General features: G+C 47.3%; 74 non-coding genes and 5 pseudogenes across 74 annotated transcripts; all 79 read right to left on the reverse strand.

The window, feature by feature from the left end:
• Positions 1-973: 973 nt before the first annotated feature.
• On the reverse strand, positions 974-1,164 carry LOC142263086 (U2 spliceosomal RNA). Its single transcript, XR_012730297.1, has one exon. It is a non-coding gene; the product is annotated as a U2 spliceosomal RNA (small nuclear RNA).
• Positions 1,165-2,551: 1,387 nt separating this feature from the next.
• On the reverse strand, positions 2,552-2,742 carry LOC142263190 (U2 spliceosomal RNA). The gene has a single exon (XR_012730360.1). It is a non-coding gene; the product is annotated as a U2 spliceosomal RNA (small nuclear RNA).
• A 1,387-nt stretch (positions 2,743-4,129) lies between these two features.
• LOC142263202 (U2 spliceosomal RNA) lies at positions 4,130-4,320 on the reverse strand. Its single transcript, XR_012730371.1, has one exon. It is a non-coding gene; the product is annotated as a U2 spliceosomal RNA (small nuclear RNA).
• A 1,386-nt stretch (positions 4,321-5,706) lies between these two features.
• LOC142263214 (U2 spliceosomal RNA) lies at positions 5,707-5,897 on the reverse strand. The gene has a single exon (XR_012730382.1). It is a non-coding gene; the product is annotated as a U2 spliceosomal RNA (small nuclear RNA).
• A 1,387-nt stretch (positions 5,898-7,284) lies between these two features.
• LOC142262969 (U2 spliceosomal RNA) lies at positions 7,285-7,475 on the reverse strand. The gene has a single exon (XR_012730192.1). It is a non-coding gene; the product is annotated as a U2 spliceosomal RNA (small nuclear RNA).
• Positions 7,476-8,862: 1,387 nt separating this feature from the next.
• Positions 8,863-9,053, reverse strand: LOC142262981 (U2 spliceosomal RNA). Its single transcript, XR_012730203.1, has one exon. It is a non-coding gene; the product is annotated as a U2 spliceosomal RNA (small nuclear RNA).
• Positions 9,054-10,440: 1,387 nt separating this feature from the next.
• Positions 10,441-10,631, reverse strand: LOC142262993 (U2 spliceosomal RNA). The gene has a single exon (XR_012730214.1). It is a non-coding gene; the product is annotated as a U2 spliceosomal RNA (small nuclear RNA).
• Positions 10,632-12,018: 1,387 nt separating this feature from the next.
• LOC142263005 (U2 spliceosomal RNA) lies at positions 12,019-12,209 on the reverse strand. Its single transcript, XR_012730225.1, has one exon. It is a non-coding gene; the product is annotated as a U2 spliceosomal RNA (small nuclear RNA).
• A 1,387-nt stretch (positions 12,210-13,596) lies between these two features.
• Positions 13,597-13,787, reverse strand: LOC142263018 (U2 spliceosomal RNA). The gene has a single exon (XR_012730236.1). It is a non-coding gene; the product is annotated as a U2 spliceosomal RNA (small nuclear RNA).
• A 1,387-nt stretch (positions 13,788-15,174) lies between these two features.
• LOC142263031 (U2 spliceosomal RNA) lies at positions 15,175-15,365 on the reverse strand. The gene has a single exon (XR_012730247.1). It is a non-coding gene; the product is annotated as a U2 spliceosomal RNA (small nuclear RNA).
• Positions 15,366-16,752: 1,387 nt separating this feature from the next.
• Positions 16,753-16,943, reverse strand: LOC142263043 (U2 spliceosomal RNA). Its single transcript, XR_012730258.1, has one exon. It is a non-coding gene; the product is annotated as a U2 spliceosomal RNA (small nuclear RNA).
• A 1,387-nt stretch (positions 16,944-18,330) lies between these two features.
• Positions 18,331-18,521, reverse strand: LOC142263055 (U2 spliceosomal RNA). The gene has a single exon (XR_012730269.1). It is a non-coding gene; the product is annotated as a U2 spliceosomal RNA (small nuclear RNA).
• Positions 18,522-19,908: 1,387 nt separating this feature from the next.
• LOC142263067 (U2 spliceosomal RNA) lies at positions 19,909-20,099 on the reverse strand. Its single transcript, XR_012730280.1, has one exon. It is a non-coding gene; the product is annotated as a U2 spliceosomal RNA (small nuclear RNA).
• Positions 20,100-21,485: 1,386 nt separating this feature from the next.
• Positions 21,486-21,676, reverse strand: LOC142263079 (U2 spliceosomal RNA). Its single transcript, XR_012730291.1, has one exon. It is a non-coding gene; the product is annotated as a U2 spliceosomal RNA (small nuclear RNA).
• Positions 21,677-23,062: 1,386 nt separating this feature from the next.
• LOC142263092 (U2 spliceosomal RNA) lies at positions 23,063-23,253 on the reverse strand. Its single transcript, XR_012730303.1, has one exon. It is a non-coding gene; the product is annotated as a U2 spliceosomal RNA (small nuclear RNA).
• A 1,387-nt stretch (positions 23,254-24,640) lies between these two features.
• LOC142263104 (U2 spliceosomal RNA) lies at positions 24,641-24,831 on the reverse strand. Its single transcript, XR_012730314.1, has one exon. It is a non-coding gene; the product is annotated as a U2 spliceosomal RNA (small nuclear RNA).
• Positions 24,832-26,218: 1,387 nt separating this feature from the next.
• On the reverse strand, positions 26,219-26,409 carry LOC142263116 (U2 spliceosomal RNA). The gene has a single exon (XR_012730325.1). It is a non-coding gene; the product is annotated as a U2 spliceosomal RNA (small nuclear RNA).
• A 1,387-nt stretch (positions 26,410-27,796) lies between these two features.
• Positions 27,797-27,987, reverse strand: LOC142263128 (U2 spliceosomal RNA). Its single transcript, XR_012730334.1, has one exon. It is a non-coding gene; the product is annotated as a U2 spliceosomal RNA (small nuclear RNA).
• A 1,387-nt stretch (positions 27,988-29,374) lies between these two features.
• On the reverse strand, positions 29,375-29,565 carry LOC142263141 (U2 spliceosomal RNA). The gene has a single exon (XR_012730338.1). It is a non-coding gene; the product is annotated as a U2 spliceosomal RNA (small nuclear RNA).
• Positions 29,566-30,952: 1,387 nt separating this feature from the next.
• On the reverse strand, positions 30,953-31,143 carry LOC142263153 (U2 spliceosomal RNA). The gene has a single exon (XR_012730349.1). It is a non-coding gene; the product is annotated as a U2 spliceosomal RNA (small nuclear RNA).
• A 1,387-nt stretch (positions 31,144-32,530) lies between these two features.
• LOC142263165 (U2 spliceosomal RNA) lies at positions 32,531-32,721 on the reverse strand. The gene has a single exon (XR_012730356.1). It is a non-coding gene; the product is annotated as a U2 spliceosomal RNA (small nuclear RNA).
• A 1,387-nt stretch (positions 32,722-34,108) lies between these two features.
• LOC142263177 (U2 spliceosomal RNA) lies at positions 34,109-34,299 on the reverse strand. The gene has a single exon (XR_012730357.1). It is a non-coding gene; the product is annotated as a U2 spliceosomal RNA (small nuclear RNA).
• A 1,387-nt stretch (positions 34,300-35,686) lies between these two features.
• Positions 35,687-35,877, reverse strand: LOC142263188 (U2 spliceosomal RNA). The gene has a single exon (XR_012730358.1). It is a non-coding gene; the product is annotated as a U2 spliceosomal RNA (small nuclear RNA).
• A 1,387-nt stretch (positions 35,878-37,264) lies between these two features.
• LOC142263189 (U2 spliceosomal RNA) lies at positions 37,265-37,455 on the reverse strand. Its single transcript, XR_012730359.1, has one exon. It is a non-coding gene; the product is annotated as a U2 spliceosomal RNA (small nuclear RNA).
• A 1,387-nt stretch (positions 37,456-38,842) lies between these two features.
• On the reverse strand, positions 38,843-39,033 carry LOC142263191 (U2 spliceosomal RNA). The gene has a single exon (XR_012730361.1). It is a non-coding gene; the product is annotated as a U2 spliceosomal RNA (small nuclear RNA).
• Positions 39,034-40,420: 1,387 nt separating this feature from the next.
• On the reverse strand, positions 40,421-40,616 carry LOC142263149 (U2 spliceosomal RNA). The gene has a single exon (XR_012730346.1). It is a non-coding gene; the product is annotated as a U2 spliceosomal RNA (small nuclear RNA).
• A 697-nt stretch (positions 40,617-41,313) lies between these two features.
• LOC142263186 (U2 spliceosomal RNA) lies at positions 41,314-41,455 on the reverse strand (annotated as a pseudogene).
• A 1,387-nt stretch (positions 41,456-42,842) lies between these two features.
• LOC142263192 (U2 spliceosomal RNA) lies at positions 42,843-43,033 on the reverse strand. Its single transcript, XR_012730362.1, has one exon. It is a non-coding gene; the product is annotated as a U2 spliceosomal RNA (small nuclear RNA).
• A 1,387-nt stretch (positions 43,034-44,420) lies between these two features.
• LOC142263193 (U2 spliceosomal RNA) lies at positions 44,421-44,611 on the reverse strand. Its single transcript, XR_012730363.1, has one exon. It is a non-coding gene; the product is annotated as a U2 spliceosomal RNA (small nuclear RNA).
• Positions 44,612-45,998: 1,387 nt separating this feature from the next.
• On the reverse strand, positions 45,999-46,189 carry LOC142263194 (U2 spliceosomal RNA). Its single transcript, XR_012730364.1, has one exon. It is a non-coding gene; the product is annotated as a U2 spliceosomal RNA (small nuclear RNA).
• A 1,387-nt stretch (positions 46,190-47,576) lies between these two features.
• Positions 47,577-47,767, reverse strand: LOC142263195 (U2 spliceosomal RNA). Its single transcript, XR_012730365.1, has one exon. It is a non-coding gene; the product is annotated as a U2 spliceosomal RNA (small nuclear RNA).
• A 1,388-nt stretch (positions 47,768-49,155) lies between these two features.
• Positions 49,156-49,346, reverse strand: LOC142263197 (U2 spliceosomal RNA). The gene has a single exon (XR_012730366.1). It is a non-coding gene; the product is annotated as a U2 spliceosomal RNA (small nuclear RNA).
• Positions 49,347-50,732: 1,386 nt separating this feature from the next.
• On the reverse strand, positions 50,733-50,923 carry LOC142263198 (U2 spliceosomal RNA). The gene has a single exon (XR_012730367.1). It is a non-coding gene; the product is annotated as a U2 spliceosomal RNA (small nuclear RNA).
• Positions 50,924-52,310: 1,387 nt separating this feature from the next.
• Positions 52,311-52,501, reverse strand: LOC142263199 (U2 spliceosomal RNA). The gene has a single exon (XR_012730368.1). It is a non-coding gene; the product is annotated as a U2 spliceosomal RNA (small nuclear RNA).
• Positions 52,502-53,888: 1,387 nt separating this feature from the next.
• On the reverse strand, positions 53,889-54,079 carry LOC142263200 (U2 spliceosomal RNA). Its single transcript, XR_012730369.1, has one exon. It is a non-coding gene; the product is annotated as a U2 spliceosomal RNA (small nuclear RNA).
• A 1,387-nt stretch (positions 54,080-55,466) lies between these two features.
• Positions 55,467-55,657, reverse strand: LOC142263201 (U2 spliceosomal RNA). The gene has a single exon (XR_012730370.1). It is a non-coding gene; the product is annotated as a U2 spliceosomal RNA (small nuclear RNA).
• Positions 55,658-57,044: 1,387 nt separating this feature from the next.
• On the reverse strand, positions 57,045-57,235 carry LOC142263203 (U2 spliceosomal RNA). Its single transcript, XR_012730372.1, has one exon. It is a non-coding gene; the product is annotated as a U2 spliceosomal RNA (small nuclear RNA).
• Positions 57,236-58,622: 1,387 nt separating this feature from the next.
• On the reverse strand, positions 58,623-58,813 carry LOC142263204 (U2 spliceosomal RNA). Its single transcript, XR_012730373.1, has one exon. It is a non-coding gene; the product is annotated as a U2 spliceosomal RNA (small nuclear RNA).
• Positions 58,814-60,200: 1,387 nt separating this feature from the next.
• Positions 60,201-60,391, reverse strand: LOC142263205 (U2 spliceosomal RNA). Its single transcript, XR_012730374.1, has one exon. It is a non-coding gene; the product is annotated as a U2 spliceosomal RNA (small nuclear RNA).
• A 1,387-nt stretch (positions 60,392-61,778) lies between these two features.
• On the reverse strand, positions 61,779-61,969 carry LOC142263206 (U2 spliceosomal RNA). Its single transcript, XR_012730375.1, has one exon. It is a non-coding gene; the product is annotated as a U2 spliceosomal RNA (small nuclear RNA).
• Positions 61,970-63,356: 1,387 nt separating this feature from the next.
• On the reverse strand, positions 63,357-63,547 carry LOC142263125 (U2 spliceosomal RNA). Its single transcript, XR_012730333.1, has one exon. It is a non-coding gene; the product is annotated as a U2 spliceosomal RNA (small nuclear RNA).
• A 1,387-nt stretch (positions 63,548-64,934) lies between these two features.
• LOC142263208 (U2 spliceosomal RNA) lies at positions 64,935-65,125 on the reverse strand. The gene has a single exon (XR_012730376.1). It is a non-coding gene; the product is annotated as a U2 spliceosomal RNA (small nuclear RNA).
• Positions 65,126-66,512: 1,387 nt separating this feature from the next.
• LOC142263209 (U2 spliceosomal RNA) lies at positions 66,513-66,703 on the reverse strand. The gene has a single exon (XR_012730377.1). It is a non-coding gene; the product is annotated as a U2 spliceosomal RNA (small nuclear RNA).
• Positions 66,704-68,090: 1,387 nt separating this feature from the next.
• LOC142263210 (U2 spliceosomal RNA) lies at positions 68,091-68,281 on the reverse strand. The gene has a single exon (XR_012730378.1). It is a non-coding gene; the product is annotated as a U2 spliceosomal RNA (small nuclear RNA).
• A 1,387-nt stretch (positions 68,282-69,668) lies between these two features.
• LOC142263211 (U2 spliceosomal RNA) lies at positions 69,669-69,859 on the reverse strand. Its single transcript, XR_012730379.1, has one exon. It is a non-coding gene; the product is annotated as a U2 spliceosomal RNA (small nuclear RNA).
• Positions 69,860-71,246: 1,387 nt separating this feature from the next.
• Positions 71,247-71,437, reverse strand: LOC142263212 (U2 spliceosomal RNA). The gene has a single exon (XR_012730380.1). It is a non-coding gene; the product is annotated as a U2 spliceosomal RNA (small nuclear RNA).
• Positions 71,438-72,824: 1,387 nt separating this feature from the next.
• On the reverse strand, positions 72,825-73,015 carry LOC142263213 (U2 spliceosomal RNA). Its single transcript, XR_012730381.1, has one exon. It is a non-coding gene; the product is annotated as a U2 spliceosomal RNA (small nuclear RNA).
• A 1,387-nt stretch (positions 73,016-74,402) lies between these two features.
• Positions 74,403-74,593, reverse strand: LOC142263215 (U2 spliceosomal RNA). Its single transcript, XR_012730383.1, has one exon. It is a non-coding gene; the product is annotated as a U2 spliceosomal RNA (small nuclear RNA).
• A 1,387-nt stretch (positions 74,594-75,980) lies between these two features.
• Positions 75,981-76,171, reverse strand: LOC142263216 (U2 spliceosomal RNA). Its single transcript, XR_012730384.1, has one exon. It is a non-coding gene; the product is annotated as a U2 spliceosomal RNA (small nuclear RNA).
• Positions 76,172-77,558: 1,387 nt separating this feature from the next.
• Positions 77,559-77,763, reverse strand: LOC142263127 (U2 spliceosomal RNA; annotated as a pseudogene).
• Positions 77,764-83,192: 5,429 nt separating this feature from the next.
• LOC142263167 (U2 spliceosomal RNA) lies at positions 83,193-83,296 on the reverse strand (annotated as a pseudogene).
• Positions 83,297-84,683: 1,387 nt separating this feature from the next.
• LOC142263217 (U2 spliceosomal RNA) lies at positions 84,684-84,874 on the reverse strand. The gene has a single exon (XR_012730385.1). It is a non-coding gene; the product is annotated as a U2 spliceosomal RNA (small nuclear RNA).
• A 1,387-nt stretch (positions 84,875-86,261) lies between these two features.
• Positions 86,262-86,452, reverse strand: LOC142263219 (U2 spliceosomal RNA). Its single transcript, XR_012730386.1, has one exon. It is a non-coding gene; the product is annotated as a U2 spliceosomal RNA (small nuclear RNA).
• Positions 86,453-87,839: 1,387 nt separating this feature from the next.
• Positions 87,840-88,030, reverse strand: LOC142263220 (U2 spliceosomal RNA). Its single transcript, XR_012730387.1, has one exon. It is a non-coding gene; the product is annotated as a U2 spliceosomal RNA (small nuclear RNA).
• Positions 88,031-89,417: 1,387 nt separating this feature from the next.
• LOC142262964 (U2 spliceosomal RNA) lies at positions 89,418-89,608 on the reverse strand. The gene has a single exon (XR_012730187.1). It is a non-coding gene; the product is annotated as a U2 spliceosomal RNA (small nuclear RNA).
• A 1,387-nt stretch (positions 89,609-90,995) lies between these two features.
• On the reverse strand, positions 90,996-91,186 carry LOC142262965 (U2 spliceosomal RNA). Its single transcript, XR_012730188.1, has one exon. It is a non-coding gene; the product is annotated as a U2 spliceosomal RNA (small nuclear RNA).
• Positions 91,187-92,573: 1,387 nt separating this feature from the next.
• Positions 92,574-92,764, reverse strand: LOC142262966 (U2 spliceosomal RNA). The gene has a single exon (XR_012730189.1). It is a non-coding gene; the product is annotated as a U2 spliceosomal RNA (small nuclear RNA).
• Positions 92,765-94,151: 1,387 nt separating this feature from the next.
• Positions 94,152-94,342, reverse strand: LOC142262967 (U2 spliceosomal RNA). Its single transcript, XR_012730190.1, has one exon. It is a non-coding gene; the product is annotated as a U2 spliceosomal RNA (small nuclear RNA).
• A 1,387-nt stretch (positions 94,343-95,729) lies between these two features.
• LOC142262968 (U2 spliceosomal RNA) lies at positions 95,730-95,920 on the reverse strand. The gene has a single exon (XR_012730191.1). It is a non-coding gene; the product is annotated as a U2 spliceosomal RNA (small nuclear RNA).
• A 1,387-nt stretch (positions 95,921-97,307) lies between these two features.
• On the reverse strand, positions 97,308-97,498 carry LOC142262970 (U2 spliceosomal RNA). Its single transcript, XR_012730193.1, has one exon. It is a non-coding gene; the product is annotated as a U2 spliceosomal RNA (small nuclear RNA).
• A 1,387-nt stretch (positions 97,499-98,885) lies between these two features.
• On the reverse strand, positions 98,886-99,089 carry LOC142263135 (U2 spliceosomal RNA; annotated as a pseudogene).
• Positions 99,090-104,518: 5,429 nt separating this feature from the next.
• Positions 104,519-104,622, reverse strand: LOC142263168 (U2 spliceosomal RNA; annotated as a pseudogene).
• A 1,387-nt stretch (positions 104,623-106,009) lies between these two features.
• Positions 106,010-106,205, reverse strand: LOC142263145 (U2 spliceosomal RNA). Its single transcript, XR_012730342.1, has one exon. It is a non-coding gene; the product is annotated as a U2 spliceosomal RNA (small nuclear RNA).
• Positions 106,206-108,390: 2,185 nt separating this feature from the next.
• On the reverse strand, positions 108,391-108,581 carry LOC142262971 (U2 spliceosomal RNA). The gene has a single exon (XR_012730194.1). It is a non-coding gene; the product is annotated as a U2 spliceosomal RNA (small nuclear RNA).
• Positions 108,582-109,968: 1,387 nt separating this feature from the next.
• Positions 109,969-110,159, reverse strand: LOC142262972 (U2 spliceosomal RNA). The gene has a single exon (XR_012730195.1). It is a non-coding gene; the product is annotated as a U2 spliceosomal RNA (small nuclear RNA).
• Positions 110,160-111,546: 1,387 nt separating this feature from the next.
• LOC142263139 (U2 spliceosomal RNA) lies at positions 111,547-111,740 on the reverse strand. The gene has a single exon (XR_012730337.1). It is a non-coding gene; the product is annotated as a U2 spliceosomal RNA (small nuclear RNA).
• A 2,189-nt stretch (positions 111,741-113,929) lies between these two features.
• On the reverse strand, positions 113,930-114,120 carry LOC142262973 (U2 spliceosomal RNA). The gene has a single exon (XR_012730196.1). It is a non-coding gene; the product is annotated as a U2 spliceosomal RNA (small nuclear RNA).
• A 1,387-nt stretch (positions 114,121-115,507) lies between these two features.
• Positions 115,508-115,698, reverse strand: LOC142262975 (U2 spliceosomal RNA). Its single transcript, XR_012730197.1, has one exon. It is a non-coding gene; the product is annotated as a U2 spliceosomal RNA (small nuclear RNA).
• A 1,387-nt stretch (positions 115,699-117,085) lies between these two features.
• LOC142262976 (U2 spliceosomal RNA) lies at positions 117,086-117,276 on the reverse strand. The gene has a single exon (XR_012730198.1). It is a non-coding gene; the product is annotated as a U2 spliceosomal RNA (small nuclear RNA).
• A 1,387-nt stretch (positions 117,277-118,663) lies between these two features.
• On the reverse strand, positions 118,664-118,854 carry LOC142262977 (U2 spliceosomal RNA). The gene has a single exon (XR_012730199.1). It is a non-coding gene; the product is annotated as a U2 spliceosomal RNA (small nuclear RNA).
• A 1,387-nt stretch (positions 118,855-120,241) lies between these two features.
• Positions 120,242-120,432, reverse strand: LOC142262978 (U2 spliceosomal RNA). The gene has a single exon (XR_012730200.1). It is a non-coding gene; the product is annotated as a U2 spliceosomal RNA (small nuclear RNA).
• Positions 120,433-121,819: 1,387 nt separating this feature from the next.
• Positions 121,820-122,010, reverse strand: LOC142262979 (U2 spliceosomal RNA). Its single transcript, XR_012730201.1, has one exon. It is a non-coding gene; the product is annotated as a U2 spliceosomal RNA (small nuclear RNA).
• Positions 122,011-123,397: 1,387 nt separating this feature from the next.
• Positions 123,398-123,588, reverse strand: LOC142262980 (U2 spliceosomal RNA). Its single transcript, XR_012730202.1, has one exon. It is a non-coding gene; the product is annotated as a U2 spliceosomal RNA (small nuclear RNA).
• A 1,387-nt stretch (positions 123,589-124,975) lies between these two features.
• On the reverse strand, positions 124,976-125,166 carry LOC142262982 (U2 spliceosomal RNA). Its single transcript, XR_012730204.1, has one exon. It is a non-coding gene; the product is annotated as a U2 spliceosomal RNA (small nuclear RNA).
• Positions 125,167-126,553: 1,387 nt separating this feature from the next.
• On the reverse strand, positions 126,554-126,744 carry LOC142262983 (U2 spliceosomal RNA). The gene has a single exon (XR_012730205.1). It is a non-coding gene; the product is annotated as a U2 spliceosomal RNA (small nuclear RNA).
• A 1,387-nt stretch (positions 126,745-128,131) lies between these two features.
• LOC142262984 (U2 spliceosomal RNA) lies at positions 128,132-128,322 on the reverse strand. Its single transcript, XR_012730206.1, has one exon. It is a non-coding gene; the product is annotated as a U2 spliceosomal RNA (small nuclear RNA).
• Positions 128,323-129,709: 1,387 nt separating this feature from the next.
• LOC142262986 (U2 spliceosomal RNA) lies at positions 129,710-129,900 on the reverse strand. Its single transcript, XR_012730207.1, has one exon. It is a non-coding gene; the product is annotated as a U2 spliceosomal RNA (small nuclear RNA).
• A 1,387-nt stretch (positions 129,901-131,287) lies between these two features.
• LOC142263123 (U2 spliceosomal RNA) lies at positions 131,288-131,478 on the reverse strand. Its single transcript, XR_012730331.1, has one exon. It is a non-coding gene; the product is annotated as a U2 spliceosomal RNA (small nuclear RNA).
• A 1,387-nt stretch (positions 131,479-132,865) lies between these two features.
• Positions 132,866-133,056, reverse strand: LOC142262987 (U2 spliceosomal RNA). Its single transcript, XR_012730208.1, has one exon. It is a non-coding gene; the product is annotated as a U2 spliceosomal RNA (small nuclear RNA).
• Between the last annotated feature and the right edge of the window lie 203 nt (positions 133,057-133,259).

Consider the following 133,259-nt stretch of genomic DNA (forward strand, 5'->3'; position numbering starts at 1 on the left):
CCCGCTTCCCTTCTCCTGTCATCCCCCTACCACCCGGGAAAAAAAGAGATTGCCCCCTCCTTCCACTAGCCCACCCTCCCACCCAAAGAACAACTTCTTCTGCGCAGCTTGTTTTCTAGGCAGCAGCGCTATTGTGATGTCATCGGGGGGCATTGTGACAAGCCGCCAGTGTTCCGTCTCTTCATGTTGTGCACAGTTCAAACGGAAAATACATCAACAGGCAGACTACAGAAAAGCTTACTATCAAAGGTTAGAGGGGGGCTTTCTCAGAGGGCTTTTTACAGTTTTTCTATTCCCAATTAGCCGTTTAAGTGTACTTATTGAAAGTAGTAATTCTTTCATAGGCCGCCCTTTCTTAGTATTTGACGTTCCTTATATTGCGGTATGAGGCTTCGCAGTAGGTTGCAAACATTCATCACCCATGACTGTCCCCAATTGAGCTCAGAAGCTCAATGTCTATCATGACCTCTCTTTTAGAATGTCCAAGAGCAAGCAAACTATTCCTCCAGGAGAGGGCGCCAACAGACTACTAAAGAGATCATCATTACTCAAAGAAAACCCCAAAAACCAATGCATGATAGGAATAAACAGGTAACTTTCTTTGGAGTGGAAGCGGAGAGATCGCACCAGATGCCAATTCTAGATGTTATCACACCTGTGGTCACTGCAGCAGCAGGTGAATCCACTTTGTCCAAAAGGGATCTATTCCATTCAATTGCAAATGATCTAGATAAGACAGAGAACTGCAGCACGGGGACATAGCCGAGTTGGTCAGGTTGAGTGGTGATGAGTTTGCTATTTGGATGAATAAAGAAAGTCAAAAGTGTGAAAGATAAAAAACAAAAGGAGGAAGTGTGAAAAGTGAATGGGCCAAATTGAGGTGCATATGAAGACGTATGCTTTCTTCCAATTCATTAAATCGGGCTAATATGAATCAGGTGAATTGAGTTCTGCTTTTGGAAACTGGGTTAAGAAGGGGTGCACCGTTCCTGGAGGTACTGCAATACCAGGTCAATGCGTGGAGTGGACAGAGCAAGCTCTTTTTCCATCTCCCTGTTCTAAAAATCCATTTAATATATGGTCCCCAGATAGGGGACGTATCAGATATTAAACTGATAAGAACAGATACTACACTTGATCTTAGCCAAAAGGCCGAGAAGCGATAACCAGAATTGGTTTGGGCCTCGAGTGGCACCCTGGCCTATGCCGGACACATCTTAGGGAGAGAGAGCGAGAGGGAGACAAACCCACGCCTACACAAGACATTTTGTCACCCAAGCCAACCCTTGAAAAGGCTGCTTTGCAGAGCCAAAACAAGAAGAATGGTGCGTTTTGCAGCCGCCGCCCACTGCAATGAATCTGAATAACTCCTCCTTTAGGGCGCAAGCAACTCCCCTCCCCCTTGCAGTCTTTCCAATTCACGATACAAAAAGACGGACAGGACAGGTTGCCTGACTTTCCGTCACTGCCACCCTTTGCCATCCTTACCCGTAGAAAGCCCTTTCATCATCCCCAAACCCTAATCTTTTCCCTTTCCTTCCCAGCCCCCAAACCCTGCCCTCTGTACCTTTCTCACCACCCGCTTCCCTTCTCCTGTCATCCCCCTACCACCCGGGAAAAAAAGAGATTGCCCCCTCCTTCCACTAGCCCACCCTCCCACCCAAAGAACAACTTCTTCTGCGCAGCTTGTTTTCTAGGCAGCAGCGCTATTGTGATGTCATCGGGGGGCATTGTGACAAGCCGCCAGTGTTCCGTCTCTTCATGTTGTGCACAGTTCAAACGGAAAATACATCAACAGGCAGACTACAGAAAAGCTTACTATCAAAGGTTAGAGGGGGGCTTTCTCAGAGGGCTTTTTACAGTTTTTCTATTCCCAATTAGCCGTTTAAGTGTACTTATTGAAAGTAGTAATTCTTTCATAGGCCGCCCTTTCTTAGTATTTGACGTTCCTTATATTGCGGTATGAGGCTTCGCAGTAGGTTGCAAACATTCATCACCCATGACTGTCCCCAATTGAGCTCAGAAGCTCAATGTCTATCATGACCTCTCTTTTAGAATGTCCAAGAGCAAGCAAACTATTCCTCCAGGAGAGGGCGCCAACAGACTACTAAAGAGATCATCATTACTCAAAGAAAACCCCAAAAACCAATGCATGATAGGAATAAACAGGTAACTTTCTTTGGAGTGGAAGCGGAGAGATCGCACCAGATGCCAATTCTAGATGTTATCACACCTGTGGTCACTGCAGCAGCAGGTGAATCCACTTTGTCCAAAAGGGATCTATTCCATTCAATTGCAAATGATCTAGATAAGACAGAGAACTGCAGCACGGGGACATAGCCGAGTTGGTCAGGTTGAGTGGTGATGAGTTTGCTATTTGGATGAATAAAGAAAGTCAAAAGTGTGAAAGATAAAAAACAAAAGGAGGAAGTGTGAAAAGTGAATGGGCCAAATTGAGGTGCATATGAAGACGTATGCTTTCTTCCAATTCATTAAATCGGGCTAATATGAATCAGGTGAATTGAGTTCTGCTTTTGGAAACTGGGTTAAGAAGGGGTGCACCGTTCCTGGAGGTACTGCAATACCAGGTCAATGCGTGGAGTGGACAGAGCAAGCTCTTTTTCCATCTCCCTGTTCTAAAAATCCATTTAATATATGGTCCCCAGATAGGGGACGTATCAGATATTAAACTGATAAGAACAGATACTACACTTGATCTTAGCCAAAAGGCCGAGAAGCGATAACCAGAATTGGTTTGGGCCTCGAGTGGCACCCTGGCCTATGCCGGACACATCTTAGGGAGAGAGAGCGAGAGGGAGACAAACCCACGCCTACACAAGACATTTTGTCACCCAAGCCAACCCTTGAAAAGGCTGCTTTGCAGAGCCAAAACAAGAAGAATGGTGCGTTTTGCAGCCGCCGCCCACTGCAATGAATCTGAATAACTCCTCCTTTAGGGCGCAAGCAACTCCCCTCCCCCTTGCAGTCTTTCCAATTCACGATACAAAAAGACGGACAGGACAGGTTGCCTGACTTTCCGTCACTGCCACCCTTTGCCATCCTTACCCGTAGAAAGCCCTTTCATCATCCCCAAACCCTAATCTTTTCCCTTTCCTTCCCAGCCCCCAAACCCTGCCCTCTGTACCTTTCTCACCACCCGCTTCCCTTCTCCTGTCATCCCCCTACCACCCGGGAAAAAAAGAGATTGCCCCCTCCTTCCACTAGCCCACCCTCCCACCCAAAGAACAACTTCTTCTGCGCAGCTTGTTTTCTAGGCAGCAGCGCTATTGTGATGTCATCGGGGGGCATTGTGACAAGCCGCCAGTGTTCCGTCTCTTCATGTTGTGCACAGTTCAAACGGAAAATACATCAACAGGCAGACTACAGAAAAGCTTACTATCAAAGGTTAGAGGGGGGCTTTCTCAGAGGGCTTTTTACAGTTTTTCTATTCCCAATTAGCCGTTTAAGTGTACTTATTGAAAGTAGTAATTCTTTCATAGGCCGCCCTTTCTTAGTATTTGACGTTCCTTATATTGCGGTATGAGGCTTCGCAGTAGGTTGCAAACATTCATCACCCATGACTGTCCCCAATTGAGCTCAGAAGCTCAATGTCTATCATGACCTCTCTTTTAGAATGTCCAAGAGCAAGCAAACTATTCCTCCAGGAGAGGGCGCCAACAGACTACTAAAGAGATCATCATTACTCAAAGAAAACCCCAAAAACCAATGCATGATAGGAATAAACAGGTAACTTTCTTTGGAGTGGAAGCGGAGAGATCGCACCAGATGCCAATTCTAGATGTTATCACACCTGTGGTCACTGCAGCAGCAGGTGAATCCACTTTGTCCAAAAGGGATCTATTCCATTCAATTGCAAATGATCTAGATAAGACAGAGAACTGCAGCACGGGGACATAGCCGAGTTGGTCAGGTTGAGTGGTGATGAGTTTGCTATTTGGATGAATAAAGAAAGTCAAAAGTGTGAAAGATAAAAAACAAAAGGAGGAAGTGTGAAAAGTGAATGGGCCAAATTGAGGTGCATATGAAGACGTATGCTTTCTTCCAATTCATTAAATCGGGCTAATATGAATCAGGTGAATTGAGTTCTGCTTTTGGAAACTGGGTTAAGAAGGGGTGCACCGTTCCTGGAGGTACTGCAATACCAGGTCAATGCGTGGAGTGGACAGAGCAAGCTCTTTTTCCATCTCCCTGTTCTAAAAATCCATTTAATATATGGTCCCCAGATAGGGGACGTATCAGATATTAAACTGATAAGAACAGATACTACACTTGATCTTAGCCAAAAGGCCGAGAAGCGATAACCAGAATTGGTTTGGGCCTCGAGTGGCACCCTGGCCTATGCCGGACACATCTTAGGGAGAGAGAGCGAGAGGGAGACAAACCCACGCCTACACAAGACATTTTGTCACCCAAGCCAACCCTTGAAAAGGCTGCTTTGCAGAGCCAAAACAAGAAGAATGGTGCGTTTTGCAGCCGCCGCCCACTGCAATGAATCTGAATAACTCCTCCTTTAGGGCGCAAGCAACTCCCCCCCCCTTGCAGTCTTTCCAATTCACGATACAAAAAGACGGACAGGACAGGTTGCCTGACTTTCCGTCACTGCCACCCTTTGCCATCCTTACCCGTAGAAAGCCCTTTCATCATCCCCAAACCCTAATCTTTTCCCTTTCCTTCCCAGCCCCCAAACCCTGCCCTCTGTACCTTTCTCACCACCCGCTTCCCTTCTCCTGTCATCCCCCTACCACCCGGGAAAAAAAGAGATTGCCCCCTCCTTCCACTAGCCCACCCTCCCACCCAAAGAACAACTTCTTCTGCGCAGCTTGTTTTCTAGGCAGCAGCGCTATTGTGATGTCATCGGGGGGCATTGTGACAAGCCGCCAGTGTTCCGTCTCTTCATGTTGTGCACAGTTCAAACGGAAAATACATCAACAGGCAGACTACAGAAAAGCTTACTATCAAAGGTTAGAGGGGGGCTTTCTCAGAGGGCTTTTTACAGTTTTTCTATTCCCAATTAGCCGTTTAAGTGTACTTATTGAAAGTAGTAATTCTTTCATAGGCCGCCCTTTCTTAGTATTTGACGTTCCTTATATTGCGGTATGAGGCTTCGCAGTAGGTTGCAAACATTCATCACCCATGACTGTCCCCAATTGAGCTCAGAAGCTCAATGTCTATCATGACCTCTCTTTTAGAATGTCCAAGAGCAAGCAAACTATTCCTCCAGGAGAGGGCGCCAACAGACTACTAAAGAGATCATCATTACTCAAAGAAAACCCCAAAAACCAATGCATGATAGGAATAAACAGGTAACTTTCTTTGGAGTGGAAGCGGAGAGATCGCACCAGATGCCAATTCTAGATGTTATCACACCTGTGGTCACTGCAGCAGCAGGTGAATCCACTTTGTCCAAAAGGGATCTATTCCATTCAATTGCAAATGATCTAGATAAGACAGAGAACTGCAGCACGGGGACATAGCCGAGTTGGTCAGGTTGAGTGGTGATGAGTTTGCTATTTGGATGAATAAAGAAAGTCAAAAGTGTGAAAGATAAAAAACAAAAGGAGGAAGTGTGAAAAGTGAATGGGCCAAATTGAGGTGCATATGAAGACGTATGCTTTCTTCCAATTCATTAAATCGGGCTAATATGAATCAGGTGAATTGAGTTCTGCTTTTGGAAACTGGGTTAAGAAGGGGTGCACCGTTCCTGGAGGTACTGCAATACCAGGTCAATGCGTGGAGTGGACAGAGCAAGCTCTTTTTCCATCTCCCTGTTCTAAAAATCCATTTAATATATGGTCCCCAGATAGGGGACGTATCAGATATTAAACTGATAAGAACAGATACTACACTTGATCTTAGCCAAAAGGCCGAGAAGCGATAACCAGAATTGGTTTGGGCCTCGAGTGGCACCCTGGCCTATGCCGGACACATCTTAGGGAGAGAGAGCGAGAGGGAGACAAACCCACGCCTACACAAGACATTTTGTCACCCAAGCCAACCCTTGAAAAGGCTGCTTTGCAGAGCCAAAACAAGAAGAATGGTGCGTTTTGCAGCCGCCGCCCACTGCAATGAATCTGAATAACTCCTCCTTTAGGGCGCAAGCAACTCCCCTCCCCCTTGCAGTCTTTCCAATTCACGATACAAAAAGACGGACAGGACAGGTTGCCTGACTTTCCGTCACTGCCACCCTTTGCCATCCTTACCCGTAGAAAGCCCTTTCATCATCCCCAAACCCTAATCTTTTCCCTTTCCTTCCCAGCCCCCAAACCCTGCCCTCTGTACCTTTCTCACCACCCGCTTCCCTTCTCCTGTCATCCCCCTACCACCCGGGAAAAAAAGAGATTGCCCCCTCCTTCCACTAGCCCACCCTCCCACCCAAAGAACAACTTCTTCTGCGCAGCTTGTTTTCTAGGCAGCAGCGCTATTGTGATGTCATCGGGGGGCATTGTGACAAGCCGCCAGTGTTCCGTCTCTTCATGTTGTGCACAGTTCAAACGGAAAATACATCAACAGGCAGACTACAGAAAAGCTTACTATCAAAGGTTAGAGGGGGGCTTTCTCAGAGGGCTTTTTACAGTTTTTCTATTCCCAATTAGCCGTTTAAGTGTACTTATTGAAAGTAGTAATTCTTTCATAGGCCGCCCTTTCTTAGTATTTGACGTTCCTTATATTGCGGTATGAGGCTTCGCAGTAGGTTGCAAACATTCATCACCCATGACTGTCCCCAATTGAGCTCAGAAGCTCAATGTCTATCATGACCTCTCTTTTAGAATGTCCAAGAGCAAGCAAACTATTCCTCCAGGAGAGGGCGCCAACAGACTACTAAAGAGATCATCATTACTCAAAGAAAACCCCAAAAACCAATGCATGATAGGAATAAACAGGTAACTTTCTTTGGAGTGGAAGCGGAGAGATCGCACCAGATGCCAATTCTAGATGTTATCACACCTGTGGTCACTGCAGCAGCAGGTGAATCCACTTTGTCCAAAAGGGATCTATTCCATTCAATTGCAAATGATCTAGATAAGACAGAGAACTGCAGCACGGGGACATAGCCGAGTTGGTCAGGTTGAGTGGTGATGAGTTTGCTATTTGGATGAATAAAGAAAGTCAAAAGTGTGAAAGATAAAAAACAAAAGGAGGAAGTGTGAAAAGTGAATGGGCCAAATTGAGGTGCATATGAAGACGTATGCTTTCTTCCAATTCATTAAATCGGGCTAATATGAATCAGGTGAATTGAGTTCTGCTTTTGGAAACTGGGTTAAGAAGGGGTGCACCGTTCCTGGAGGTACTGCAATACCAGGTCAATGCGTGGAGTGGACAGAGCAAGCTCTTTTTCCATCTCCCTGTTCTAAAAATCCATTTAATATATGGTCCCCAGATAGGGGACGTATCAGATATTAAACTGATAAGAACAGATACTACACTTGATCTTAGCCAAAAGGCCGAGAAGCGATAACCAGAATTGGTTTGGGCCTCGAGTGGCACCCTGGCCTATGCCGGACACATCTTAGGGAGAGAGAGCGAGAGGGAGACAAACCCACGCCTACACAAGACATTTTGTCACCCAAGCCAACCCTTGAAAAGGCTGCTTTGCAGAGCCAAAACAAGAAGAATGGTGCGTTTTGCAGCCGCCGCCCACTGCAATGAATCTGAATAACTCCTCCTTTAGGGCGCAAGCAACTCCCCTCCCCCTTGCAGTCTTTCCAATTCACGATACAAAAAGACGGACAGGACAGGTTGCCTGACTTTCCGTCACTGCCACCCTTTGCCATCCTTACCCGTAGAAAGCCCTTTCATCATCCCCAAACCCTAATCTTTTCCCTTTCCTTCCCAGCCCCCAAACCCTGCCCTCTGTACCTTTCTCACCACCCGCTTCCCTTCTCCTGTCATCCCCCTACCACCCGGGAAAAAAAGAGATTGCCCCCTCCTTCCACTAGCCCACCCTCCCACCCAAAGAACAACTTCTTCTGCGCAGCTTGTTTTCTAGGCAGCAGCGCTATTGTGATGTCATCGGGGGGCATTGTGACAAGCCGCCAGTGTTCCGTCTCTTCATGTTGTGCACAGTTCAAACGGAAAATACATCAACAGGCAGACTACAGAAAAGCTTACTATCAAAGGTTAGAGGGGGGCTTTCTCAGAGGGCTTTTTACAGTTTTTCTATTCCCAATTAGCCGTTTAAGTGTACTTATTGAAAGTAGTAATTCTTTCATAGGCCGCCCTTTCTTAGTATTTGACGTTCCTTATATTGCGGTATGAGGCTTCGCAGTAGGTTGCAAACATTCATCACCCATGACTGTCCCCAATTGAGCTCAGAAGCTCAATGTCTATCATGACCTCTCTTTTAGAATGTCCAAGAGCAAGCAAACTATTCCTCCAGGAGAGGGCGCCAACAGACTACTAAAGAGATCATCATTACTCAAAGAAAACCCCAAAAACCAATGCATGATAGGAATAAACAGGTAACTTTCTTTGGAGTGGAAGCGGAGAGATCGCACCAGATGCCAATTCTAGATGTTATCACACCTGTGGTCACTGCAGCAGCAGGTGAATCCACTTTGTCCAAAAGGGATCTATTCCATTCAATTGCAAATGATCTAGATAAGACAGAGAACTGCAGCACGGGGACATAGCCGAGTTGGTCAGGTTGAGTGGTGATGAGTTTGCTATTTGGATGAATAAAGAAAGTCAAAAGTGTGAAAGATAAAAAACAAAAGGAGGAAGTGTGAAAAGTGAATGGGCCAAATTGAGGTGCATATGAAGACGTATGCTTTCTTCCAATTCATTAAATCGGGCTAATATGAATCAGGTGAATTGAGTTCTGCTTTTGGAAACTGGGTTAAGAAGGGGTGCACCGTTCCTGGAGGTACTGCAATACCAGGTCAATGCGTGGAGTGGACAGAGCAAGCTCTTTTTCCATCTCCCTGTTCTAAAAATCCATTTAATATATGGTCCCCAGATAGGGGACGTATCAGATATTAAACTGATAAGAACAGATACTACACTTGATCTTAGCCAAAAGGCCGAGAAGCGATAACCAGAATTGGTTTGGGCCTCGAGTGGCACCCTGGCCTATGCCGGACACATCTTAGGGAGAGAGAGCGAGAGGGAGACAAACCCACGCCTACACAAGACATTTTGTCACCCAAGCCAACCCTTGAAAAGGCTGCTTTGCAGAGCCAAAACAAGAAGAATGGTGCGTTTTGCAGCCGCCGCCCACTGCAATGAATCTGAATAACTCCTCCTTTAGGGCGCAAGCAACTCCCCTCCCCCTTGCAGTCTTTCCAATTCACGATACAAAAAGACGGACAGGACAGGTTGCCTGACTTTCCGTCACTGCCACCCTTTGCCATCCTTACCCGTAGAAAGCCCTTTCATCATCCCCAAACCCTAATCTTTTCCCTTTCCTTCCCAGCCCCCAAACCCTGCCCTCTGTACCTTTCTCACCACCCGCTTCCCTTCTCCTGTCATCCCCCTACCACCCGGGAAAAAAAGAGATTGCCCCCTCCTTCCACTAGCCCACCCTCCCACCCAAAGAACAACTTCTTCTGCGCAGCTTGTTTTCTAGGCAGCAGCGCTATTGTGATGTCATCGGGGGGCATTGTGACAAGCCGCCAGTGTTCCGTCTCTTCATGTTGTGCACAGTTCAAACGGAAAATACATCAACAGGCAGACTACAGAAAAGCTTACTATCAAAGGTTAGAGGGGGGCTTTCTCAGAGGGCTTTTTACAGTTTTTCTATTCCCAATTAGCCGTTTAAGTGTACTTATTGAAAGTAGTAATTCTTTCATAGGCCGCCCTTTCTTAGTATTTGACGTTCCTTATATTGCGGTATGAGGCTTCGCAGTAGGTTGCAAACATTCATCACCCATGACTGTCCCCAATTGAGCTCAGAAGCTCAATGTCTATCATGACCTCTCTTTTAGAATGTCCAAGAGCAAGCAAACTATTCCTCCAGGAGAGGGCGCCAACAGACTACTAAAGAGATCATCATTACTCAAAGAAAACCCCAAAAACCAATGCATGATAGGAATAAACAGGTAACTTTCTTTGGAGTGGAAGCGGAGAGATCGCACCAGATGCCAATTCTAGATGTTATCACACCTGTGGTCACTGCAGCAGCAGGTGAATCCACTTTGTCCAAAAGGGATCTATTCCATTCAATTGCAAATGATCTAGATAAGACAGAGAACTGCAGCACGGGGACATAGCCGAGTTGGTCAGGTTGAGTGGTGATGAGTTTGCTATTTGGATGAATAAAGAAAGTCAAAAGTGTGAAAGATAAAAAACAAAAGGAGGAAGTGTGAAAAGTGAATGGGCCAAATTGAGGTGCATATGAAGACGTATGCTTTCTTCCAATTCATTAAATCGGGCTAATATGAATCAGGTGAATTGAGTTCTGCTTTTGGAAACTGGGTTAAGAAGGGGTGCACCGTTCCTGGAGGTACTGCAATACCAGGTCAATGCGTGGAGTGGACAGAGCAAGCTCTTTTTCCATCTCCCTGTTCTAAAAATCCATTTAATATATGGTCCCCAGATAGGGGACGTATCAGATATTAAACTGATAAGAACAGATACTACACTTGATCTTAGCCAAAAGGCCGAGAAGCGATAACCAGAATTGGTTTGGGCCTCGAGTGGCACCCTGGCCTATGCCGGACACATCTTAGGGAGAGAGAGCGAGAGGGAGACAAACCCACGCCTACACAAGACATTTTGTCACCCAAGCCAACCCTTGAAAAGGCTGCTTTGCAGAGCCAAAACAAGAAGAATGGTGCGTTTTGCAGCCGCCGCCCACTGCAATGAATCTGAATAACTCCTCCTTTAGGGCGCAAGCAACTCCCCTCCCCCTTGCAGTCTTTCCAATTCACGATACAAAAAGACGGACAGGACAGGTTGCCTGACTTTCCGTCACTGCCACCCTTTGCCATCCTTACCCGTAGAAAGCCCTTTCATCATCCCCAAACCCTAATCTTTTCCCTTTCCTTCCCAGCCCCCAAACCCTGCCCTCTGTACCTTTCTCACCACCCGCTTCCCTTCTCCTGTCATCCCCCTACCACCCGGGAAAAAAAGAGATTGCCCCCTCCTTCCACTAGCCCACCCTCCCACCCAAAGAACAACTTCTTCTGCGCAGCTTGTTTTCTAGGCAGCAGCGCTATTGTGATGTCATCGGGGGGCATTGTGACAAGCCGCCAGTGTTCCGTCTCTTCATGTTGTGCACAGTTCAAACGGAAAATACATCAACAGGCAGACTACAGAAAAGCTTACTATCAAAGGTTAGAGGGGGGCTTTCTCAGAGGGCTTTTTACAGTTTTTCTATTCCCAATTAGCCGTTTAAGTGTACTTATTGAAAGTAGTAATTCTTTCATAGGCCGCCCTTTCTTAGTATTTGACGTTCCTTATATTGCGGTATGAGGCTTCGCAGTAGGTTGCAAACATTCATCACCCATGACTGTCCCCAATTGAGCTCAGAAGCTCAATGTCTATCATGACCTCTCTTTTAGAATGTCCAAGAGCAAGCAAACTATTCCTCCAGGAGAGGGCGCCAACAGACTACTAAAGAGATCATCATTACTCAAAGAAAACCCCAAAAACCAATGCATGATAGGAATAAACAGGTAACTTTCTTTGGAGTGGAAGCGGAGAGATCGCACCAGATGCCAATTCTAGATGTTATCACACCTGTGGTCACTGCAGCAGCAGGTGAATCCACTTTGTCCAAAAGGGATCTATTCCATTCAATTGCAAATGATCTAGATAAGACAGAGAACTGCAGCACGGGGACATAGCCGAGTTGGTCAGGTTGAGTGGTGATGAGTTTGCTATTTGGATGAATAAAGAAAGTCAAAAGTGTGAAAGATAAAAAACAAAAGGAGGAAGTGTGAAAAGTGAATGGGCCAAATTGAGGTGCATATGAAGACGTATGCTTTCTTCCAATTCATTAAATCGGGCTAATATGAATCAGGTGAATTGAGTTCTGCTTTTGGAAACTGGGTTAAGAAGGGGTGCACCGTTCCTGGAGGTACTGCAATACCAGGTCAATGCGTGGAGTGGACAGAGCAAGCTCTTTTTCCATCTCCCTGTTCTAAAAATCCATTTAATATATGGTCCCCAGATAGGGGACGTATCAGATATTAAACTGATAAGAACAGATACTACACTTGATCTTAGCCAAAAGGCCGAGAAGCGATAACCAGAATTGGTTTGGGCCTCGAGTGGCACCCTGGCCTATGCCGGACACATCTTAGGGAGAGAGAGCGAGAGGGAGACAAACCCACGCCTACACAAGACATTTTGTCACCCAAGCCAACCCTTGAAAAGGCTGCTTTGCAGAGCCAAAACAAGAAGAATGGTGCGTTTTGCAGCCGCCGCCCACTGCAATGAATCTGAATAACTCCTCCTTTAGGGCGCAAGCAACTCCCCTCCCCCTTGCAGTCTTTCCAATTCACGATACAAAAAGACGGACAGGACAGGTTGCCTGACTTTCCGTCACTGCCACCCTTTGCCATCCTTACCCGTAGAAAGCCCTTTCATCATCCCCAAACCCTAATCTTTTCCCTTTCCTTCCCAGCCCCCAAACCCTGCCCTCTGTACCTTTCTCACCACCCGCTTCCCTTCTCCTGTCATCCCCCTACCACCCGGGAAAAAAAGAGATTGCCCCCTCCTTCCACTAGCCCACCCTCCCACCCAAAGAACAACTTCTTCTGCGCAGCTTGTTTTCTAGGCAGCAGCGCTATTGTGATGTCATCGGGGGGCATTGTGACAAGCCGCCAGTGTTCCGTCTCTTCATGTTGTGCACAGTTCAAACGGAAAATACATCAACAGGCAGACTACAGAAAAGCTTACTATCAAAGGTTAGAGGGGGGCTTTCTCAGAGGGCTTTTTACAGTTTTTCTATTCCCAATTAGCCGTTTAAGTGTACTTATTGAAAGTAGTAATTCTTTCATAGGCCGCCCTTTCTTAGTATTTGACGTTCCTTATATTGCGGTATGAGGCTTCGCAGTAGGTTGCAAACATTCATCACCCATGACTGTCCCCAATTGAGCTCAGAAGCTCAATGTCTATCATGACCTCTCTTTTAGAATGTCCAAGAGCAAGCAAACTATTCCTCCAGGAGAGGGCGCCAACAGACTACTAAAGAGATCATCATTACTCAAAGAAAACCCCAAAAACCAATGCATGATAGGAATAAACAGGTAACTTTCTTTGGAGTGGAAGCGGAGAGATCGCACCAGATGCCAATTCTAGATGTTATCACACCTGTGGTCACTGCAGCAGCAGGTGAATCCACTTTGTCCAAAAGGGATCTATTCCATTCAATTGCAAATGATCTAGATAAGACAGAGAACTGCAGCACGGGGACATAGCCGAGTTGGTCAGGTTGAGTGGTGATGAGTTTGCTATTTGGATGAATAAAGAAAGTCAAAAGTGTGAAAGATAAAAAACAAAAGGAGGAAGTGTGAAAAGTGGATGGGCCAAATTGAGGTGCATATGAAGACGTATGCTTTCTTCCAATTCATTAAATCGGGCTAATATGAATCAGGTGAATTGAGTTCTGCTTTTGGAAACTGGGTTAAGAAGGGGTGCACCGTTCCTGGAGGTACTGCAATACCAGGTCAATGCGTGGAGTGGACAGAGCAAGCTCTTTTTCCATCTCCCTGTTCTAAAAATCCATTTAATATATGGTCCCCAGATAGGGGACGTATCAGATATTAAACTGATAAGAACAGATACTACACTTGATCTTAGCCAAAAGGCCGAGAAGCGATAACCAGAATTGGTTTGGGCCTCGAGTGGCACCCTGGCCTATGCCGGACACATCTTAGGGAGAGAGAGCGAGAGGGAGACAAACCCACGCCTACACAAGACATTTTGTCACCCAAGCCAACCCTTGAAAAGGCTGCTTTGCAGAGCCAAAACAAGAAGAATGGTGCGTTTTGCAGCCGCCGCCCACTGCAATGAATCTGAATAACTCCTCCTTTAGGGCGCAAGCAACTCCCCTCCCCCTTGCAGTCTTTCCAATTCACGATACAAAAAGACGGACAGGACAGGTTGCCTGACTTTCCGTCACTGCCACCCTTTGCCATCCTTACCCGTAGAAAGCCCTTTCATCATCCCCAAACCCTAATCTTTTCCCTTTCCTTCCCAGCCCCCAAACCCTGCCCTCTGTACCTTTCTCACCACCCGCTTCCCTTCTCCTGTCATCCCCCTACCACCCGGGAAAAAAAGAGATTGCCCCCTCCTTCCACTAGCCCACCCTCCCACCCAAAGAACAACTTCTTCTGCGCAGCTTGTTTTCTAGGCAGCAGCGCTATTGTGATGTCATCGGGGGGCATTGTGACAAGCCGCCAGTGTTCCGTCTCTTCATGTTGTGCACAGTTCAAACGGAAAATACATCAACAGGCAGACTACAGAAAAGCTTACTATCAAAGGTTAGAGGGGGGCTTTCTCAGAGGGCTTTTTACAGTTTTTCTATTCCCAATTAGCCGTTTAAGTGTACTTATTGAAAGTAGTAATTCTTTCATAGGCCGCCCTTTCTTAGTATTTGACGTTCCTTATATTGCGGTATGAGGCTTCGCAGTAGGTTGCAAACATTCATCACCCATGACTGTCCCCAATTGAGCTCAGAAGCTCAATGTCTATCATGACCTCTCTTTTAGAATGTCCAAGAGCAAGCAAACTATTCCTCCAGGAGAGGGCGCCAACAGACTACTAAAGAGATCATCATTACTCAAATAAAACCCCAAAAACCAATGCATGATAGGAATAAACAGGTAACTTTCTTTGGAGTGGAAGCGGAGAGATCGCACCAGATGCCAATTCTAGATGTTATCACACCTGTGGTCACTGCAGCAGCAGGTGAATCCACTTTGTCCAAAAGGGATCTATTCCATTCAATTGCAAATGATCTAGATAAGACAGAGAACTGCAGCACGGGGACATAGCCGAGTTGGTCAGGTTGAGTGGTGATGAGTTTGCTATTTGGATGAATAAAGAAAGTCAAAAGTGTGAAAGATAAAAAACAAAAGGAGGAAGTGTGAAAAGTGAATGGGCCAAATTGAGGTGCATATGAAGACGTATGCTTTCTTCCAATTCATTAAATCGGGCTAATATGAATCAGGTGAATTGAGTTCTGCTTTTGGAAACTGGGTTAAGAAGGGGTGCACCGTTCCTGGAGGTACTGCAATACCAGGTCAATGCGTGGAGTGGACAGAGCAAGCTCTTTTTCCATCTCCCTGTTCTAAAAATCCATTTAATATATGGTCCCCAGATAGGGGACGTATCAGATATTAAACTGATAAGAACAGATACTACACTTGATCTTAGCCAAAAGGCCGAGAAGCGATAACCAGAATTGGTTTGGGCCTCGAGTGGCACCCTGGCCTATGCCGGACACATCTTAGGGAGAGAGAGCGAGAGGGAGACAAACCCACGCCTACACAAGACATTTTGTCACCCAAGCCAACCCTTGAAAAGGCTGCTTTGCAGAGCCAAAACAAGAAGAATGGTGCGTTTTGCAGCCGCCGCCCACTGCAATGAATCTGAATAACTCCTCCTTTAGGGCGCAAGCAACTCCCCTCCCCCTTGCAGTCTTTCCAATTCACGATACAAAAAGACGGACAGGACAGGTTGCCTGACTTTCCGTCACTGCCACCCTTTGCCATCCTTACCCGTAGAAAGCCCTTTCATCATCCCCAAACCCTAATCTTTTCCCTTTCCTTCCCAGCCCCCAAACCCTGCCCTCTGTACCTTTCTCACCACCCGCTTCCCTTCTCCTGTCATCCCCCTACCACCCGGGAAAAAAAGAGATTGCCCCCTCCTTCCACTAGCCCACCCTCCCACCCAAAGAACAACTTCTTCTGCGCAGCTTGTTTTCTAGGCAGCAGCGCTATTGTGATGTCATCGGGGGGCATTGTGACAAGCCGCCAGTGTTCCGTCTCTTCATGTTGTGCACAGTTCAAACGGAAAATACATCAACAGGCAGACTACAGAAAAGCTTACTATCAAAGGTAAGAGGGGGGCTTTCTCAGAGGGCTTTTTACAGTTTTTCTATTCCCAATTAGCCGTTTAAGTGTACTTATTGAAAGTAGTAATTCTTTCATAGGCCGCCCTTTCTTAGTATTTGACGTTCCTTATATTGCGGTATGAGGCTTCGCAGTAGGTTGCAAACATTCATCACCCATGACTGTCCCCAATTGAGCTCAGAAGCTCAATGTCTATCATGACCTCTCTTTTAGAATGTCCAAGAGCAAGCAAACTATTCCTCCAGGAGAGGGCGCCAACAGACTACTAAAGAGATCATCATTACTCAAAGAAAACCCCAAAAACCAATGCATGATAGGAATAAACAGGTAACTTTCTTTGGAGTGGAAGCGGAGAGATCGCACCAGATGCCAATTCTAGATGTTATCACACCTGTGGTCACTGCAGCAGCAGGTGAATCCACTTTGTCCAAAAGGGATCTATTCCATTCAATTGCAAATGATCTAGATAAGACAGAGAACTGCAGCACGGGGACATAGCCGAGTTGGTCAGGTTGAGTGGTGATGAGTTTGCTATTTGGATGAATAAAGAAAGTCAAAAGTGTGAAAGATAAAAAACAAAAGGAGGAAGTGTGAAAAGTGAATGGGCCAAATTGAGGTGCATATGAAGACGTATGCTTTCTTCCAATTCATTAAATCGGGCTAATATGAATCAGGTGAATTGAGTTCTGCTTTTGGAAACTGGGTTAAGAAGGGGTGCACCGTTCCTGGAGGTACTGCAATACCAGGTCAATGCGTGGAGTGGACAGAGCAAGCTCTTTTTCCATCTCCCTGTTCTAAAAATCCATTTAATATATGGTCCCCAGATAGGGGACGTATCAGATATTAAACTGATAAGAACAGATACTACACTTGATCTTAGCCAAAAGGCCGAGAAGCGATAACCAGAATTGGTTTGGGCCTCGAGTGGCACCCTGGCCTATGCCGGACACATCTTAGGGAGAGAGAGCGAGAGGGAGACAAACCCACGCCTACACAAGACATTTTGTCACCCAAGCCAACCCTTGAAAAGGCTGCTTTGCAGAGCCAAAACAAGAAGAATGGTGCGTTTTGCAGCCGCCGCCCACTGCAATGAATCTGAATAACTCCTCCTTTAGGGCGCAAGCAACTCCCCTCCCCCTTGCAGTCTTTCCAATTCACGATACAAAAAGACGGACAGGACAGGTTGCCTGACTTTCCGTCACTGCCACCCTTTGCCATCCTTACCCGTAGAAAGCCCTTTCATCATCCCCAAACCCTAATCTTTTCCCTTTCCTTCCCAGCCCCCAAACCCTGCCCTCTGTACCTTTCTCACCACCCGCTTCCCTTCTCATGTCATCCCCCTACCACCCGGGAAAAAAAGAGATTGCCCCCTCCTTCCACTAGCCCACCCTCCCACCCAAAGAACAACTTCTTCTGCGCAGCTTGTTTTCTAGGCAGCAGCGCTATTGTGATGTCATCGGGGGGCATTGTGACAAGCCGCCAGTGTTCCGTCTCTTCATGTTGTGCACAGTTCAAACGGAAAATACATCAACAGGCAGACTACAGAAAAGCTTACTATCAAAGGTTAGAGGGGGGCTTTCTCAGAGGGCTTTTTACAGTTTTTCTATTCCCAATTAGCCGTTTAAGTGTACTTATTGAAAGTAGTAATTCTTTCATAGGCCGCCCTTTCTTAGTATTTGACGTTCCTTATATTGCGGTATGAGGCTTCGCAGTAGGTTGCAAACATTCATCACCCATGACTGTCCCCAATTGAGCTCAGAAGCTCAATGTCTATCATGACCTCTCTTTTAGAATGTCCAAGAGCAAGCAAACTATTCCTCCAGGAGAGGGCGCCAACAGACTACTAAAGAGATCATCATTACTCAAAGAAAACCCCAAAAACCAATGCATGATAGGAATAAACAGGTAACTTTCTTTGGAGTGGAAGCGGAGAGATCGCACCAGATGCCAATTCTAGATGTTATCACACCTGTGGTCACTGCAGCAGCAGGTGAATCCACTTTGTCCAAAAGGGATCTATTCCATTCAATTGCAAATGATCTAGATAAGACAGAGAACTGCAGCACGGGGACATAGCCGAGTTGGTCAGGTTGAGTGGTGATGAGTTTGCTATTTGGATGAATAAAGAAAGTCAAAAGTGTGAAAGATAAAAAACAAAAGGAGGAAGTGTGAAAAGTGAATGGGCCAAATTGAGGTGCATATGAAGACGTATGCTTTCTTCCAATTCATTAAATCGGGCTAATATGAATCAGGTGAATTGAGTTCTGCTTTTGGAAACTGGGTTAAGAAGGGGTGCACCGTTCCTGGAGGTACTGCAATACCAGGTCAATGCGTGGAGTGGACAGAGCAAGCTCTTTTTCCATCTCCCTGTTCTAAAAATCCATTTAATATATGGTCCCCAGATAGGGGACGTATCAGATATTAAACTGATAAGAACAGATACTACACTTGATCTTAGCCAAAAGGCCGAGAAGCGATAACCAGAATTGGTTTGGGCCTCGAGTGGCACCCTGGCCTATGCCGGACACATCTTAGGGAGAGAGAGCGAGAGGGAGACAAACCCACGCCTACACAAGACATTTTGTCACCCAAGCCAACCCTTGAAAAGGCTGCTTTGCAGAGCCAAAACAAGAAGAATGGTGCGTTTTGCAGCCGCCGCCCACTGCAATGAATCTGAATAACTCCTCCTTTAGGGCGCAAGCAACTCCCCTCCCCCTTGCAGTCTTTCCAATTCACGATACAAAAAGACGGACAGGACAGGTTGCCTGACTTTCCGTCACTGCCACCCTTTGCCATCCTTACCCGTAGAAAGCCCTTTCATCATCCCCAAACCCTAATCTTTTCCCTTTCCTTCCCAGCCCCCAAACCCTGCCCTCTGTACCTTTCTCACCACCCGCTTCCCTTCTCCTGTCATCCCCCTACCACCCGGGAAAAAAAGAGATTGCCCCCTCCTTCCACTAGCCCACCCTCCCACCCAAAGAACAACTTCTTCTGCGCAGCTTGTTTTCTAGGCAGCAGCGCTATTGTGATGTCATCGGGGGGCATTGTGACAAGCCGCCAGTGTTCCGTCTCTTCATGTTGTGCACAGTTCAAACGGAAAATACATCAACAGGCAGACTACAGAAAAGCTTACTATCAAAGGTTAGAGGGGGGCTTTCTCAGAGGGCTTTTTACAGTTTTTCTATTCCCAATTAGCCGTTTAAGTGTACTTATTGAAAGTAGTAATTCTTTCATAGGCCGCCCTTTCTTAGTATTTGACGTTCCTTATATTGCGGTATGAGGCTTCGCAGTAGGTTGCAAACATTCATCACCCATGACTGTCCCCAATTGAGCTCAGAAGCTCAATGTCTATCATGACCTCTCTTTTAGAATGTCCAAGAGCAAGCAAACTATTCCTCCAGGAGAGGGCGCCAACAGACTACTAAAGAGATCATCATTACTCAAAGAAAACCCCAAAAACCAATGCATGATAGGAATAAACAGGTAACTTTCTTTGGAGTGGAAGCGGAGAGATCGCACCAGATGCCAATTCTAGATGTTATCACACCTGTGGTCACTGCAGCAGCAGGTGAATCCACTTTGTCCAAAAGGGATCTATTCCATTCAATTGCAAATGATCTAGATAAGACAGAGAACTGCAGCACGGGGACATAGCCGAGTTGGTCAGGTTGAGTGGTGATGAGTTTGCTATTTGGATGAATAAAGAAAGTCAAAAGTGTGAAAGATAAAAAACAAAAGGAGGAAGTGTGAAAAGTGAATGGGCCAAATTGAGGTGCATATGAAGACGTATGCTTTCTTCCAATTCATTAAATCGGGCTAATATGAATCAGGTGAATTGAGTTCTGCTTTTGGAAACTGGGTTAAGAAGGGGTGCACCGTTCCTGGAGGTACTGCAATACCAGGTCAATGCGTGGAGTGGACAGAGCAAGCTCTTTTTCCATCTCCCTGTTCTAAAAATCCATTTAATATATGGTCCCCAGATAGGGGACGTATCAGATATTAAACTGATAAGAACAGATACTACACTTGATCTTAGCCAAAAGGCCGAGAAGCGATAACCAGAATTGGTTTGGGCCTCGAGTGGCACCCTGGCCTATGCCGGACACATCTTAGGGAGAGAGAGCGAGAGGGAGACAAACCCACGCTACACAAGACATTTTGTCACCCAAGCCAACCCTTGAAAAGGCTGCTTTGCAGAGCCAAAACAAGAAGAATGGTGCGTTTTGCAGCCGCCGCCCACTGCAATGAATCTGAATAACTCCTCCTTTAGGGCGCAAGCAACTCCCCTCCCCCTTGCAGTCTTTCCAATTCACGATACAAAAAGACGGACAGGACAGGTTGCCTGACTTTCCGTCACTGCCACCCTTTGCCATCCTTACCCGTAGAAAGCCCTTTCATCATCCCCAAACCCTAATCTTTTCCCTTTCCTTCCCAGCCCCCAAACCCTGCCCTCTGTACCTTTCTCACCACCCGCTTCCCTTCTCCTGTCATCCCCCTACCACCCGGGAAAAAAAGAGATTGCCCCCTCCTTCCACTAGCCCACCCTCCCACCCAAAGAACAACTTCTTCTGCGCAGCTTGTTTTCTAGGCAGCAGCGCTATTGTGATGTCATCGGGGGGCATTGTGACAAGCCGCCAGTGTTCCGTCTCTTCATGTTGTGCACAGTTCAAACGGAAAATACATCAACAGGCAGACTACAGAAAAGCTTACTATCAAAGGTTAGAGGGGGGCTTTCTCAGAGGGCTTTTTACAGTTTTTCTATTCCCAATTAGCCGTTTAAGTGTACTTATTGAAAGTAGTAATTCTTTCATAGGCCGCCCTTTCTTAGTATTTGACGTTCCTTATATTGCGGTATGAGGCTTCGCAGTAGGTTGCAAACATTCATCACCCATGACTGTCCCCAATTGAGCTCAGAAGCTCAATGTCTATCATGACCTCTCTTTTAGAATGTCCAAGAGCAAGCAAACTATTCCTCCAGGAGAGGGCGCCAACAGACTACTAAAGAGATCATCATTACTCAAAGAAAACCCCAAAAACCAATGCATGATAGGAATAAACAGGTAACTTTCTTTGGAGTGGAAGCGGAGAGATCGCACCAGATGCCAATTCTAGATGTTATCACACCTGTGGTCACTGCAGCAGCAGGTGAATCCACTTTGTCCAAAAGGGATCTATTCCATTCAATTGCAAATGATCTAGATAAGACAGAGAACTGCAGCACGGGGACATAGCCGAGTTGGTCAGGTTGAGTGGTGATGAGTTTGCTATTTGGATGAATAAAGAAAGTCAAAAGTGTGAAAGATAAAAAACAAAAGGAGGAAGTGTGAAAAGTGAATGGGCCAAATTGAGGTGCATATGAAGACGTATGCTTTCTTCCAATTCATTAAATCGGGCTAATATGAATCAGGTGAATTGAGTTCTGCTTTTGGAAACTGGGTTAAGAAGGGGTGCACCGTTCCTGGAGGTACTGCAATACCAGGTCAATGCGTGGAGTGGACAGAGCAAGCTCTTTTTCCATCTCCCTGTTCTAAAAATCCATTTAATATATGGTCCCCAGATAGGGGACGTATCAGATATTAAACTGATAAGAACAGATACTACACTTGATCTTAGCCAAAAGGCCGAGAAGCGATAACCAGAATTGGTTTGGGCCTCGAGTGGCACCCTGGCCTATGCCGGACACATCTTAGGGAGAGAGAGCGAGAGGGAGACAAACCCACGCCTACACAAGACATTTTGTCACCCAAGCCAACCCTTGAAAAGGCTGCTTTGCAGAGCCAAAACAAGAAGAATGGTGCGTTTTGCAGCCGCCGCCCACTGCAATGAATCTGAATAACTCCTCCTTTAGGGCGCAAGCAACTCCCCTCCCCCTTGCAGTCTTTCCAATTCACGATACAAAAAGACGGACAGGACAGGTTGCCTGACTTTCCTCACTGCCACCCTTTGCCATCCTTACCCGTAGAAAGCCCTTTCATCATCCCCAAACCCTAATCTTTTCCCTTTCCTTCCCAGCCCCCAAACCCTGCCCTCTGTACCTTTCTCACCACCCGCTTCCCTTCTCCTGTCATCCCCCTACCACCCGGGAAAAAAAGAGATTGCCCCCTCCTTCCACTAGCCCACCCTCCCACCCAAAGAACAACTTCTTCTGCGCAGCTTGTTTTCTAGGCAGCAGCGCTATTGTGATGTCATCGGGGGGCATTGTGACAAGCCGCCAGTGTTCCGTCTCTTCATGTTGTGCACAGTTCAAACGGAAAATACATCAACAGGCAGACTACAGAAAAGCTTACTATCAAAGGTTAGAGGGGGGCTTTCTCAGAGGGCTTTTTACAGTTTTTCTATTCCCAATTAGCCGTTTAAGTGTACTTATTGAAAGTAGTAATTCTTTCATAGGCCGCCCTTTCTTAGTATTTGACGTTCCTTATATTGCGGTATGAGGCTTCGCAGTAGGTTGCAAACATTCATCACCCATGACTGTCCCCAATTGAGCTCAGAAGCTCAATGTCTATCATGACCTCTCTTTTAGAATGTCCAAGAGCAAGCAAACTATTCCTCCAGGAGAGGGCGCCAACAGACTACTAAAGAGATCATCATTACTCAAAGAAAACCCCAAAAACCAATGCATGATAGGAATAAACAGGTAACTTTCTTTGGAGTGGAAGCGGAGAGATCGCACCAGATGCCAATTCTAGATGTTATCACACCTGTGGTCACTGCAGCAGCAGGTGAATCCACTTTGTCCAAAAGGGATCTATTCCATTCAATTGCAAATGATCTAGATAAGACAGAGAACTGCAGCACGGGGACATAGCCGAGTTGGTCAGGTTGAGTGGTGATGAGTTTGCTATTTGGATGAATAAAGAAAGTCAAAAGTGTGAAAGATAAAAAACAAAAGGAGGAAGTGTGAAAAGTGAATGGGCCAAATTGAGGTGCATATGAAGACGTATGCTTTCTTCCAATTCATTAAATCGGGCTAATATGAATCAGGTGAATTGAGTTCTGCTTTTGGAAACTGGGTTAAGAAGGGGTGCACCGTTCCTGGAGGTACTGCAATACCAGGTCAATGCGTGGAGTGGACAGAGCAAGCTCTTTTTCCATCTCCCTGTTCTAAAAATCCATTTAATATATGGTCCCCAGATAGGGGACGTATCAGATATTAAACTGATAAGAACAGATACTACACTTGATCTTAGCCAAAAGGCCGAGAAGCGATAACCAGAATTGGTTTGGGCCTCGAGTGGCACCCTGGCCTATGCCGGACACATCTTAGGGAGAGAGAGCGAGAGGGAGACAAACCCACGCCTACACAAGACATTTTGTCACCCAAGCCAACCCTTGAAAAGGCTGCTTTGCAGAGCCAAAACAAGAAGAATGGTGCGTTTTGCAGCCGCCGCCCACTGCAATGAATCTGAATAACTCCTCCTTTAGGGCGCAAGCAACTCCCCTCCCCCTTGCAGTCTTTCCAATTCACGATACAAAAAGACGGACAGGACAGGTTGCCTGACTTTCCGTCACTGCCACCCTTTGCCATCCTTACCCGTAGAAAGCCCTTTCATCATCCCCAAACCCTAATCTTTTCCCTTTCCTTCCCAGCCCCCAAACCCTGCCCTCTGTACCTTTCTCACCACCCGCTTCCCTTCTCCTGTCATCCCCCTACCACCCGGGAAAAAAAGAGATTGCCCCCTCCTTCCACTAGCCCACCCTCCCACCCAAAGAACAACTTCTTCTGCGCAGCTTGTTTTCTAGGCAGCAGCGCTATTGTGATGTCATCGGGGGGCATTGTGACAAGCCGCCAGTGTTCCGTCTCTTCATGTTGTGCACAGTTCAAACGGAAAATACATCAACAGGCAGACTACAGAAAAGCTTACTATCAAAGGTTAGAGGGGGGCTTTCTCAGAGGGCTTTTTACAGTTTTTCTATTCCCAATTAGCCGTTTAAGTGTACTTATTGAAAGTAGTAATTCTTTCATAGGCCGCCCTTTCTTAGTATTTGACGTTCCTTATATTGCGGTATGAGGCTTCGCAGTAGGTTGCAAACATTCATCACCCATGACTGTCCCCAATTGAGCTCAGAAGCTCAATGTCTATCATGACCTCTCTTTTAGAATGTCCAAGAGCAAGCAAACTATTCCTCCAGGAGAGGGCGCCAACAGACTACTAAAGAGATCATCATTACTCAAAGAAAACCCCAAAAACCAATGCATGATAGGAATAAACAGGTAACTTTCTTTGGAGTGGAAGCGGAGAGATCGCACCAGATGCCAATTCTAGATGTTATCACACCTGTGGTCACTGCAGCAGCAGGTGAATCCACTTTGTCCAAAAGGGATCTATTCCATTCAATTGCAAATGATCTAGATAAGACAGAGAACTGCAGCACGGGGACATAGCCGAGTTGGTCAGGTTGAGTGGTGATGAGTTTGCTATTTGGATGAATAAAGAAAGTCAAAAGTGTGAAAGATAAAAAACAAAAGGAGGAAGTGTGAAAAGTGAATGGGCCAAATTGAGGTGCATATGAAGACGTATGCTTTCTTCCAATTCATTAAATCGGGCTAATATGAATCAGGTGAATTGAGTTCTGCTTTTGGAAACTGGGTTAAGAAGGGGTGCACCGTTCCTGGAGGTACTGCAATACCAGGTCAATGCGTGGAGTGGACAGAGCAAGCTCTTTTTCCATCTCCCTGTTCTAAAAATCCATTTAATATATGGTCCCCAGATAGGGGACGTATCAGATATTAAACTGATAAGAACAGATACTACACTTGATCTTAGCCAAAAGGCCGAGAAGCGATAACCAGAATTGGTTTGGGCCTCGAGTGGCACCCTGGCCTATGCCGGACACATCTTAGGGAGAGAGAGCGAGAGGGAGACAAACCCACGCCTACACAAGACATTTTGTCACCCAAGCCAACCCTTGAAAAGGCTGCTTTGCAGAGCCAAAACAAGAAGAATGGTGCGTTTTGCAGCCGCCGCCCACTGCAATGAATCTGAATAACTCCTCCTTTAGGGCGCAAGCAACTCCCCTCCCCCTTGCAGTCTTTCCAATTCACGATACAAAAAGACGGACAGGACAGGTTGCCTGACTTTCCGTCACTGCCACCCTTTGCCATCCTTACCCGTAGAAAGCCCTTTCATCATCCCCAAACCCTAATCTTTTCCCTTTCCTTCCCAGCCCCCAAACCCTGCCCTCTGTACCTTTCTCACCACCCGCTTCCCTTCTCCTGTCATCCCCCTACCACCCGGGAAAAAAAGAGATTGCCCCCTCCTTCCACTAGCCCACCCTCCCACCCAAAGAACAACTTCTTCTGCGCAGCTTGTTTTCTAGGCAGCAGCGCTATTGTGATGTCATCGGGGGGCATTGTGACAAGCCACCAGTGTTCCGTCTCTTCATGTTGTGCACAGTTCAAACGGAAAATACATCAACAGGCAGACTACAGAAAAGCTTACTATCAAAGGTTAGAGGGGGGCTTTCTCAGAGGGCTTTTTACAGTTTTTCTATTCCCAATTAGCCGTTTAAGTGTACTTATTGAAAGTAGTAATTCTTTCATAGGCCGCCCTTTCTTAGTATTTGACGTTCCTTATATTGCGGTATGAGGCTTCGCAGTAGGTTGCAAACATTCATCACCCATGACTGTCCCCAATTGAGCTCAGAAGCTCAATGTCTATCATGACCTCTCTTTTAGAATGTCCAAGAGCAAGCAAACTATTCCTCCAGGAGAGGGCGCCAACAGACTACTAAAGAGATCATCATTACTCAAAGAAAACCCCAAAAACCAATGCATGATAGGAATAAACAGGTAACTTTCTTTGGAGTGGAAGCGGAGAGATCGCACCAGATGCCAATTCTAGATGTTATCACACCTGTGGTCACTGCAGCAGCAGGTGAATCCACTTTGTCCAAAAGGGATCTATTCCATTCAATTGCAAATGATCTAGATAAGACAGAGAACTGCAGCACGGGGACATAGCCGAGTTGGTCAGGTTGAGTGGTGATGAGTTTGCTATTTGGATGAATAAAGAAAGTCAAAAGTGTGAAAGATAAAAAACAAAAGGAGGAAGTGTGAAAAGTGAATGGGCCAAATTGAGGTGCATATGAAGACGTATGCTTTCTTCCAATTCATTAAATCGGGCTAATATGAATCAGGTGAATTGAGTTCTGCTTTTGGAAACTGGGTTAAGAAGGGGTGCACCGTTCCTGGAGGTACTGCAATACCAGGTCAATGCGTGGAGTGGACAGAGCAAGCTCTTTTTCCATCTCCCTGTTCTAAAAATCCATTTAATATATGGTCCCCAGATAGGGGACGTATCAGATATTAAACTGATAAGAACAGATACTACACTTGATCTTAGCCAAAAGGCCGAGAAGCGATAACCAGAATTGGTTTGGGCCTCGAGTGGCACCCTGGCCTATGCCGGACACATCTTAGGGAGAGAGAGCGAGAGGGAGACAAACCCACGCCTACACAAGACATTTTGTCACCCAAGCCAACCCTTGAAAAGGCTGCTTTGCAGAGCCAAAACAAGAAGAATGGTGCGTTTTGCAGCCGCCGCCCACTGCAATGAATCTGAATAACTCCTCCTTTAGGGCGCAAGCAACTCCCCTCCCCCTTGCAGTCTTTCCAATTCACGATACAAAAAGACGGACAGGACAGGTTGCCTGACTTTCCGTCACTGCCACCCTTTGCCATCCTTACCCGTAGAAAGCCCTTTCATCATCCCCAAACCCTAATCTTTTCCCTTTCCTTCCCAGCCCCCAAACCCTGCCCTCTGTACCTTTCTCACCACCCGCTTCCCTTCTCCTGTCATCCCCCTACCACCCGGGAAAAAAAGAGATTGCCCCCTCCTTCCACTAGCCCACCCTCCCACCCAAAGAACAACTTCTTCTGCGCAGCTTGTTTTCTAGGCAGCAGCGCTATTGTGATGTCATCGGGGGGCATTGTGACAAGCCGCCAGTGTTCCGTCTCTTCATGTTGTGCACAGTTCAAACGGAAAATACATCAACAGGCAGACTACAGAAAAGCTTACTATCAAAGGTTAGAGGGGGGCTTTCTCAGAGGGCTTTTTACAGTTTTTCTATTCCCAATTAGCCGTTTAAGTGTACTTATTGAAAGTAGTAATTCTTTCATAGGCCGCCCTTTCTTAGTATTTGACGTTCCTTATATTGCGGTATGAGGCTTCGCAGTAGGTTGCAAACATTCATCACCCATGACTGTCCCCAATTGAGCTCAGAAGCTCAATGTCTATCATGACCTCTCTTTTAGAATGTCCAAGAGCAAGCAAACTATTCCTCCAGGAGAGGGCGCCAACAGACTACTAAAGAGATCATCATTACTCAAAGAAAACCCCAAAAACCAATGCATGATAGGAATAAACAGGTAACTTTCTTTGGAGTGGAAGCGGAGAGATCGCACCAGATGCCAATTCTAGATGTTATCACACCTGTGGTCACTGCAGCAGCAGGTGAATCCACTTTGTCCAAAAGGGATCTATTCCATTCAATTGCAAATGATCTAGATAAGACAGAGAACTGCAGCACGGGGACATAGCCGAGTTGGTCAGGTTGAGTGGTGATGAGTTTGCTATTTGGATGAATAAAGAAAGTCAAAAGTGTGAAAGATAAAAAACAAAAGGAGGAAGTGTGAAAAGTGAATGGGCCAAATTGAGGTGCATATGAAGACGTATGCTTTCTTCCAATTCATTAAATCGGGCTAATATGAATCAGGTGAATTGAGTTCTGCTTTTGGAAACTGGGTTAAGAAGGGGTGCACCGTTCCTGGAGGTACTGCAATACCAGGTCAATGCGTGGAGTGGACAGAGCAAGCTCTTTTTCCATCTCCCTGTTCTAAAAATCCATTTAATATATGGTCCCCAGATAGGGGACGTATCAGATATTAAACTGATAAGAACAGATACTACACTTGATCTTAGCCAAAAGGCCGAGAAGCGATAACCAGAATTGGTTTGGGCCTCGAGTGGCACCCTGGCCTATGCCGGACACATCTTAGGGAGAGAGAGCGAGAGGGAGACAAACCCACGCCTACACAAGACATTTTGTCACCCAAGCCAACCCTTGAAAAGGCTGCTTTGCAGAGCCAAAACAAGAAGAATGGTGCGTTTTGCAGCCGCCGCCCACTGCAATGAATCTGAATAACTCCTCCTTTAGGGCGCAAGCAACTCCCCTCCCCCTTGCAGTCTTTCCAATTCACGATACAAAAAGACGGACAGGACAGGTTGCCTGACTTTCCGTCACTGCCACCCTTTGCCATCCTTACCCGTAGAAAGCCCTTTCATCATCCCCAAACCCTAATCTTTTCCCTTTCCTTCCCAGCCCCCAAACCCTGCCCTCTGTACCTTTCTCACCACCCGCTTCCCTTCTCCTGTCATCCCCCTACCACCCGGGAAAAAAAGAGATTGCCCCCTCCTTCCACTAGCCCACCCTCCCACCCAAAGAACAACTTCTTCTGCGCAGCTTGTTTTCTAGGCAGCAGCGCTATTGTGATGTCATCGGGGGGCATTGTGACAAGCCGCCAGTGTTCCGTCTCTTCATGTTGTGCACAGTTCAAACGGAAAATACATCAACAGGCAGACTACAGAAAAGCTTACTATCAAAGGTTAGAGGGGGGCTTTCTCAGAGGGCTTTTTACAGTTTTTCTATTCCCAATTAGCCGTTTAAGTGTACTTATTGAAAGTAGTAATTCTTTCATAGGCCGCCCTTTCTTAGTATTTGACGTTCCTTATATTGCGGTATGAGGCTTCGCAGTAGGTTGCAAACATTCATCACCCATGACTGTCCCCAATTGAGCTCAGAAGCTCAATGTCTATCATGACCTCTCTTTTAGAATGTCCAAGAGCAAGCAAACTATTCCTCCAGGAGAGGGCGCCAACAGACTACTAAAGAGATCATCATTACTCAAAGAAAACCCCAAAAACCAATGCATGATAGGAATAAACAGGTAACTTTCTTTGGAGTGGAAGCGGAGAGATCGCACCAGATGCCAATTCTAGATGTTATCACACCTGTGGTCACTGCAGCAGCAGGTGAATCCACTTTGTCCAAAAGGGATCTATTCCATTCAATTGCAAATGATCTAGATAAGACAGAGAACTGCAGCACGGGGACATAGCCGAGTTGGTCAGGTTGAGTGGTGATGAGTTTGCTATTTGGATGAATAAAGAAAGTCAAAAGTGTGAAAGATAAAAAACAAAAGGAGGAAGTGTGAAAAGTGAATGGGCCAAATTGAGGTGCATATGAAGACGTATGCTTTCTTCCAATTCATTAAATCGGGCTAATATGAATCAGGTGAATTGAGTTCTGCTTTTGGAAACTGGGTTAAGAAGGGGTGCACCGTTCCTGGAGGTACTGCAATACCAGGTCAATGCGTGGAGTGGACAGAGCAAGCTCTTTTTCCATCTCCCTGTTCTAAAAATCCATTTAATATATGGTCCCCAGATAGGGGACGTATCAGATATTAAACTGATAAGAACAGATACTACACTTGATCTTAGCCAAAAGGCCGAGAAGCGATAACCAGAATTGGTTTGGGCCTCGAGTGGCACCCTGGCCTATGCCGGACACATCTTAGGGAGAGAGAGCGAGAGGGAGACAAACCCACGCCTACACAAGACATTTTGTCACCCAAGCCAACCCTTGAAAAGGCTGCTTTGCAGAGCCAAAACAAGAAGAATGGTGCGTTTTGCAGCCGCCGCCCACTGCAATGAATCTGAATAACTCCTCCTTTAGGGCGCAAGCAACTCCCCTCCCCCTTGCAGTCTTTCCAATTCACGATACAAAAAGACGGACAGGACAGGTTGCCTGACTTTCCGTCACTGCCACCCTTTGCCATCCTTACCCGTAGAAAGCCCTTTCATCATCCCCAAACCCTAATCTTTTCCCTTTCCTTCCCAGCCCCCAAACCCTGCCCTCTGTACCTTTCTCACCACCCGCTTCCCTTCTCCTGTCATCCCCCTACCACCCGGGAAAAAAAGAGATTGCCCCCTCCTTCCACTAGCCCACCCTCCCACCCAAAGAACAACTTCTTCTGCGCAGCTTGTTTTCTAGGCAGCAGCGCTATTGTGATGTCATCGGGGGGCATTGTGACAAGCCGCCAGTGTTCCGTCTCTTCATGTTGTGCACAGTTCAAACGGAAAATACATCAACAGGCAGACTACAGAAAAGCTTACTATCAAAGGTTAGAGGGGGGCTTTCTCAGAGGGCTTTTTACAGTTTTTCTATTCCCAATTAGCCGTTTAAGTGTACTTATTGAAAGTAGTAATTCTTTCATAGGCCGCCCTTTCTTAGTATTTGACGTTCCTTATATTGCGGTATGAGGCTTCGCAGTAGGTTGCAAACATTCATCACCCATGACTGTCCCCAATTGAGCTCAGAAGCTCAATGTCTATCATGACCTCTCTTTTAGAATGTCCAAGAGCAAGCAAACTATTCCTCCAGGAGAGGGCGCCAACAGACTACTAAAGAGATCATCATTACTCAAAGAAAACCCCAAAAACCAATGCATGATAGGAATAAACAGGTAACTTTCTTTGGAGTGGAAGCGGAGAGATCGCACCAGATGCCAATTCTAGATGTTATCACACCTGTGGTCACTGCAGCAGCAGGTGAATCCACTTTGTCCAAAAGGGATCTATTCCATTCAATTGCAAATGATCTAGATAAGACAGAGAACTGCAGCACGGGGACATAGCCGAGTTGGTCAGGTTGAGTGGTGATGAGTTTGCTATTTGGATGAATAAAGAAAGTCAAAAGTGTGAAAGATAAAAAACAAAAGGAGGAAGTGTGAAAAGTGAATGGGCCAAATTGAGGTGCATATGAAGACGTATGCTTTCTTCCAATTCATTAAATCGGGCTAATATGAATCAGGTGAATTGAGTTCTGCTTTTGGAAACTGGGTTAAGAAGGGGTGCACCGTTCCTGGAGGTACTGCAATACCAGGTCAATGCGTGGAGTGGACAGAGCAAGCTCTTTTTCCATCTCCCTGTTCTAAAAATCCATTTAATATATGGTCCCCAGATAGGGGACGTATCAGATATTAAACTGATAAGAACAGATACTACACTTGATCTTAGCCAAAAGGCCGAGAAGCGATAACCAGAATTGGTTTGGGCCTCGAGTGGCACCCTGGCCTATGCCGGACACATCTTAGGGAGAGAGAGCGAGAGGGAGACAAACCCACGCCTACACAAGACATTTTGTCACCCAAGCCAACCCTTGAAAAGGCTGCTTTGCAGAGCCAAAACAAGAAGAATGGTGCGTTTTGCAGCCGCCGCCCACTGCAATGAATCTGAATAACTCCTCCTTTAGGGCGCAAGCAACTCCCCTCCCCCTTGCAGTCTTTCCAATTCACGATACAAAAAGACGGACAGGACAGGTTGCCTGACTTTCCGTCACTGCCACCCTTTGCCATCCTTACCCGTAGAAAGCCCTTTCATCATCCCCAAACCCTAATCTTTTCCCTTTCCTTCCCAGCCCCCAAACCCTGCCCTCTGTACCTTTCTCACCACCCGCTTCCCTTCTCCTGTCATCCCCCTACCACCCGGGAAAAAAAGAGATTGCCCCCTCCTTCCACTAGCCCACCCTCCCACCCAAAGAACAACTTCTTCTGCGCAGCTTGTTTTCTAGGCAGCAGCGCTATTGTGATGTCATCGGGGGGCATTGTGACAAGCCGCCAGTGTTCCGTCTCTTCATGTTGTGCACAGTTCAAACGGAAAATACATCAACAGGCAGACTACAGAAAAGCTTACTATCAAAGGTTAGAGGGGGGCTTTCTCAGAGGGCTTTTTACAGTTTTTCTATTCCCAATTAGCCGTTTAAGTGTACTTATTGAAAGTAGTAATTCTTTCATAGGCCGCCCTTTCTTAGTATTTGACGTTCCTTATATTGCGGTATGAGGCTTCGCAGTAGGTTGCAAACATTCATCACCCATGACTGTCCCCAATTGAGCTCAGAAGCTCAATGTCTATCATGACCTCTCTTTTAGAATGTCCAAGAGCAAGCAAACTATTCCTCCAGGAGAGGGCGCCAACAGACTACTAAAGAGATCATCATTACTCAAAGAAAACCCCAAAAACCAATGCATGATAGGAATAAACAGGTAACTTTCTTTGGAGTGGAAGCGGAGAGATCGCACCAGATGCCAATTCTAGATGTTATCACACCTGTGGTCACTGCAGCAGCAGGTGAATCCACTTTGTCCAAAAGGGATCTATTCCATTCAATTGCAAATGATCTAGATAAGACAGAGAACTGCAGCACGGGGACATAGCCGAGTTGGTCAGGTTGAGTGGTGATGAGTTTGCTATTTGGATGAATAAAGAAAGTCAAAAGTGTGAAAGATAAAAAACAAAAGGAGGAAGTGTGAAAAGTGAATGGGCCAAATTGAGGTGCATATGAAGACGTATGCTTTCTTCCAATTCATTAAATCGGGCTAATATGAATCAGGTGAATTGAGTTCTGCTTTTGGAAACTGGGTTAAGAAGGGGTGCACCGTTCCTGGAGGTACTGCAATACCAGGTCAATGCGTGGAGTGGACAGAGCAAGCTCTTTTTCCATCTCCCTGTTCTAAAAATCCATTTAATATATGGTCCCCAGATAGGGGACGTATCAGATATTAAACTGATAAGAACAGATACTACACTTGATCTTAGCCAAAAGGCCGAGAAGCGATAACCAGAATTGGTTTGGGCCTCGAGTGGCACCCTGGCCTATGCCGGACACATCTTAGGGAGAGAGAGCGAGAGGGAGACAAACCCACGCCTACACAAGACATTTTGTCACCCAAGCCAACCCTTGAAAAGGCTGCTTTGCAGAGCCAAAACAAGAAGAATGGTGCGTTTTGCAGCCGCCGCCCACTGCAATGAATCTGAATAACTCCTCCTTTAGGGCGCAAGCAACTCCCCTCCCCCTTGCAGTCTTTCCAATTCACGATACAAAAAGACGGACAGGACAGGTTGCCTGACTTTCCGTCACTGCCACCCTTTGCCATCCTTACCCGTAGAAAGCCCTTTCATCATCCCCAAACCCTAATCTTTTCCCTTTCCTTCCCAGCCCCCAAACCCTGCCCTCTGTACCTTTCTCACCACCCGCTTCCCTTCTCCTGTCATCCCCCTACCACCCGGGAAAAAAAGAGATTGCCCCCTCCTTCCACTAGCCCACCCTCCCACCCAAAGAACAACTTCTTCTGCGCAGCTTGTTTTCTAGGCAGCAGCGCTATTGTGATGTCATCGGGGGGCATTGTGACAAGCCGCCAGTGTTCCGTCTCTTCATGTTGTGCACAGTTCAAACGGAAAATACATCAACAGGCAGACTACAGAAAAGCTTACTATCAAAGGTTAGAGGGGGGCTTTCTCAGAGGGCTTTTTACAGTTTTTCTATTCCCAATTAGCCGTTTAAGTGTACTTATTGAAAGTAGTAATTCTTTCATAGGCCGCCCTTTCTTAGTATTTGACGTTCCTTATATTGCGGTATGAGGCTTCGCAGTAGGTTGCAAACATTCATCACCCATGACTGTCCCCAATTGAGCTCAGAAGCTCAATGTCTATCATGACCTCTCTTTTAGAATGTCCAAGAGCAAGCAAACTATTCCTCCAGGAGAGGGCGCCAACAGACTACTAAAGAGATCATCATTACTCAAAGAAAACCCCAAAAACCAATGCATGATAGGAATAAACAGGTAACTTTCTTTGGAGTGGAAGCGGAGAGATCGCACCAGATGCCAATTCTAGATGTTATCACACCTGTGGTCACTGCAGCAGCAGGTGAATCCACTTTGTCCAAAAGGGATCTATTCCATTCAATTGCAAATGATCTAGATAAGACAGAGAACTGCAGCACGGGGACATAGCCGAGTTGGTCAGGTTGAGTGGTGATGAGTTTGCTATTTGGATGAATAAAGAAAGTCAAAAGTGTGAAAGATAAAAAACAAAAGGAGGAAGTGTGAAAAGTGAATGGGCCAAATTGAGGTGCATATGAAGACGTATGCTTTCTTCCAATTCATTAAATCGGGCTAATATGAATCAGGTGAATTGAGTTCTGCTTTTGGAAACTGGGTTAAGAAGGGGTGCACCGTTCCTGGAGGTACTGCAATACCAGGTCAATGCGTGGAGTGGACAGAGCAAGCTCTTTTTCCATCTCCCTGTTCTAAAAATCCATTTAATATATGGTCCCCAGATAGGGGACGTATCAGATATTAAACTGATAAGAACAGATACTACACTTGATCTTAGCCAAAAGGCCGAGAAGCGATAACCAGAATTGGTTTGGGCCTCGAGTGGCACCCTGGCCTATGCCGGACACATCTTAGGGAGAGAGAGCGAGAGGGAGACAAACCCACGCCTACACAAGACATTTTGTCACCCAAGCCAACCCTTGAAAAGGCTGCTTTGCAGAGCCAAAACAAGAAGAATGGTGCGTTTTGCAGCCGCCGCCCACTGCAATGAATCTGAATAACTCCTCCTTTAGGGCGCAAGCAACTCCCCTCCCCCTTGCAGTCTTTCCAATTCACGATACAAAAAGACGGACAGGACAGGTTGCCTGACTTTCCGTCACTGCCACCCTTTGCCATCCTTACCCGTAGAAAGCCCTTTCATCATCCCCAAACCCTAATCTTTTCCCTTTCCTTCCCAGCCCCCAAACCCTGCCCTCTGTACCTTTCTCACCACCCGCTTCCCTTCTCCTGTCATCCCCCTACCACCCGGGAAAAAAAGAGATTGCCCCCTCCTTCCACTAGCCCACCCTCCCACCCAAAGAACAACTTCTTCTGCGCAGCTTGTTTTCTAGGCAGCAGCGCTATTGTGATGTCATCGGGGGGCATTGTGACAAGCCGCCAGTGTTCCGTCTCTTCATGTTGTGCACAGTTCAAACGGAAAATACATCAACAGGCAGACTACAGAAAAGCTTACTATCAAAGGTTAGAGGGGGGCTTTCTCAGAGGGCTTTTTACAGTTTTTCTATTCCCAATTAGCCGTTTAAGTGTACTTATTGAAAGTAGTAATTCTTTCATAGGCCGCCCTTTCTTAGTATTTGACGTTCCTTATATTGCGGTATGAGGCTTCGCAGTAGGTTGCAAACATTCATCACCCATGACTGTCCCCAATTGAGCTCAGAAGCTCAATGTCTATCATGACCTCTCTTTTAGAATGTCCAAGAGCAAGCAAACTATTCCTCCAGGAGAGGGCGCCAACAGACTACTAAAGAGATCATCATTACTCAAAGAAAACCCCAAAAACCAATGCATGATAGGAATAAACAGGTAACTTTCTTTGGAGTGGAAGCGGAGAGATCGCACCAGATGCCAATTCTAGATGTTATCACACCTGTGGTCACTGCAGCAGCAGGTGAATCCACTTTGTCCAAAAGGGATCTATTCCATTCAATTGCAAATGATCTAGATAAGACAGAGAACTGCAGCACGGGGACATAGCCGAGTTGGTCAGGTTGAGTGGTGATGAGTTTGCTATTTGGATGAATAAAGAAAGTCAAAAGTGTGAAAGATAAAAAACAAAAGGAGGAAGTGTGAAAAGTGAATGGGCCAAATTGAGGTGCATATGAAGACGTATGCTTTCTTCCAATTCATTAAATCGGGCTAATATGAATCAGGTGAATTGAGTTCTGCTTTTGGAAACTGGGTTAAGAAGGGGTGCACCGTTCCTGGAGGTACTGCAATACCAGGTCAATGCGTGGAGTGGACAGAGCAAGCTCTTTTTCCATCTCCCTGTTCTAAAAATCCATTTAATATATGGTCCCCAGATAGGGGACGTATCAGATATTAAACTGATAAGAACAGATACTACACTTGATCTTAGCCAAAAGGCCGAGAAGCGATAACCAGAATTGGTTTGGGCCTCGAGTGGCACCCTGGCCTATGCCGGACACATCTTAGGGAGAGAGAGCGAGAGGGAGACAAACCCACGCCTACACAAGACATTTTGTCACCCAAGCCAACCCTTGAAAAGGCTGCTTTGCAGAGCCAAAACAAGAAGAATGGTGCGTTTTGCAGCCGCCGCCCACTGCAATGAATCTGAATAACTCCTCCTTTAGGGCGCAAGCAACTCCCCTCCCCCTTGCAGTCTTTCCAATTCACGATACAAAAAGACGGACAGGACAGGTTGCCTGACTTTCCGTCACTGCCACCCTTTGCCATCCTTACCCGTAGAAAGCCCTTTCATCATCCCCAAACCCTAATCTTTTCCCTTTCCTTCCCAGCCCCCAAACCCTGCCCTCTGTACCTTTCTCACCACCCGCTTCCCTTCTCCTGTCATCCCCCTACCACCCGGGAAAAAAAGAGATTGCCCCCTCCTTCCACTAGCCCACCCTCCCACCCAAAGAACAACTTCTTCTGCGCAGCTTGTTTTCTAGGCAGCAGCGCTATTGTGATGTCATCGGGGGGCATTGTGACAAGCCGCCAGTGTTCCGTCTCTTCATGTTGTGCACAGTTCAAACGGAAAATACATCAACAGGCAGACTACAGAAAAGCTTACTATCAAAGGTTAGAGGGGGGCTTTCTCAGAGGGCTTTTTACAGTTTTTCTATTCCCAATTAGCCGTTTAAGTGTACTTATTGAAAGTAGTAATTCTTTCATAGGCCGCCCTTTCTTAGTATTTGACGTTCCTTATATTGCGGTATGAGGCTTCGCAGTAGGTTGCAAACATTCATCACCCATGACTGTCCCCAATTGAGCTCAGAAGCTCAATGTCTATCATGACCTCTCTTTTAGAATGTCCAAGAGCAAGCAAACTATTCCTCCAGGAGAGGGCGCCAACAGACTACTAAAGAGATCATCATTACTCAAAGAAAACCCCAAAAACCAATGCATGATAGGAATAAACAGGTAACTTTCTTTGGAGTGGAAGCGGAGAGATCGCACCAGATGCCAATTCTAGATGTTATCACACCTGTGGTCACTGCAGCAGCAGGTGAATCCACTTTGTCCAAAAGGGATCTATTCCATTCAATTGCAAATGATCTAGATAAGACAGAGAACTGCAGCACGGGGACATAGCCGAGTTGGTCAGGTTGAGTGGTGATGAGTTTGCTATTTGGATGAATAAAGAAAGTCAAAAGTGTGAAAGATAAAAAACAAAAGGAGGAAGTGTGAAAAGTGAATGGGCCAAATTGAGGTGCATATGAAGACGTATGCTTTCTTCCAATTCATTAAATCGGGCTAATATGAATCAGGTGAATTGAGTTCTGCTTTTGGAAACTGGGTTAAGAAGGGGTGCACCGTTCCTGGAGGTACTGCAATACCAGGTCAATGCGTGGAGTGGACAGAGCAAGCTCTTTTTCCATCTCCCTGTTCTAAAAATCCATTTAATATATGGTCCCCAGATAGGGGACGTATCAGATATTAAACTGATAAGAACAGATACTACACTTGATCTTAGCCAAAAGGCCGAGAAGCGATAACCAGAATTGGTTTGGGCCTCGAGTGGCACCCTGGCCTATGCCGGACACATCTTAGGGAGAGAGAGCGAGAGGGAGACAAACCCACGCCTACACAAGACATTTTGTCACCCAAGCCAACCCTTGAAAAGGCTGCTTTGCAGAGCCAAAACAAGAAGAATGGTGCGTTTTGCAGCCGCCGCCCACTGCAATGAATCTGAATAACTCCTCCTTTAGGGCGCAAGCAACTCCCCTCCCCCTTGCAGTCTTTCCAATTCACGATACAAAAAGACGGACAGGACAGGTTGCCTGACTTTCCGTCACTGCCACCCTTTGCCATCCTTACCCGTAGAAAGCCCTTTCATCATCCCCAAACCCTAATCTTTTCCCTTTCCTTCCCAGCCCCCAAACCCTGCCCTCTGTACCTTTCTCACCACCCGCTTCCCTTCTCCTGTCATCCCCCTACCACCCGGGAAAAAAAGAGATTGCCCCCTCCTTCCACTAGCCCACCCTCCCACCCAAAGAACAACTTCTTCTGCGCAGCTTGTTTTCTAGGCAGCAGCGCTATTGTGATGTCATCGGGGGGCATTGTGACAAGCCGCCAGTGTTCCGTCTCTTCATGTTGTGCACAGTTCAAACGGAAAATACATCAACAGGCAGACTACAGAAAAGCTTACTATCAAAGGTTAGAGGGGGGCTTTCTCAGAGGGCTTTTTACAGTTTTTCTATTCCCAATTAGCCGTTTAAGTGTACTTATTGAAAGTAGTAATTCTTTCATAGGCCGCCCTTTCTTAGTATTTGACGTTCCTTATATTGCGGTATGAGGCTTCGCAGTAGGTTGCAAACATTCATCACCCATGACTGTCCCCAATTGAGCTCAGAAGCTCAATGTCTATCATGACCTCTCTTTTAGAATGTCCAAGAGCAAGCAAACTATTCCTCCAGGAGAGGGCGCCAACAGACTACTAAAGAGATCATCATTACTCAAAGAAAACCCCAAAAACCAATGCATGATAGGAATAAACAGGTAACTTTCTTTGGAGTGGAAGCGGAGAGATCGCACCAGATGCCAATTCTAGATGTTATCACACCTGTGGTCACTGCAGCAGCAGGTGAATCCACTTTGTCCAAAAGGGATCTATTCCATTCAATTGCAAATGATCTAGATAAGACAGAGAACTGCAGCACGGGGACATAGCCGAGTTGGTCAGGTTGAGTGGTGATGAGTTTGCTATTTGGATGAATAAAGAAAGTCAAAAGTGTGAAAGATAAAAAACAAAAGGAGGAAGTGTGAAAAGTGAATGGGCCAAATTGAGGTGCATATGAAGACGTATGCTTTCTTCCAATTCATTAAATCGGGCTAATATGAATCAGGTGAATTGAGTTCTGCTTTTGGAAACTGGGTTAAGAAGGGGTGCACCGTTCCTGGAGGTACTGCAATACCAGGTCAATGCGTGGAGTGGACAGAGCAAGCTCTTTTTCCATCTCCCTGTTCTAAAAATCCATTTAATATATGGTCCCCAGATAGGGGACGTATCAGATATTAAACTGATAAGAACAGATACTACACTTGATCTTAGCCAAAAGGCCGAGAAGCGATAACCAGAATTGGTTTGGGCCTCGAGTGGCACCCTGGCCTATGCCGGACACATCTTAGGGAGAGAGAGCGAGAGGGAGACAAACCCACGCCTACACAAGACATTTTGTCACCCAAGCCAACCCTTGAAAAGGCTGCTTTGCAGAGCCAAAACAAGAAGAATGGTGCGTTTTGCAGCCGCCGCCCACTGCAATGAATCTGAATAACTCCTCCTTTAGGGCGCAAGCAACTCCCCTCCCCCTTGCAGTCTTTCCAATTCACGATACAAAAAGACGGACAGGACAGGTTGCCTGACTTTCCGTCACTGCCACCCTTTGCCATCCTTACCCGTAGAAAGCCCTTTCATCATCCCCAAACCCTAATCTTTTCCCTTTCCTTCCCAGCCCCCAAACCCTGCCCTCTGTACCTTTCTCACCACCCGCTTCCCTTCTCCTGTCATCCCCCTACCACCCGGGAAAAAAAGAGATTGCCCCCTCCTTCCACTAGCCCACCCTCCCACCCAAAGAACAACTTCTTCTGCGCAGCTTGTTTTCTAGGCAGCAGCGCTATTGTGATGTCATCGGGGGGCATTGTGACAAGCCGCCAGTGTTCCGTCTCTTCATGTTGTGCACAGTTCAAACGGAAAATACATCAACAGGCAGACTACAGAAAAGCTTACTATCAAAGGTTAGAGGGGGGCTTTCTCAGAGGGCTTTTTACAGTTTTTCTATTCCCAATTAGCCGTTTAAGTGTACTTATTGAAAGTAGTAATTCTTTCATAGGCCGCCCTTTCTTAGTATTTGACGTTCCTTATATTGCGGTATGAGGCTTCGCAGTAGGTTGCAAACATTCATCACCCATGACTGTCCCCAATTGAGCTCAGAAGCTCAATGTCTATCATGACCTCTCTTTTAGAATGTCCAAGAGCAAGCAAACTATTCCTCCAGGAGAGGGCGCCAACAGACTACTAAAGAGATCATCATTACTCAAAGAAAACCCCAAAAACCAATGCATGATAGGAATAAACAGGTAACTTTCTTTGGAGTGGAAGCGGAGAGATCGCACCAGATGCCAATTCTAGATGTTATCACACCTGTGGTCACTGCAGCAGCAGGTGAATCCACTTTGTCCAAAAGGGATCTATTCCATTCAATTGCAAATGATCTAGATAAGACAGAGAACTGCAGCACGGGGACATAGCCGAGTTGGTCAGGTTGAGTGGTGATGAGTTTGCTATTTGGATGAATAAAGAAAGTCAAAAGTGTGAAAGATAAAAAACAAAAGGAGGAAGTGTGAAAAGTGAATGGGCCAAATTGAGGTGCATATGAAGACGTATGCTTTCTTCCAATTCATTAAATCGGGCTAATATGAATCAGGTGAATTGAGTTCTGCTTTTGGAAACTGGGTTAAGAAGGGGTGCACCGTTCCTGGAGGTACTGCAATACCAGGTCAATGCGTGGAGTGGACAGAGCAAGCTCTTTTTCCATCTCCCTGTTCTAAAAATCCATTTAATATATGGTCCCCAGATAGGGGACGTATCAGATATTAAACTGATAAGAACAGATTTTTGATTTAATGAAGCTTTCCAAAGCACCGCAAAAATGCATGACCGAAGTCACACCAAAAACAGTGCAAAGGCTAGGATTCGTGTGGACCCCTCCGTGAGAAGAGGATCCCCAAAAATCAACCCCGTCCCTCCGAGCCAGAAGGCCACAGCAAGGGTCAGGGATCTTCGGTGCTCCCCCAAGCCGAAGCCTGGTTGAGCCTTGTTGTTGCTCCCAGCGTCCACCGAGGCATCTTACCCAAGTGGAGTAGGGAGCTACTAGTCGTTGGTTTCGCAGCCGAGACTGCCCGGACCGTCAACCGGTGTTAGTTTCTCAGCCCAAGGCTGACCGGACCTCCAACCGGGTGTTGGTTTCTCAGCCCAAGGCTGACCGGACCTCCAACCGGGTGTTGGTTTCTCAGCCCAAGGCTAACCGGACCTCCAACCGGGTGTTGGTTTCTCAGCCAAAGCTGACCCGGACCTCCAACCGGGTGTTGGTTTCTCAGCCCAAAGCTGACCGGACCTCCGACCGGGATTATAAAAATTTCCCTTCTTAGCCAGAAGGCCAGGATAGGGCAATATGCTTGGAAAGTATGAATAGGCAAGGCGCGGCGTGCGACAGAGTCTGAGGCTTACCAGGGTCCCAACCTAGCAAGTTCAGACTCCCTCCAGGGTGTCCATTCCTGGGGCACATTGCACCATAACCCCCACACTTACTCAGTCTAATAGCCTCAATCCTGGTAGGGCCATGGTTTCCTCTAGATGGATATACTATCCTCCCAAAGTACTAACAAGTGCAACCTTCCAGTGTGCATTGCATCATTGTACTAAGGTGGCCGGAGCCTTAAACCACCTTTTCGAACGATACTACACTTGATCTTAGCCAAAAGGCCGAGAAGCGATAACCAGAATTGGTTTGGGCCTCGAGTGGCACCCTGGCCTATGCCGGACACATCTTAGGGAGAGAGAGCGAGAGGGAGACAAACCCACGCCTACACAAGACATTTTGTCACCCAAGCCAACCCTTGAAAAGGCTGCTTTGCAGAGCCAAAACAAGAAGAATGGTGCGTTTTGCAGCCGCCGCCCACTGCAATGAATCTGAATAACTCCTCCTTTAGGGCGCAAGCAACTCCCCTCCCCCTTGCAGTCTTTCCAATTCACGATACAAAAAGACGGACAGGACAGGTTGCCTGACTTTCCGTCACTGCCACCCTTTGCCATCCTTACCCGTAGAAAGCCCTTTCATCATCCCCAAACCCTAATCTTTTCCCTTTCCTTCCCAGCCCCCAAACCCTGCCCTCTGTACCTTTCTCACCACCCGCTTCCCTTCTCCTGTCATCCCCCTACCACCCGGGAAAAAAAGAGATTGCCCCCTCCTTCCACTAGCCCACCCTCCCACCCAAAGAACAACTTCTTCTGCGCAGCTTGTTTTCTAGGCAGCAGCGCTATTGTGATGTCATCGGGGGGCATTGTGACAAGCCGCCAGTGTTCCGTCTCTTCATGTTGTGCACAGTTCAAACGGAAAATACATCAACAGGCAGACTACAGAAAAGCTTACTATCAAAGGTTAGAGGGGGGCTTTCTCAGAGGGCTTTTTACAGTTTTTCTATTCCCAATTAGCCGTTTAAGTGTACTTATTGAAAGTAGTAATTCTTTCATAGGCCGCCCTTTCTTAGTATTTGACGTTCCTTATATTGCGGTATGAGGCTTCGCAGTAGGTTGCAAACATTCATCACCCATGACTGTCCCCAATTGAGCTCAGAAGCTCAATGTCTATCATGACCTCTCTTTTAGAATGTCCAAGAGCAAGCAAACTATTCCTCCAGGAGAGGGCGCCAACAGACTACTAAAGAGATCATCATTACTCAAAGAAAACCCCAAAAACCAATGCATGATAGGAATAAACAGGTAACTTTCTTTGGAGTGGAAGCGGAGAGATCGCACCAGATGCCAATTCTAGATGTTATCACACCTGTGGTCACTGCAGCAGCAGGTGAATCCACTTTGTCCAAAAGGGATCTATTCCATTCAATTGCAAATGATCTAGATAAGACAGAGAACTGCAGCACGGGGACATAGCCGAGTTGGTCAGGTTGAGTGGTGATGAGTTTGCTATTTGGATGAATAAAGAAAGTCAAAAGTGTGAAAGATAAAAAACAAAAGGAGGAAGTGTGAAAAGTGAATGGGCCAAATTGAGGTGCATATGAAGACGTATGCTTTCTTCCAATTCATTAAATCGGGCTAATATGAATCAGGTGAATTGAGTTCTGCTTTTGGAAACTGGGTTAAGAAGGGGTGCACCGTTCCTGGAGGTACTGCAATACCAGGTCAATGCGTGGAGTGGACAGAGCAAGCTCTTTTTCCATCTCCCTGTTCTAAAAATCCATTTAATATATGGTCCCCAGATAGGGGACGTATCAGATATTAAACTGATAAGAACAGATACTACACTTGATCTTAGCCAAAAGGCCGAGAAGCGATAACCAGAATTGGTTTGGGCCTCGAGTGGCACCCTGGCCTATGCCGGACACATCTTAGGGAGAGAGAGCGAGAGGGAGACAAACCCACGCCTACACAAGACATTTTGTCACCCAAGCCAACCCTTGAAAAGGCTGCTTTGCAGAGCCAAAACAAGAAGAATGGTGCGTTTTGCAGCCGCCGCCCACTGCAATGAATCTGAATAACTCCTCCTTTAGGGCGCAAGCAACTCCCCTCCCCCTTGCAGTCTTTCCAATTCACGATACAAAAAGACGGACAGGACAGGTTGCCTGACTTTCCGTCACTGCCACCCTTTGCCATCCTTACCCGTAGAAAGCCCTTTCATCATCCCCAAACCCTAATCTTTTCCCTTTCCTTCCCAGCCCCCAAACCCTGCCCTCTGTACCTTTCTCACCACCCGCTTCCCTTCTCCTGTCATCCCCCTACCACCCGGGAAAAAAAGAGATTGCCCCCTCCTTCCACTAGCCCACCCTCCCACCCAAAGAACAACTTCTTCTGCGCAGCTTGTTTTCTAGGCAGCAGCGCTATTGTGATGTCATCGGGGGGCATTGTGACAAGCCGCCAGTGTTCCGTCTCTTCATGTTGTGCACAGTTCAAACGGAAAATACATCAACAGGCAGACTACAGAAAAGCTTACTATCAAAGGTTAGAGGGGGGCTTTCTCAGAGGGCTTTTTACAGTTTTTCTATTCCCAATTAGCCGTTTAAGTGTACTTATTGAAAGTAGTAATTCTTTCATAGGCCGCCCTTTCTTAGTATTTGACGTTCCTTATATTGCGGTATGAGGCTTCGCAGTAGGTTGCAAACATTCATCACCCATGACTGTCCCCAATTGAGCTCAGAAGCTCAATGTCTATCATGACCTCTCTTTTAGAATGTCCAAGAGCAAGCAAACTATTCCTCCAGGAGAGGGCGCCAACAGACTACTAAAGAGATCATCATTACTCAAAGAAAACCCCAAAAACCAATGCATGATAGGAATAAACAGGTAACTTTCTTTGGAGTGGAAGCGGAGAGATCGCACCAGATGCCAATTCTAGATGTTATCACACCTGTGGTCACTGCAGCAGCAGGTGAATCCACTTTGTCCAAAAGGGATCTATTCCATTCAATTGCAAATGATCTAGATAAGACAGAGAACTGCAGCACGGGGACATAGCCGAGTTGGTCAGGTTGAGTGGTGATGAGTTTGCTATTTGGATGAATAAAGAAAGTCAAAAGTGTGAAAGATAAAAAACAAAAGGAGGAAGTGTGAAAAGTGAATGGGCCAAATTGAGGTGCATATGAAGACGTATGCTTTCTTCCAATTCATTAAATCGGGCTAATATGAATCAGGTGAATTGAGTTCTGCTTTTGGAAACTGGGTTAAGAAGGGGTGCACCGTTCCTGGAGGTACTGCAATACCAGGTCAATGCGTGGAGTGGACAGAGCAAGCTCTTTTTCCATCTCCCTGTTCTAAAAATCCATTTAATATATGGTCCCCAGATAGGGGACGTATCAGATATTAAACTGATAAGAACAGATACTACACTTGATCTTAGCCAAAAGGCCGAGAAGCGATAACCAGAATTGGTTTGGGCCTCGAGTGGCACCCTGGCCTATGCCGGACACATCTTAGGGAGAGAGAGCGAGAGGGAGACAAACCCACGCCTACACAAGACATTTTGTCACCCAAGCCAACCCTTGAAAAGGCTGCTTTGCAGAGCCAAAACAAGAAGAATGGTGCGTTTTGCAGCCGCCGCCCACTGCAATGAATCTGAATAACTCCTCCTTTAGGGCGCAAGCAACTCCCCTCCCCCTTGCAGTCTTTCCAATTCACGATACAAAAAGACGGACAGGACAGGTTGCCTGACTTTCCGTCACTGCCACCCTTTGCCATCCTTACCCGTAGAAAGCCCTTTCATCATCCCCAAACCCTAATCTTTTCCCTTTCCTTCCCAGCCCCCAAACCCTGCCCTCTGTACCTTTCTCACCACCCGCTTCCCTTCTCCTGTCATCCCCCTACCACCCGGGAAAAAAAGAGATTGCCCCCTCCTTCCACTAGCCCACCCTCCCACCCAAAGAACAACTTCTTCTGCGCAGCTTGTTTTCTAGGCAGCAGCGCTATTGTGATGTCATCGGGGGGCATTGTGACAAGCCGCCAGTGTTCCGTCTCTTCATGTTGTGCACAGTTCAAACGGAAAATACATCAACAGGCAGACTACAGAAAAGCTTACTATCAAAGGTTAGAGGGGGGCTTTCTCAGAGGGCTTTTTACAGTTTTTCTATTCCCAATTAGCCGTTTAAGTGTACTTATTGAAAGTAGTAATTCTTTCATAGGCCGCCCTTTCTTAGTATTTGACGTTCCTTATATTGCGGTATGAGGCTTCGCAGTAGGTTGCAAACATTCATCACCCATGACTGTCCCCAATTGAGCTCAGAAGCTCAATGTCTATCATGACCTCTCTTTTAGAATGTCCAAGAGCAAGCAAACTATTCCTCCAGGAGAGGGCGCCAACAGACTACTAAAGAGATCATCATTACTCAAAGAAAACCCCAAAAACCAATGCATGATAGGAATAAACAGGTAACTTTCTTTGGAGTGGAAGCGGAGAGATCGCACCAGATGCCAATTCTAGATGTTATCACACCTGTGGTCACTGCAGCAGCAGGTGAATCCACTTTGTCCAAAAGGGATCTATTCCATTCAATTGCAAATGATCTAGATAAGACAGAGAACTGCAGCACGGGGACATAGCCGAGTTGGTCAGGTTGAGTGGTGATGAGTTTGCTATTTGGATGAATAAAGAAAGTCAAAAGTGTGAAAGATAAAAAACAAAAGGAGGAAGTGTGAAAAGTGAATGGGCCAAATTGAGGTGCATATGAAGACGTATGCTTTCTTCCAATTCATTAAATCGGGCTAATATGAATCAGGTGAATTGAGTTCTGCTTTTGGAAACTGGGTTAAGAAGGGGTGCACCGTTCCTGGAGGTACTGCAATACCAGGTCAATGCGTGGAGTGGACAGAGCAAGCTCTTTTTCCATCTCCCTGTTCTAAAAATCCATTTAATATATGGTCCCCAGATAGGGGACGTATCAGATATTAAACTGATAAGAACAGATACTACACTTGATCTTAGCCAAAAGGCCGAGAAGCGATAACCAGAATTGGTTTGGGCCTCGAGTGGCACCCTGGCCTATGCCGGACACATCTTAGGGAGAGAGAGCGAGAGGGAGACAAACCCACGCCTACACAAGACATTTTGTCACCCAAGCCAACCCTTGAAAAGGCTGCTTTGCAGAGCCAAAACAAGAAGAATGGTGCGTTTTGCAGCCGCCGCCCACTGCAATGAATCTGAATAACTCCTCCTTTAGGGCGCAAGCAACTCCCCTCCCCCTTGCAGTCTTTCCAATTCACGATACAAAAAGACGGACAGGACAGGTTGCCTGACTTTCCGTCACTGCCACCCTTTGCCATCCTTACCCGTAGAAAGCCCTTTCATCATCCCCAAACCCTAATCTTTTCCCTTTCCTTCCCAGCCCCCAAACCCTGCCCTCTGTACCTTTCTCACCACCCGCTTCCCTTCTCCTGTCATCCCCCTACCACCCGGGAAAAAAAGAGATTGCCCCCTCCTTCCACTAGCCCACCCTCCCACCCAAAGAACAACTTCTTCTGCGCAGCTTGTTTTCTAGGCAGCAGCGCTATTGTGATGTCATCGGGGGGCATTGTGACAAGCCGCCAGTGTTCCGTCTCTTCATGTTGTGCACAGTTCAAACGGAAAATACATCAACAGGCAGACTACAGAAAAGCTTACTATCAAAGGTTAGAGGGGGGCTTTCTCAGAGGGCTTTTTACAGTTTTTCTATTCCCAATTAGCCGTTTAAGTGTACTTATTGAAAGTAGTAATTCTTTCATAGGCCGCCCTTTCTTAGTATTTGACGTTCCTTATATTGCGGTATGAGGCTTCGCAGTAGGTTGCAAACATTCATCACCCTTGACTGTCCCCAATTGAGCTCAGAAGCTCAATGTCTATCATGACCTCTCTTTTAGAATGTCCAAGAGCAAGCAAACTATTCCTCCAGGAGAGGGCGCCAACAGACTACTAAAGAGATCATCATTACTCAAAGAAAACCCCAAAAACCAATGCATGATAGGAATAAACAGGTAACTTTCTTTGGAGTGGAAGCGGAGAGATCGCACCAGATGCCAATTCTAGATGTTATCACACCTGTGGTCACTGCAGCAGCAGGTGAATCCACTTTGTCCAAAAGGGATCTATTCCATTCAATTGCAAATGATCTAGATAAGACAGAGAACTGCAGCACGGGGACATAGCCGAGTTGGTCAGGTTGAGTGGTGATGAGTTTGCTATTTGGATGAATAAAGAAAGTCAAAAGTGTGAAAGATAAAAAACAAAAGGAGGAAGTGTGAAAAGTGAATGGGCCAAATTGAGGTGCATATGAAGACGTATGCTTTCTTCCAATTCATTAAATCGGGCTAATATGAATCAGGTGAATTGAGTTCTGCTTTTGGAAACTGGGTTAAGAAGGGGTGCACCGTTCCTGGAGGTACTGCAATACCAGGTCAATGCGTGGAGTGGACAGAGCAAGCTCTTTTTCCATCTCCCTGTTCTAAAAATCCATTTAATATATGGTCCCCAGATAGGGGACGTATCAGATATTAAACTGATAAGAACAGATACTACACTTGATCTTAGCCAAAAGGCCGAGAAGCGATAACCAGAATTGGTTTGGGCCTCGAGTGGCACCCTGGCCTATGCCGGACACATCTTAGGGAGAGAGAGCGAGAGGGAGACAAACCCACGCCTACACAAGACATTTTGTCACCCAAGCCAACCCTTGAAAAGGCTGCTTTGCAGAGCCAAAACAAGAAGAATGGTGCGTTTTGCAGCCGCCGCCCACTGCAATGAATCTGAATAACTCCTCCTTTAGGGCGCAAGCAACTCCCCTCCCCCTTGCAGTCTTTCCAATTCACGATACAAAAAGACGGACAGGACAGGTTGCCTGACTTTCCGTCACTGCCACCCTTTGCCATCCTTACCCGTAGAAAGCCCTTTCATCATCCCCAAACCCTAATCTTTTCCCTTTCCTTCCCAGCCCCCAGAACCCTGCCCTCTGTACCTTTCTCACCACCCGCTTCCCTTCTCCTGTCATCCCCCTACCACCCGGGAAAAAAAGAGATTGCCCCCTCCTTCCACTAGCCCACCCTCCCACCCAAAGAACAACTTCTTCTGCGCAGCTTGTTTTCTAGGCAGCAGCGCTATTGTGATGTCATCGGGGGGCATTGTGACAAGCCGCCAGTGTTCCGTCTCTTCATGTTGTGCACAGTTCAAACGGAAAATACATCAACAGGCAGACTACAGAAAAGCTTACTATCAAAGGTTAGAGGGGGGCTTTCTCAGAGGGCTTTTTACAGTTTTTCTATTCCCAATTAGCCGTTTAAGTGTACTTATTGAAAGTAGTAATTCTTTCATAGGCCGCCCTTTCTTAGTATTTGACGTTCCTTATATTGCGGTATGAGGCTTCGCAGTAGGTTGCAAACATTCATCACCCATGACTGTCCCCAATTGAGCTCAGAAGCTCAATGTCTATCATGACCTCTCTTTTAGAATGTCCAAGAGCAAGCAAACTATTCCTCCAGGAGAGGGCGCCAACAGACTACTAAAGAGATCATCATTACTCAAAGAAAACCCCAAAAACCAATGCATGATAGGAATAAACAGGTAACTTTCTTTGGAGTGGAAGCGGAGAGATCGCACCAGATGCCAATTCTAGATGTTATCACACCTGTGGTCACTGCAGCAGCAGGTGAATCCACTTTGTCCAAAAGGGATCTATTCCATTCAATTGCAAATGATCTAGATAAGACAGAGAACTGCAGCACGGGGACATAGCCGAGTTGGTCAGGTTGAGTGGTGATGAGTTTGCTATTTGGATGAATAAAGAAAGTCAAAAGTGTGAAAGATAAAAAACAAAAGGAGGAAGTGTGAAAAGTGAATGGGCCAAATTGAGGTGCATATGAAGACGTATGCTTTCTTCCAATTCATTAAATCGGGCTAATATGAATCAGGTGAATTGAGTTCTGCTTTTGGAAACTGGGTTAAGAAGGGGTGCACCGTTCCTGGAGGTACTGCAATACCAGGTCAATGCGTGGAGTGGACAGAGCAAGCTCTTTTTCCATCTCCCTGTTCTAAAAATCCATTTAATATATGGTCCCCAGATAGGGGACGTATCAGATATTAAACTGATAAGAACAGATACTACACTTGATCTTAGCCAAAAGGCCGAGAAGCGATAACCAGAATTGGTTTGGGCCTCGAGTGGCACCCTGGCCTATGCCGGACACATCTTAGGGAGAGAGAGCGAGAGGGAGACAAACCCACGCCTACACAAGACATTTTGTCACCCAAGCCAACCCTTGAAAAGGCTGCTTTGCAGAGCCAAAACAAGAAGAATGGTGCGTTTTGCAGCCGCCGCCCACTGCAATGAATCTGAATAACTCCTCCTTTAGGGCGCAAGCAACTCCCCTCCCCCTTGCAGTCTTTCCAATTCACGATACAAAAAGACGGACAGGACAGGTTGCCTGACTTTCCGTCACTGCCACCCTTTGCCATCCTTACCCGTAGAAAGCCCTTTCATCATCCCCAAACCCTAATCTTTTCCCTTTCCTTCCCAGCCCCCAAACCCTGCCCTCTGTACCTTTCTCACCACCCGCTTCCCTTCTCCTGTCATCCCCCTACCACCCGGGAAAAAAAGAGATTGCCCCCTCCTTCCACTAGCCCACCCTCCCACCCAAAGAACAACTTCTTCTGCGCAGCTTGTTTTCTAGGCAGCAGCGCTATTGTGATGTCATCGGGGGGCATTGTGACAAGCCGCCAGTGTTCCGTCTCTTCATGTTGTGCACAGTTCAAACGGAAAATACATCAACAGGCAGACTACAGAAAAGCTTACTATCAAAGGTTAGAGGGGGGCTTTCTCAGAGGGCTTTTTACAGTTTTTCTATTCCCAATTAGCCGTTTAAGTGTACTTATTGAAAGTAGTAATTCTTTCATAGGCCGCCCTTTCTTAGTATTTGACGTTCCTTATATTGCGGTATGAGGCTTCGCAGTAGGTTGCAAACATTCATCACCCATGACTGTCCCCAATTGAGCTCAGAAGCTCATGTCTATCATGACCTCTCTTTTAGAATGTCCAAGAGCAAGCAAACTATTCCTCCAGGAGAGGGCGCCAACAGACTACTAAAGAGATCATCATTACTCAAAGAAAACCCCAAAAACCAATGCATGATAGGAATAAACAGGTAACTTTCTTTGGAGTGGAAGCGGAGAGATCGCACCAGATGCCAATTCTAGATGTTATCACACCTGTGGTCACTGCAGCAGCAGGTGAATCCACTTTGTCCAAAAGGGATCTATTCCATTCAATTGCAAATGATCTAGATAAGACAGAGAACTGCAGCACGGGGACATAGCCGAGTTGGTCAGGTTGAGTGGTGATGAGTTTGCTATTTGGATGAATAAAGAAAGTCAAAAGTGTGAAAGATAAAAAACAAAAGGAGGAAGTGTGAAAAGTGAATGGGCCAAATTGAGGTGCATATGAAGACGTATGCTTTCTTCCAATTCATTAAATCGGGCTAATATGAATCAGGTGAATTGAGTTCTGCTTTTGGAAACTGGGTTAAGAAGGGGTGCACCGTTCCTGGAGGTACTGCAATACCAGGTCAATGCGTGGAGTGGACAGAGCAAGCTCTTTTTCCATCTCCCTGTTCTAAAAATCCATTTAATATATGGTCCCCAGATAGGGGACGTATCAGATATTAAACTGATAAGAACAGATACTACACTTGATCTTAGCCAAAAGGCCGAGAAGCGATAACCAGAATTGGTTTGGGCCTCGAGTGGCACCCTGGCCTATGCCGGACACATCTTAGGGAGAGAGAGCGAGAGGGAGACAAACCCACGCCTACACAAGACATTTTGTCACCCAAGCCAACCCTTGAAAAGGCTGCTTTGCAGAGCCAAAACAAGAAGAATGGTGCGTTTTGCAGCCGCCGCCCACTGCAATGAATCTGAATAACTCCTCCTTTAGGGCGCAAGCAACTCCCCTCCCCCTTGCAGTCTTTCCAATTCACGATACAAAAAGACGGACAGGACAGGTTGCCTGACTTTCCGTCACTGCCACCCTTTGCCATCCTTACCCGTAGAAAGCCCTTTCATCATCCCCAAACCCTAATCTTTTCCCTTTCCTTCCCAGCCCCCAAACCCTGCCCTCTGTACCTTTCTCACCACCCGCTTCCCTTCTCCTGTCATCCCCCTACCACCCGGGAAAAAAAGAGATTGCCCCCTCCTTCCACTAGCCCACCCTCCCACCCAAAGAACAACTTCTTCTGCGCAGCTTGTTTTCTAGGCAGCAGCGCTATTGTGATGTCATCGGGGGGCATTGTGACAAGCCGCCAGTGTTCCGTCTCTTCATGTTGTGCACAGTTCAAACGGAAAATACATCAACAGGCAGACTACAGAAAAGCTTACTATCAAAGGTTAGAGGGGGGCTTTCTCAGAGGGCTTTTTACAGTTTTTCTATTCCCAATTAGCCGTTTAAGTGTACTTATTGAAAGTAGTAATTCTTTCATAGGCCGCCCTTTCTTAGTATTTGACGTTCCTTATATTGCGGTATGAGGCTTCGCAGTAGGTTGCAAACATTCATCACCCATGACTGTCCCCAATTGAGCTCAGAAGCTCAATGTCTATCATGACCTCTCTTTTAGAATGTCCAAGAGCAAGCAAACTATTCCTCCAGGAGAGGGCGCCAACAGACTACTAAAGAGATCATCATTACTCAAAGAAAACCCCAAAAACCAATGCATGATAGGAATAAACAGGTAACTTTCTTTGGAGTGGAAGCGGAGAGATCGCACCAGATGCCAATTCTAGATGTTATCACACCTGTGGTCACTGCAGCAGCAGGTGAATCCACTTTGTCCAAAAGGGATCTATTCCATTCAATTGCAAATGATCTAGATAAGACAGAGAACTGCAGCACGGGGACATAGCCGAGTTGGTCAGGTTGAGTGGTGATGAGTTTGCTATTTGGATGAATAAAGAAAGTCAAAAGTGTGAAAGATAAAAAACAAAAGGAGGAAGTGTGAAAAGTGAATGGGCCAAATTGAGGTGCATATGAAGACGTATGCTTTCTTCCAATTCATTAAATCGGGCTAATATGAATCAGGTGAATTGAGTTCTGCTTTTGGAAACTGGGTTAAGAAGGGGTGCACCGTTCCTGGAGGTACTGCAATACCAGGTCAATGCGTGGAGTGGACAGAGCAAGCTCTTTTTCCATCTCCCTGTTCTAAAAATCCATTTAATATATGGTCCCCAGATAGGGGACGTATCAGATATTAAACTGATAAGAACAGATACTACACTTGATCTTAGCCAAAAGGCCGAGAAGCGATAACCAGAATTGGTTTGGGCCTCGAGTGGCACCCTGGCCTATGCCGGACACATCTTAGGGAGAGAGAGCGAGAGGGAGACAAACCCACGCCTACACAAGACATTTTGTCACCCAAGCCAACCCTTGAAAAGGCTGCTTTGCAGAGCCAAAACAAGAAGAATGGTGCGTTTTGCAGCCGCCGCCCACTGCAATGAATCTGAATAACTCCTCCTTTAGGGCGCAAGCAACTCCCCTCCCCCTTGCAGTCTTTCCAATTCACGATACAAAAAGACGGACAGGACAGGTTGCCTGACTTTCCGTCACTGCCACCCTTTGCCATCCTTACCCGTAGAAAGCCCTTTCATCATCCCCAAACCCTAATCTTTTCCCTTTCCTTCCCAGCCCCCAAACCCTGCCCTCTGTACCTTTCTCACCACCCGCTTCCCTTCTCCTGTCATCCCCCTACCACCCGGGAAAAAAAGAGATTGCCCCCTCCTTCCACTAGCCCACCCTCCCACCCAAAGAACAACTTCTTCTGCGCAGCTTGTTTTCTAGGCAGCAGCGCTATTGTGATGTCATCGGGGGGCATTGTGACAAGCCGCCAGTGTTCCGTCTCTTCATGTTGTGCACAGTTCAAACGGAAAATACATCAACAGGCAGACTACAGAAAAGCTTACTATCAAAGGTTAGAGGGGGGCTTTCTCAGAGGGCTTTTTACAGTTTTTCTATTCCCAATTAGCCGTTTAAGTGTACTTATTGAAAGTAGTAATTCTTTCATAGGCCGCCCTTTCTTAGTATTTGACGTTCCTTATATTGCGGTATGAGGCTTCGCAGTAGGTTGCAAACATTCATCACCCATGACTGTCCCCAATTGAGCTCAGAAGCTCAATGTCGATCATGACCTCTCTTTTAGAATGTCCAAGAGCAAGCAAACTATTCCTCCAGGAGAGGGCGCCAACAGACTACTAAAGAGATCATCATTACTCAAAGAAAACCCCAAAAACCAATGCATGATAGGAATAAACAGGTAACTTTCTTTGGAGTGGAAGCGGAGAGATCGCACCAGATGCCAATTCTAGATGTTATCACACCTGTGGTCACTGCAGCAGCAGGTGAATCCACTTTGTCCAAAAGGGATCTATTCCATTCAATTGCAAATGATCTAGATAAGACAGAGAACTGCAGCACGGGGACATAGCCGAGTTGGTCAGGTTGAGTGGTGATGAGTTTGCTATTTGGATGAATAAAGAAAGTCAAAAGTGTGAAAGATAAAAAACAAAAGGAGGAAGTGTGAAAAGTGAATGGGCCAAATTGAGGTGCATATGAAGACGTATGCTTTCTTCCAATTCATTAAATCGGGCTAATATGAATCAGGTGAATTGAGTTCTGCTTTTGGAAACTGGGTTAAGAAGGGGTGCACCGTTCCTGGAGGTACTGCAATACCAGGTCAATGCGTGGAGTGGACAGAGCAAGCTCTTTTTCCATCTCCCTGTTCTAAAAATCCATTTAATATATGGTCCCCAGATAGGGGACGTATCAGATATTAAACTGATAAGAACAGATACTACACTTGATCTTAGCCAAAAGGCCGAGAAGCGATAACCAGAATTGGTTTGGGCCTCGAGTGGCACCCTGGCCTATGCCGGACACATCTTAGGGAGAGAGAGCGAGAGGGAGACAAACCCACGCCTACACAAGACATTTTGTCACCCAAGCCAACCCTTGAAAAGGCTGCTTTGCAGAGCCAAAACAAGAAGAATGGTGCGTTTTGCAGCCGCCGCCCACTGCAATGAATCTGAATAACTCCTCCTTTAGGGCGCAAGCAACTCCCCTCCCCCTTGCAGTCTTTCCAATTCACGATACAAAAAGACGGACAGGACAGGTTGCCTGACTTTCCGTCACTGCCACCCTTTGCCATCCTTACCCGTAGAAAGCCCTTTCATCATCCCCAAACCCTAATCTTTTCCCTTTCCTTCCCAGCCCCCAAACCCTGCCCTCTGTACCTTTCTCACCACCCGCTTCCCTTCTCCTGTCATCCCCCTACCACCCGGGAAAAAAAGAGATTGCCCCCTCCTTCCACTAGCCCACCCTCCCACCCAAAGAACAACTTCTTCTGCGCAGCTTGTTTTCTAGGCAGCAGCGCTATTGTGATGTCATCGGGGGGCATTGTGACAAGCCGCCAGTGTTCCGTCTCTTCATGTTGTGCACAGTTCAAACGGAAAATACATCAACAGGCAGACTACAGAAAAGCTTACTATCAAAGGTTAGAGGGGGGCTTTCTCAGAGGGCTTTTTACAGTTTTTCTATTCCCAATTAGCCGTTTAAGTGTACTTATTGAAAGTAGTAATTCTTTCATAGGCCGCCCTTTCTTAGTATTTGACGTTCCTTATATTGCGGTATGAGGCTTCGCAGTAGGTTGCAAACATTCATCACCCATGACTGTCCCCAATTGAGCTCAGAAGCTCAATGTCTATCATGACCTCTCTTTTAGAATGTCCAAGAGCAAGCAAACTATTCCTCCAGGAGAGGGCGCCAACAGACTACTAAAGAGATCATCATTACTCAAAGAAAACCCCAAAAACCAATGCATGATAGGAATAAACAGGTAACTTTCTTTGGAGTGGAAGCGGAGAGATCGCACCAGATGCCAATTCTAGATGTTATCACACCTGTGGTCACTGCAGCAGCAGGTGAATCCACTTTGTCCAAAAGGGATCTATTCCATTCAATTGCAAATGATCTAGATAAGACAGAGAACTGCAGCACGGGGACATAGCCGAGTTGGTCAGGTTGAGTGGTGATGAGTTTGCTATTTGGATGAATAAAGAAAGTCAAAAGTGTGAAAGATAAAAAACAAAAGGAGGAAGTGTGAAAAGTGAATGGGCCAAATTGAGGTGCATATGAAGACGTATGCTTTCTTCCAATTCATTAAATCGGGCTAATATGAATCAGGTGAATTGAGTTCTGCTTTTGGAAACTGGGTTAAGAAGGGGTGCACCGTTCCTGGAGGTACTGCAATACCAGGTCAATGCGTGGAGTGGACAGAGCAAGCTCTTTTTCCATCTCCCTGTTCTAAAAATCCATTTAATATATGGTCCCCAGATAGGGGACGTATCAGATATTAAACTGATAAGAACAGATACTACACTTGATCTTAGCCAAAAGGCCGAGAAGCGATAACCAGAATTGGTTTGGGCCTCGAGTGGCACCCTGGCCTATGCCGGACACATCTTAGGGAGAGAGAGCGAGAGGGAGACAAACCCACGCCTACACAAGACATTTTGTCACCCAAGCCAACCCTTGAAAAGGCTGCTTTGCAGAGCCAAAACAAGAAGAATGGTGCGTTTTGCAGCCGCCGCCCACTGCAATGAATCTGAATAACTCCTCCTTTAGGGCGCAAGCAACTCCCCTCCCCCTTGCAGTCTTTCCAATTCACGATACAAAAAGACGGACAGGACAGGTTGCCTGACTTTCCGTCACTGCCACCCTTTGCCATCCTTACCCGTAGAAAGCCCTTTCATCATCCCCAAACCCTAATCTTTTCCCTTTCCTTCCCAGCCCCCAAACCCTGCCCTCTGTACCTTTCTCACCACCCGCTTCCCTTCTCCTGTCATCCCCCTACCACCCGGGAAAAAAAGAGATTGCCCCCTCCTTCCACTAGCCCACCCTCCCACCCAAAGAACAACTTCTTCTGCGCAGCTTGTTTTCTAGGCAGCAGCGCTATTGTGATGTCATCGGGGGGCATTGTGACAAGCCGCCAGTGTTCCGTCTCTTCATGTTGTGCACAGTTCAAACGGAAAATACATCAACAGGCAGACTACAGAAAAGCTTACTATCAAAGGTTAGAGGGGGGCTTTCTCAGAGGGCTTTTTACAGTTTTTCTATTCCCAATTAGCCGTTTAAGTGTACTTATTGAAAGTAGTAATTCTTTCATAGGCCGCCCTTTCTTAGTATTTGACGTTCCTTATATTGCGGTATGAGGCTTCGCAGTAGGTTGCAAACATTCATCACCCATGACTGTCCCCAATTGAGCTCAGAAGCTCAATGTCTATCATGACCTCTCTTTTAGAATGTCCAAGAGCAAGCAAACTATTCCTCCAGGAGAGGGCGCCAACAGACTACTAAAGAGATCATCATTACTCAAAGAAAACCCCAAAAACCAATGCATGATAGGAATAAACAGGTAACTTTCTTTGGAGTGGAAGCGGAGAGATCGCACCAGATGCCAATTCTAGATGTTATCACACCTGTGGTCACTGCAGCAGCAGGTGAATCCACTTTGTCCAAAAGGGATCTATTCCATTCAATTGCAAATGATCTAGATAAGACAGAGAACTGCAGCACGGGGACATAGCCGAGTTGGTCAGGTTGAGTGGTGATGAGTTTGCTATTTGGATGAATAAAGAAAGTCAAAAGTGTGAAAGATAAAAAACAAAAGGAGGAAGTGTGAAAAGTGAATGGGCCAAATTGAGGTGCATATGAAGACGTATGCTTTCTTCCAATTCATTAAATCGGGCTAATATGAATCAGGTGAATTGAGTTCTGCTTTTGGAAACTGGGTTAAGAAGGGGTGCACCGTTCCTGGAGGTACTGCAATACCAGGTCAATGCGTGGAGTGGACAGAGCAAGCTCTTTTTCCATCTCCCTGTTCTAAAAATCCATTTAATATATGGTCCCCAGATAGGGGACGTATCAGATATTAAACTGATAAGAACAGATACTACACTTGATCTTAGCCAAAAGGCCGAGAAGCGATAACCAGAATTGGTTTGGGCCTCGAGTGGCACCCTGGCCTATGCCGGACACATCTTAGGGAGAGAGAGCGAGAGGGAGACAAACCCACGCCTACACAAGACATTTTGTCACCCAAGCCAACCCTTGAAAAGGCTGCTTTGCAGAGCCAAAACAAGAAGAATGGTGCGTTTTGCAGCCGCCGCCCACTGCAATGAATCTGAATAACTCCTCCTTTAGGGCGCAAGCAACTCCCCTCCCCCTTGCAGTCTTTCCAATTCACGATACAAAAAGACGGACAGGACAGGTTGCCTGACTTTCCGTCACTGCCACCCTTTGCCATCCTTACCCGTAGAAAGCCCTTTCATCATCCCCAAACCCTAATCTTTTCCCTTTCCTTCCCAGCCCCCAAACCCTGCCCTCTGTACCTTTCTCACCACCCGCTTCCCTTCTCCTGTCATCCCCCTACCACCCGGGAAAAAAAGAGATTGCCCCCTCCTTCCACTAGCCCACCCTCCCACCCAAAGAACAACTTCTTCTGCGCAGCTTGTTTTCTAGGCAGCAGCGCTATTGTGATGTCATCGGGGGGCATTGTGACAAGCCGCCAGTGTTCCGTCTCTTCATGTTGTGCACAGTTCAAACGGAAAATACATCAACAGGCAGACTACAGAAAAGCTTACTATCAAAGGTTAGAGGGGGGCTTTCTCAGAGGGCTTTTTACAGTTTTTCTATTCCCAATTAGCCGTTTAAGTGTACTTATTGAAAGTAGTAATTCTTTCATAGGCCGCCCTTTCTTAGTATTTGACGTTCCTTATATTGCGGTATGAGGCTTCGCAGTAGGTTGCAAACATTCATCACCCATGACTGTCCCCAATTGAGCTCAGAAGCTCAATGTCTATCATGACCTCTCTTTTAGAATGTCCAAGAGCAAGCAAACTATTCCTCCAGGAGAGGGCGCCAACAGACTACTAAAGAGATCATCATTACTCAAAGAAAACCCCAAAAACCAATGCATGATAGGAATAAACAGGTAACTTTCTTTGGAGTGGAAGCGGAGAGATCGCACCAGATGCCAATTCTAGATGTTATCACACCTGTGGTCACTGCAGCAGCAGGTGAATCCACTTTGTCCAAAAGGGATCTATTCCATTCAATTGCAAATGATCTAGATAAGACAGAGAACTGCAGCACGGGGACATAGCCGAGTTGGTCAGGTTGAGTGGTGATGAGTTTGCTATTTGGATGAATAAAGAAAGTCAAAAGTGTGAAAGATAAAAAACAAAAGGAGGAAGTGTGAAAAGTGAATGGGCCAAATTGAGGTGCATATGAAGACGTATGCTTTCTTCCAATTCATTAAATCGGGCTAATATGAATCAGGTGAATTGAGTTCTGCTTTTGGAAACTGGGTTAAGAAGGGGTGCACCGTTCCTGGAGGTACTGCAATACCAGGTCAATGCGTGGAGTGGACAGAGCAAGCTCTTTTTCCATCTCCCTGTTCTAAAAATCCATTTAATATATGGTCCCCAGATAGGGGACGTATCAGATATTAAACTGATAAGAACAGATACTACACTTGATCTTAGCCAAAAGGCCGAGAAGCGATAACCAGAATTGGTTTGGGCCTCGAGTGGCACCCTGGCCTATGCCGGACACATCTTAGGGAGAGAGAGCGAGAGGGAGACAAACCCACGCCTACACAAGACATTTTGTCACCCAAGCCAACCCTTGAAAAGGCTGCTTTGCAGAGCCAAAACAAGAAGAATGGTGCGTTTTGCAGCCGCCGCCCACTGCAATGAATCTGAATAACTCCTCCTTTAGGGCGCAAGCAACTCCCCTCCCCCTTGCAGTCTTTCCAATTCACGATACAAAAAGACGGACAGGACAGGTTGCCTGACTTTCCGTCACTGCCACCCTTTGCCATCCTTACCCGTAGAAAGCCCTTTCATCATCCCCAAACCCTAATCTTTTCCCTTTCCTTCCCAGCCCCCAAACCCTGCCCTCTGTACCTTTCTCACCACCCGCTTCCCTTCTCCTGTCATCCCCCTACCACCCGGGAAAAAAAGAGATTGCCCCCTCCTTCCACTAGCCCACCCTCCCACCCAAAGAACAACTTCTTCTGCGCAGCTTGTTTTCTAGGCAGCAGCGCTATTGTGATGTCATCGGGGGGCATTGTGACAAGCCGCCAGTGTTCCGTCTCTTCATGTTGTGCACAGTTCAAACGGAAAATACATCAACAGGCAGACTACAGAAAAGCTTACTATCAAAGGTTAGAGGGGGGCTTTCTCAGAGGGCTTTTTACAGTTTTTCTATTCCCAATTAGCCGTTTAAGTGTACTTATTGAAAGTAGTAATTCTTTCATAGGCCGCCCTTTCTTAGTATTTGACGTTCCTTATATTGCGGTATGAGGCTTCGCAGTAGGTTGCAAACATTCATCACCCATGACTGTCCCCAATTGAGCTCAGAAGCTCAATGTCTATCATGACCTCTCTTTTAGAATGTCCAAGAGCAAGCAAACTATTCCTCCAGGAGAGGGCGCCAACAGACTACTAAAGAGATCATCATTACTCAAAGAAAACCCCAAAAACCAATGCATGATAGGAATAAACAGGTAACTTTCTTTGGAGTGGAAGCGGAGAGATCGCACCAGATGCCAATTCTAGATGTTATCACACCTGTGGTCACTGCAGCAGCAGGTGAATCCACTTTGTCCAAAAGGGATCTATTCCATTCAATTGCAAATGATCTAGATAAGACAGAGAACTGCAGCACGGGGACATAGTCGAGTTGGTCAGGTTGAGTGGTGATGAGTTTGCTATTTGGATGAATAAAGAAAGTCAAAAGTGTGAAAGATAAAAAACAAAAGGAGGAAGTGTGAAAAGTGAATGGGCCAAATTGAGGTGCATATGAAGACGTATGCTTTCTTCCAATTCATTAAATCGGGCTAATATGAATCAGGTGAATTGAGTTCTGCTTTTGGAAACTGGGTTAAGAAGGGGTGCACCGTTCCTGGAGGTACTGCAATACCAGGTCAATGCGTGGAGTGGACAGAGCAAGCTCTTTTTCCATCTCCCTGTTCTAAAAATCCATTTAATATATGGTCCCCAGATAGGGGACGTATCAGATATTAAACTGATAAGAACAGATACTACACTTGATCTTAGCCAAAAGGCCGAGAAGCGATAACCAGAATTGGTTTGGGCCTCGAGTGGCACCCTGGCCTATGCCGGACACATCTTAGGGAGAGAGAGCGAGAGGGAGACAAACCCACGCCTACACAAGACATTTTGTCACCCAAGCCAACCCTTGAAAAGGCTGCTTTGCAGAGCCAAAACAAGAAGAATGGTGCGTTTTGCAGCCGCCGCCCACTGCAATGAATCTGAATAACTCCTCCTTTAGGGCGCAAGCAACTCCCCTCCCCCTTGCAGTCTTTCCAATTCACGATACAAAAAGACGGACAGGACAGGTTGCCTGACTTTCCGTCACTGCCACCCTTTGCCATCCTTACCCGTAGAAAGCCCTTTCATCATCCCCAAACCCTAATCTTTTCCCTTTCCTTCCCAGCCCCCAAACCCTGCCCTCTGTACCTTTCTCACCACCCGCTTCCCTTCTCCTGTCATCCCCCTACCACCCGGGAAAAAAAGAGATTGCCCCCTCCTTCCACTAGCCCACCCTCCCACCCAAAGAACAACTTCTTCTGCGCAGCTTGTTTTCTAGGCAGCAGCGCTATTGTGATGTCATCGGGGGGCATTGTGACAAGCCGCCAGTGTTCCGTCTCTTCATGTTGTGCACAGTTCAAACGGAAAATACATCAACAGGCAGACTACAGAAAAGCTTACTATCAAAGGTTAGAGGGGGGCTTTCTCAGAGGGCTTTTTACAGTTTTTCTATTCCCAATTAGCCGTTTAAGTGTACTTATTGAAAGTAGTAATTCTTTCATAGGCCGCCCTTTCTTAGTATTTGACGTTCCTTATATTGCGGTATGAGGCTTCGCAGTAGGTTGCAAACATTCATCACCCATGACTGTCCCCAATTGAGCTCAGAAGCTCAATGTCTATCATGACCTCTCTTTTAGAATGTCCAAGAGCAAGCAAACTATTCCTCCAGGAGAGGGCGCCAACAGACTACTAAAGAGATCATCATTACTCAAAGAAAACCCCAAAAACCAATGCATGATAGGAATAAACAGGTAACTTTCTTTGGAGTGGAAGCGGAGAGATCGCACCAGATGCCAATTCTAGATGTTATCACACCTGTGGTCACTGCAGCAGCAGGTGAATCCACTTTGTCCAAAAGGGATCTATTCCATTCAATTGCAAATGATCTAGATAAGACAGAGAACTGCAGCACGGGGACATAGCCGAGTTGGTCAGGTTGAGTGGTGATGAGTTTGCTATTTGGATGAATAAAGAAAGTCAAAAGTGTGAAAGATAAAAAACAAAAGGAGGAAGTGTGAAAAGTGAATGGGCCAAATTGAGGTGCATATGAAGACGTATGCTTTCTTCCAATTCATTAAATCGGGCTAATATGAATCAGGTGAATTGAGTTCTGCTTTTGGAAACTGGGTTAAGAAGGGGTGCACCGTTCCTGGAGGTACTGCAATACCAGGTCAATGCGTGGAGTGGACAGAGCAAGCTCTTTTTCCATCTCCCTGTTCTAAAAATCCATTTAATATATGGTCCCCAGATAGGGGACGTATCAGATATTAAACTGATAAGAACAGATACTACACTTGATCTTAGCCAAAAGGCCGAGAAGCGATAACCAGAATTGGTTTGGGCCTCGAGTGGCACCCTGGCCTATGCCGGACACATCTTAGGGAGAGAGAGCGAGAGGGAGACAAACCCACGCCTACACAAGACATTTTGTCACCCAAGCCAACCCTTGAAAAGGCTGCTTTGCAGAGCCAAAACAAGAAGAATGGTGCGTTTTGCAGCCGCCGCCCACTGCAATGAATCTGAATAACTCCTCCTTTAGGGCGCAAGCAACTCCCCTCCCCCTTGCAGTCTTTCCAATTCACGATACAAAAAGACGGACAGGACAGGTTGCCTGACTTTCCGTCACTGCCACCCTTTGCCATCCTTACCCGTAGAAAGCCCTTTCATCATCCCCAAACCCTAATCTTTTCCCTTTCCTTCCCAGCCCCCAAACCCTGCCCTCTGTACCTTTCTCACCACCCGCTTCCCTTCTCCTGTCATCCCCCTACCACCCGGGAAAAAAAGAGATTGCCCCCTCCTTCCACTAGCCCACCCTCCCACCCAAAGAACAACTTCTTCTGCGCAGCTTGTTTTCTAGGCAGCAGCGCTATTGTGATGTCATCGGGGGGCATTGTGACAAGCCGCCAGTGTTCCGTCTCTTCATGTTGTGCACAGTTCAAACGGAAAATACATCAACAGGCAGACTACAGAAAAGCTTACTATCAAAGGTTAGAGGGGGGCTTTCTCAGAGGGCTTTTTACAGTTTTTCTATTCCCAATTAGCCGTTTAAGTGTACTTATTGAAAGTAGTAATTCTTTCATAGGCCGCCCTTTCTTAGTATTTGACGTTCCTTATATTGCGGTATGAGGCTTCGCAGTAGGTTGCAAACATTCATCACCCATGACTGTCCCCAATTGAGCTCAGAAGCTCAATGTCGATCATGACCTCTCTTTTAGAATGTCCAAGAGCAAGCAAACTATTCCTCCAGGAGAGGGCGCCAACAGACTACTAAAGAGATCATCATTACTCAAAGAAAACCCCAAAAACCAATGCATGATAGGAATAAACAGGTAACTTTCTTTGGAGTGGAAGCGGAGAGATCGCACCAGATGCCAATTCTAGATGTTATCACACCTGTGGTCACTGCAGCAGCAGGTGAATCCACTTTGTCCAAAAGGGATCTATTCCATTCAATTGCAAATGATCTAGATAAGACAGAGAACTGCAGCACGGGGACATAGCCGAGTTGGTCAGGTTGAGTGGTGATGAGTTTGCTATTTGGATGAATAAAGAAAGTCAAAAGTGTGAAAGATAAAAAACAAAAGGAGGAAGTGTGAAAAGTGAATGGGCCAAATTGAGGTGCATATGAAGACGTATGCTTTCTTCCAATTCATTAAATCGGGCTAATATGAATCAGGTGAATTGAGTTCTGCTTTTGGAAACTGGGTTAAGAAGGGGTGCACCGTTCCTGGAGGTACTGCAATACCAGGTCAATGCGTGGAGTGGACAGAGCAAGCTCTTTTTCCATCTCCCTGTTCTAAAAATCCATTTAATATATGGTCCCCAGATAGGGGACGTATTAGATATTAAACTGATAAGAACAGATACTACACTTGATCTTAGCCAAAAGGCCGAGAAGCGATAACCAGAATTGGTTTGGGCCTCGAGTGGCACCCTGGCCTATGCCGGACACATCTTAGGGAGAGAGAGCGAGAGGGAGACAAACCCACGCCTACACAAGACATTTTGTCACCCAAGCCAACCCTTGAAAAGGCTGCTTTGCAGAGCCAAAACAAGAAGAATGGTGCGTTTTGCAGCCGCCGCCCACTGCAATGAATCTGAATAACTCCTCCTTTAGGGCGCAAGCAACTCCCCTCCCCCTTGCAGTCTTTCCAATTCACGATACAAAAAGACGGACAGGACAGGTTGCCTGACTTTCCGTCACTGCCACCCTTTGCCATCCTTACCCGTAGAAAGCCCTTTCATCATCCCCAAACCCTAATCTTTTCCCTTTCCTTCCCAGCCCCCAAACCCTGCCCTCTGTACCTTTCTCACCACCCGCTTCCCTTCTCCTGTCATCCCCCTACCACCCGGGAAAAAAAGAGATTGCCCCCTCCTTCCACTAGCCCACCCTCCCACCCAAAGAACAACTTCTTCTGCGCAGCTTGTTTTCTAGGCAGCAGCGCTATTGTGATGTCATCGGGGGGCATTGTGACAAGCCGCCAGTGTTCCGTCTCTTCATGTTGTGCACAGTTCAAACGGAAAATACATCAACAGGCAGACTACAGAAAAGCTTACTATCAAAGGTTAGAGGGGGGCTTTCTCAGAGGGCTTTTTACAGTTTTTCTATTCCCAATTAGCCGTTTAAGTGTACTTATTGAAAGTAGTAATTCTTTCATAGGCCGCCCTTTCTTAGTATTTGACGTTCCTTATATTGCGGTATGAGGCTTCGCAGTAGGTTGCAAACATTCATCACCCATGACTGTCCCCAATTGAGCTCAGAAGCTCAATGTCTATCATGACCTCTCTTTTAGAATGTCCAAGAGCAAGCAAACTATTCCTCCAGGAGAGGGCGCCAACAGACTACTAAAGAGATCATCATTACTCAAAGAAAACCCCAAAAACCAATGCATGATAGGAATAAACAGGTAACTTTCTTTGGAGTGGAAGCGGAGAGATCGCACCAGATGCCAATTCTAGATGTTATCACACCTGTGGTCACTGCAGCAGCAGGTGAATCCACTTTGTCCAAAAGGGATCTATTCCATTCAATTGCAAATGATCTAGATAAGACAGAGAACTGCAGCACGGGGACATAGCCGAGTTGGTCAGGTTGAGTGGTGATGAGTTTGCTATTTGGATGAATAAAGAAAGTCAAAAGTGTGAAAGATAAAAAACAAAAGGAGGAAGTGTGAAAAGTGAATGGGCCAAATTGAGGTGCATATGAAGACGTATGCTTTCTTCCAATTCATTAAATCGGGCTAATATGAATCAGGTGAATTGAGTTCTGCTTTTGGAAACTGGGTTAAGAAGGGGTGCACCGTTCCTGGAGGTACTGCAATACCAGGTCAATGCGTGGAGTGGACAGAGCAAGCTCTTTTTCCATCTCCCTGTTCTAAAAATCCATTTAATATATGGTCCCCAGATAGGGGACGTATCAGATATTAAACTGATAAGAACAGATACTACACTTGATCTTAGCCAAAAGGCCGAGAAGCGATAACCAGAATTGGTTTGGGCCTCGAGTGGCACCCTGGCCTATGCCGGACACATCTTAGGGAGAGAGAGCGAGAGGGAGACAAACCCACGCCTACACAAGACATTTTGTCACCCAAGCCAACCCTTGAAAAGGCTGCTTTGCAGAGCCAAAACAAGAAGAATGGTGCGTTTTGCAGCCGCCGCCCACTGCAATGAATCTGAATAACTCCTCCTTTAGGGCGCAAGCAACTCCCCTCCCCCTTGCAGTCTTTCCAATTCACGATACAAAAAGACGGACAGGACAGGTTGCCTGACTTTCCGTCACTGCCACCCTTTGCCATCCTTACCCGTAGAAAGCCCTTTCATCATCCCCAAACCCTAATCTTTTCCCTTTCCTTCCCAGCCCCCAAACCCTGCCCTCTGTACCTTTCTCACCACCCGCTTCCCTTCTCCTGTCATCCCCCTACCACCCGGGAAAAAAAGAGATTGCCCCCTCCTTCCACTAGCCCACCCTCCCACCCAAAGAACAACTTCTTCTGCGCAGCTTGTTTTCTAGGCAGCAGCGCTATTGTGATGTCATCGGGGGGCATTGTGACAAGCCGCCAGTGTTCCGTCTCTTCATGTTGTGCACAGTTCAAACGGAAAATACATCAACAGGCAGACTACAGAAAAGCTTACTATCAAAGGTTAGAGGGGGGCTTTCTCAGAGGGCTTTTTACAGTTTTTCTATTCCCAATTAGCCGTTTAAGTGTACTTATTGAAAGTAGTAATTCTTTCATAGGCCGCCCTTTCTTAGTATTTGACGTTCCTTATATTGCGGTATGAGGCTTCGCAGTAGGTTGCAAACATTCATCACCCATGACTGTCCCCAATTGAGCTCAGAAGCTCAATGTCTATCATGACCTCTCTTTTAGAATGTCCAAGAGCAAGCAAACTATTCCTCCAGGAGAGGGCGCCAACAGACTACTAAAGAGATCATCATTACTCAAAGAAAACCCCAAAAACCAATGCATGATAGGAATAAACAGGTAACTTTCTTTGGAGTGGAAGCGGAGAGATCGCACCAGATGCCAATTCTAGATGTTATCACACCTGTGGTCACTGCAGCAGCAGGTGAATCCACTTTGTCCAAAAGGGATCTATTCCATTCAATTGCAAATGATCTAGATAAGACAGAGAACTGCAGCACGGGGACATAGCCGAGTTGGTCAGGTTGAGTGGTGATGAGTTTGCTATTTGGATGAATAAAGAAAGTCAAAAGTGTGAAAGATAAAAAACAAAAGGAGGAAGTGTGAAAAGTGAATGGGCCAAATTGAGGTGCATATGAAGACGTATGCTTTCTTCCAATTCATTAAATCGGGCTAATATGAATCAGGTGAATTGAGTTCTGCTTTTGGAAACTGGGTTAAGAAGGGGTGCACCGTTCCTGGAGGTACTGCAATACCAGGTCAATGCGTGGAGTGGACAGAGCAAGCTCTTTTTCCATCTCCCTGTTCTAAAAATCCATTTAATATATGGTCCCCAGATAGGGGACGTATCAGATATTAAACTGATAAGAACAGATACTACACTTGATCTTAGCCAAAAGGCCGAGAAGCGATAACCAGAATTGGTTTGGGCCTCGAGTGGCACCCTGGCCTATGCCGGACACATCTTAGGGAGAGAGAGCGAGAGGGAGACAAACCCACGCCTACACAAGACATTTTGTCACCCAAGCCAACCCTTGAAAAGGCTGCTTTGCAGAGCCAAAACAAGAAGAATGGTGCGTTTTGCAGCCGCCGCCCACTGCAATGAATCTGAATAACTCCTCCTTTAGGGCGCAAGCAACTCCCCTCCCCCTTGCAGTCTTTCCAATTCACGATACAAAAAGACGGACAGGACAGGTTGCCTGACTTTCCGTCACTGCCACCCTTTGCCATCCTTACCCGTAGAAAGCCCTTTCATCATCCCCAAACCCTAATCTTTTCCCTTTCCTTCCCAGCCCCCAAACCCTGCCCTCTGTACCTTTCTCACCACCCGCTTCCCTTCTCCTGTCATCCCCCTACCACCCGGGAAAAAAAGAGATTGCCCCCTCCTTCCACTAGCCCACCCTCCCACCCAAAGAACAACTTCTTCTGCGCAGCTTGTTTTCTAGGCAGCAGCGCTATTGTGATGTCATCGGGGGGCATTGTGACAAGCCGCCAGTGTTCCGTCTCTTCATGTTGTGCACAGTTCAAACGGAAAATACATCAACAGGCAGACTACAGAAAAGCTTACTATCAAAGGTTAGAGGGGGGCTTTCTCAGAGGGCTTTTTACAGTTTTTCTATTCCCAATTAGCCGTTTAAGTGTACTTATTGAAAGTAGTAATTCTTTCATAGGCCGCCCTTTCTTAGTATTTGACGTTCCTTATATTGCGGTATGAGGCTTCGCAGTAGGTTGCAAACATTCATCACCCATGACTGTCCCCAATTGAGCTCAGAAGCTCAATGTCTATCATGACCTCTCTTTTAGAATGTCCAAGAGCAAGCAAACTATTCCTCCAGGAGAGGGCGCCAACAGACTACTAAAGAGATCATCATTACTCAAAGAAAACCCCAAAAACCAATGCATGATAGGAATAAACAGGTAACTTTCTTTGGAGTGGAAGCGGAGAGATCGCACCAGATGCCAATTCTAGATGTTATCACACCTGTGGTCACTGCAGCAGCAGGTGAATCCACTTTGTCCAAAAGGGATCTATTCCATTCAATTGCAAATGATCTAGATAAGACAGAGAACTGCAGCACGGGGACATAGCCGAGTTGGTCAGGTTGAGTGGTGATGAGTTTGCTATTTGGATGAATAAAGAAAGTCAAAAGTGTGAAAGATAAAAAACAAAAGGAGGAAGTGTGAAAAGTGAATGGGCCAAATTGAGGTGCATATGAAGACGTATGCTTTCTTCCAATTCATTAAATCGGGCTAATATGAATCAGGTGAATTGAGTTCTGCTTTTGGAAACTGGGTTAAGAAGGGGTGCACCGTTCCTGGAGGTACTGCAATACCAGGTCAATGCGTGGAGTGGACAGAGCAAGCTCTTTTTCCATCTCCCTGTTCTAAAAATCCATTTAATATATGGTCCCCAGATAGGGGACGTATCAGATATTAAACTGATAAGAACAGATACTACACTTGATCTTAGCCAAAAGGCCGAGAAGCGATAACCAGAATTGGTTTGGGCCTCGAGTGGCACCCTGGCCTATGCCGGACACATCTTAGGGAGAGAGAGCGAGAGGGAGACAAACCCACGCCTACACAAGACATTTTGTCACCCAAGCCAACCCTTGAAAAGGCTGCTTTGCAGAGCCAAAACAAGAAGAATGGTGCGTTTTGCAGCCGCCGCCCACTGCAATGAATCTGAATAACTCCTCCTTTAGGGCGCAAGCAACTCCCCTCCCCCTTGCAGTCTTTCCAATTCACGATACAAAAAGACGGACAGGACAGGTTGCCTGACTTTCCGTCACTGCCACCCTTTGCCATCCTTACCCGTAGAAAGCCCTTTCATCATCCCCAAACCCTAATCTTTTCCCTTTCCTTCCCAGCCCCCAAACCCTGCCCTCTGTACCTTTCTCACCACCCGCTTCCCTTCTCCTGTCATCCCCCTACCACCCGGGAAAAAAAGAGATTGCCCCCTCCTTCCACTAGCCCACCCTCCCACCCAAAGAACAACTTCTTCTGCGCAGCTTGTTTTCTAGGCAGCAGCGCTATTGTGATGTCATCGGGGGGCATTGTGACAAGCCGCCAGTGTTCCGTCTCTTCATGTTGTGCACAGTTCAAACGGAAAATACATCAACAGGCAGACTACAGAAAAGCTTACTATCAAAGGTTAGAGGGGGGCTTTCTCAGAGGGCTTTTTACAGTTTTTCTATTCCCAATTAGCCGTTTAAGTGTACTTATTGAAAGTAGTAATTCTTTCATAGGCCGCCCTTTCTTAGTATTTGACGTTCCTTATATTGCGGTATGAGGCTTCGCAGTAGGTTGCAAACATTCATCACCCATGACTGTCCCCAATTGAGCTCAGAAGCTCAATGTCTATCATGACCTCTCTTTTAGAATGTCCAAGAGCAAGCAAACTATTCCTCCAGGAGAGGGCGCCAACAGACTACTAAAGAGATCATCATTACTCAAAGAAAACCCCAAAAACCAATGCATGATAGGAATAAACAGGTAACTTTCTTTGGAGTGGAAGCGGAGAGATCGCACCAGATGCCAATTCTAGATGTTATCACACCTGTGGTCACTGCAGCAGCAGGTGAATCCACTTTGTCCAAAAGGGATCTATTCCATTCAATTGCAAATGATCTAGATAAGACAGAGAACTGCAGCACGGGGACATAGCCGAGTTGGTCAGGTTGAGTGGTGATGAGTTTGCTATTTGGATGAATAAAGAAAGTCAAAAGTGTGAAAGATAAAAAACAAAAGGAGGAAGTGTGAAAAGTGAATGGGCCAAATTGAGGTGCATATGAAGACGTATGCTTTCTTCCAATTCATTAAATCGGGCTAATATGAATCAGGTGAATTGAGTTCTGCTTTTGGAAACTGGGTTAAGAAGGGGTGCACCGTTCCTGGAGGTACTGCAATACCAGGTCAATGCGTGGAGTGGACAGAGCAAGCTCTTTTTCCATCTCCCTGTTCTAAAAATCCATTTAATATATGGTCCCCAGATAGGGGACGTATCAGATATTAAACTGATAAGAACAGATACTACACTTGATCTTAGCCAAAAGGCCGAGAAGCGATAACCAGAATTGGTTTGGGCCTCGAGTGGCACCCTGGCCTATGCCGGACACATCTTAGGGAGAGAGAGCGAGAGGGAGACAAACCCACGCCTACACAAGACATTTTGTCACCCAAGCCAACCCTTGAAAAGGCTGCTTTGCAGAGCCAAAACAAGAAGAATGGTGCGTTTTGCAGCCGCCGCCCACTGCAATGAATCTGAATAACTCCTCCTTTAGGGCGCAAGCAACTCCCCTCCCCCTTGCAGTCTTTCCAATTCACGATACAAAAAGACGGACAGGACAGGTTGCCTGACTTTCCGTCACTGCCACCCTTTGCCATCCTTACCCGTAGAAAGCCCTTTCATCATCCCCAAACCCTAATCTTTTCCCTTTCCTTCCCAGCCCCCAAACCCTGCCCTCTGTACCTTTCTCACCACCCGCTTCCCTTCTCCTGTCATCCCCCTACCACCCGGGAAAAAAAGAGATTGCCCCCTCCTTCCACTAGCCCACCCTCCCACCCAAAGAACAAACTTCTTCTGCGCAGCTTGTTTTCTAGGCAGCAGCGCTATTGTGATGTCATCGGGGGGCATTGTGACAAGCCGCCAGTGTTCCGTCTCTTCATGTTGTGCACAGTTCAAACGGAAAATACATCAACAGGCAGACTACAGAAAAGCTTACTATCAAAGGTTAGAGGGGGGCTTTCTCAGAGGGCTTTTTACAGTTTTTCTATTCCCAATTAGCCGTTTAAGTGTACTTATTGAAAGTAGTAATTCTTTCATAGGCCGCCCTTTCTTAGTATTTGACGTTCCTTATATTGCGGTATGAGGCTTCGCAGTAGGTTGCAAACATTCATCACCCATGACTGTCCCCAATTGAGCTCAGAAGCTCAATGTCTATCATGACCTCTCTTTTAGAATGTCCAAGAGCAAGCAAACTATTCCTCCAGGAGAGGGCGCCAACAGACTACTAAAGAGATCATCATTACTCAAAGAAAACCCCAAAAACCAATGCATGATAGGAATAAACAGGTAACTTTCTTTGGAGTGGAAGCGGAGAGATCGACCAGATGCCAATTCTAGATGTTATCACACCTGTGGTCACTGCAGCAGCAGGTGAATCCACTTTGTCCAAAAGGGATCTATTCCATTCAATTGCAAATGATCTAGATAAGACAGAGAACTGCAGCACGGGGACATAGCCGAGTTGGTCAGGTTGAGTGGTGATGAGTTTGCTATTTGGATGAATAAAGAAAGTCAAAAGTGTGAAAGATAAAAAACAAAAGGAGGAAGTGTGAAAAGTGAATGGGCCAAATTGAGGTGCATATGAAGACGTATGCTTTCTTCCAATTCATTAAATCGGGCTAATATGAATCAGGTGAATTGAGTTCTGCTTTTGGAAACTGGGTTAAGAAGGGGTGCACCGTTCCTGGAGGTACTGCAATACCAGGTCAATGCGTGGAGTGGACAGAGCAAGCTCTTTTTCCATCTCCCTGTTCTAAAAATCCATTTAATATATGGTCCCCAGATAGGGGACGTATCAGATATTAAACTGATAAGAACAGATACTACACTTGATCTTAGCCAAAAGGCCGAGAAGCGATAACCAGAATTGGTTTGGGCCTCGAGTGGCACCCTGGCCTATGCCGGACACATCTTAGGGAGAGAGAGCGAGAGGGAGACAAACCCACGCCTACACAAGACATTTTGTCACCCAAGCCAACCCTTGAAAAGGCTGCTTTGCAGAGCCAAAACAAGAAGAATGGTGCGTTTTGCAGCCGCCGCCCACTGCAATGAATCTGAATAACTCCTCCTTTAGGGCGCAAGCAACTCCCCTCCCCCTTGCAGTCTTTCCAATTCACGATACAAAAAGACGGACAGGACAGGTTGCCTGACTTTCCGTCACTGCCACCCTTTGCCATCCTTACCCGTAGAAAGCCCTTTCATCATCCCCAAACCCTAATCTTTTCCCTTTCCTTCCCAGCCCCCAAACCCTGCCCTCTGTACCTTTCTCACCACCCGCTTCCCTTCTCCTGTCATCCCCCTACCACCCGGGAAAAAAAGAGATTGCCCCCTCCTTCCACTAGCCCACCCTCCCACCCAAAGAACAACTTCTTCTGCGCAGCTTGTTTTCTAGGCAGCAGCGCTATTGTGATGTCATCGGGGGGCATTGTGACAAGCCGCCAGTGTTCCGTCTCTTCATGTTGTGCACAGTTCAAACGGAAAATACATCAACAGGCAGACTACAGAAAAGCTTACTATCAAAGGTTAGAGGGGGGCTTTCTCAGAGGGCTTTTTACAGTTTTTCTATTCCCAATTAGCCGTTTAAGTGTACTTATTGAAAGTAGTAATTCTTTCATAGGCCGCCCTTTCTTAGTATTTGACGTTCCTTATATTGCGGTATGAGGCTTCGCAGTAGGTTGCAAACATTCATCACCCATGACTGTCCCCAATTGAGCTCAGAAGCTCAATGTCTATCATGACCTCTCTTTTAGAATGTCCAAGAGCAAGCAAACTATTCCTCCAGGAGAGGGCGCCAACAGACTACTAAAGAGATCATCATTACTCAAAGAAAACCCCAAAAACCAATGCATGATAGGAATAAACAGGTAACTTTCTTTGGAGTGGAAGCGGAGAGATCGCACCAGATGCCAATTCTAGATGTTATCACACCTGTGGTCACTGCAGCAGCAGGTGAATCCACTTTGTCCAAAAGGGATCTATTCCATTCAATTGCAAATGATCTAGATAAGACAGAGAACTGCAGCACGGGGACATAGCCGAGTTGGTCAGGTTGAGTGGTGATGAGTTTGCTATTTGGATGAATAAAGAAAGTCAAAAGTGTGAAAGATAAAAAACAAAAGGAGGAAGTGTGAAAAGTGAATGGGCCAAATTGAGGTGCATATGAAGACGTATGCTTTCTTCCAATTCATTAAATCGGGCTAATATGAATCAGGTGAATTGAGTTCTGCTTTTGGAAACTGGGTTAAGAAGGGGTGCACCGTTCCTGGAGGTACTGCAATACCAGGTCAATGCGTGGAGTGGACAGAGCAAGCTCTTTTTCCATCTCCCTGTTCTAAAAATCCATTTAATATATGGTCCCCAGATAGGGGACGTATCAGATATTAAACTGATAAGAACAGATACTACACTTGATCTTAGCCAAAAGGCCGAGAAGCGATAACCAGAATTGGTTTGGGCCTCGAGTGGCACCCTGGCCTATGCCGGACACATCTTAGGGAGAGAGAGCGAGAGGGAGACAAACCCACGCCTACACAAGACATTTTGTCACCCAAGCCAACCCTTGAAAAGGCTGCTTTGCAGAGCCAAAACAAGAAGAATGGTGCGTTTTGCAGCCGCCGCCCACTGCAATGAATCTGAATAACTCCTCCTTTAGGGCGCAAGCAACTCCCCTCCCCCTTGCAGTCTTTCCAATTCACGATACAAAAAGACGGACAGGACAGGTTGCCTGACTTTCCGTCACTGCCACCCTTTGCCATCCTTACCCGTAGAAAGCCCTTTCATCATCCCCAAACCCTAATCTTTTCCCTTTCCTTCCCAGCCCCCAAACCCTGCCCTCTGTACCTTTCTCACCACCCGCTTCCCTTCTCCTGTCATCCCCCTACCACCCGGGAAAAAAAGAGATTGCCCCCTCCTTCCACTAGCCCACCCTCCCACCCAAAGAACAACTTCTTCTGCGCAGCTTGTTTTCTAGGCAGCAGCGCTATTGTGATGTCATCGGGGGGCATTGTGACAAGCCGCCAGTGTTCCGTCTCTTCATGTTGTGCACAGTTCAAACGGAAAATACATCAACAGGCAGACTACAGAAAAGCTTACTATCAAAGGTTAGAGGGGGGCTTTCTCAGAGGGCTTTTTACAGTTTTTCTATTCCCAATTAGCCGTTTAAGTGTACTTATTGAAAGTAGTAATTCTTTCATAGGCCGCCCTTTCTTAGTATTTGACGTTCCTTATATTGCGGTATGAGGCTTCGCAGTAGGTTGCAAACATTCATCACCCATGACTGTCCCCAATTGAGCTCAGAAGCTCAATGTCTATCATGACCTCTCTTTTAGAATGTCCAAGAGCAAGCAAACTATTCCTCCAGGAGAGGGCGCCAACAGACTACTAAAGAGATCATCATTACTCAAAGAAAACCCCAAAAACCAATGCATGATAGGAATAAACAGGTAACTTTCTTTGGAGTGGAAGCGGAGAGATCGCACCAGATGCCAATTCTAGATGTTATCACACCTGTGGTCACTGCAGCAGCAGGTGAATCCACTTTGTCCAAAAGGGATCTATTCCATTCAATTGCAAATGATCTAGATAAGACAGAGAACTGCAGCACGGGGACATAGCCGAGTTGGTCAGGTTGAGTGGTGATGAGTTTGCTATTTGGATGAATAAAGAAAGTCAAAAGTGTGAAAGATAAAAAACAAAAGGAGGAAGTGTGAAAAGTGAATGGGCCAAATTGAGGTGCATATGAAGACGTATGCTTTCTTCCAATTCATTAAATCGGGCTAATATGAATCAGGTGAATTGAGTTCTGCTTTTGGAAACTGGGTTAAGAAGGGGTGCACCGTTCCTGGAGGTACTGCAATACCAGGTCAATGCGTGGAGTGGACAGAGCAAGCTCTTTTTCCATCTCCCTGTTCTAAAAATCCATTTAATATATGGTCCCCAGATAGGGGACGTATCAGATATTAAACTGATAAGAACAGATACTACACTTGATCTTAGCCAAAAGGCCGAGAAGCGATAACCAGAATTGGTTTGGGCCTCGAGTGGCACCCTGGCCTATGCCGGACACATCTTAGGGAGAGAGAGCGAGAGGGAGACAAACCCACGCCTACACAAGACATTTTGTCACCCAAGCCAACCCTTGAAAAGGCTGCTTTGCAGAGCCAAAACAAGAAGAATGGTGCGTTTTGCAGCCGCCGCCCACTGCAATGAATCTGAATAACTCCTCCTTTAGGGCGCAAGCAACTCCCCTCCCCCTTGCAGTCTTTCCAATTCACGATACAAAAAGACGGACAGGACAGGTTGCCTGACTTTCCGTCACTGCCACCCTTTGCCATCCTTACCCGTAGAAAGCCCTTTCATCATCCCCAAACCCTAATCTTTTCCCTTTCCTTCCCAGCCCCCAAACCCTGCCCTCTGTACCTTTCTCACCACCCGCTTCCCTTCTCCTGTCATCCCCCTACCACCCGGGAAAAAAAGAGATTGCCCCCTCCTTCCACTAGCCCACCCTCCCACCCAAAGAACAACTTCTTCTGCGCAGCTTGTTTTCTAGGCAGCAGCGCTATTGTGATGTCATCGGGGGGCATTGTGACAAGCCGCCAGTGTTCCGTCTCTTCATGTTGTGCACAGTTCAAACGGAAAATACATCAACAGGCAGACTACAGAAAAGCTTACTATCAAAGGTTAGAGGGGGGCTTTCTCAGAGGGCTTTTTACAGTTTTTCTATTCCCAATTAGCCGTTTAAGTGTACTTATTGAAAGTAGTAATTCTTTCATAGGCCGCCCTTTCTTAGTATTTGACGTTCCTTATATTGCGGTATGAGGCTTCGCAGTAGGTTGCAAACATTCATCACCCATGACTGTCCCCAATTGAGCTCAGAAGCTCAATGTCTATCATGACCTCTCTTTTAGAATGTCCAAGAGCAAGCAAACTATTCCTCCAGGAGAGGGCGCCAACAGACTACTAAAGAGATCATCATTACTCAAAGAAAACCCCAAAAACCAATGCATGATAGGAATAAACAGGTAACTTTCTTTGGAGTGGAAGCGGAGAGATCGCACCAGATGCCAATTCTAGATGTTATCACACCTGTGGTCACTGCAGCAGCAGGTGAATCCACTTTGTCCAAAAGGGATCTATTCCATTCAATTGCAAATGATCTAGATAAGACAGAGAACTGCAGCACGGGGACATAGCCGAGTTGGTCAGGTTGAGTGGTGATGAGTTTGCTATTTGGATGAATAAAGAAAGTCAAAAGTGTGAAAGATAAAAAACAAAAGGAGGAAGTGTGAAAAGTGAATGGGCCAAATTGAGGTGCATATGAAGACGTATGCTTTCTTCCAATTCATTAAATCGGGCTAATATGAATCAGGTGAATTGAGTTCTGCTTTTGGAAACTGGGTTAAGAAGGGGTGCACCGTTCCTGGAGGTACTGCAATACCAGGTCAATGCGTGGAGTGGACAGAGCAAGCTCTTTTTCCATCTCCCTGTTCTAAAAATCCATTTAATATATGGTCCCCAGATAGGGGACGTATCAGATATTAAACTGATAAGAACAGATACTACACTTGATCTTAGCCAAAAGGCCGAGAAGCGATAACCAGAATTGGTTTGGGCCTCGAGTGGCACCCTGGCCTATGCCGGACACATCTTAGGGAGAGAGAGCGAGAGGGAGACAAACCCACGCCTACACAAGACATTTTGTCACCCAAGCCAACCCTTGAAAAGGCTGCTTTGCAGAGCCAAAACAAGAAGAATGGTGCGTTTTGCAGCCGCCGCCCACTGCAATGAATCTGAATAACTCCTCCTTTAGGGCGCAAGCAACTCCCCTCCCCCTTGCAGTCTTTCCAATTCACGATACAAAAAGACGGACAGGACAGGTTGCCTGACTTTCCGTCACTGCCACCCTTTGCCATCCTTACCCGTAGAAAGCCCTTTCATCATCCCCAAACCCTAATCTTTTCCCTTTCCTTCCCAGCCCCCAAACCCTGCCCTCTGTACCTTTCTCACCACCCGCTTCCCTTCTCCTGTCATCCCCCTACCACCCGGGAAAAAAAGAGATTGCCCCCTCCTTCCACTAGCCCACCCTCCCACCCAAAGAACAACTTCTTCTGCGCAGCTTGTTTTCTAGGCAGCAGCGCTATTGTGATGTCATCGGGGGGCATTGTGACAAGCCGCCAGTGTTCCGTCTCTTCATGTTGTGCACAGTTCAAACGGAAAATACATCAACAGGCAGACTACAGAAAAGCTTACTATCAAAGGTTAGAGGGGGGCTTTCTCAGAGGGCTTTTTACAGTTTTTCTATTCCCAATTAGCCGTTTAAGTGTACTTATTGAAAGTAGTAATTCTTTCATAGGCCGCCCTTTCTTAGTATTTGACGTTCCTTATATTGCGGTATGAGGCTTCGCAGTAGGTTGCAGAACATTCATCACCCATGACTGTCCCCAATTGAGCTCAGAAGCTCAATGTCTATCATGACCTCTCTTTTAGAATGTCCAAGAGCAAGCAAACTATTCCTCCAGGAGAGGGCGCCAACAGACTACTAAAGAGATCATCATTACTCAAAGAAAACCCCAAAAACCAATGCATGATAGGAATAAACAGGTAACTTTCTTTGGAGTGGAAGCGGAGAGATCGCACCAGATGCCAATTCTAGATGTTATCACACCTGTGGTCACTGCAGCAGCAGGTGAATCCACTTTGTCCAAAAGGGATCTATTCCATTCAATTGCAAATGATCTAGATAAGACAGAGAACTGCAGCACGGGGACATAGCCGAGTTGGTCAGGTTGAGTGGTGATGAGTTTGCTATTTGGATGAATAAAGAAAGTCAAAAGTGTGAAAGATAAAAAACAAAAGGAGGAAGTGTGAAAAGTGAATGGGCCAAATTGAGGTGCATATGAAGACGTATGCTTTCTTCCAATTCATTAAATCGGGCTAATATGAATCAGGTGAATTGAGTTCTGCTTTTGGAAACGGGTTAAGAAGGGGTGCACCGTTCCTGGAGGTACTGCAATACCAGGTCAATGCGTGGAGTGGACAGAGCAAGCTCTTTTTCCATCTCCCTGTTCTAAAAATCCATTTAATATATGGTCCCCAGATAGGGGACGTATCAGATATTAAACTGATAAGAACAGATTTTTTGATTTAACAGCATCTTTATTATCATGCACTACTCACAAAAAGGTAACAAACCGTGTACAGTGCCGCAGCCCCGTACACACAGAAATATACAATCCTTCTTACATAGCCATAGAGTACGACGCACTAAACTATACATCACGCTCCTATGCTTATCCATAACACTCAAGCTGAAAGAAAAAGTTAGACAATAAATAACGACGAACCGGCGATTGGGGGATGGGGGTAGGGGAAAAGGGGGATAGGGTGGGGAAGTCACAGGCCCGAAGCTTTATTGAAAGACGCACATAACGGGAAAAGGAGGGAGGGGGCATGGAAGAGGTCTAAACCTCCTCCTCGGCGCTGTCGTCCGGACTGTCCATGATGGAATAGTCTCTGAGCAGGCTGTGGATCAGCCTGCGGCAATCCTGGATAGACATCCTCTCCCTCTTCAAGATGAGCCGGTTCCTGGCGACCCAAATAGCGTCCTTAAAGCAGTTCATAAGGCGCCAAGCCTCCTGGATGGCTCCAACGGTGTGAGTCCCAGGGAAGAGTCCATAAAGTACGGAATGGTACGATAGGCTCCCTCTGGGGACGGAGTTCCTCAGGTCATCCTCCAGGGCAACCAACAGGCGCTGTGCGAAACGGCAGTCCCAAAAGGCGTGCAGCGATGTTTCCTCCACGAAGGGGCACCTTGGGCAGTACCGGGTTTTGCACAGGTTCCGGGCGTGCATGAATGACCGGACGGGCAGTCCGCCCTGTATCGCCATCCATGACAAGTCCTTGTGCCCGTTGGTCAATCCAGCCGATGACACGTTTGTCCAAACAGTCTCCAGTGTGTCGTGATGAAGTCCTGGAATGTTCTCCATTTCGTCCTTGGCTCTGATGAGTTTGTGGATAGTCTTTGGCTTCCACAAATCAGGCTTGAGTCCCTCCAGTTGGTGTTCCCTCACAAACCGAACCACGTCTCCGTAGAACCATGGCGCCGTCCAGTTGTAGGGGAAGGAGCTGTCCCACTTGTCCCAGCCTAACCGTCTCCAAAGGGGGAGCAGGAAGAAGCGAGACATGGACCCACCCGCGGAACCTCTCTTGACTCGCAGAGTTCGGCGAACGCAGTCACATACGAAGGAGGATCGCAGGAGGGTGGGGATATCGGGTACGCCCTTCCCACCCTTGCGAGGATCCTTGTACATGATGCTCCGCTTTACTCTGTCCATCTTGGATCCCCAGACAAAACGAAACACCGTCCTGGTAATGGCCCTGCACACGGTGGCAAGGGGGGGCCAGGCCTGGGCCGTGTACTGCAGCACGGGCAGTACCTCGTTACGCAGGACCAGTGCTTTGCCCTCACAGGTGAGGCGTCTGAGGCTCCACAGACCGATCCGTTGGGTGATCTTGGTCAAGCGTTCCTCCCAGGACTTGAGGGCTGCTCCTTCCTTCCCGAACCAGACTCCAAGAACCTTGATGAAATCCGGCTGGGTGCTGAAAGGGAAGGGGGCGGAAGAGGCCGGCTGCCAGTCCCCGAAGAGCATGGCTTCCGACTTCCCGCAGTTGACTTTGGCTCCCGAAGCCCGTCCGAAGGTCTCACAGGTCTGGACGAGGGTGTCGACTGAGCGCCGGTCCGCGCAGAAGACGGTCACGTCGTCCATGTAGAGCGAGCACTTGACCTCGAAGCGTTCTGGTCCTGGTGCGGTGATCCCTCTGATCTCTCCATTCCGCCGGATAGCCTCTGCAAAGAGTTCTATAACACAAACAAAAAGAAGAGGTGACAGAGGACAGCCTTGTCTGACCCCTGAGAGGACCGGGAAGGGGTCAGTCTTCCAGCCGTTTACCAACACCGAGCTGTGAATATCAAAATACATTAGTTGGACATACAAACAAAACATGTTACCCAAACCTAACCTGTGCAGAGCTTTGCCCAGGAACTCATGGGAAACACGGTCGAAGGCCTTTTCCTGATCCAACGAGATCAGGGCTGCGTGCACCCGGCGGGCTTTGATGTACTCGACCGTGTCCCGCATGAGAGCCAGGCTGTCTGCGATGCGACGTCCGGGGATGCCGCAGGTCTGATCCGGGTGGATGATCCGTCCGATAACCGTCTTCAGTCTCGTTGCCATCGTCTTGGCCAGGATCTTGTAGTCGACATTCAGAAGGGTGATGGGACGCCAATTCTTCAGGTCGCACCTCTCTCCTTTACGCTTGTACAGGATCGTGACCATTCCTTCCCTCAGAGATGGAGGCATTCTGCCCTCCACCACCATCTCCTCATACAGCCCCAACAGGTCCGGACAGATTAGGTCTCCCAGCGCTACATAGAGCTCTGCTGGGAGGCCGTCACTGCCCGGTGTCCTGCCAGAACTAAAGGATTTGGCGGCCGAGAGCAGCTCGTCCACCGTCAGAGGAACGTCCATGGCCGCCGCGTCTGCAGGGTCAAGATGGTTAGTGATACCTGACAGGAACTTATCGGCGGCCTCGGGGTCAGTAGTCTTGCGGGCGTAGAGTTCGCTGTAGAAGTCGCTGACGACCTTCATCACATTCTCTTTCCCGCGTCGTATGCTTCCACTCTCGTCTCGTAGTTCATTCATGGGCGTGTGACCGGCGTGGAGTTTCCTGAAAAAGAACGAGTTACATTTCTCACCCTTCTCCAGGTTCTCCACTTTGGAACGGAAGACAATTCGCTCGGACTCCTCCTCGAAGTGCCTTTTCAGGCTCCTCTTAGTCTCCTCCAGCTCCTCTCTCACGTCCCAGCCGCATCGAAGAAGGTCCTGCAGGGAACGCAGCTCACGCTGGAGTCTCCTGAAGTCCCTCCTCTTCAGACACGCCTGTTGTTGACTCTTTGCCTGAAAGAAGAAACGGAACTCGAGTTTAACGTATTCCCACCAGTCAGAAACAGACTGGAAGCCCGCCTTGTAGGCCCGCCACGTGGAGTAGGCAGCTCTAAGCTCCTCCAGAATCTCACCCTTTTCCAGCAGAGAGCAGTTCAGCTTCCAGGAGCCCGGGCCAATGGGGAAGCCATGGCCCAGCACACCTTGAAAGTGAATGGCTCTGTGGTCAGAGAAGAAGCAGGGGACCATCGAGTGCCCACTCCGCCCAACCGCCCGAGAGGTAAACACAAAGTCAATCCTGGAACGCAGCGAGCCATCGGATCGGCACCATGAATAGTTCACGGATCCGTGTCCGATGGAGCCAACAACGTCCACAAGAGAGGCTTCGGTCACCATCTCAATGAGCAGTTTGGATGTGACGTCCAACTTGGCAGCCGTTCCAGAACTGCGTCCATCCTCCTCAATCGGGCAGTTGAAATCCCCGGCCATCACTACCGTCCTGGCGGTAGCGAGCTGAGGGCGCAGGGCTTGGAGGAGCTCCAGTCGATCGCTCTTCACAGGAGAAGCATACACATTGATGAACCTGACAGGTTCTCCCGCCCAGGTGCCATCCACGAGCAGTAACCTGCCGCAGACGATTTCCTGAACAGAGTCCAATGTGAAGGCGCTTCCCCTGATCAGCACGGCGACCCCCGCGGACCTACAGTCGCCCCCGCCAGACCAGTAGGATGGGCCATGGGTCCACTCCCTGGCCAGATGGTTGAAGGACCTAGAGGAGGGAAGGGAGCATTCCTGCAGGAAAAATACATCACTAGACTGAGTGTTAAGGAACGCAAAAATTGTCTGACGTCGGAACTTGTCTCTGATGCTCCTAACATTAATGGAAAAGATGTTAATGTTAGCAGTCATTGGAGGAAAGAGAAAGTTAGAGCAGGCGGTGTGCCTTAGTTACCACTCCGGTCGGGCGGTTCTTCCTCTTTGGCACCTGCTGGTAAGGGTATCTCCAGCAGACCCTCTTCTTCTAGCTGATCGAGCAGGGATGGTGCCTCAGTGGCTTCCGACTCCTCCATTTCTTCTTCGGCCACAAGGGACTCCACCATCTGCTCCAACACGTCCGGTTCTGGGAGGAGGCCATCCTCCTCTTCCTGGGGTGGATTGGGGTCCACAATGAACAGCTTGGAAGGTTCTGCGACAGGACTATCTTCCACCTTCCTTTTCCTTTGGCCTGTACCTGAGGAGACAAGAGCTGGAAAATCCTCCTCGGTGAAAAGTGCAAGAGTGCTGAGGCCCTCTGCTCTCATGGTCTGGGGAGGGAGAGTGGGCTTTGGGGGGGGGGTGAGGAGACCAACTGAGGAGTAGGGAAATGAGGTGGAGGTAGTGGAATCCTCAGTAGGGTTGGCCGGGGGGGGAGGGGTTTGGACAGGGGTGACAGGGGGGGGGGCCAGGGAGGGGGCAACAGTTTTCTTACCCTTCTTTTCCCTGGACTCCGTGGCTGCTGGGGCATCGGCTGGAGCCACGGTCGCTGGGTTCTTGGCCGCCTTGTCCTTGGCCTCTGTGGCCTTGGTCGTAGCTGCCTTGGTCGACGAAGCTGTGACTACCCGATACTGGGTCGCCGCGGCAACCCTTGCCCAGGATTTCTCCCGCTGTGGGCAGTCCTTGTAAAGGTGGTCCGCCTGTCCACATAGGTTGCAAGTCTTCTTCTTTGGGCAGTCCTTGGAGCTGTGTCCTGTCACCCGGCAAACCCTGCAGGCGTCCTCCTTGCAGGTCTTCATCGAATGCCCTTTCCCGCCACATTTCCTGCAGTTGTGTGGCATGTCCGGGTAGTAGATGAGACCAAAGGAGTTTCCCAGAGAGAATGTCGGGGGCAGGTGCTGGAGACCATCCTCGGATGCTGGTTCCCTGTGGAGTCGAATGGTTACTGACCACTTACCCGTCCAGAATCCGTTGCCGTTAAGGATGTGGGATGGCTCCCTCACCACTGTGCAGAGACGTCCCAGGAACGTGGAGATGTCTCTTCCTGGGGTGTGCGGGTTCCGCATGGAGACCGTGATCCTCTTCTCATCCCTCTGAATAGGACAGGATCCTAAAAAAGAATGAAAAGGGGAGTCCGGCATCGCTGCGTTCATCGCCTCCCAGTATCTCCTGCAGGCATTCACCGTGGCAAAGGTTACCAGAAAAATGCCAGTCATGAAGGTCTGGACACTCAGGGTTTCCGCCCTGGAGAAGCCCTGATCCAGAATCATCTTCTTGCAGAACACGTCGCTGGACATGTCCGGCAACCTACCATCCACCGCCTTCAGCTTCAGGGCGACCGTCTGCCGCATCCAAGGCTCCAGGGTTGGAGCCTTTTCAGGCGGCGTCCGGGCTCCCTCCGGCTGGCTGGCGTCGGAGGTAGGGGCCTCTTGGGCCGAAGAAGCCTCTGGATGAGCCTTCCTGGAGGTCCCTGGGTCCTGAGCCTTCTTGGCTGCCTTCTCTGGCTTGCTTGCCATGGCTGGTTCCTGCTTGAGTTCCCGGAGCTGGATCTTGGATTCTTCTCCGGGTGTCTTCTCCCGCTGTGTTCCTCCTCGAAGTTCCTCTGGTCTCCCCAAGTCTTCTCCGAGCCTTCGTCTTCTTGCTTCTTTCTGCCAAGCTCTTCTTCCGTCCGATCTCCCTCTTTCGGTCTCGGCTGGGCTTCGGAGCTTGTCTCCCTGATCGTATCTCGTCAAGTGTAGCTAGCTCAGTTTGTTCTGATAAGAACAGATACTACACTTGATCTTAGCCAAAAGGCCGAGAAGCGATAACCAGAATTGGTTTGGGCCTCGAGTGGCACCCTGGCCTATGCCGGACACATCTTAGGGAGAGAGAGCGAGAGGGAGACAAACCCACGCCTACACAAGACATTTTGTCACCCAAGCCAACCCTTGAAAAGGCTGCTTTGCAGAGCCAAAACAAGAAGAATGGTGCGTTTTGCAGCCGCCGCCCACTGCAATGAATCTGAATAACTCCTCCTTTAGGGCGCAAGCAACTCCCCTCCCCCTTGCAGTCTTTCCAATTCACGATACAAAAAGACGGACAGGACAGGTTGCCTGACTTTCCGTCACTGCCACCCTTTGCCATCCTTACCCGTAGAAAGCCCTTTCATCATCCCCAAACCCTAATCTTTTCCCTTTCCTTCCCAGCCCCCAAACCCTGCCCTCTGTACCTTTCTCACCACCCGCTTCCCTTCTCCTGTCATCCCCCTACCACCCGGGAAAAAAAGAGATTGCCCCCTCCTTCCACTAGCCCACCCTCCCACCCAAAGAACAACTTCTTCTGCGCAGCTTGTTTTCTAGGCAGCAGCGCTATTGTGATGTCATCGGGGGGCATTGTGACAAGCCGCCAGTGTTCCGTCTCTTCATGTTGTGCACAGTTCAAACGGAAAATACATCAACAGGCAGACTACAGAAAAGCTTACTATCAAAGGTTAGAGGGGGGCTTTCTCAGAGGGCTTTTTACAGTTTTTCTATTCCCAATTAGCCGTTTAAGTGTACTTATTGAAAGTAGTAATTCTTTCATAGGCCGCCCTTTCTTAGTATTTGACGTTCCTTATATTGCGGTATGAGGCTTCGCAGTAGGTTGCAAACATTCATCACCCATGACTGTCCCCAATTGAGCTCAGAAGCTCAATGTCTATCATGACCTCTCTTTTAGAATGTCCAAGAGCAAGCAAACTATTCCTCCAGGAGAGGGCGCCAACAGACTACTAAAGAGATCATCATTACTCAAAGAAAACCCCAAAAACCAATGCATGATAGGAATAAACAGGTAACTTTCTTTGGAGTGGAAGCGGAGAGATCGCACCAGATGCCAATTCTAGATGTTATCACACCTGTGGTCACTGCAGCAGCAGGTGAATCCACTTTGTCCAAAAGGGATCTATTCCATTCAATTGCAAATGATCTAGATAAGACAGAGAACTGCAGCACGGGGACATAGCCGAGTTGGTCAGGTTGAGTGGTGATGAGTTTGCTATTTGGATGAATAAAGAAAGTCAAAAGTGTGAAAGATAAAAAACAAAAGGAGGAAGTGTGAAAAGTGAATGGGCCAAATTGAGGTGCATATGAAGACGTATGCTTTCTTCCAATTCATTAAATCGGGCTAATATGAATCAGGTGAATTGAGTTCTGCTTTTGGAAACTGGGTTAAGAAGGGGTGCACCGTTCCTGGAGGTACTGCAATACCAGGTCAATGCGTGGAGTGGACAGAGCAAGCTCTTTTTCCATCTCCCTGTTCTAAAAATCCATTTAATATATGGTCCCCAGATAGGGGACGTATCAGATATTAAACTGATAAGAACAGATACTACACTTGATCTTAGCCAAAAGGCCGAGAAGCGATAACCAGAATTGGTTTGGGCCTCGAGTGGCACCCTGGCCTATGCCGGACACATCTTAGGGAGAGAGAGCGAGAGGGAGACAAACCCACGCCTACACAAGACATTTTGTCACCCAAGCCAACCCTTGAAAAGGCTGCTTTGCAGAGCCAAAACAAGAAGAATGGTGCGTTTTGCAGCCGCCGCCCACTGCAATGAATCTGAATAACTCCTCCTTTAGGGCGCAAGCAACTCCCCTCCCCCTTGCAGTCTTTCCAATTCACGATACAAAAAGACGGACAGGACAGGTTGCCTGACTTTCCGTCACTGCCACCCTTTGCCATCCTTACCCGTAGAAAGCCCTTTCATCATCCCCAAACCCTAATCTTTTCCCTTTCCTTCCCAGCCCCCAAACCCTGCCCTCTGTACCTTTCTCACCACCCGCTTCCCTTCTCCTGTCATCCCCCTACCACCCGGGAAAAAAAGAGATTGCCCCCTCCTTCCACTAGCCCACCCTCCCACCCAAAGAACAACTTCTTCTGCGCAGCTTGTTTTCTAGGCAGCAGCGCTATTGTGATGTCATCGGGGGGCATTGTGACAAGCCGCCAGTGTTCCGTCTCTTCATGTTGTGCACAGTTCAAACGGAAAATACATCAACAGGCAGACTACAGAAAAGCTTACTATCAAAGGTTAGAGGGGGGCTTTCTCAGAGGGCTTTTTACAGTTTTTCTATTCCCAATTAGCCGTTTAAGTGTACTTATTGAAAGTAGTAATTCTTTCATAGGCCGCCCTTTCTTAGTATTTGACGTTCCTTATATTGCGGTATGAGGCTTCGCAGTAGGTTGCAAACATTCATCACCCATGACTGTCCCCAATTGAGCTCAGAAGCTCAATGTCTATCATGACCTCTCTTTTAGAATGTCCAAGAGCAAGCAAACTATTCCTCCAGGAGAGGGCGCCAACAGACTACTAAAGAGATCATCATTACTCAAAGAAAACCCCAAAAACCAATGCATGATAGGAATAAACAGGTAACTTTCTTTGGAGTGGAAGCGGAGAGATCGCACCAGATGCCAATTCTAGATGTTATCACACCTGTGGTCACTGCAGCAGCAGGTGAATCCACTTTGTCCAAAAGGGATCTATTCCATTCAATTGCAAATGATCTAGATAAGACAGAGAACTGCAGCACGGGGACATAGCCGAGTTGGTCAGGTTGAGTGGTGATGAGTTTGCTATTTGGATGAATAAAGAAAGTCAAAAGTGTGAAAGATAAAAAACAAAAGGAGGAAGTGTGAAAAGTGAATGGGCCAAATTGAGGTGCATATGAAGACGTATGCTTTCTTCCAATTCATTAAATCGGGCTAATATGAATCAGGTGAATTGAGTTCTGCTTTTGGAAACTGGGTTAAGAAGGGGTGCACCGTTCCTGGAGGTACTGCAATACCAGGTCAATGCGTGGAGTGGACAGAGCAAGCTCTTTTTCCATCTCCCTGTTCTAAAAATCCATTTAATATATGGTCCCCAGATAGGGGACGTATCAGATATTAAACTGATAAGAACAGATACTACACTTGATCTTAGCCAAAAGGCCGAGAAGCGATAACCAGAATTGGTTTGGGCCTCGAGTGGCACCCTGGCCTATGCCGGACACATCTTAGGGAGAGAGAGCGAGAGGGAGACAAACCCACGCCTACACAAGACATTTTGTCACCCAAGCCAACCCTTGAAAAGGCTGCTTTGCAGAGCCAAAACAAGAAGAATGGTGCGTTTTGCAGCCGCCGCCCACTGCAATGAATCTGAATAACTCCTCCTTTAGGGCGCAAGCAACTCCCCTCCCCCTTGCAGTCTTTCCAATTCACGATACAAAAAGACGGACAGGACAGGTTGCCTGACTTTCCGTCACTGCCACCCTTTGCCATCCTTACCCGTAGAAAGCCCTTTCATCATCCCCAAACCCTAATCTTTTCCCTTTCCTTCCCAGCCCCCAAACCCTGCCCTCTGTACCTTTCTCACCACCCGCTTCCCTTCTCCTGTCATCCCCCTACCACCCGGGAAAAAAAGAGATTGCCCCCTCCTTCCACTAGCCCACCCTCCCACCCAAAGAACAACTTCTTCTGCGCAGCTTGTTTTCTAGGCAGCAGCGCTATTGTGATGTCATCGGGGGGCATTGTGACAAGCCGCCAGTGTTCCGTCTCTTCATGTTGTGCACAGTTCAAACGGAAAATACATCAACAGGCAGACTACAGAAAAGCTTACTATCAAAGGTTAGAGGGGGGCTTTCTCAGAGGGCTTTTTACAGTTTTTCTATTCCCAATTAGCCGTTTAAGTGTACTTATTGAAAGTAGTAATTCTTTCATAGGCCGCCCTTTCTTAGTATTTGACGTTCCTTATATTGCGGTATGAGGCTTCGCAGTAGGTTGCAAACATTCATCACCCATGACTGTCCCCAATTGAGCTCAGAAGCTCAATGTCTATCATGACCTCTCTTTTAGAATGTCCAAGAGCAAGCAAACTATTCCTCCAGGAGAGGGCGCCAACAGACTACTAAAGAGATCATCATTACTCAAAGAAAACCCCAAAAACCAATGCATGATAGGAATAAACAGGTAACTTTCTTTGGAGTGGAAGCGGAGAGATCGCACCAGATGCCAATTCTAGATGTTATCACACCTGTGGTCACTGCAGCAGCAGGTGAATCCACTTTGTCCAAAAGGGATCTATTCCATTCAATTGCAAATGATCTAGATAAGACAGAGAACTGCAGCACGGGGACATAGCCGAGTTGGTCAGGTTGAGTGGTGATGAGTTTGCTATTTGGATGAATAAAGAAAGTCAAAAGTGTGAAAGATAAAAAACAAAAGGAGGAAGTGTGAAAAGTGAATGGGCCAAATTGAGGTGCATATGAAGACGTATGCTTTCTTCCAATTCATTAAATCGGGCTAATATGAATCAGGTGAATTGAGTTCTGCTTTTGGAAACTGGGTTAAGAAGGGGTGCACCGTTCCTGGAGGTACTGCAATACCAGGTCAATGCGTGGAGTGGACAGAGCAAGCTCTTTTTCCATCTCCCTGTTCTAAAAATCCATTTAATATATGGTCCCCAGATAGGGGACGTATCAGATATTAAACTGATAAGAACAGATACTACACTTGATCTTAGCCAAAAGGCCGAGAAGCGATAACCAGAATTGGTTTGGGCCTCGAGTGGCACCCTGGCCTATGCCGGACACATCTTAGGGAGAGAGAGCGAGAGGGAGACAAACCCACGCCTACACAAGACATTTTGTCACCCAAGCCAACCCTTGAAAAGGCTGCTTTGCAGAGCCAAAACAAGAAGAATGGTGCGTTTTGCAGCCGCCGCCCACTGCAATGAATCTGAATAACTCCTCCTTTAGGGCGCAAGCAACTCCCCTCCCCCTTGCAGTCTTTCCAATTCACGATACAAAAAGACGGACAGGACAGGTTGCCTGACTTTCCGTCACTGCCACCCTTTGCCATCCTTACCCGTAGAAAGCCCTTTCATCATCCCCAAACCCTAATCTTTTCCCTTTCCTTCCCAGCCCCCAAACCCTGCCCTCTGTACCTTTCTCACCACCCGCTTCCCTTCTCCTGTCATCCCCCTACCACCCGGGAAAAAAAGAGATTGCCCCCTCCTTCCACTAGCCCACCCTCCCACCCAAAGAACAACTTCTTCTGCGCAGCTTGTTTTCTAGGCAGCAGCGCTATTGTGATGTCATCGGGGGGCATTGTGACAAGCCGCCAGTGTTCCGTCTCTTCATGTTGTGCACAGTTCAAACGGAAAATACATCAACAGGCAGACTACAGAAAAGCTTACTATCAAAGGTTAGAGGGGGGCTTTCTCAGAGGGCTTTTTACAGTTTTTCTATTCCCAATTAGCCGTTTAAGTGTACTTATTGAAAGTAGTAATTCTTTCATAGGCCGCCCTTTCTTAGTATTTGACGTTCCTTATATTGCGGTATGAGGCTTCGCAGTAGGTTGCAAACATTCATCACCCATGACTGTCCCCAATTGAGCTCAGAAGCTCAATGTCTATCATGACCTCTCTTTTAGAATGTCCAAGAGCAAGCAAACTATTCCTCCAGGAGAGGGCGCCAACAGACTACTAAAGAGATCATCATTACTCAAAGAAAACCCCAAAAACCAATGCATGATAGGAATAAACAGGTAACTTTCTTTGGAGTGGAAGCGGAGAGATCGCACCAGATGCCAATTCTAGATGTTATCACACCTGTGGTCACTGCAGCAGCAGGTGAATCCACTTTGTCCAAAAGGGATCTATTCCATTCAATTGCAAATGATCTAGATAAGACAGAGAACTGCAGCACGGGGACATAGCCGAGTTGGTCAGGTTGAGTGGTGATGAGTTTGCTATTTGGATGAATAAAGAAAGTCAAAAGTGTGAAAGATAAAAAACAAAAGGAGGAAGTGTGAAAAGTGAATGGGCCAAATTGAGGTGCATATGAAGACGTATGCTTTCTTCCAATTCATTAAATCGGGCTAATATGAATCAGGTGAATTGAGTTCTGCTTTTGGAAACTGGGTTAAGAAGGGGTGCACCGTTCCTGGAGGTACTGCAATACCAGGTCAATGCGTGGAGTGGACAGAGCAAGCTCTTTTTCCATCTCCCTGTTCTAAAAATCCATTTAATATATGGTCCCCAGATAGGGGACGTATCAGATATTAAACTGATAAGAACAGATACTACACTTGATCTTAGCCAAAAGGCCGAGAAGCGATAACCAGAATTGGTTTGGGCCTCGAGTGGCACCCTGGCCTATGCCGGACACATCTTAGGGAGAGAGAGCGAGAGGGAGACAAACCCACGCCTACACAAGACATTTTGTCACCCAAGCCAACCCTTGAAAAGGCTGCTTTGCAGAGCCAAAACAAGAAGAATGGTGCGTTTTGCAGCCGCCGCCCACTGCAATGAATCTGAATAACTCCTCCTTTAGGGCGCAAGCAACTCCCCTCCCCCTTGCAGTCTTTCCAATTCACGATACAAAAAGACGGACAGGACAGGTTGCCTGACTTTCCGTCACTGCCACCCTTTGCCATCCTTACCCGTAGAAAGCCCTTTCATCATCCCCAAACCCTAATCTTTTCCCTTTCCTTCCCAGCCCCCAAACCCTGCCCTCTGTACCTTTCTCACCACCCGCTTCCCTTCTCCTGTCATCCCCCTACCACCCGGGAAAAAAAGAGATTGCCCCCTCCTTCCACTAGCCCACCCTCCCACCCAAAGAACAACTTCTTCTGCGCAGCTTGTTTTCTAGGCAGCAGCGCTATTGTGATGTCATCGGGGGGCATTGTGACAAGCCGCCAGTGTTCCGTCTCTTCATGTTGTGCACAGTTCAAACGGAAAATACATCAACAGGCAGACTACAGAAAAGCTTACTATCAAAGGTTAGAGGGGGGCTTTCTCAGAGGGCTTTTTACAGTTTTTCTATTCCCAATTAGCCGTTTAAGTGTACTTATTGAAAGTAGTAATTCTTTCATAGGCCGCCCTTTCTTAGTATTTGACGTTCCTTATATTGCGGTATGAGGCTTCGCAGTAGGTTGCAAACATTCATCACCCATGACTGTCCCCAATTGAGCTCAGAAGCTCAATGTCTATCATGACCTCTCTTTTAGAATGTCCAAGAGCAAGCAAACTATTCCTCCAGGAGAGGGCGCCAACAGACTACTAAAGAGATCATCATTACTCAAAGAAAACCCCAAAAACCAATGCATGATAGGAATAAACAGGTAACTTTCTTTGGAGTGGAAGCGGAGAGATCGCACCAGATGCCAATTCTAGATGTTATCACACCTGTGGTCACTGCAGCAGCAGGTGAATCCACTTTGTCCAAAAGGGATCTATTCCATTCAATTGCAAATGATCTAGATAAGACAGAGAACTGCAGCACGGGGACATAGCCGAGTTGGTCAGGTTGAGTGGTGATGAGTTTGCTATTTGGATGAATAAAGAAAGTCAAAAGTGTGAAAGATAAAAAACAAAAGGAGGAAGTGTGAAAAGTGAATGGGCCAAATTGAGGTGCATATGAAGACGTATGCTTTCTTCCAATTCATTAAATCGGGCTAATATGAATCAGGTGAATTGAGTTCTGCTTTTGGAAACTGGGTTAAGAAGGGGTGCACCGTTCCTGGAGGTACTGCAATACCAGGTCAATGCGTGGAGTGGACAGAGCAAGCTCTTTTTCCATCTCCCTGTTCTAAAAATCCATTTAATATATGGTCCCCAGATAGGGGACGTATCAGATATTAAACTGATAAGAACAGATACTACACTTGATCTTAGCCAAAAGGCCGAGAAGCGATAACCAGAATTGGTTTGGGCCTCGAGTGGCACCCTGGCCTATGCCGGACACATCTTAGGGAGAGAGAGCGAGAGGGAGACAAACCCACGCCTACACAAGACATTTTGTCACCCAAGCCAACCCTTGAAAAGGCTGCTTTGCAGAGCCAAAACAAGAAGAATGGTGCGTTTTGCAGCCGCCGCCCACTGCAATGAATCTGAATAACTCCTCCTTTAGGGCGCAAGCAACTCCCCTCCCCCTTGCAGTCTTTCCAATTCACGATACAAAAAGACGGACAGGACAGGTTGCCTGACTTTCCGTCACTGCCACCCTTTGCCATCCTTACCCGTAGAAAGCCCTTTCATCATCCCCAAACCCTAATCTTTTCCCTTTCCTTCCCAGCCCCCAAACCCTGCCCTCTGTACCTTTCTCACCACCCGCTTCCCTTCTCCTGTCATCCCCCTACCACCCGGGAAAAAAAGAGATTGCCCCCTCCTTCCACTAGCCCACCCTCCCACCCAAAGAACAACTTCTTCTGCGCAGCTTGTTTTCTAGGCAGCAGCGCTATTGTGATGTCATCGGGGGGCATTGTGACAAGCCGCCAGTGTTCCGTCTCTTCATGTTGTGCACAGTTCAAACGGAAAATACATCAACAGGCAGACTACAGAAAAGCTTACTATCAAAGGTTAGAGGGGGGCTTTCTCAGAGGGCTTTTTACAGTTTTTCTATTCCCAATTAGCCGTTTAAGTGTACTTATTGAAAGTAGTAATTCTTTCATAGGCCGCCCTTTCTTAGTATTTGACGTTCCTTATATTGCGGTATGAGGCTTCGCAGTAGGTTGCAAACATTCATCACCCATGACTGTCCCCAATTGAGCTCAGAAGCTCAATGTCTATCATGACCTCTCTTTTAGAATGTCCAAGAGCAAGCAAACTATTCCTCCAGGAGAGGGCGCCAACAGACTACTAAAGAGATCATCATTACTCAAAGAAAACCCCAAAAACCAATGCATGATAGGAATAAACAGGTAACTTTCTTTGGAGTGGAAGCGGAGAGATCGCACCAGATGCCAATTCTAGATGTTATCACACCTGTGGTCACTGCAGCAGCAGGTGAATCCACTTTGTCCAAAAGGGATCTATTCCATTCAATTGCAAATGATCTAGATAAGACAGAGAACTGCAGCACGGGGACATAGCCGAGTTGGTCAGGTTGAGTGGTGATGAGTTTGCTATTTGGATGAATAAAGAAAGTCAAAAGTGTGAAAGATAAAAAACAAAAGGAGGAAGTGTGAAAAGTGAATGGGCCAAATTGAGGTGCATATGAAGACGTATGCTTTCTTCCAATTCATTAAATCGGGCTAATATGAATCAGGTGAATTGAGTTCTGCTTTTGGAAACTGGGTTAAGAAGGGGTGCACCGTTCCTGGAGGTACTGCAATACCAGGTCAATGCGTGGAGTGGACAGAGCAAGCTCTTTTTCCATCTCCCTGTTCTAAAAATCCATTTAATATATGGTCCCCAGATAGGGGACGTATCAGATATTAAACTGATAAGAACAGATACTACACTTGATCTTAGCCAAAAGGCCGAGAAGCGATAACCAGAATTGGTTTGGGCCTCGAGTGGCACCCTGGCCTATGCCGGACACATCTTAGGGAGAGAGAGCGAGAGGGAGACAAACCCTCGCCTACACAAGACATTTTGTCACCCAAGCCAACCCTTGAAAAGGCTGCTTTGCAGAGCCAAAACAAGAAGAATGGTGCGTTTTGCAGCCGCCGCCCACTGCAATGAATCTGAATAACTCCTCCTTTAGGGCGCAAGCAACTCCCCTCCCCCTTGCAGTCTTTCCAATTCACGATACAAAAAGACGGACAGGACAGGTTGCCTGACTTTCCGTCACTGCCACCCTTTGCCATCCTTACCCGTAGAAAGCCCTTTCATCATCCCCAAACCCTAATCTTTTCCCTTTCCTTCCCAGCCCCCAAACCCTGCCCTCTGTACCTTTCTCACCACCCGCTTCCCTTCTCCTGTCATCCCCCTACCACCCGGGAAAAAAAGAGATTGCCCCCTCCTTCCACTAGCCCACCCTCCCACCCAAAGAACAACTTCTTCTGCGCAGCTTGTTTTCTAGGCAGCAGCGCTATTGTGATGTCATCGGGGGGCATTGTGACAAGCCGCCAGTGTTCCGTCTCTTCATGTTGTGCACAGTTCAAACGGAAAATACATCAACAGGCAGACTACAGAAAAGCTTACTATCAAAGGTTAGAGGGGGGCTTTCTCAGAGGGCTTTTTACAGTTTTTCTATTCCCAATTAGCCGTTTAAGTGTACTTATTGAAAGTAGTAATTCTTTCATAGGCCGCCCTTTCTTAGTATTTGACGTTCCTTATATTGCGGTATGAGGCTTCGCAGTAGGTTGCAAACATTCATCACCCATGACTGTCCCCAATTGAGCTCAGAAGCTCAATGTCTATCATGACCTCTCTTTTAGAATGTCCAAGAGCAAGCAAACTATTCCTCCAGGAGAGGGCGCCAACAGACTACTAAAGAGATCATCATTACTCAAAGAAAACCCCAAAAACCAATGCATGATAGGAATAAACAGGTAACTTTCTTTGGAGTGGAAGCGGAGAGATCGCACCAGATGCCAATTCTAGATGTTATCACACCTGTGGTCACTGCAGCAGCAGGTGAATCCACTTTGTCCAAAAGGGATCTATTCCATTCAATTGCAAATGATCTAGATAAGACAGAGAACTGCAGCACGGGGACATAGCCGAGTTGGTCAGGTTGAGTGGTGATGAGTTTGCTATTTGGATGAATAAAGAAAGTCAAAAGTGTGAAAGATAAAAAACAAAAGGAGGAAGTGTGAAAAGTGAATGGGCCAAATTGAGGTGCATATGAAGACGTATGCTTTCTTCCAATTCATTAAATCGGGCTAATATGAATCAGGTGAATTGAGTTCTGCTTTTGGAAACTGGGTTAAGAAGGGGTGCACCGTTCCTGGAGGTACTGCAATACCAGGTCAATGCGTGGAGTGGACAGAGCAAGCTCTTTTTCCATCTCCCTGTTCTAAAAATCCATTTAATATATGGTCCCCAGATAGGGGACGTATCAGATATTAAACTGATAAGAACAGATACTACACTTGATCTTAGCCAAAAGGCCGAGAAGCGATAACCAGAATTGGTTTGGGCCTCGAGTGGCACCCTGGCCTATGCCGGACACATCTTAGGGAGAGAGAGCGAGAGGGAGACAAACCCACGCCTACACAAGACATTTTGTCACCCAAGCCAACCCTTGAAAAGGCTGCTTTGCAGAGCCAAAACAAGAAGAATGGTGCGTTTTGCAGCCGCCGCCCACTGCAATGAATCTGAATAACTCCTCCTTTAGGGCGCAAGCAACTCCCCTCCCCCTTGCAGTCTTTCCAATTCACGATACAAAAAGACGGACAGGACAGGTTGCCTGACTTTCCGTCACTGCCACCCTTTGCCATCCTTACCCGTAGAAAGCCCTTTCATCATCCCCAAACCCTAATCTTTTCCCTTTCCTTCCCAGCCCCCAAACCCTGCCCTCTGTACCTTTCTCACCACCCGCTTCCCTTCTCCTGTCATCCCCCTACCACCCGGGAAAAAAAGAGATTGCCCCCTCCTTCCACTAGCCCACCCTCCCACCCAAAGAACAACTTCTTCTGCGCAGCTTGTTTTCTAGGCAGCAGCGCTATTGTGATGTCATCGGGGGGCATTGTGACAAGCCGCCAGTGTTCCGTCTCTTCATGTTGTGCACAGTTCAAACGGAAAATACATCAACAGGCAGACTACAGAAAAGCTTACTATCAAAGGTTAGAGGGGGGCTTTCTCAGAGGGCTTTTTACAGTTTTTCTATTCCCAATTAGCCGTTTAAGTGTACTTATTGAAAGTAGTAATTCTTTCATAGGCCGCCCTTTCTTAGTATTTGACGTTCCTTATATTGCGGTATGAGGCTTCGCAGTAGGTTGCAAACATTCATCACCCATGACTGTCCCCAATTGAGCTCAGAAGCTCAATGTCTATCATGACCTCTCTTTTAGAATGTCCAAGAGCAAGCAAACTATTCCTCCAGGAGAGGGCGCCAACAGACTACTAAAGAGATCATCATTACTCAAAGAAAACCCCAAAAACCAATGCATGATAGGAATAAACAGGTAACTTTCTTTGGAGTGGAAGCGGAGAGATCGCACCAGATGCCAATTCTAGATGTTATCACACCTGTGGTCACTGCAGCAGCAGGTGAATCCACTTTGTCCAAAAGGGATCTATTCCATTCAATTGCAAATGATCTAGATAAGACAGAGAACTGCAGCACGGGGACATAGCCGAGTTGGTCAGGTTGAGTGGTGATGAGTTTGCTATTTGGATGAATAAAGAAAGTCAAAAGTGTGAAAGATAAAAAACAAAAGGAGGAAGTGTGAAAAGTGAATGGGCCAAATTGAGGTGCATATGAAGACGTATGCTTTCTTCCAATTCATTAAATCGGGCTAATATGAATCAGGTGAATTGAGTTCTGCTTTTGGAAACTGGGTTAAGAAGGGGTGCACCGTTCCTGGAGGTACTGCAATACCAGGTCAATGCGTGGAGTGGACAGAGCAAGCTCTTTTTCCATCTCCCTGTTCTAAAAATCCATTTAATATATGGTCCCCAGATAGGGGACGTATCAGATATTAAACTGATAAGAACAGATACTACACTTGATCTTAGCCAAAAGGCCGAGAAGCGATAACCAGAATTGGTTTGGGCCTCGAGTGGCACCCTGGCCTATGCCGGACACATCTTAGGGAGAGAGAGCGAGAGGGAGACAAACCCACGCCTACACAAGACATTTTGTCACCCAAGCCAACCCTTGAAAAGGCTGCTTTGCAGAGCCAAAACAAGAAGAATGGTGCGTTTTGCAGCCGCCGCCCACTGCAATGAATCTGAATAACTCCTCCTTTAGGGCGCAAGCAACTCCCCTCCCCCTTGCAGTCTTTCCAATTCACGATACAAAAAGACGGACAGGACAGGTTGCCTGACTTTCCGTCACTGCCACCCTTTGCCATCCTTACCCGTAGAAAGCCCTTTCATCATCCCCAAACCCTAATCTTTTCCCTTTCCTTCCCAGCCCCCAAACCCTGCCCTCTGTACCTTTCTCACCACCCGCTTCCCTTCTCCTGTCATCCCCCTACCACCCGGGAAAAAAAGAGATTGCCCCCTCCTTCCACTAGCCCACCCTCCCACCCAAAGAACAACTTCTTCTGCGCAGCTTGTTTTCTAGGCAGCAGCGCTATTGTGATGTCATCGGGGGGCATTGTGACAAGCCGCCAGTGTTCCGTCTCTTCATGTTGTGCACAGTTCAAACGGAAAATACATCAACAGGCAGACTACAGAAAAGCTTACTATCAAAGGTTAGAGGGGGGCTTTCTCAGAGGGCTTTTTACAGTTTTTCTATTCCCAATTAGCCGTTTAAGTGTACTTATTGAAAGTAGTAATTCTTTCATAGGCCGCCCTTTCTTAGTATTTGACGTTCCTTATATTGCGGTATGAGGCTTCGCAGTAGGTTGCAAACATTCATCACCCATGACTGTCCCCAATTGAGCTCAGAAGCTCAATGTCTATCATGACCTCTCTTTTAGAATGTCCAAGAGCAAGCAAACTATTCCTCCAGGAGAGGGCGCCAACAGACTACTAAAGAGATCATCATTACTCAAAGAAAACCCCAAAAACCAATGCATGATAGGAATAAACAGGTAACTTTCTTTGGAGTGGAAGCGGAGAGATCGCACCAGATGCCAATTCTAGATGTTATCACACCTGTGGTCACTGCAGCAGCAGGTGAATCCACTTTGTCCAAAAGGGATCTATTCCATTCAATTGCAAATGATCTAGATAAGACAGAGAACTGCAGCACGGGGACATAGCCGAGTTGGTCAGGTTGAGTGGTGATGAGTTTGCTATTTGGATGAATAAAGAAAGTCAAAAGTGTGAAAGATAAAAAACAAAAGGAGGAAGTGTGAAAAGTGAATGGGCCAAATTGAGGTGCATATGAAGACGTATGCTTTCTTCCAATTCATTAAATCGGGCTAATATGAATCAGGTGAATTGAGTTCTGCTTTTGGAAACTGGGTTAAGAAGGGGTGCACCGTTCCTGGAGGTACTGCAATACCAGGTCAATGCGTGGAGTGGACAGAGCAAGCTCTTTTTCCATCTCCCTGTTCTAAAAATCCATTTAATATATGGTCCCCAGATAGGGGACGTATCAGATATTAAACTGATAAGAACAGATACTACACTTGATCTTAGCCAAAAGGCCGAGAAGCGATAACCAGAATTGGTTTGGGCCTCGAGTGGCACCCTGGCCTATGCCGGACACATCTTAGGGAGAGAGAGCGAGAGGGAGACAAACCCACGCCTACACAAGACATTTTGTCACCCAAGCCAACCCTTGAAAAGGCTGCTTTGCAGAGCCAAAACAAGAAGAATGGTGCGTTTTGCAGCCGCCGCCCACTGCAATGAATCTGAATAACTCCTCCTTTAGGGCGCAAGCAACTCCCCTCCCCCTTGCAGTCTTTCCAATTCACGATACAAAAAGACGGACAGGACAGGTTGCCTGACTTTCCGTCACTGCCACCCTTTGCCATCCTTACCCGTAGAAAGCCCTTTCATCATCCCCAAACCCTAATCTTTTCCCTTTCCTTCCCAGCCCCCAAACCCTGCCCTCTGTACCTTTCTCACCACCCGCTTCCCTTCTCCTGTCATCCCCCTACCACCCGGGAAAAAAAGAGATTGCCCCCTCCTTCCACTAGCCCACCCTCCCACCCAAAGAACAACTTCTTCTGCGCAGCTTGTTTTCTAGGCAGCAGCGCTATTGTGATGTCATCGGGGGGCATTGTGACAAGCCGCCAGTGTTCCGTCTCTTCATGTTGTGCACAGTTCAAACGGAAAATACATCAACAGGCAGACTACAGAAAAGCTTACTATCAAAGGTTAGAGGGGGGCTTTCTCAGAGGGCTTTTTACAGTTTTTCTATTCCCAATTAGCCGTTTAAGTGTACTTATTGAAAGTAGTAATTCTTTCATAGGCCGCCCTTTCTTAGTATTTGACGTTCCTTATATTGCGGTATGAGGCTTCGCAGTAGGTTGCAAACATTCATCACCCATGACTGTCCCCAATTGAGCTCAGAAGCTCAATGTCTATCATGACCTCTCTTTTAGAATGTCCAAGAGCAAGCAAACTATTCCTCCAGGAGAGGGCGCCAACAGACTACTAAAGAGATCATCATTACTCAAAGAAAACCCCAAAAACCAATGCATGATAGGAATAAACAGGTAACTTTCTTTGGAGTGGAAGCGGAGAGATCGCACCAGATGCCAATTCTAGATGTTATCACACCTGTGGTCACTGCAGCAGCAGGTGAATCCACTTTGTCCAAAAGGGATCTATTCCATTCAATTGCAAATGATCTAGATAAGACAGAGAACTGCAGCACGGGGACATAGCCGAGTTGGTCAGGTTGAGTGGTGATGAGTTTGCTATTTGGATGAATAAAGAAAGTCAAAAGTGTGAAAGATAAAAAACAAAAGGAGGAAGTGTGAAAAGTGAATGGGCCAAATTGAGGTGCATATGAAGACGTATGCTTTCTTCCAATTCATTAAATCGGGCTAATATGAATCAGGTGAATTGAGTTCTGCTTTTGGAAACTGGGTTAAGAAGGGGTGCACCGTTCCTGGAGGTACTGCAATACCAGGTCAATGCGTGGAGTGGACAGAGCAAGCTCTTTTTCCATCTCCCTGTTCTAAAAATCCATTTAATATATGGTCCCCAGATAGGGGACGTATCAGATATTAAACTGATAAGAACAGATTTTTGATTTAACAGCATCTTTATTATCATGCACTACTCACAAAAAGGTAACAAACCGTGTACAGTGCCGCAGCCCCGTACACACAGAACTATACAATCCTTCTTACATAGCCATAGAGTACGACGCACTAAACTATACATCACACTCCTATGCTTATCCATAACACTCAAGCTGAAAGAAAAAGTTAGACAATAAATAACGACGAACCGGCGATTGGGGGATGGGGGTAGGGGAAAAGGGGGATAGGGTGGGGAAATCACAGGCCCGAAGCTTTATTGAAAGACGCACATAACGGGAAAAGGAGGGAGGGGGCATGGAAGAGGTCTAAACCTCCTCCTCGGCGCTGTCGTCCGGACTGTCCATGATGGAATAGTCTCTGAGCAGGCTGTGGATCAGCCTGCGGCAATCCTGGATAGACATCCTCTCCCTCTTCAAGATGAGCCGGTTCCTGGCGACCCAAATAGCGTCCTTAAAGCAGTTCATAAGGCGCCAAGCCTCCTGGATGGCTCCAACGGTGTGAGTCCCAGGGAAGAGTCCATAAAGTACGGAATGGTACGATAGGCTCCCTCTGGGGACGGAGTTCCTCAGGTCATCCTCCAGGGCAACCAACAGGCGCTGTGCGAAACGGCAGTCCCAAAAGGCGTGCAGCGATGTTTCCTCCACGAAGGGGCACCTTGGGCAGTACCGGGTTTTGCACAGGTTCCGGGCGTGCATGAATGACCGGACGGGCAGTCCGCCCTGTATCGCCATCCATGACAAGTCCTTGTGCCCGTTGGTCAATCCAGCCGATGACACGTTTGTCCAAACAGTCTCCAGTGTGTCGTGATGAAGTCCTGGAATGTTCTCCATTTCGTCCTTGGCTCTGATGAGTTTGTGGATAGTCTTTGGCTTCCACAAATCAGGCTTGAGTCCCTCCAGTTGGTGTTCCCTCACAAACCGAACCACGTCTCCGTAGAACCATGGTGCCGTCCAGTTGTAGGGGAAGGAGCTGTCCCACTTGTCCCAGCCTAACCGTCTCCAAAGGGGGAGCAGGAAGAAGCGAGACATGGACCCACCCGCGGAACCTCTCTTGACTCGCAGAGTTCGGCGAACGCAGTCACATACGAAGGAGGATCGCAGGAGGGTGGGGATATCGGGTACGCCCTTCCCACCCTTGCGAGGATCCTTGTACATGATGCTCCGCTTTACTCTGTCCATCTTGGATCCCCAGACAAAACGAAACACCGTCCTGGTAATGGCCCTGCACACGGTGGCAAGGGGGGGCCAGGCCTGGGCCGTGTACTGCAGCACGGGCAGTACCTCGTTACGCAGGACCAGTGCTTTGCCCTCACAGGTGAGGCGTCTGAGGCTCCACAGACCGATCCGTTGGGTGATCTTGGTCAAGCGTTCCTCCCAGGACTTGAGGGCTGCTCCTTCCTTCCCGAACCAGACTCCAAGAACCTTGATGAAATCCGGCTGGATGCTGAAAGGGAAGGGGGCGGAAGAGGCCGGCTGCCAGTCCCCGAAGAGCATGGCTTCCGACTTCCCGCAGTTGACTTTGGCTCCCGAAGCCCGTCCGAAGGTCTCACAGGTCTGGACGAGGGTGTCGACTGAGCGCCGGTCCGCGCAGAAGACGGTCACGTCGTCCATGTAGAGCGAGCACTTGACCTCGAAGCGTTCTGGTCCTGGTGCGGTGATCCCTCTGATCTCTCCATTCCGCCGGATAGCCTCTGCAAAGAGTTCTATAACACAAACAAAAAGAAGAGGTGACAGAGGACAGCCTTGTCTGACCCCTGAGAGGACCGGGAAGGGGTCAGTCTTCCAGCCGTTCACCAACACCGAGCTGTGAATATCAAAATACATTAGTTGGACATACAAGCAAAACATGTTACCCAAACCTAACCTGTGCAGAGCTTTGCCCAGGAACTCATGGGAAACACGGTCGAAGGCCTTTTCCTGATCCAACGAGATCAGGGCTGCGTGCACCCGGCGGGCTTTGATGTACTCGACCGTGTCCCGCATGAGAGCCAGGCTGTCTGCGATGCGACGTCCGGGGATGCCGCAGGTCTGATCCGGGTGGATGATCCGTCCGATAACAGTCTTCAATCTCGTTGCCATCGTCTTGGCCAGGATCTTGTAGTCGACGTTCAGAAGGGTGATGGGACGCCAATTCTTCAGGTCGCACCTCTCTCCTTTACGCTTGTACAGGATCGTGACCATTCCTTCCCTCAGAGATGGAGGCATTCTGCCCTCCACCACCATCTCCTCATACAGCCCTAACAGGTCCGGACAGATTAGGTCTCCCAGCGCTACATAGAGCTCTGCTGGGAGGCCGTCACTGCCCGGTGTCCTGCCAGAACTAAAGGATTTGGCGGCCGAGAGCAGCTCGTCCACCGTCAGAGGAACATCCATGGCCGCCGCGTCTGCAGGGTCAAGATGGTTAGTGATACCTGACAGGAACTTATCGGCGGCCTCGGGGTCAGTAGTCTTGCGGGCGTAGAGTTCGCTGTAGAAGTCGCTGACGACCTTCATCACGTTCTCTTTCCCGCGTCGCATGTTTCCACTCTCGTCTCGTAGTTCATTCATGGGCGTGTGACCGGCGTGGAGTTTCCTGAAAAAGAACGAGTTACATTTCTCACCCTTCTCCAGGTTCTCCACTTTGGAACGGAAGACAATTCGCTCGGACTCCTCCTCGAAGTGCCTTTTCAGGCTCCTCTTAGTCTCCTCCAGCTCCTCTCTCACGTCCCAGCCGCATCGAAGAAGGTCCTGCAGGGAACGCAGCTCACGCTGGAGTCTCCTGAAGTCCCTCCTCTTCAGACACGCCTGTTGTTGACTCTTTGCCTGAAAGAAGAAACGGAACTCGAGTTTAACGTATTCCCACCAGTCAGAAACAGACTGGAAGCCCGCCTTGTAGGCCCGCCACGTGGAGTAGGCAGCTCTAAGCTCCTCCAGAATCTCACCCTTTTCCAGCAGAGAGCAGTTCAGCTTCCAGGAGCCCGGGCCAATGGGGAAGCCATGGCCCAGCACACCTTGAAAGTGAATGGCTCTGTGGTCAGAGAAGAAGCAGGGGACCATCGAGTGCCCACTCCGCCCAACCGCCCGAGAGGTAAACACAAAGTCAATCCTGGAACGCAGCGAGCCATCGGATCGGCACCATGAATAGTTCACGGATCCGTGTCCGATGGAGCCAACAACGTCCACAAGAGAGGCTTTGGTCACCATCTCAATGAGCAGTTTGGATGTGACGTCCAACTTGGCAGCCGTTCCAGAACTGCGTCCATCCTCCTCAATCGGGCAGTTGAAATCCCCGGCCATCACTACCGTCCTGGCGGTAGCGAGCTGAGGGCGCAGGGCTTGGAGGAGCTCCAGTCGATCGCTCTTCACAGGAGAAGCATACACATTGATGAACCTGACAGGTTCTCCCGCCCAGGTGCCATCCACGAGCAGTAACCTGCCGCAGACGATTTCCTGAACAGAGTCCAATGTGAAGGCGCTTCCCCTGATCAGCACGGCGACCCCCGCGGACCTACAGTCGCCCCCGCCAGACCAGTAGGATGGGCCATGGGTCCACTCCCTGGCCAGATGGTTGAAGGACCTAGAGGAGGGAAGGGAGCATTCCTGCAGGAAAAATACATCACTAGACTGAGTGTTAAGGAACGCAAAAATTGTCTGACGTCGGAACTTGTCTCTGATGCTCCTAACATTAATGGAAAAGATGTTAATGTTAGCAGTCATTGGAGGAAAGAGAAAGTTAGAGCAGGCGGTGTGCCTTAGTTACCACTCCGGTCGGGCGGTTCTTCCTCTTTGGCACCTGCTGGTAAGGGTATCTCCAGCAGACCCTCTTCTGCTAGCTGATCAAGCAGGGATGGTGCCTCAGTGGCTTCCGACTCCTCCATTTCTTCTTCGGCCACAAGGGACTCCACCATCTGCTCCAACACGTCCGGTTCTGGGAGGAGGCCATCCTCCTCTTCCTGGGGTGGGTTAAGGTCCACAATGAACAGCTTGGAAGGTTCTGCGACAGGACTATCTTCCACCTTCCTTTTCCTTTGGCCTGTACCTGAGGAGACAAGAGCTGGAAAATCCTCCTCGGTGAAAAGTGCAAGAGTGCTGAGGCCCTCTGCTCTCATGGTCTGGGGAGGGAGAGTGGGCTTTGGGGGGGGGGTGAGGGGACCAACTGAGGAGTAGGGAAATGAGGTGGAGGTAGTGGAATCCTCAGTAGGGTTGGCCGGGGGGGGAGGGGTTTGGACAGGGGTGACAGGGGGGGGGACCAGGGAGGGGGCAACATTTTTCTTACCCTTCTTTTTCCTGGACTCCGTGGCTGCTGGGGCATCGGCTGGAGCCACGGTCGCCGGGTTCTTGGCCGCCTTGTCCTTGGCCTCTGTGGCCTTGGTCGTAGCTGCCTTGGTCGACGAAGCTGTGACTACCCGATACTGGGTCGCCGCGGCAACCCTTGCCCAGGATTTCTCCCGCTGTGGGCAGTCCTTGTAAAGGTGGTCCGCCTGTCCACATAGGTTGCAAGTCTTCTTCTTTGGGCAGTCCTTGGAGCTGTGTCCCGTCACCCGGCAAACCCTGCAGGCGTCCTCCTTGCAGGTCTTCATCGAATGCCCTTTCCCGCCACATTTCCTGCAGTTGTGTGGCATGTCCGGGTAGTAGATGAGACCAAAGGAGTTTCCCAGAGAGAATGTCGGGGGCAGGTGCTGGAGACCATCCTCGGATGCTGGTTCCCTGTAGAGTCGAACGGTTACTGACCACTTACCCGTCCAGAATCCGTTGCCGTTAAGGATGTGGGATGGCTCCCTCACCACTGTGCAGAGACGTCCCAGGAACGTGGAGATGTCTCTTCCTGGGGTGTGCGGGTTCCGCATGGAGACCGTGATCCTCTTCTCATCCCTCTGTATAGGACAGGATCCTAAAAAAGAATGAAAAGGGGAGTCCGGCATCGCTGCGTTCATCGCCTCCCAGTATCTCCTGCAGGCATTCACCGTGGCAAAGGTTACCAGAAAAATGCCAGTCATGAAGGTCTGGACACTAAGGGTTTCCGCCCTGGAGAAGCCCTGATCCAGAATCATCTTCTTGCAGAACACGTCGCTGGACATGTCCGGCAACCTACCATCCACCGCCTTTAGCTTCAGGGCGACCGTCTGCCGCATCCAAGGCTCCAGGGTTGGAGCCTTTTCAGGCGGCGTCCGGGCTCCCTCCGGCTGGCCGGCGTCGGAGGTAGGGGCCTCTTGGGCCGAAGAAGCCTCTGGATGAGCCTTCCTGGAGGTCCCTGGGTCCTGAGCCTTCCTGGCTGCCTTCTCTGGCTTGCTTGCCATGGCTGGTTCCTGCTTGAGTTCCCGGAGCTGGATCTTGGATTCTTCTCCGGGTGTCTTCTCCCGCTGTGTTCCTCCTCGAAGTTCCTCTGGTCTCCCCAAGTCTTCTCCGAGCCTTCGTCTTCTTGCTTCTTTCTGCCAAGCTCTTCTTCCGTCCAATCTCCCTCTTTCGGTCTCGGCTGGGCTTCGGAGCTTGTCTCCCTGATCGTATCTCGTCAAGTGTAGCTAGCTCAGTTTGTTCTGATAAGAACAGATACTACACTTGATCTTAGCCAAAAGGCCGAGAAGCGATAACCAGAATTGGTTTGGGCCTCGAGTGGCACCCTGGCCTATGCCGGACACATCTTAGGGAGAGAGAGCGAGAGGGAGACAAACCCACGCCTACACAAGACATTTTGTCACCCAAGCCAACCCTTGAAAAGGCTGCTTTGCAGAGCCAAAACAAGAAGAATGGTGCGTTTTGCAGCCGCCGCCCACTGCAATGAATCTGAATAACTCCTCCTTTAGGGCGCAAGCAACTCCCCTCCCCCTTGCAGTCTTTCCAATTCACGATACAAAAAGACGGACAGGACAGGTTGCCTGACTTTCCGTCACTGCCACCCTTTGCCATCCTTACCCGTAGAAAGCCCTTTCATCATCCCCAAACCCTAATCTTTTCCCTTTCCTTCCCAGCCCCCAAACCCTGCCCTCTGTACCTTTCTCACCACCCGCTTCCCTTCTCCTGTCATCCCCCTACCACCCGGGAAAAAAAGAGATTGCCCCCTCCTTCCACTAGCCCACCCTCCCACCCAAAGAACAACTTCTTCTGCGCAGCTTGTTTTCTAGGCAGCAGCGCTATTGTGATGTCATCGGGGGGCATTGTGACAAGCCGCCAGTGTTCCGTCTCTTCATGTTGTGCACAGTTCAAACGGAAAATACATCAACAGGCAGACTACAGAAAAGCTTACTATCAAAGGTTAGAGGGGGGCTTTCTCAGAGGGCTTTTTACAGTTTTTCTATTCCCAATTAGCCGTTTAAGTGTACTTATTGAAAGTAGTAATTCTTTCATAGGCCGCCCTTTCTTAGTATTTGACGTTCCTTATATTGCGGTATGAGGCTTCGCAGTAGGTTGCAAACATTCATCACCCATGACTGTCCCCAATTGAGCTCAGAAGCTCAATGTCTATCATGACCTCTCTTTTAGAATGTCCAAGAGCAAGCAAACTATTCCTCCAGGAGAGGGCGCCAACAGACTACTAAAGAGATCATCATTACTCAAAGAAAACCCCAAAAACCAATGCATGATAGGAATAAACAGGTAACTTTCTTTGGAGTGGAAGCGGAGAGATCGCACCAGATGCCAATTCTAGATGTTATCACACCTGTGGTCACTGCAGCAGCAGGTGAATCCACTTTGTCCAAAAGGGATCTATTCCATTCAATTGCAAATGATCTAGATAAGACAGAGAACTGCAGCACGGGGACATAGCCGAGTTGGTCAGGTTGAGTGGTGATGAGTTTGCTATTTGGATGAATAAAGAAAGTCAAAAGTGTGAAAGATAAAAAACAAAAGGAGGAAGTGTGAAAAGTGAATGGGCCAAATTGAGGTGCATATGAAGACGTATGCTTTCTTCCAATTCATTAAATCGGGCTAATATGAATCAGGTGAATTGAGTTCTGCTTTTGGAAACTGGGTTAAGAAGGGGTGCACCGTTCCTGGAGGTACTGCAATACCAGGTCAATGCGTGGAGTGGACAGAGCAAGCTCTTTTTCCATCTCCCTGTTCTAAAAATCCATTTAATATATGGTCCCCAGATAGGGGACGTATCAGATATTAAACTGATAAGAACAGATTTTGATTTAATGAAGCTTTCCAAAGCACCACAAAAAATGCATGACCGAAGTCACACCAAAAACAGTGCAAAGGCTAGGATTCGTGTGGACCCCACCGTGAGGAGAGGGTCCCCAAAAATCAACCCCGTCCCTCCGAGCCAGAAGGCCACAGCAAGGGTCAGGGATCTTCGGTGCTCCCCCAAGCCGAAGCCTGGTTGAGCCTTGTCGTTGCTCCCAGCGTCCACCCAGGCATCTTACCCAAGTGGAGTAGAGAGCTACTAGTTGTTGGTTTCGCAGCCGAAACTGCCCGGACCGTCAACCGGTGTTGGTTTCTCAGCCCAAGGCTAACCGGACCTCCAACCGGGTGTTGGTTTCTCAGCCGAAGCTGACCCAGACCTCCAACCGGGTGTTGGTTTCTCAGCCGAAGCTGACCCAGACCTCCAACCGGGTGTTAGTTTCTCAGCCCAAAGCTGACCAGACCTCCGACCGGGATTGTAAAAATTTCCCTTCCTAGCCAGAAGGCCGGGATAGGGTAATATGCTCAAAAAGTATGAAAAGGCAAGGTACGGTGTGCTACAGAGCCCAAGGCTTGCCGGGGTCCCAAGCCAGCAAGCTCAGACTCACTCCAGGGTCGTCAGTCCTGGGGCACGTTGTACCATAGCCCCCCACCCTTACTCAGTCTAATAGCCTCGATCCTGGTAGGGCCATGTTTTCCTCTAGATGAATATACTATCCACCCAGAGTACTAGCAAGCGCAACCTTCCAGTGTGCATTGTATCATTGTACTAAGGTGGCCTGGAGCTTAAACCACCTCTTCGAACAACACTACACTTGATCTTAGCCAAAAGGCCGAGAAGCGATAACCAGAATTGGTTTGGGCCTCGAGTGGCACCCTGGCCTATGCCGGACACATCTTAGGGAGAGAGAGCGAGAGGGAGACAAACCCACGCCTACACAAGACATTTTGTCACCCAAGCCAACCCTTGAAAAGGCTGCTTTGCAGAGCCAAAACAAGAAGAATGGTGCGTTTTGCAGCCGCCGCCCACTGCAATGAATCTGAATAACTCCTCCTTTAGGGCGCAAGCAACTCCCCTCCCCCTTGCAGTCTTTCCAATTCACGATACAAAAAGACGGACAGGACAGGTTGCCTGACTTTCCGTCACTGCCACCCTTTGCCATCCTTACCCGTAGAAAGCCCTTTCATCATCCCCAAACCCTAATCTTTTCCCTTTCCTTCCCAGCCCCCAAACCCTGCCCTCTGTACCTTTCTCACCACCCGCTTCCCTTCTCCTGTCATCCCCCTACCACCCGGGAAAAAAAGAGATTGCCCCCTCCTTCCACTAGCCCACCCTCCCACCCAAAGAACAACTTCTTCTGCGCAGCTTGTTTTCTAGGCAGCAGCGCTATTGTGATGTCATCGGGGGGCATTGTGACAAGCCGCCAGTGTTCCGTCTCTTCATGTTGTGCACAGTTCAAACGGAAAATACATCAACAGGCAGACTACAGAAAAGCTTACTATCAAAGGTTAGAGGGGGGCTTTCTCAGAGGGCTTTTTACAGTTTTTCTATTCCCAATTAGCCGTTTAAGTGTACTTATTGAAAGTAGTAATTCTTTCATAGGCCGCCCTTTCTTAGTATTTGACGTTCCTTATATTGCGGTATGAGGCTTCGCAGTAGGTTGCAAACATTCATCACCCATGACTGTCCCCAATTGAGCTCAGAAGCTCAATGTCTATCATGACCTCTCTTTTAGAATGTCCAAGAGCAAGCAAACTATTCCTCCAGGAGAGGGCGCCAACAGACTACTAAAGAGATCATCATTACTCAAAGAAAACCCCAAAAACCAATGCATGATAGGAATAAACAGGTAACTTTCTTTGGAGTGGAAGCGGAGAGATCGCACCAGATGCCAATTCTAGATGTTATCACACCTGTGGTCACTGCAGCAGCAGGTGAATCCACTTTGTCCAAAAGGGATCTATTCCATTCAATTGCAAATGATCTAGATAAGACAGAGAACTGCAGCACGGGGACATAGCCGAGTTGGTCAGGTTGAGTGGTGATGAGTTTGCTATTTGGATGAATAAAGAAAGTCAAAAGTGTGAAAGATAAAAAACAAAAGGAGGAAGTGTGAAAAGTGAATGGGCCAAATTGAGGTGCATATGAAGACGTATGCTTTCTTCCAATTCATTAAATCGGGCTAATATGAATCAGGTGAATTGAGTTCTGCTTTTGGAAACTGGGTTAAGAAGGGGTGCACCGTTCCTGGAGGTACTGCAATACCAGGTCAATGCGTGGAGTGGACAGAGCAAGCTCTTTTTCCATCTCCCTGTTCTAAAAATCCATTTAATATATGGTCCCCAGATAGGGGACGTATCAGATATTAAACTGATAAGAACAGATACTACACTTGATCTTAGCCAAAAGGCCGAGAAGCGATAACCAGAATTGGTTTGGGCCTCGAGTGGCACCCTGGCCTATGCCGGACACATCTTAGGGAGAGAGAGCGAGAGGGAGACAAACCCACGCCTACACAAGACATTTTGTCACCCAAGCCAACCCTTGAAAAGGCTGCTTTGCAGAGCCAAAACAAGAAGAATGGTGCGTTTTGCAGCCGCCGCCCACTGCAATGAATCTGAATAACTCCTCCTTTAGGGCGCAAGCAACTCCCCTCCCCCTTGCAGTCTTTCCAATTCACGATACAAAAAGACGGACAGGACAGGTTGCCTGACTTTCCGTCACTGCCACCCTTTGCCATCCTTACCCGTAGAAAGCCCTTTCATCATCCCCAAACCCTAATCTTTTCCCTTTCCTTCCCAGCCCCCAAACCCTGCCCTCTGTACCTTTCTCACCACCCGCTTCCCTTCTCCTGTCATCCCCCTACCACCCGGGAAAAAAAGAGATTGCCCCCTCCTTCCACTAGCCCACCCTCCCACCCAAAGAACAACTTCTTCTGCGCAGCTTGTTTTCTAGGCAGCAGCGCTATTGTGATGTCATCGGGGGGCATTGTGACAAGCCGCCAGTGTTCCGTCTCTTCATGTTGTGCACAGTTCAAACGGAAAATACATCAACAGGCAGACTACAGAAAAGCTTACTATCAAAGGTTAGAGGGGGGCTTTCTCAGAGGGCTTTTTACAGTTTTTCTATTCCCAATTAGCCGTTTAAGTGTACTTATTGAAAGTAGTAATTCTTTCATAGGCCGCCCTTTCTTAGTATTTGACGTTCCTTATATTGCGGTATGAGGCTTCGCAGTAGGTTGCAAACATTCATCACCCATGACTGTCCCCAATTGAGCTCAGAAGCTCAATGTCTATCATGACCTCTCTTTTAGAATGTCCAAGAGCAAGCAAACTATTCCTCCAGGAGAGGGCGCCAACAGACTACTAAAGAGATCATCATTACTCAAAGAAAACCCCAAAAACCAATGCATGATAGGAATAAACAGGTAACTTTCTTTGGAGTGGAAGCGGAGAGATCGCACCAGATGCCAATTCTAGATGTTATCACACCTGTGGTCACTGCAGCAGCAGGTGAATCCACTTTGTCCAAAAGGGATCTATTCCATTCAATTGCAAATGATCTAGATAAGACAGAGAACTGCAGCACGGGGACATAGCCGAGTTGGTCAGGTTGAGTGGTGATGAGTTTGCTATTTGGATGAATAAAGAAAGTCAAAAGTGTGAAAGATAAAAAACAAAAGGAGGAAGTGTGAAAAGTGAATGGGCCAAATTGAGGTGCATATGAAGACGTATGCTTTCTTCCAATTCATTAAATCGGGCTAATATGAATCAGGTGAATTGAGTTCTGCTTTTGGAAACTGGGTTAAGAAGGGGTGCACCGTTCCTGGAGGTACTGCAATACCAGGTCAATGCGTGGAGTGGACAGAGCAAGCTCTTTTTCCATCTCCCTGTTCTAAAAATCCATTTAATATATGGTCCCCAGATAGGGGACGTATCAGATATTAAACTGATAAGAACAGATACTACACTTGATCTTAGCCAAAAGGCCGAGAAGCGATAACCAGAATTGGTTTGGGCCTCGAGTGGCACCCTGGCCTATGCCGGACACATCTTAGGGAGAGAGAGCGAGAGGGAGACAAACCCACGCCTACACAAGACATTTTGTCACCCAAGCCAACCCTTGAAAAGGCTGCTTTGCAGAGCCAAAACAAGAAGAATGGTGCGTTTTGCAGCCGCCGCCCACTGCAATGAATCTGAATAACTCCTCCTTTAGGGCGCAAGCAACTCCCCTCCCCCTTGCAGTCTTTCCAATTCACGATACAAAAAGACGGACAGGACAGGTTGCCTGACTTTCCGTCACTGCCACCCTTTGCCATCCTTACCCGTAGAAAGCCCTTTCATCATCCCCAAACCCTAATCTTTTCCCTTTCCTTCCCAGCCCCCAAACCCTGCCCTCTGTACCTTTCTCACCACCCGCTTCCCTTCTCCTGTCATCCCCCTACCACCCGGGAAAAAAAGAGATTGCCCCCTCCTTCCACTAGCCCACCCTCCCACCCAAAGAACAACTTCTTCTGCGCAGCTTGTTTTCTAGGCAGCAGCGCTATTGTGATGTCATCGGGGGGCATTGTGACAAGCCGCCAGTGTTCCGTCTCTTCATGTTGTGCACAGTTCAAACGGAAAATACATCAACAGGCAGACTACAGAAAAGCTTACTATCAAAGGTTAGAGGGGGGCTTTCTCAGAGGGCTTTTTACAGTTTTTCTATTCCCAATTAGCCGTTTAAGTGTACTTATTGAAAGTAGTAATTCTTTCATAGGCCGCCCTTTCTTAGTATTTGACGTTCCTTATATTGCGGTATGAGGCTTCGCAGTAGGTTGCAAACATTCATCACCCATGACTGTCCCCAATTGAGCTCAGAAGCTCAATGTCTATCATGACCTCTCTTTTAGAATGTCCAAGAGCAAGCAAACTATTCCTCCAGGAGAGGGCGCCAACAGACTACTAAAGAGATCATCATTACTCAAAGAAAACCCCAAAAACCAATGCATGATAGGAATAAACAGGTAACTTTCTTTGGAGTGGAAGCGGAGAGATCGCACCAGATGCCAATTCTAGATGTTATCACACCTGTGGTCACTGCAGCAGCAGGTGAATCCACTTTGTCCAAAAGGGATCTATTCCATTCAATTGCAAATGATCTAGATAAGACAGAGAACTGCAGCACGGGGACATAGCCGAGTTGGTCAGGTTGAGTGGTCATGAGTTTGCTATTTGGATGAATAAAGAAAGTCAAAAGTGTGAAAGATAAAAAACAAAAGGAGGAAGTGTGAAAAGTGAATGGGCCAAATTGAGGTGCATATGAAGACGTATGCTTTCTTCCAATTCATTAAATCGGGCTAATATGAATCAGGTGAATTGAGTTCTGCTTTTGGAAACTGGGTTAAGAAGGGGTGCACCGTTCCTGGAGGTACTGCAATACCAGGTCAATGCGTGGAGTGGACAGAGCAAGCTCTTTTTCCATCTCCCTGTTCTAAAAATCCATTTAATATATGGTCCCCAGATAGGGGACGTATCAGATATTAAACTGATAAGAACAGATTTTTTGATTTAATGAAGCTTTCCAAAGCACCACAAAAAATGCATGACCGAAGTCACACCAAAAACAGTGCAAAGGCTAGGATTCGTGTGGACCCCACCGTGAGGAGAGGGTCCCCAAAAATCAACCCCGTCCCTCCGAGCCAGAAGGCCACAGCAAGGGTCAGGGATCTTCGGTGCTCCCCCAAGCCGAAGCCTGGTTGAGCCTTGTCGTTGCTCCCAGCGTCCACCCAGGCATCTTACCCAAGTGGAGTAGAGAGCTACTAGTTGTTGGTTTCGCAGCCGAAACTGCCCGGACCGTCAACCGGTGTTGGTTTCTCAGCCCAAGGCTAACCGGACCTCCAACCGGGTGTTGGTTTCTCAGCCGAAGCTGACCCAGACCTCCAACCGGGTGTTGGTTTCTCAGCCGAAGCTGACCCAGACCTCCAACCGGGTGTTAGTTTCTCAGCCCAAAGCTGACCAGACCTCCGACCGGGATTATAAAAATTTCCCTTCCTAGCCAGAAGGCCGGGATAGGGTAATATGCTCAAAAAGTATGAAAAGGCAAGGTACGGTGTGCTACAGAGCCCAAGGCTTGCCGGGGTCCCAAGCCAGCAAGCTCAGACTCACTCCAGGGTCGTCAGTCCTGGGGCACGTTGTATTATAGCCCCCCACCCTTACTCAGTCTAATAGCCTCGATCCTGGTAGGGCCATGTTTTCCTTTAGATGAATATACTATCCACCCAGAGTACTAGCAAGCGCAACCTTCCAGTGTGCATTGTATCATTGTACTAAGGTGGCCTGGAGCTTAAACCACCTCTTCGAACAACACTACACTTGATCTTAGCCAAAAGGCCGAGAAGCGATAACCAGAATTGGTTTGGGCCTCGAGTGGCACCCTGGCCTATGCCGGACACATCTTAGGGAGAGAGAGCGAGAGGGAGACAAACCCACGCCTACACAAGACATTTTGTCACCCAAGCCAACCCTTGAAAAGGCTGCTTTGCAGAGCCAAAACAAGAAGAATGGTGCGTTTTGCAGCCGCCGCCCACTGCAATGAATCTGAATAACTCCTCCTTTAGGGCGCAAGCAACTCCCCTCCCCCTTGCAGTCTTTCCAATTCACGATACAAAAAGACGGACAGGACAGGTTGCCTGACTTTCCGTCACTGCCACCCTTTGCCATCCTTACCCGTAGAAAGCCCTTTCATCATCCCCAAACCCTAATCTTTTCCCTTTCCTTCCCAGCCCCCAAACCCTGCCCTCTGTACCTTTCTCACCACCCGCTTCCCTTCTCCTGTCATCCCCCTACCACCCGGGAAAAAAAGAGATTGCCCCCTCCTTCCACTAGCCCACCCTCCCACCCAAAGAACAACTTCTTCTGCGCAGCTTGTTTTCTAGGCAGCAGCGCTATTGTGATGTCATCGGGGGGCATTGTGACAAGCCGCCAGTGTTCCGTCTCTTCATGTTGTGCACAGTTCAAACGGAAAATACATCAACAGGCAGACTACAGAAAAGCTTACTATCAAAGGTTAGAGGGGGGCTTTCTCAGAGGGCTTTTTACAGTTTTTCTATTCCCAATTAGCCGTTTAAGTGTACTTATTGAAAGTAGTAATTCTTTCATAGGCCGCCCTTTCTTAGTATTTGACGTTCCTTATATTGCGGTATGAGGCTTCGCAGTAGGTTGCAAACATTCATCACCCATGACTGTCCCCAATTGAGCTCAGAAGCTCAATGTCTATCATGACCTCTCTTTTAGAATGTCCAAGAGCAAGCAAACTATTCCTCCAGGAGAGGGCGCCAACAGACTACTAAAGAGATCATCATTACTCAAAGAAAACCCCAAAAACCAATGCATGATAGGAATAAACAGGTAACTTTCTTTGGAGTGGAAGCGGAGAGATCGCACCAGATGCCAATTCTAGATGTTATCACACCTGTGGTCACTGCAGCAGCAGGTGAATCCACTTTGTCCAAAAGGGATCTATTCCATTCAATTGCAAATGATCTAGATAAGACAGAGAACTGCAGCACGGGGACATAGCCGAGTTGGTCAGGTTGAGTGGTGATGAGTTTGCTATTTGGATGAATAAAGAAAGTCAAAAGTGTGAAAGATAAAAAACAAAAGGAGGAAGTGTGAAAAGTGAATGGGCCAAATTGAGGTGCATATGAAGACGTATGCTTTCTTCCAATTCATTAAATCGGGCTAATATGAATCAGGTGAATTGAGTTCTGCTTTTGGAAACTGGGTTAAGAAGGGGTGCACCGTTCCTGGAGGTACTGCAATACCAGGTCAATGCGTGGAGTGGACAGAGCAAGCTCTTTTTCCATCTCCCTGTTCTAAAAATCCATTTAATATATGGTCCCCAGATAGGGGACGTATCAGATATTAAACTGATAAGAACAGATACTACACTTGATCTTAGCCAAAAGGCCGAGAAGCGATAACCAGAATTGGTTTGGGCCTCGAGTGGCACCCTGGCCTATGCCGGACACATCTTAGGGAGAGAGAGCGAGAGGGAGACAAACCCACGCCTACACAAGACATTTTGTCACCCAAGCCAACCCTTGAAAAGGCTGCTTTGCAGAGCCAAAACAAGAAGAATGGTGCGTTTTGCAGCCGCCGCCCACTGCAATGAATCTGAATAACTCCTCCTTTAGGGCGCAAGCAACTCCCCTCCCCCTTGCAGTCTTTCCAATTCACGATACAAAAAGACGGACAGGACAGGTTGCCTGACTTTCCGTCACTGCCACCCTTTGCCATCCTTACCCGTAGAAAGCCCTTTCATCATCCCCAAACCCTAATCTTTTCCCTTTCCTTCCCAGCCCCCAAACCCTGCCCTCTGTACCTTTCTCACCACCCGCTTCCCTTCTCCTGTCATCCCCCTACCACCCGGGAAAAAAAGAGATTGCCCCCTCCTTCCACTAGCCCACCCTCCCACCCAAAGAACAACTTCTTCTGCGCAGCTTGTTTTCTAGGCAGCAGCGCTATTGTGATGTCATCGGGGGGCATTGTGACAAGCCGCCAGTGTTCCGTCTCTTCATGTTGTGCACAGTTCAAACGGAAAATACATCAACAGGCAGACTACAGAAAAGCTTACTATCAAAGGTTAGAGGGGGGCTTTCTCAGAGGGCTTTTTACAGTTTTTCTATTCCCAATTAGCCGTTTAAGTGTACTTATTGAAAGTAGTAATTCTTTCATAGGCCGCCCTTTCTTAGTATTTGACGTTCCTTATATTGCGGTATGAGGCTTCGCAGTAGGTTGCAAACATTCATCACCCATGACTGTCCCCAATTGAGCTCAGAAGCTCAATGTCTATCATGACCTCTCTTTTAGAATGTCCAAGAGCAAGCAAACTATTCCTCCAGGAGAGGGCGCCAACAGACTACTAAAGAGATCATCATTACTCAAAGAAAACCCCAAAAACCAATGCATGATAGGAATAAACAGGTAACTTTCTTTGGAGTGGAAGCGGAGAGATCGCACCAGATGCCAATTCTAGATGTTATCACACCTGTGGTCACTGCAGCAGCAGGTGAATCCACTTTGTCCAAAAGGGATCTATTCCATTCAATTGCAAATGATCTAGATAAGACAGAGAACTGCAGCACGGGGACATAGCCGAGTTGGTCAGGTTGAGTGGTGATGAGTTTGCTATTTGGATGAATAAAGAAAGTCAAAAGTGTGAAAGATAAAAAACAAAAGGAGGAAGTGTGAAAAGTGAATGGGCCAAATTGAGGTGCATATGAAGACGTATGCTTTCTTCCAATTCATTAAATCGGGCTAATATGAATCAGGTGAATTGAGTTCTGCTTTTGGAAACTGGGTTAAGAAGGGGTGCACCGTTCCTGGAGGTACTGCAATACCAGGTCAATGCGTGGAGTGGACAGAGCAAGCTCTTTTTCCATCTCCCTGTTCTAAAAATCCATTTAATATATGGTCCCCAGATAGGGGACGTATCAGATATTAAACTGATAAGAACAGATACTACACTTGATCTTAGCCAAAAGGCCGAGAAGCGATAACCAGAATTGGTTTGGGCCTCGAGTGGCACCCTGGCCTATGCCGGACACATCTTAGGGAGAGAGAGCGAGAGGGAGACAAACCCACGCCTACACAAGACATTTTGTCACCCAAGCCAACCCTTGAAAAGGCTGCTTTGCAGAGCCAAAACAAGAAGAATGGTGCGTTTTGCAGCCGCCGCCCACTGCAATGAATCTGAATAACTCCTCCTTTAGGGCGCAAGCAACTCCCCTCCCCCTTGCAGTCTTTCCAATTCACGATACAAAAAGACGGACAGGACAGGTTGCCTGACTTTCCGTCACTGCCACCCTTTGCCATCCTTACCCGTAGAAAGCCCTTTCATCATCCCCAAACCCTAATCTTTTCCCTTTCCTTCCCAGCCCCCAAACCCTGCCCTCTGTACCTTTCTCACCACCCGCTTCCCTTCTCCTGTCATCCCCCTACCACCCGGGAAAAAAAGAGATTGCCCCCTCCTTCCACTAGCCCACCCTCCCACCCAAAGAACAACTTCTTCTGCGCAGCTTGTTTTCTAGGCAGCAGCGCTATTGTGATGTCATCGGGGGGCATTGTGACAAGCCGCCAGTGTTCCGTCTCTTCATGTTGTGCACAGTTCAAACGGAAAATACATCAACAGGCAGACTACAGAAAAGCTTACTATCAAAGGTTAGAGGGGGGCTTTCTCAGAGGGCTTTTTACAGTTTTTCTATTCCCAATTAGCCGTTTAAGTGTACTTATTGAAAGTAGTAATTCTTTCATAGGCCGCCCTTTCTTAGTATTTGACGTTCCTTATATTGCGGTATGAGGCTTCGCAGTAGGTTGCAAACATTCATCACCCATGACTGTCCCCAATTGAGCTCAGAAGCTCAATGTCTATCATGACCTCTCTTTTAGAATGTCCAAGAGCAAGCAAACTATTCCTCCAGGAGAGGGCGCCAACAGACTACTAAAGAGATCATCATTACTCAAAGAAAACCCCAAAAACCAATGCATGATAGGAATAAACAGGTAACTTTCTTTGGAGTGGAAGCGGAGAGATCGCACCAGATGCCAATTCTAGATGTTATCACACCTGTGGTCACTGCAGCAGCAGGTGAATCCACTTTGTCCAAAAGGGATCTATTCCATTCAATTGCAAATGATCTAGATAAGACAGAGAACTGCAGCACGGGGACATAGCCGAGTTGGTCAGGTTGAGTGGTGATGAGTTTGCTATTTGGATGAATAAAGAAAGTCAAAAGTGTGAAAGATAAAAAACAAAAGGAGGAAGTGTGAAAAGTGAATGGGCCAAATTGAGGTGCATATGAAGACGTATGCTTTCTTCCAATTCATTAAATCGGGCTAATATGAATCAGGTGAATTGAGTTCTGCTTTTGGAAACTGGGTTAAGAAGGGGTGCACCGTTCCTGGAGGTACTGCAATACCAGGTCAATGCGTGGAGTGGACAGAGCAAGCTCTTTTTCCATCTCCCTGTTCTAAAAATCCATTTAATATATGGTCCCCAGATAGGGGACGTATCAGATATTAAACTGATAAGAACAGATACTACACTTGATCTTAGCCAAAAGGCCGAGAAGCGATAACCAGAATTGGTTTGGGCCTCGAGTGGCACCCTGGCCTATGCCGGACACATCTTAGGGAGAGAGAGCGAGAGGGAGACAAACCCACGCCTACACAAGACATTTTGTCACCCAAGCCAACCCTTGAAAAGGCTGCTTTGCAGAGCCAAAACAAGAAGAATGGTGCGTTTTGCAGCCGCCGCCCACTGCAATGAATCTGAATAACTCCTCCTTTAGGGCGCAAGCAACTCCCCTCCCCCTTGCAGTCTTTCCAATTCACGATACAAAAAGACGGACAGGACAGGTTGCCTGACTTTCCGTCACTGCCACCCTTTGCCATCCTTACCCGTAGAAAGCCCTTTCATCATCCCCAAACCCTAATCTTTTCCCTTTCCTTCCCAGCCCCCAAACCCTGCCCTCTGTACCTTTCTCACCACCCGCTTCCCTTCTCCTGTCATCCCCCTACCACCCGGGAAAAAAAGAGATTGCCCCCTCCTTCCACTAGCCCACCCTCCCACCCAAAGAACAACTTCTTCTGCGCAGCTTGTTTTCTAGGCAGCAGCGCTATTGTGATGTCATCGGGGGGCATTGTGACAAGCCGCCAGTGTTCCGTCTCTTCATGTTGTGCACAGTTCAAACGGAAAATACATCAACAGGCAGACTACAGAAAAGCTTACTATCAAAGGTTAGAGGGGGGCTTTCTCAGAGGGCTTTTTACAGTTTTTCTATTCCCAATTAGCCGTTTAAGTGTACTTATTGAAAGTAGTAATTCTTTCATAGGCCGCCCTTTCTTAGTATTTGACGTTCCTTATATTGCGGTATGAGGCTTCGCAGTAGGTTGCAAACATTCATCACCCATGACTGTCCCCAATTGAGCTCAGAAGCTCAATGTCTATCATGACCTCTCTTTTAGAATGTCCAAGAGCAAGCAAACTATTCCTCCAGGAGAGGGCGCCAACAGACTACTAAAGAGATCATCATTACTCAAAGAAAACCCCAAAAACCAATGCATGATAGGAATAAACAGGTAACTTTCTTTGGAGTGGAAGCGGAGAGATCGCACCAGATGCCAATTCTAGATGTTATCACACCTGTGGTCACTGCAGCAGCAGGTGAATCCACTTTGTCCAAAAGGGATCTATTCCATTCAATTGCAAATGATCTAGATAAGACAGAGAACTGCAGCACGGGGACATAGCCGAGTTGGTCAGGTTGAGTGGTGATGAGTTTGCTATTTGGATGAATAAAGAAAGTCAAAAGTGTGAAAGATAAAAAACAAAAGGAGGAAGTGTGAAAAGTGAATGGGCCAAATTGAGGTGCATATGAAGACGTATGCTTTCTTCCAATTCATTAAATCGGGCTAATATGAATCAGGTGAATTGAGTTCTGCTTTTGGAAACTGGGTTAAGAAGGGGTGCACCGTTCCTGGAGGTACTGCAATACCAGGTCAATGCGTGGAGTGGACAGAGCAAGCTCTTTTTCCATCTCCCTGTTCTAAAAATCCATTTAATATATGGTCCCCAGATAGGGGACGTATCAGATATTAAACTGATAAGAACAGATACTACACTTGATCTTAGCCAAAAGGCCGAGAAGCGATAACCAGAATTGGTTTGGGCCTCGAGTGGCACCCTGGCCTATGCCGGACACATCTTAGGGAGAGAGAGCGAGAGGGAGACAAACCCACGCCTACACAAGACATTTTGTCACCCAAGCCAACCCTTGAAAAGGCTGCTTTGCAGAGCCAAAACAAGAAGAATGGTGCGTTTTGCAGCCGCCGCCCACTGCAATGAATCTGAATAACTCCTCCTTTAGGGCGCAAGCAACTCCCCTCCCCCTTGCAGTCTTTCCAATTCACGATACAAAAAGACGGACAGGACAGGTTGCCTGACTTTCCGTCACTGCCACCCTTTGCCATCCTTACCCGTAGAAAGCCCTTTCATCATCCCCAAACCCTAATCTTTTCCCTTTCCTTCCCAGCCCCCAAACCCTGCCCTCTGTACCTTTCTCACCACCCGCTTCCCTTCTCCTGTCATCCCCCTACCACCCGGGAAAAAAAGAGATTGCCCCCTCCTTCCACTAGCCCACCCTCCCACCCAAAGAACAACTTCTTCTGCGCAGCTTGTTTTCTAGGCAGCAGCGCTATTGTGATGTCATCGGGGGGCATTGTGACAAGCCGCCAGTGTTCCGTCTCTTCATGTTGTGCACAGTTCAAACGGAAAATACATCAACAGGCAGACTACAGAAAAGCTTACTATCAAAGGTTAGAGGGGGGCTTTCTCAGAGGGCTTTTTACAGTTTTTCTATTCCCAATTAGCCGTTTAAGTGTACTTATTGAAAGTAGTAATTCTTTCATAGGCCGCCCTTTCTTAGTATTTGACGTTCCTTATATTGCGGTATGAGGCTTCGCAGTAGGTTGCAAACATTCATCACCCATGACTGTCCCCAATTGAGCTCAGAAGCTCAATGTCTATCATGACCTCTCTTTTAGAATGTCCAAGAGCAAGCAAACTATTCCTCCAGGAGAGGGCGCCAACAGACTACTAAAGAGATCATCATTACTCAAAGAAAACCCCAAAAACCAATGCATGATAGGAATAAACAGGTAACTTTCTTTGGAGTGGAAGCGGAGAGATCGCACCAGATGCCAATTCTAGATGTTATCACACCTGTGGTCACTGCAGCAGCAGGTGAATCCACTTTGTCCAAAAGGGATCTATTCCATTCAATTGCAAATGATCTAGATAAGACAGAGAACTGCAGCACGGGGACATAGCCGAGTTGGTCAGGTTGAGTGGTGATGAGTTTGCTATTTGGATGAATAAAGAAAGTCAAAAGTGTGAAAGATAAAAAACAAAAGGAGGAAGTGTGAAAAGTGAATGGGCCAAATTGAGGTGCATATGAAGACGTATGCTTTCTTCCAATTCATTAAATCGGGCTAATATGAATCAGGTGAATTGAGTTCTGCTTTTGGAAACTGGGTTAAGAAGGGGTGCACCGTTCCTGGAGGTACTGCAATACCAGGTCAATGCGTGGAGTGGACAGAGCAAGCTCTTTTTCCATCTCCCTGTTCTAAAAATCCATTTAATATATGGTCCCCAGATAGGGGACGTATCAGATATTAAACTGATAAGAACAGATACTACACTTGATCTTAGCCAAAAGGCCGAGAAGCGATAACCAGAATTGGTTTGGGCCTCGAGTGGCACCCTGGCCTATGCCGGACACATCTTAGGGAGAGAGAGCGAGAGGGAGACAAACCCACGCCTACACAAGACATTTTGTCACCCAAGCCAACCCTTGAAAAGGCTGCTTTGCAGAGCCAAAACAAGAAGAATGGTGCGTTTTGCAGCCGCCGCCCACTGCAATGAATCTGAATAACTCCTCCTTTAGGGCGCAAGCAACTCCCCTCCCCCTTGCAGTCTTTCCAATTCACGATACAAAAAGACGGACAGGACAGGTTGCCTGACTTTCCGTCACTGCCACCCTTTGCCATCCTTACCCGTAGAAAGCCCTTTCATCATCCCCAAACCCTAATCTTTTCCCTTTCCTTCCCAGCCCCCAAACCCTGCCCTCTGTACCTTTCTCACCACCCGCTTCCCTTCTCCTGTCATCCCCCTACCACCCGGGAAAAAAAGAGATTGCCCCCTCCTTCCACTAGCCCACCCTCCCACCCAAAGAACAACTTCTTCTGCGCAGCTTGTTTTCTAGGCAGCAGCGCTATTGTGATGTCATCGGGGGGCATTGTGACAAGCCGCCAGTGTTCCGTCTCTTCATGTTGTGCACAGTTCAAACGGAAAATACATCAACAGGCAGACTACAGAAAAGCTTACTATCAAAGGTTAGAGGGGGGCTTTCTCAGAGGGCTTTTTACAGTTTTTCTATTCCCAATTAGCCGTTTAAGTGTACTTATTGAAAGTAGTAATTCTTTCATAGGCCGCCCTTTCTTAGTATTTGACGTTCCTTATATTGCGGTATGAGGCTTCGCAGTAGGTTGCAAACATTCATCACCCATGACTGTCCCCAATTGAGCTCAGAAGCTCAATGTCTATCATGACCTCTCTTTTAGAATGTCCAAGAGCAAGCAAACTATTCCTCCAGGAGAGGGCGCCAACAGACTACTAAAGAGATCATCATTACTCAAAGAAAACCCCAAAAACCAATGCATGATAGGAATAAACAGGTAACTTTCTTTGGAGTGGAAGCGGAGAGATCGCACCAGATGCCAATTCTAGATGTTATCACACCTGTGGTCACTGCAGCAGCAGGTGAATCCACTTTGTCCAAAAGGGATCTATTCCATTCAATTGCAAATGATCTAGATAAGACAGAGAACTGCAGCACGGGGACATAGCCGAGTTGGTCAGGTTGAGTGGTGATGAGTTTGCTATTTGGATGAATAAAGAAAGTCAAAAGTGTGAAAGATAAAAAACAAAAGGAGGAAGTGTGAAAAGTGAATGGGCCAAATTGAGGTGCATATGAAGACGTATGCTTTCTTCCAATTCATTAAATCGGGCTAATATGAATCAGGTGAATTGAGTTCTGCTTTTGGAAACTGGGTTAAGAAGGGGTGCACCGTTCCTGGAGGTACTGCAATACCAGGTCAATGCGTGGAGTGGACAGAGCAAGCTCTTTTTCCATCTCCCTGTTCTAAAAATCCATTTAATATATGGTCCCCAGATAGGGGACGTATCAGATATTAAACTGATAAGAACAGATACTACACTTGATCTTAGCCAAAAGGCCGAGAAGCGATAACCAGAATTGGTTTGGGCCTCGAGTGGCACCCTGGCCTATGCCGGACACATCTTAGGGAGAGAGAGCGAGAGGGAGACAAACCCACGCCTACACAAGACATTTTGTCACCCAAGCCAACCCTTGAAAAGGCTGCTTTGCAGAGCCAAAACAAGAAGAATGGTGCGTTTTGCAGCCGCCGCCCACTGCAATGAATCTGAATAACTCCTCCTTTAGGGCGCAAGCAACTCCCCTCCCCCTTGCAGTCTTTCCAATTCACGATACAAAAAGACGGACAGGACAGGTTGCCTGACTTTCCGTCACTGCCACCCTTTGCCATCCTTACCCGTAGAAAGCCCTTTCATCATCCCCAAACCCTAATCTTTTCCCTTTCCTTCCCAGCCCCCAAACCCTGCCCTCTGTACCTTTCTCACCACCCGCTTCCCTTCTCCTGTCATCCCCCTACCACCCGGGAAAAAAAGAGATTGCCCCCTCCTTCCACTAGCCCACCCTCCCACCCAAAGAACAACTTCTTCTGCGCAGCTTGTTTTCTAGGCAGCAGCGCTATTGTGATGTCATCGGGGGGCATTGTGACAAGCCGCCAGTGTTCCGTCTCTTCATGTTGTGCACAGTTCAAACGGAAAATACATCAACAGGCAGACTACAGAAAAGCTTACTATCAAAGGTTAGAGGGGGGCTTTCTCAGAGGGCTTTTTACAGTTTTTCTATTCCCAATTAGCCGTTTAAGTGTACTTATTGAAAGTAGTAATTCTTTCATAGGCCGCCCTTTCTTAGTATTTGACGTTCCTTATATTGCGGTATGAGGCTTCGCAGTAGGTTGCAAACATTCATCACCCATGACTGTCCCCAATTGAGCTCAGAAGCTCAATGTCTATCATGACCTCTCTTTTAGAATGTCCAAGAGCAAGCAAACTATTCCTCCAGGAGAGGGCGCCAACAGACTACTAAAGAGATCATCATTACTCAAAGAAAACCCCAAAAACCAATGCATGATAGGAATAAACAGGTAACTTTCTTTGGAGTGGAAGCGGAGAGATCGCACCAGATGCCAATTCTAGATGTTATCACACCTGTGGTCACTGCAGCAGCAGGTGAATCCACTTTGTCCAAAAGGGATCTATTCCATTCAATTGCAAATGATCTAGATAAGACAGAGAACTGCAGCACGGGGACATAGCCGAGTTGGTCAGGTTGAGTGGTGATGAGTTTGCTATTTGGATGAATAAAGAAAGTCAAAAGTGTGAAAGATAAAAAACAAAAGGAGGAAGTGTGAAAAGTGAATGGGCCAAATTGAGGTGCATATGAAGACGTATGCTTTCTTCCAATTCATTAAATCGGGCTAATATGAATCAGGTGAATTGAGTTCTGCTTTTGGAAACTGGGTTAAGAAGGGGTGCACCGTTCCTGGAGGTACTGCAATACCAGGTCAATGCGTGGAGTGGACAGAGCAAGCTCTTTTTCCATCTCCCTGTTCTAAAAATCCATTTAATATATGGTCCCCAGATAGGGGACGTATCAGATATTAAACTGATAAGAACAGATACTACACTTGATCTTAGCCAAAAGGCCGAGAAGCGATAACCAGAATTGGTTTGGGCCTCGAGTGGCACCCTGGCCTATGCCGGACACATCTTAGGGAGAGAGAGCGAGAGGGAGACAAACCCACGCCTACACAAGACATTTTGTCACCCAAGCCAACCCTTGAAAAGGCTGCTTTGCAGAGCCAAAACAAGAAGAATGGTGCGTTTTGCAGCCGCCGCCCACTGCAATGAATCTGAATAACTCCTCCTTTAGGGCGCAAGCAACTCCCCTCCCCCTTGCAGTCTTTCCAATTCACGATACAAAAAGACGGACAGGACAGGTTGCCTGACTTTCCGTCACTGCCACCCTTTGCCATCCTTACCCGTAGAAAGCCCTTTCATCATCCCCAAACCCTAATCTTTTCCCTTTCCTTCCCAGCCCCCAAACCCTGCCCTCTGTACCTTTCTCACCACCCGCTTCCCTTCTCCTGTCATCCCCCTACCACCCGGGAAAAAAAGAGATTGCCCCCTCCTTCCACTAGCCCACCCTCCCACCCAAAGAACAACTTCTTCTGCGCAGCTTGTTTTCTAGGCAGCAGCGCTATTGTGATGTCATCGGGGGGCATTGTGACAAGCCGCCAGTGTTCCGTCTCTTCATGTTGTGCACAGTTCAAACGGAAAATACATCAACAGGCAGACTACAGAAAAGCTTACTATCAAAGGTTAGAGGGGGGCTTTCTCAGAGGGCTTTTTACAGTTTTTCTATTCCCAATTAGCCGTTTAAGTGTACTTATTGAAAGTAGTAATTCTTTCATAGGCCGCCCTTTCTTAGTATTTGACGTTCCTTATATTGCGGTATGAGGCTTCGCAGTAGGTTGCAAACATTCATCACCCATGACTGTCCCCAATTGAGCTCAGAAGCTCAATGTCTATCATGACCTCTCTTTTAGAATGTCCAAGAGCAAGCAAACTATTCCTCCAGGAGAGGGCGCCAACAGACTACTAAAGAGATCATCATTACTCAAAGAAAACCCCAAAAACCAATGCATGATAGGAATAAACAGGTAACTTTCTTTGGAGTGGAAGCGGAGAGATCGCACCAGATGCCAATTCTAGATGTTATCACACCTGTGGTCACTGCAGCAGCAGGTGAATCCACTTTGTCCAAAAGGGATCTATTCCATTCAATTGCAAATGATCTAGATAAGACAGAGAACTGCAGCACGGGGACATAGCCGAGTTGGTCAGGTTGAGTGGTGATGAGTTTGCTATTTGGATGAATAAAGAAAGTCAAAAGTGTGAAAGATAAAAAACAAAAGGAGGAAGTGTGAAAAGTGAATGGGCCAAATTGAGGTGCATATGAAGACGTATGCTTTCTTCCAATTCATTAAATCGGGCTAATATGAATCAGGTGAATTGAGTTCTGCTTTTGGAAACTGGGTTAAGAAGGGGTGCACCGTTCCTGGAGGTACTGCAATACCAGGTCAATGCGTGGAGTGGACAGAGCAAGCTCTTTTTCCATCTCCCTGTTCTAAAAATCCATTTAATATATGGTCCCCAGATAGGGGACGTATCAGATATTAAACTGATAAGAACAGATACTACACTTGATCTTAGCCAAAAGGCCGAGAAGCGATAACCAGAATTGGTTTGGGCCTCGAGTGGCACCCTGGCCTATGCCGGACACATCTTAGGGAGAGAGAGCGAGAGGGAGACAAACCCACGCCTACACAAGACATTTTGTCACCCAAGCCAACCCTTGAAAAGGCTGCTTTGCAGAGCCAAAACAAGAAGAATGGTGCGTTTTGCAGCCGCCGCCCACTGCAATGAATCTGAATAACTCCTCCTTTAGGGCGCAAGCAACTCCCCTCCCCCTTGCAGTCTTTCCAATTCACGATACAAAAAGACGGACAGGACAGGTTGCCTGACTTTCCGTCACTGCCACCCTTTGCCATCCTTACCCGTAGAAAGCCCTTTCATCATCCCCAAACCCTAATCTTTTCCCTTTCCTTCCCAGCCCCCAAACCCTGCCCTCTGTACCTTTCTCACCACCCGCTTCCCTTCTCCTGTCATCCCCCTACCACCCGGGAAAAAAAGAGATTGCCCCCTCCTTCCACTAGCCCACCCTCCCACCCAAAGAACAACTTCTTCTGCGCAGCTTGTTTTCTAGGCAGCAGCGCTATTGTGATGTCATCGGGGGGCATTGTGACAAGCCGCCAGTGTTCCGTCTCTTCATGTTGTGCACAGTTCAAACGGAAAATACATCAACAGGCAGACTACAGAAAAGCTTACTATCAAAGGTTAGAGGGGGGCTTTCTCAGAGGGCTTTTTACAGTTTTTCTATTCCCAATTAGCCGTTTAAGTGTACTTATTGAAAGTAGTAATTCTTTCATAGGCCGCCCTTTCTTAGTATTTGACGTTCCTTATATTGCGGTATGAGGCTTCGCAGTAGGTTGCAAACATTCATCACCCATGACTGTCCCCAATTGAGCTCAGAAGCTCAATGTCTATCATGACCTCTCTTTTAGAATGTCCAAGAGCAAGCAAACTATTCCTCCAGGAGAGGGCGCCAACAGACTACTAAAGAGATCATCATTACTCAAAGAAAACCCCAAAAACCAATGCATGATAGGAATAAACAGGTAACTTTCTTTGGAGTGGAAGCGGAGAGATCGCACCAGATGCCAATTCTAGATGTTATCACACCTGTGGTCACTGCAGCAGCAGGTGAATCCACTTTGTCCAAAAGGGATCTATTCCATTCAATTGCAAATGATCTAGATAAGACAGAGAACTGCAGCACGGGGACATAGCCGAGTTGGTCAGGTTGAGTGGTGATGAGTTTGCTATTTGGATGAATAAAGAAAGTCAAAAGTGTGAAAGATAAAAAACAAAAGGAGGAAGTGTGAAAAGTGAATGGGCCAAATTGAGGTGCATATGAAGACGTATGCTTTCTTCCAATTCATTAAATCGGGCTAATATGAATCAGGTGAATTGAGTTCTGCTTTTGGAAACTGGGTTAAGAAGGGGTGCACCGTTCCTGGAGGTACTGCAATACCAGGTCAATGCGTGGAGTGGACAGAGCAAGCTCTTTTTCCATCTCCCTGTTCTAAAAATCCATTTAATATATGGTCCCCAGATAGGGGACGTATCAGATATTAAACTGATAAGAACAGATACTACACTTGATCTTAGCCAAAAGGCCGAGAAGCGATAACCAGAATTGGTTTGGGCCTCGAGTGGCACCCTGGCCTATGCCGGACACATCTTAGGGAGAGAGAGCGAGAGGGAGACAAACCCACGCCTACACAAGACATTTTGTCACCCAAGCCAACCCTTGAAAAGGCTGCTTTGCAGAGCCAAAACAAGAAGAATGGTGCGTTTTGCAGCCGCCGCCCACTGCAATGAATCTGAATAACTCCTCCTTTAGGGCGCAAGCAACTCCCCTCCCCCTTGCAGTCTTTCCAATTCACGATACAAAAAGACGGACAGGACAGGTTGCCTGACTTTCCGTCACTGCCACCCTTTGCCATCCTTACCCGTAGAAAGCCCTTTCATCATCCCCAAACCCTAATCTTTTCCCTTTCCTTCCCAGCCCCCAAACCCTGCCCTCTGTACCTTTCTCACCACCCGCTTCCCTTCTCCTGTCATCCCCCTACCACCCGGGAAAAAAAGAGATTGCCCCCTCCTTCCACTAGCCCACCCTCCCACCCAAAGAACAACTTCTTCTGCGCAGCTTGTTTTCTAGGCAGCAGCGCTATTGTGATGTCATCGGGGGGCATTGTGACAAGCCGCCAGTGTTCCGTCTCTTCATGTTGTGCACAGTTCAAACGGAAAATACATCAACAGGCAGACTACAGAAAAGCTTACTATCAAAGGTTAGAGGGGGGCTTTCTCAGAGGGCTTTTTACAGTTTTTCTATTCCCAATTAGCCGTTTAAGTGTACTTATTGAAAGTAGTAATTCTTTCATAGGCCGCCCTTTCTTAGTATTTGACGTTCCTTATATTGCGGTATGAGGCTTCGCAGTAGGTTGCAAACATTCATCACCCATGACTGTCCCCAATTGAGCTCAGAAGCTCAATGTCTATCATGACCTCTCTTTTAGAATGTCCAAGAGCAAGCAAACTATTCCTCCAGGAGAGGGCGCCAACAGACTACTAAAGAGATCATCATTACTCAAAGAAAACCCCAAAAACCAATGCATGATAGGAATAAACAGGTAACTTTCTTTGGAGTGGAAGCGGAGAGATCGCACCAGATGCCAATTCTAGATGTTATCACACCTGTGGTCACTGCAGCAGCAGGTGAATCCACTTTGTCCAAAAGGGATCTATTCCATTCAATTGCAAATGATCTAGATAAGACAGAGAACTGCAGCACGGGGACATAGCCGAGTTGGTCAGGTTGAGTGGTGATGAGTTTGCTATTTGGATGAATAAAGAAAGTCAAAAGTGTGAAAGATAAAAAACAAAAGGAGGAAGTGTGAAAAGTGAATGGGCCAAATTGAGGTGCATATGAAGACGTATGCTTTCTTCCAATTCATTAAATCGGGCTAATATGAATCAGGTGAATTGAGTTCTGCTTTTGGAAACTGGGTTAAGAAGGGGTGCACCGTTCCTGGAGGTACTGCAATACCAGGTCAATGCGTGGAGTGGACAGAGCAAGCTCTTTTTCCATCTCCCTGTTCTAAAAATCCATTTAATATATGGTCCCCAGATAGGGGACGTATCAGATATTAAACTGATAAGAACAGATACTACACTTGATCTTAGCCAAAAGGCCGAGAAGCGATAACCAGAATTGGTTTGGGCCTCGAGTGGCACCCTGGCCTATGCCGGACACATCTTAGGGAGAGAGAGCGAGAGGGAGACAAACCCACGCCTACACAAGACATTTTGTCACCCAAGCCAACCCTTGAAAAGGCTGCTTTGCAGAGCCAAAACAAGAAGAATGGTGCGTTTTGCAGCCGCCGCCCACTGCAATGAATCTGAATAACTCCTCCTTTAGGGCGCAAGCAACTCCCCTCCCCCTTGCAGTCTTTCCAATTCACGATACAAAAAGACGGACAGGACAGGTTGCCTGACTTTCCGTCACTGCCACCCTTTGCCATCCTTACCCGTAGAAAGCCCTTTCATCATCCCCAAACCCTAATCTTTTCCCTTTCCTTCCCAGCCCCCAAACCCTGCCCTCTGTACCTTTCTCACCACCCGCTTCCCTTCTCCTGTCATCCCCCTACCACCCGGGAAAAAAAGAGATTGCCCCCTCCTTCCACTAGCCCACCCTCCCACCCAAAGAACAACTTCTTCTGCGCAGCTTGTTTTCTAGGCAGCAGCGCTATTGTGATGTCATCGGGGGGCATTGTGACAAGCCGCCAGTGTTCCGTCTCTTCATGTTGTGCACAGTTCAAACGGAAAATACATCAACAGGCAGACTACAGAAAAGCTTACTATCAAAGGTTAGAGGGGGGCTTTCTCAGAGGGCTTTTTACAGTTTTTCTATTCCCAATTAGCCGTTTAAGTGTACTTATTGAAAGTAGTAATTCTTTCATAGGCCGCCCTTTCTTAGTATTTGACGTTCCTTATATTGCGGTATGAGGCTTCGCAGTAGGTTGCAAACATTCATCACCCATGACTGTCCCCAATTGAGCTCAGAAGCTCAATGTCTATCATGACCTCTCTTTTAGAATGTCCAAGAGCAAGCAAACTATTCCTCCAGGAGAGGGCGCCAACAGACTACTAAAGAGATCATCATTACTCAAAGAAAACCCCAAAAACCAATGCATGATAGGAATAAACAGGTAACTTTCTTTGGAGTGGAAGCGGAGAGATCGCACCAGATGCCAATTCTAGATGTTATCACACCTGTGGTCACTGCAGCAGCAGGTGAATCCACTTTGTCCAAAAGGGATCTATTCCATTCAATTGCAAATGATCTAGATAAGACAGAGAACTGCAGCACGGGGACATAGCCGAGTTGGTCAGGTTGAGTGGTGATGAGTTTGCTATTTGGATGAATAAAGAAAGTCAAAAGTGTGAAAGATAAAAAACAAAAGGAGGAAGTGTGAAAAGTGAATGGGCCAAATTGAGGTGCATATGAAGACGTATGCTTTCTTCCAATTCATTAAATCGGGCTAATATGAATCAGGTGAATTGAGTTCTGCTTTTGGAAACTGGGTTAAGAAGGGGTGCACCGTTCCTGGAGGTACTGCAATACCAGGTCAATGCGTGGAGTGGACAGAGCAAGCTCTTTTTCCATCTCCCTGTTCTAAAAATCCATTTAATATATGGTCCCCAGATAGGGGACGTATCAGATATTAAACTGATAAGAACAGATACTACACTTGATCTTAGCCAAAAGGCCGAGAAGCGATAACCAGAATTGGTTTGGGCCTCGAGTGGCACCCTGGCCTATGCCGGACACATCTTAGGGAGAGAGAGCGAGAGGGAGACAAACCCACGCCTACACAAGACATTTTGTCACCCAAGCCAACCCTTGAAAAGGCTGCTTTGCAGAGCCAAAACAAGAAGAATGGTGCGTTTTGCAGCCGCCGCCCACTGCAATGAATCTGAATAACTCCTCCTTTAGGGCGCAAGCAACTCCCCTCCCCCTTGCAGTCTTTCCAATTCACGATACAAAAAGACGGACAGGACAGGTTGCCTGACTTTCCGTCACTGCCACCCTTTGCCATCCTTACCCGTAGAAAGCCCTTTCATCATCCCCAAACCCTAATCTTTTCCCTTTCCTTCCCAGCCCCCAAACCCTGCCCTCTGTACCTTTCTCACCACCCGCTTCCCTTCTCCTGTCATCCCCCTACCACCCGGGAAAAAAAGAGATTGCCCCCTCCTTCCACTAGCCCACCCTCCCACCCAAAGAACAACTTCTTCTGCGCAGCTTGTTTTCTAGGCAGCAGCGCTATTGTGATGTCATCGGGGGGCATTGTGACAAGCCGCCAGTGTTCCGTCTCTTCATGTTGTGCACAGTTCAAACGGAAAATACATCAACAGGCAGACTACAGAAAAGCTTACTATCAAAGGTTAGAGGGGGGCTTTCTCAGAGGGCTTTTTACAGTTTTTCTATTCCCAATTAGCCGTTTAAGTGTACTTATTGAAAGTAGTAATTCTTTCATAGGCCGCCCTTTCTTAGTATTTGACGTTCCTTATATTGCGGTATGAGGCTTCGCAGTAGGTTGCAAACATTCATCACCCATGACTGTCCCCAATTGAGCTCAGAAGCTCAATGTCTATCATGACCTCTCTTTTAGAATGTCCAAGAGCAAGCAAACTATTCCTCCAGGAGAGGGCGCCAACAGACTACTAAAGAGATCATCATTACTCAAAGAAAACCCCAAAAACCAATGCATGATAGGAATAAACAGGTAACTTTCTTTGGAGTGGAAGCGGAGAGATCGCACCAGATGCCAATTCTAGATGTTATCACACCTGTGGTCACTGCAGCAGCAGGTGAATCCACTTTGTCCAAAAGGGATCTATTCCATTCAATTGCAAATGATCTAGATAAGACAGAGAACTGCAGCACGGGGACATAGCCGAGTTGGTCAGGTTGAGTGGTGATGAGTTTGCTATTTGGATGAATAAAGAAAGTCAAAAGTGTGAAAGATAAAAAACAAAAGGAGGAAGTGTGAAAAGTGAATGGGCCAAATTGAGGTGCATATGAAGACGTATGCTTTCTTCCAATTCATTAAATCGGGCTAATATGAATCAGGTGAATTGAGTTCTGCTTTTGGAAACTGGGTTAAGAAGGGGTGCACCGTTCCTGGAGGTACTGCAATACCAGATCAATGCGTGGAGTGGACAGAGCAAGCTCTTTTTCCATCTCCCTGTTCTAAAAATCCATTTAATATATGGTCCCCAGATAGGGGACGTATCAGATATTAAACTGATAAGAACAGATACTACACTTGATCTTAGCCAAAAGGCCGAGAAGCGATAACCAGAATTGGTTTGGGCCTCGAGTGGCACCCTGGCCTATGCCGGACACATCTTAGGGAGAGAGAGCGAGAGGGAGACAAACCCACGCCTACACAAGACATTTTGTCACCCAAGCCAACCCTTGAAAAGGCTGCTTTGCAGAGCCAAAACAAGAAGAATGGTGCGTTTTGCAGCCGCCGCCCACTGCAATGAATCTGAATAACTCCTCCTTTAGGGCGCAAGCAACTCCCCTCCCCCTTGCAGTCTTTCCAATTCACGATACAAAAAGACGGACAGGACAGGTTGCCTGACTTTCCGTCACTGCCACCCTTTGCCATCCTTACCCGTAGAAAGCCCTTTCATCATCCCCAAACCCTAATCTTTTCCCTTTCCTTCCCAGCCCCCAAACCCTGCCCTCTGTACCTTTCTCACCACCCGCTTCCCTTCTCCTGTCATCCCCCTACCACCCGGGAAAAAAAGAGATTGCCCCCTCCTTCCACTAGCCCACCCTCCCACCCAAAGAACAACTTCTTCTGCGCAGCTTGTTTTCTAGGCAGCAGCGCTATTGTGATGTCATCGGGGGGCATTGTGACAAGCCGCCAGTGTTCCGTCTCTTCATGTTGTGCACAGTTCAAACGGAAAATACATCAACAGGCAGACTACAGAAAAGCTTACTATCAAAGGTTAGAGGGGGGCTTTCTCAGAGGGCTTTTTACAGTTTTTCTATTCCCAATTAGCCGTTTAAGTGTACTTATTGAAAGTAGTAATTCTTTCATAGGCCGCCCTTTCTTAGTATTTGACGTTCCTTATATTGCGGTATGAGGCTTCGCAGTAGGTTGCAAACATTCATCACCCATGACTGTCCCCAATTGAGCTCAGAAGCTCAATGTCTATCATGACCTCTCTTTTAGAATGTCCAAGAGCAAGCAAACTATTCCTCCAGGAGAGGGCGCCAACAGACTACTAAAGAGATCATCATTACTCAAAGAAAACCCCAAAAACCAATGCATGATAGGAATAAACAGGTAACTTTCTTTGGAGTGGAAGCGGAGAGATCGCACCAGATGCCAATTCTAGATGTTATCACACCTGTGGTCACTGCAGCAGCAGGTGAATCCACTTTGTCCAAAAGGGATCTATTCCATTCAATTGCAAATGATCTAGATAAGACAGAGAACTGCAGCACGGGGACATAGCCGAGTTGGTCAGGTTGAGTGGTGATGAGTTTGCTATTTGGATGAATAAAGAAAGTCAAAAGTGTGAAAGATAAAAAACAAAAGGAGGAAGTGTGAAAAGTGAATGGGCCAAATTGAGGTGCATATGAAGACGTATGCTTTCTTCCAATTCATTAAATCGGGCTAATATGAATCAGGTGAATTGAGTTCTGCTTTTGGAAACTGGGTTAAGAAGGGGTGCACCGTTCCTGGAGGTACTGCAATACCAGGTCAATGCGTGGAGTGGACAGAGCAAGCTCTTTTTCCATCTCCCTGTTCTAAAAATCCATTTAATATATGGTCCCCAGATAGGGGACGTATCAGATATTAAACTGATAAGAACAGATACTACACTTGATCTTAGCCAAAAGGCCGAGAAGCGATAACCAGAATTGGTTTGGGCCTCGAGTGGCACCCTGGCCTATGCCGGACACATCTTAGGGAGAGAGAGCGAGAGGGAGACAAACCCACGCCTACACAAGACATTTTGTCACCCAAGCCAACCCTTGAAAAGGCTGCTTTGCAGAGCCAAAACAAGAAGAATGGTGCGTTTTGCAGCCGCCGCCCACTGCAATGAATCTGAATAA

This window comes from Anomaloglossus baeobatrachus, unplaced genomic scaffold, assembly GCF_048569485.1.
Source record: "Anomaloglossus baeobatrachus isolate aAnoBae1 unplaced genomic scaffold, aAnoBae1.hap1 Scaffold_255, whole genome shotgun sequence".
Taxonomy (NCBI): Eukaryota; Metazoa; Chordata; class Amphibia; order Anura; family Aromobatidae; genus Anomaloglossus; species Anomaloglossus baeobatrachus.